The following is a 144,179-nucleotide window of genomic DNA, read 5'->3' as shown; positions in this document are numbered from 1 at the left end:
CTATCCCTTCCTCCATATGAGGACTGGTTGAGGTGGGTATGTAACAGCTGCATTAATACCTTATGAAATAGTTTAATGCAGGGAGGTGGGGGGATGGGAAGGTAAGGGTCTTGGGGGATTTGGGGGGGGGTGGAAGGATAGAGGGGTTGGGGGGTTGTGAATCAGGGAACTAAGATCCCACATGGCTTGTAGGACAGCCAAAAGAGAAAAAAAAATTAGCCCCTCACCAAAAGAATATTGCACTCATGTCAGCTACCTGGTTTTGATAGTATATGATAGCTTTGAAATTTGTTAACATTAAAGGAAGCAGGGTCAAGAGCAAGCAAGGTCAAGGCTATCTCTACCATTTTTGCAAGACTTTTCTTTGTCTCAAATTATTTCAAAATAAAAAGCTAAAACAGCAAGAAAAAAAGTCACCGCCTTCCCCACTGTAAGAGGCCATTTCATAGTTGTTACCTGTGTCTGTAACATTAAGGGTTACTGTATGTGCTTGTGTCATGGTTATTTATACATTATTTTATGTAACCCTGCTTTGCGGTGTGGTCATCTCCATTTTTCCAGGTGAGGGAACTGAGACATAGCAATTATGTAACTTAAGAAGTGTAGGTACCAGGAGTTGGACAAGGACAACAAACAGCCACAGTTCCTGTCTGCTCCGTGAGACAAGAAATCTTAGCCTTAGAAGTATGAGTGCCTAGTGCAGTGGCTGACACACTCAGGAAATGCTTTTGCTGGTTTACTGTACTCATTTATCCACTAGATGACAATGTACTAATGTGAAGTTACTTTACTTGGTTAATGAATGCTTTTTTGGTGACAGAAGGGCAGACCATCTTTTCTCAAGGTGGCCTAAGTCAGTGTGGGGCTCCCAGGCTGGGCTGCTCAGGCTATAGCCACAGGACACAGAAGCTCTGATTTTATTTTCCTAATCAGATCCAAGGCTGTTATTAATTTCACTCCTGTAAGCAATGCCAGTTAGCATTTATTATATACCCACTCTGCAAACGGGAAACGCCATTTGTTCCTGTAGGTGCATTTTTAGACACTGCCTTATAAAGGGTGGATTTATGGAAAACCTATTTTCTAAATGTCAAGGCTTTCAAGCGCAGCAGAGAGTTGTGAGCCCCTGAGAGGCAGCTGTGTACAACATCAGTCCCGTGGTCCCCTGGACGCCCTCGTCCGCTCTCTAGTCTTCGTTGTCCAGCTCCTGGCACCCACATATTTTAAGTCACAAAACTTCTATGTCTCAGTTCCCTCAACTGCAAAGATGGAGATGACAACACAACATAGCAGGGCTGGATAAAATAATGTGTAAATAACTATGACACAAATGAATATAACAGCACTTAATAAACGCTCGTGTCCTTGTTTCTTTCAGCTTCCTGTGGGACACAGAGCCTCCTTAACCCATTAACAACAGGTACTGGGGATTCACACTAAGCGATGCTTGTGTAACCCCAAGGCTACAAACTAGATGTTCAACCTACATGGTACTGTTCCAAAATCTATTTTCTTAAAAAAATAAGATTATATAAAATACCCTAATGAAGTTGAAGCTCTGAAAAAATCCAGTTTTATATATCTAATCAGTAGGAAATGTGCTAATGGCAATAAGCATCAATTAAATATTTCCTGAGCAGTTGTAGTTCTCTTTTACAGGATGTTTTTAAAGAGACAGTTTGCACAATTCAGGTCTCTTAGAAACTTGTTAGTGAATATTTAGGATGATGACTTCTTTTCTTATTGATCAGTTACTCTGTAGCTAGTCATTGAAACTTTATTATTGGTCATAGTAATTAAGAAGATGATAAAGGTATTTCAGACTGATTAATTTTAAAAGGATTACTGCATGTTTTACCCTCCTTAACTTCTTCAAGTTAAGGAGACCAGCCCAAATTAAGGAGACCAACCAGTCCATCCTAAAGGAAATCAGTCCTGGAAGTTCACTGGAAGGACTGATGCTGAAGCTGAAGCTCCAATTCTTTGGCCACCTGATGTGAAGAACTGACTCATTAGAAAAGACCCTGATGCTGGGAAAGATTGAAGGCAGGAGGAGAAGGGGATGACAGAGGATGAGATGGTTGGATGGCATCACCAACTCAATGGACATGAGTTTGAGTAGACTCCGGGAGTTGGTGATGGACAGGGAGGCCTGGTGTGCTGCAGTCCATGGGGTCGCAGGGAGTTGGACACGATTGAGCGACTGAACTAAAGTGAACTTCTTCAATCTTCTTACTTGAAGCTATAATAGCAGTAGTAGTATGGGTAGCAAAGACATACTGAGTGCTTACTACGTGTCAGGTGTTATTGTAGAGCCTTTATACCCATTCACTCATTTAACTCTCCCCAAACCCTATGACGGTGACAACAGCTACTGGTTCCATGGCATTTAGTATGTGTCAGAAAGTATTTAAGCACTTTATATGTATTAATTCATGTAAGAGTCACGGCAGATCTGTGGTAAAGGTACAGTTGTTAACCCCTTTACAGGGAGGAGAAGGAAAGTGAGCTTGAGAGAAGTTAAACTTGCTCAAGACTACAAAGCTCAGCGTCAGGCAAAATCAAGGTACCAGGAAACATCAGATGTTGTTCTATCACTTTCTTTATTCTTGGCTGTCACAGGTCCTACCTGATTTTGTGGTCTACTAACGAAAGAACACTTTGTGTTGTGTTAAAAGCTCTAGCCCTGGATCTTTCCGACCCAGCGATCAAACATAGGTCTCCTGCATTGCAGGCAGATTCTTTACCATCTGAGTCACCAGGGAAGCCCAATAATAAATATATCAAACTACTAAAAGAGCTTTGAAATTACCATCAGAGAAGTACTAAAATAATCATAATATGCTGAAGGCTTATTTCCTTTTTCAATCTGAACATTTTGTTCAATCGTCTCTTATTTGCATCTGGATATTTATGTGTATTTGTGGGTGTGAGAGAGAGAGAGATTATGAGAGATTGAGAAAAAGTGAGACCAGAATGTGCTGTAGTCACATCCATCTTGCACCAATAGAGGAGGCAGCTAAAACACTGAGGGAAGCAGAGGGGAAAGAATCATCAAAAGAAAATTTTGATGACACAGTTGAGCAGCTGAGCTAGATCAATCCTGGAATCACCACACCTCTATTTTATCAGCAATAGTCTCATTGAGCAGGCAACTTTCACTTTGGATTTCTATACCTGGAGCTGAGAATATCTTAACAGATACATTTAACTATAGTCGTACTTACCCACATTTTTTTATTTCAGCTTTTTTTCTTGGCGTCCCCTTCAGAGATACACACATGTAGGGCGCACATGCGCGTGTGCACACACACACACATGCACACACAGAGGAGGTCTCACTATGAATCAGCACAGTGCCAAACTCTCCCCCAATCTCAATGGCTTTAACATCACACACATTCCTTGCTCATGCCTCTTGCCTGCGTCCATTGTGAATTAGCTTTTTGTCATAATCCATCTGAGAACAAAGCTGAAGGAGAACACTAATCAAAAAACAGCACGTCACTGCGGTAGGAGGAAAGGAGATGTCCAGAGGACCCTATACTGGAGACTGAATGCCCTGGTCCGGAAGTGACACACATCACTTCCGCTTACAACTCACCGGCCAGACCTAGTCACACAATCCTGTCCAACCACAGGAGGGCCAGGAAATGCCAGGAGGGCAACAGGCCCAGGTGCCCTGAAGGAGGAGATGTGGAACAGCACTAACTACCAGAGCCCTTTCCTAAATAGCGTTATTCACCTGAGGAGGGAAAGTTGGGGGCAGGAGGTCAGTGTGGGAAATGGGATTTTTTTTTTTCACTGTTCACCACTTTGATAGTATTTGGACTGTCTTAAATGTTTAAAGGCTGAAGTATAACACAGAGAGATAAGCACACAAATCACAAAAGTACAGCTCAATAAATGATCATAACAATGAACTCATTTGTATAGTTATCACCTGGATCAAGTAATAACATCGTCTGTACTCCAAAACTCCACCTTGGGACTCCTTCAATTTCTCCCTCTATCTTTCTTCCCAAAGTTATCCTGATTCTTAATCCCACAGATAAAAAATTAAAAAGAAATATTTACAGACTTATCATGAGAGAAGTATAAGGTAACATGCCCTTGAGGGTTTCTCTAAACCCAGGGGGGAATAAATAGACTGTTAGTTTGAATAGTTTTTCTAAACCCAGGGGGAAGTAAATAGCCTGTTAGTTTGAAACGTGCAGGAGGTAAAGAGTAGAGACGTAGCTGGACCAAGGAGAATTGGGTTCTCTGAGACTTAGAGGATGGAAGGTGAGTGGAGGAGACAGTACCAGCCCTCTGCACTCCTCAAGGTGTCAAGACCTCCGGTGATGCCGTACATGGCTCCTTGGAACTCACCTGGATTTCCTGACTTTGGAGCCTCTTCACATAGGCTGAGGCAAACCAGAATGTAGAGAGGCTTCCCTGTGACAGTTATGCTCCACAGAAGACAAGTTCAATGCCGACACTAGGAAATCAGGTGAAGAGAAGGGGTAGCAACCACTCCGGAGTAAGGGCCAGACCTCGTCCCATTTCTGAGAGCTTCGGGATTCCTGTTCCATACAATGGGCAGGTGGTAGTGACAGAAGGTGTCCCAACAGCAACTGCTTCTGGATGGTTTCCAGGTAGGGAGGTGGGGGCCACAAAGCTGGATATAGTTTTAAAAAACCAAACCTCATCAGCCATCGTCCCCCTCTGCCAGGTGGGCTGAGAATGCACAGCTGCCCGCACGATGCAGTTTCACCTTCCTTCACGTTATAGATGTCCGGCCCTGACCCAAAGCTGCAGGAGGTTGGCCCTGCGAGGTGTTTGGAGCCTCAGCGCCTCCTTGAGTTCCTACTCTGTACCACTGCTGTGGAGTAAGCTGGGGAGAGGGCCCTTAGTAAGAGCGTCACTCAGGGTTTAACCATGGCAAATATTTACATGTGTATATGACTGAAAAGATATATAAGGATTGCTAGGCGTTGGCTCACACAATTAGGAAAATGATAAGACTGCTTAGTCTCCAAATTCAAGGGCTCTCTGGGTGCTCACCCAGGCCTGTAAGATGCCCAGTCCAGTCGGACTGGACTGTCTATTTACTTTCCCTACAATTCAGCTCAGAAGTGACAGACAAGTTTTAGCATTTTAAACTCTTAAGAACAGTTTAGCTTCAAAGAAAAGAACAAAAATAAATCTCTAAATGTAATCCTTTAACAAATAACTTATGAAATGCCCACTATGTCCAAAGGACTGTACTGTCTTTTGAGACGTGGAGGTAGGGAGAGATGAAATTTGCTGTCATCGTGGTTGCTTCCAGCCTCTCAAAACAGACTGGGTGACTCTGCTAACTGTATGACTTTGGCAAATTACTTAATCCCTCCGTGCCTCATAATTCTTACTTGCAACATAGGAAAAGTTATTGTACCTAATACATAGTTAGAACGAGACATGGAACAACAGATTGGTTCCAAATTGGGAAAGAACATCAAGGCTGTATGTTGTCATCCTGCTTATTAAACTTATATTCAGAGTACATCATGCGAAATGCTGGACTAGATGAAGGACAAGCTGGAATCAAGATTGCAGGGAGAAATATCAATAACCTCAGATATGCAGATGACTCCACCCTATGGCAGAAAGTGAAGAGGAACTAAAGAGTCTCTTGATGAGGGTCAAAGAGGAGACTGAAGAAGCTGGCTTAAAACTCAATATTCAAAAAACAAAGATCATGGTATCTGGTCCCATCACTTCATGGCAAATAGATGGGGAAGCAATGGAAACAGTGACGGAATTAATTTTCTCCAAAATCACTATGGATGGTAACTGCAGCCATGAAATTAAAAGATGCTTGCTTCTTGGAAGAAAAGCTATGACAAACCTAGATAGTATGTTCTATCTAGGTTAGAATTATTAAAAAGCAGATGGTACTTTGCCAACAAAGGTCTGTCTAGTCAAAGCTATGGTTTTTCCAGTAGTCATGTATGGATGTGTGAGTTGGACCACAAAGAAGGCTGCGTGCCAAAGAATTATGAATTGTGGTGTTGGAGAAGACTCTTGAGAGTCCCCTGGACTGCAAAGAGATCAAACCAGTCCATCCTAAAGGAAATCAGTCCTGAATATTCATTGGAAGGACTGATGCCGGAGCTGAAGCTCCAAATCTTTGGCCACTTGATGTGAAGAGCAGACTCACTGGAAAAACCCTGATGCTGGGAAGTATTAAAGGCAGGAGGCGAAAGGGACAATAGAGGATGAGATGGTTGGATGGCATCACTGACTCAATGGACATGAGTTTGAGCAAGCTCCAGGAGATGGTGAAGGACAGGAAATTTGGTGTGCTGCAGCCCATGGGGTTGCAAAGAGTTGGACATGACAGAGCAACTGAACAACAACTTCTGTCCTTTGCCGGGTTTCTGTTAGTCAGGACGAGCTTTATTGGGAGTAGATGGTGGATATGTTTAGAGTGAAGGCCAGTTCCAGGGTGTCTAAAGGCAGGCAGGTAGACTTGCTGTTTGCTTAGGCAAGTGGACTAATCTGAGGGCATTTCATGAAAATGTTTGGCCAAGTAGTAGTCCTGATTCCTGGGATTTATTACACATTTCTTAAGAAGAGAAAAGCAAAACTAATGAAGTGTTTGGTCATAAAGGGGGAAGTCTGGGATTTGCTAAAGATAGGGATTCAGAAAATATAGGTCGAATCGTTTTCTGAAGTCTTTCATTCCTAGTCTCTGGAGAAATCAAATGTAAGCATCTGTAACAAATGAATGTAATGAAATGGAAATAAGTTTTGCCAAGGCAATGAGAAACTGAGGATTGTTAAATTGTTAACTCCTGGAAGGAAAGGAGTTGTTTTTCTGAAGCTGTATGACGTTTCAGTGGGTGCTGTACAGAACAGGACTTGGTAGCTCTTTGGTGGTGAGTCCACTGAATTTTGAGCTTTCTTCTACGGTGGCATAACAGCAAAGATAAACAAATTCACATTGATCATGTGGGGGCAGGGGTGAGGGGAATGAGGCACAGCCTCACCACAACCTGTTATTACTAACCTCGTGTTTATAGCAGACAAGCTCCACTTTTGCAGTAAGTATAACCTGCACTTACGCTGTTCTTTTTCCATGATGCTCACCAGAGAAGTTTCTGGTTAAGCATAGGGTCCTCATCATGTTTACTCATCTATGCAAAGAATGGGAGTCTAAATTCCTCTGCTGACCTTAGTTCTCAGTTTTCTGGCCTTTCTGGTCAAATTGTGTACTTTTAATGAGCATTTGGATCATTTTCTCATTGAAAATACCAGAAGTTGATTTGCTAAATCAGTATAGAACCCTGTACTGATGTCTAATAAATATTGGGAAAAGGTCATCAAGAAATAATCTCCTTTCCAGTCTTCCTGCCCAACAGGAGAAACACAGATCCATACTGCCTTCATTTCTTGTTAAACCAGGGCAATGGGGTACAACAACGATTCTTGCAGGTTCAGATTCCCTAGAGTGCATTCATTTTACATGTTTACAGCTGAATAGGCCTCACATGATAATCAGGACCCATCAACCTCCTGACTGGGCTCAGGAGGTACTGAAGGGCAACCCTCTATTAGTAGTTTCTGGTGAGGGCAGTAACTGTCTTGAAAGAACCTCTTTTCTCCTAATTTACAGCAGTCCCCTGGGTTCAGTGATGTTTGCAGGAGTTTGGTAAACAGTCTGTTCTGACACACTGCAGCTGGTGGCTGCCTCCCTCTAGGACCCTCACCGGGTCTAAAGCCTGACAAGGGAATTCACTAACATCTCCCAGGCAGGGACCCATGATAGTCCAGTGGCATCAGGGCCTGGGATGCAGAACACACTGGAAAAGAGCTTCAATCTTGGATCACCTGGAAAGTAAGCCCGTGTGTCTTTCCTACTATTGGTGATGTCTCTCTTTGCATGGTGTCCACTGAACTTCAACTTTCATAAACAGGCCCATCCATTTTGCCTGTAAAAAGTTTCTCATAGTCTCTCTCTCTCCTTTTCTGTCCCACACTCAGGGCTTACATTCTGCTAGGTTGTACCACTAAAGCCAAATCCGTACCAGTAAAGCCACATCAGCCTCACAAACTGACTTCTTGGAGTCCAGTTCCTGCCTCTCTAGTCCACCCTCACACTTAATTTCCCTTAACTCCTTTGCACGGGTGTCAAAACTTTCTATAGTCTAGTCCTCTCTCCACCCAGCACAACTTTAGTTTCCATTAGTAACAATCATGGTAGTGATAATAACCACTCAACTGAGTGCTTTGTTGTGCTGAGCCCTTTATAGAGAGTATTACATTTCAGCCTACACTGAGGTGGGCATTATCATCCTTGCCAAATAGCTATAGTTGAGTACTCCCTTCTGTGATAGGTAGCTGACTTTAAAAGACAGACCTGTACTACTACCTTAAATGGCAAAGGATGTGATCCAGGCAAGGCCCTTGAGATGAGGAGATGGTGTTGGATTATCTAGGTGGGCACTCAACGCAATGACATGCATCCCCGTGAAAGGGAGGCAGAGGGAGATCTGAGAGATGAGACAGAATAGAGAGGCTTCCCAGGTGGCGCTGGTGGTAAAGAACCCGCCTGACAATGCAGGAGACGTAAGAGATGAGGGTTTGATCCTTGGGTTGGGAAGCTCCCCTGGAGGAGGGCATGGCAACCCACTCCAGTATTCTTGCCTGGAGCATCCCATGGACAGAGGAGCCTGGCGGGCTAGAGTCCATGGACTCGCAAAGAGTTGGACGTGACTGAAGTGACTTAGCATGCACGCGTGCACAGAGAAGAGGAGATAATGTGAAGAAAACAGAGGGAGAGTTGAAAGTGTTGGCCTTGACGTTTGAAATGATGTAGCCACAAGCTAAAGGATGCTGGAGGTACCAGTGGCTGAAAAAGGCCAGGAACCATCCTCCCCTAAAGCCTCTGGAGGGAGTCTGGCCCTGCTGACATGTTGATTTCAGCCTCCAGAACTATGAGGCAATGCCTTACTGACCTTCTTAGCCACACAGTTTATGGTAACTTGTTACATCAGCTCCAGGAAATGAAAGACCCCATTTCTCACCTGCATCACATCAGCCTCACAACTGACCTCTTGGGAGTCCAGTTCTTGCCTCTCTAGTCCACCCTGCACACTTACTTTTCTGTAATTCCTCTGCATGGGTTTCAAATCTTTTTGAAAGATTTAAAAGACCAGACTATAGTCTGGTCCTCCCTCCAACCAGCGCCGCAATAGTTTCTGTTAGTAATAATCATAGTAGTGACAATGACCACTCAGCTGAGTGCTTTGTTGTGCTGAGAGCCTTATAGAGAGGCTCACGTTTCATCCTGAACAACCGCCCTGAGGTGGGCATTATTATCCTTACTTTCCAGATGAGGAAATCCAGGCCTGTGCGAGCAGCCTGTTTCGCCCTCAGCCCCAGGCGTTAGTGCTCAGGGTGTGTCCCCCTGCTGGGACACTAGCAGGATGATCTGAGAGCCTTGTTCTCACATCTGCTTGTGTAAAACTCACCCTCCTTCCAGACTTCATGTGTGAACCCCTTTCTCCACGAACTTCTCCTGAATACCCATCTGTCACCTGCCTCTGAATTCCCTGTGAATTGTAGGCCGAATCTGTTTCACAAACTGTAGAAATTGGATTCTGCTTTGTAGTTTTAAAAATTCAAAACTTACTGGGAAAGAATATTCTGTGTAGAGCAAGACTTAAAATCAAAACACAAACCCAAAGTACCCTACTCAGTGATGCCTGACCCTCAGGAAGCACTGATTCTTTTTACTGAGATTTCTCCCTAATTTTAAATAAAATTAATTCACACTTTTTTTGGGTAACGTGTCCTGTTAGAAATTCCCTGGGCTGTGTAGGTACCCTGATGACATTACCTAGAAAATCTGATTACCATGTAGCCTGTATGTAGGTGTTCTATCCGTCTAGAGCAGTACTGTCTGCCTAATGGAAACACACTCTGAGCAGCAAATGCAAGCCACTTGTTTTAAAATGTTTAAAGCAACCGTATTTTAAAAAGTAAAAGAAACAAGTGAAATTAATTTTATTTGACCCAATACTGTACTTTGCTTAACTCAATATATCCAAAATATTCAATACTATCATCTCAACATGTAATCAATATAAAAATTATTGAGACATCATTTTTGGTTGTTTGTACTGTCTTCAAAATATGAAGTGTAATTTATATCCACGCCATATGGAAACTTGGACTAAGCGGATTTCAGGTATTCAACAGTCAATATCAGATGATGTAGGCCTAGAATTACAACTTTTTTAGGAGACTAGATTTCCAAGTTCTGTTCTTCTGTAAAATATCTAATTTGAGCTCAACAAAATGAGATGCCTTTTCTTGATGTCTACAGTATTTTCTACTCAACGTAGAAAACTTGGAAATATAGAAAATTACAGAGAAGAAAATAAAGCTTCCCAGTATTACAACATTCCAGACTTTTTTCCCTAAGCATAACTAAAAATATACAGATTTTAAAAATTAAAAGCATTCTGTTAGTACTATTTCATAATATTCTGATTTGGAAACTTAGTCCTCTCCTGAAGGCTGTCCCATGTATGTTGGTTTCCTCTCTAAGTAGGTTTTAAATTTAGAAAACAAAGATCATGTTTCAGACCATTCCTACATGCTTTAAAGAACATGATTGAGCACACAAAACTCAATAAACAGCTGAATTGACAGAAAAATATCAATAAATATTTATAGAGTGGGATTGGCTTATAAACTGGATTTGAGAGTTGGACAAACCCAGTTGAACACCTCATTTTGGTCTGGAATCACCCTCTGAAACTGGAGATAAGATCCTGTTATTGCTAGCGGCTAAGTATGGGGTGATCTGTTAAAGCTCCCCCAGCCTTGCTTTTCCCAGTGGTATAGATGAGAAACATGTGCAGGCTGACTTTATTAATTCTGCCAACTCTCCCAGGGTCGTGTGAGACCCAGATGAGATCATGTTTGAATGACATCATGCCAACAGCGGCACTCTGTAAAATCAAGAGGCACGTTGCCATTCGTCTTTCTAACCTTGTTACCCTGTGTGAACTGTGCTCTTAAATACGCTTAGAATTTGTTCCTGGCCATTGACTCAATCCATGTTCTTGGTAATGCTAAGATTATAGACTTCAAATGAGTACTGTATTAGTTTTAAATCTTTACTTTTTAACAGTATGTAGCTCCTCCTAGAATTTCAACCATATTTATACCCAATTTTAAAATTTTTAACAACTGGTGCTCACTGCTAGTCCTTAGTCCTCTTATTATTTTTTAAATTAATTTTTATAGAAAAATAGTTGCTTTACAATGTTGTTTCTACTGTACAGCAAAATGAATCGGCCAAATATATACATATATCCCCTCTCCTTTGGACTTCCTTCCCATTCATGCCATCACAGTGCATTAAGTAAAGTTCCCTGTGCTATCCAGCATGTTCTCATCAGTTATCTATTTTATGTATAGTCCTTAGCCCCCTTCAGAGAAGGCAATGGCACCCCACTCCAGTACTCTTGCCTGGAAAATCCCGTGGACGGAGGAGCCTGGTGGGCTGCAGTCCATGGGGTCGCGAAGAGTCAGACATGACTGAGCGGCTTCACTTTCACTTTTCACTTTTATGCATTGGAGAAGGAAATGGCAACCCACTCCAGTGTTCTTGCCTGGAGAATCCCAGGGATGGGGTCACACAGAGTCGGACACGACTGAAGTGACTTAGCAGTAGCAGTAGCCCCCTTAAATCATGACTTTCTTATTCAAATTTTAAAATTCTGTGAATATCTCAAGTAATTGTTTTAGAAAATATAGTGTACTAAATCTTCTAGCTCATTAATGTCTGAAATATCTGAAGCATAAAGGATTTTTTATATTGGGGTTGACAGATAAAATACAGGACACCCAATTAAATTTGAATTTCAGGTAAACAATAAATATATTTTAGTATGAATGTGTCCCAAAATACTTATCCTAAAAACATATTGTTTATCTGAAATTCAAATCTTATTTGAGTACCCTGTGCTTTTACCTGTTAAATCTGGTAATCCTTTTTTTTTTTTTTGACTCTGTATAGAATTCTTGGGTTATAGGCTTTTCCTGTCACAAATTTTATTTTGAATATTCTAAATAAAACATTATATTGAGCAAGACCAAAAAAAAAAAAAAAAAACCTCTATGAATGAGGCACCATTATCTTCTGTTACTGTGGAGTCTGATTGTTGTTTCTATTTGGGCAATCTTTTCTTTTTTTCCTTCTGCATGCCTATAGGGAATTTTCTTTATTTTCATAATATTAAGTATTTTTGAGAACATATAGGAATTTGGGGGCTTTAATTAAGGCTCTCATATGGTTTTTGAGACTCCTGAAATTATATTGCATATCTGGTAGTTAATGTGTCTGATTTATTTTAAACTTTCCTATCCTCACCCTCTGTGTACAAATCTGAACTTTTTGAGAGTGTCAGTTGTATATCTGTAGCACTGAGTCTGTAATCCATAGAACCATGAGGGGGAGCTGAAGAAATGTTGGCTAAAAGACCAAATGAATGATTGGGGGCTAAATGTTAGGACAGGCTGAACAGTTTTCAAAGTCTCACACGGGGTAGATAAGTCAATGTCCAATACCTATTGAACAATATGAAGATAAAGACAAACCCTGACAATAGCTCTCTGACACAAAGAACATCCTCAAGAATGAAGGATATGGGTTTCAAGGAAAGGGGAGAATAAAATAGGCCTTGATTCCCAGGAGGGTGAATATGAGGCCAAAAAAATTTAGTTATGAATTGTAGGCCAATAAGCTCTTACTTATTTAGAAGCAGAGTAAAACTCATGTTTCATTTTGTCACCCTTGCTGAGAGACCCAGGAGCATGAAAAAATAGTTTCTTCCACTTTCTAGAAAATGACAGTAAGTTGTCCCCTGGTGTTGAGAAGTGTAACATTCCAGCATTTGATGGAGCCAAGAGGCCAGTGAGATCCCTGGGGTCTGGTCCAGACAGCCCCAAGAGAGTGGCGTGAAGGGTGGCTGACTTATGAGGCCATCAGCACATCAGGGAGGGAACAAAATTTCCTTCGTTATAAGGGCTGCAACCCTGAATCAGAGACCTAATTCCTAGCCTCAGGCCTTCTTAAAAATGGAATCATAGCTGGACTTTGCCATGGAGCTCAGCTCCAAGGTCCTCATTCTTTGAAGAGAGTAAAGAGCTCAGTATCTTTCACTTTATCACCCATCTCTCCTGTTCTTCCCTGATTGGAGCAATTAATTTATTTATGTCAAGCAGCATGGTGGGTGCTGTGAATAAGACTTCTCTTGACTGCTTGTTCTTCAGCATAAATCCATTTTCTTTAGGGCAATAAAAGTAAATATTCTTTAAATGATCAAATCCTAACTTAACCTCAGTCAGATCTAAGGAGATTCTAACTTCATTCTCTACCGCCTTACATTCCTTTATCTGCCTATGGTTTTTTCAGTCATGTGAGACTCCATGGCATCTGATTTCCCATGAGGTGCTATTCTTTAAGAATTAAGCAACAATCATGATGACAGTCAAGCTCCCAGTTTTCTAGAATTCCACCCTGGAGTTGCTTTCTTAACCTGAGCTTGAACTCAGCACCATGTTGGATGCAGCCCCTTAGATAGTGGTTGCTACCCCCAAGAAGTTTCCAAGGCTCTCTCATAATTAAAAAGGCTGAGTGACTCCAAGGGCCCAGAACAAAGGTTCTCTCATTCCTAGAGTTGTGTCACCACTCTACCTGATAAAATGTAAGGTCAAATCCTTGAACAGCACCATTGGCAGTTTGTGAATCTGAGCAGGGGGATGTCACACTAGAGGTTTTCAGTAGGCATACACATGTATGTAGGCCAATATATGTTAGTGCTTTGTGACTAAGTTGTGTCTGATTTTTGAGACCCCATGGACTGTAGCCCACCAGGCTCCTCTGTCCATGGAATTTCCAGGCAAGAAAACAGCAGTGGGTTGATAGACAGCTATGAGTTGCAATTTATGGAAATGAGCAGTACAACTAGAGAAACTGGATCAGACCCTGTGTAGATCTTTTCTCTTGCCTCTAGATATTTGCCTTGATCAGAACCAAAGTGTTGGCATTTTTACCATTTACTGACACTGTCTTTTTTTTTTTTTTTTTTTATACTGCACTGCACAGCATGTAGGATCTTAGCTCCTGACCAGGGATTGAACCTGAGCCCCTTGAATTAGAAGCATGAAATCTTAACTACTGACCGCCAGGGAAATCCCTGTTTTCTTGAATTAAGAGATTTGATTCCTATGAGACACCAGAGAAGACAAAGAAGCACTTGTGTCTGCCAGCTTGAAGATGTTGTGTAATATTTAGAACTTCTTTCCTATTGCCATAGGGCAAAGAGGCAACTTCTGACTCATAGGACTAAGTCTTGCTTGTATGCAACATCATTTAAAGTGTGGTATTTTACTACGCAATTCTAGGTCATCGAGGACCCATTGTTCTATCTTGAAGGGCATGGCTTAACTGTTAATGACACCGTGAAAATCCACTAAGGGAGATCAAGCAGATGGCTCTGACATTAAGAGATAAAAGTCATCTTTAACGGATTTGACTGTGGTTACTGTAAGCAGGTGCCCCAAAGTAACATAAATAGACAAGATAAAATAGGTATAGATGGGTTTTACAATTCCCTTACCTTATTAAGTGGGATAAGTAATTTGCCACCCGATTAGAAGTAGGAGAAGATGTGTGCATTACTGTGTGGCCCCAGACCACTTTAGCATCGACTGTCCCCTTTCTTCCCATTCCATTCCCCATGATTGATCCTGTTAAATATAAAATACTTGAGGAACAGAAAGCTAATAAATTTGGGGGAAATGTCATATGGTTTTTATTCTAAGGATCATTGTATAGGGCAATGAAGAATCCTTTTGAAGTGGAGAATGTGGATAATTCTAATAAGATTAATTCTTGAAACCAGGACTTTGAACAGAAGAGATTGGATGGGCTCAGAGAAAGGAGTTGGGCCTGTGGTCCAGATAAGGTCATCACATGTTGAAAAGTCACAATATACCATACAGATGGAAGAGAAGGCTGGCTAAAGGGAGATGCCATGCCATATCTGAGGTTAGACTGGGCAAGAGGACTCATATACAGAGCAAGTTCTGGATGTCAGGTCAGGTCTAAAGGGCTGAAATATGATGGGGCACCAGGGGGGAATCAAACTTTCTGGACTAGAAGCTGTCCTCTGACACAACAGGATGATCTGGTGGTGGAAAGCAAGGACCTACAAGGGAATTAAGGACATTGGAGTAGGATCCAGGCAAGCAAGGAATATTTTAGGAATCCAGACAATAAACGATTGGGTAGCAGAGAGAGTCAGACCCAAAATTCTTGAGCTCCAGGAATAGTGCCCAGACAGACACCCAGAACACTATTACATAAAAACTAAGAAGGATCAACAGCAGGGTGATGATAATAGTATCAACGACAACAACCATAATCAACATGAATAACCACAGATAACACCTACTGAGTAGTTGCCATGTACTGGGCTAAGTGCTTGACCCTTCCATGTCTTCTATCTTTATTTAACAGAAGAGAAAGTAGAGAGATAAAGTACACATTCAAGGTGATGCAGGGCTAAGTGTCAGAGCTAGGATCTGAACCCAGATTTGTCTAATCCCAAGCTCATAGGCTTCCCCCTCTTCAGGACAGTTCCTGACAAAAGCTCCCTTCCTGAGATTCTGCGGGGGAGGCCTGGGCCCACAGCAAAGACGGCTAAACTTGACATCCAAAGCAGATCTGTGCGGCTCCCAAAATTTACATAAATAAATATCAAGCTTGGTTATGTAAAAAAGAAGAGCCTAAAAAAACCCTGAAAAGTAATCACTCTACCATGCTCAACACTAGTGAAGATCTTTATGGAAATCTTTTTCTGCTCTGGGACTGTTGTTGCTATTGTTCAGTTGCTAAGTCATGTCCAACTCTTTGTGACCCCATGGACTGCAGCACGCCAGGCTTCCCTGTCCTTCACATCTCCCAGAGTTTGCTCAAACTCATGTTCACTGAGTCGATGATGCCATCCAACCATCTCAGCCTCTGTCGGCCCCTTCTCCTGCCTTCAATCTTTCTCAGCATCAGGGTCTTTTCCAATGAGTTGGCTCTTTGAGGCTGTACATGACACAATTAAAATGCAAAGTGATGTTGCTGGGGACCAGAGAAGGAAATGGGGAACTCTCATATACACTTGCTGTAGATTGAATTGTGTCCTCTCAAAAGATATACTAAGGACTTCCCTGGTGTCTAGTGATTGGGAATCTGCCTGCCAATATAGAGGAAACAAGTTCAATCCCTGGTCCAGGAAGATTCCAGATGCAACTAAACCTGTGTTCTACAACTACTGAGCCCATGTGCTACAACTACTTAGAAGCCCAGGCGCCCTAGAGTCCGTGCTCCAACAAGAGAAGCTGCTGCAAGGAGAAGCCCGAGCAGAGAGTGGCCCCTGCCCAAGGACAGCAAGGAAGACCCAATGCAGTAAAAAAAAAAAAAAAAATACAAGCAAACAAAAATCCTCCTAAAATCAAAAGACATGTTGAGGTCCTGATAGCCAAGAACCTGTGAACGGGATCAGGGTCTTTGTAGATGCAATCATGTTAAGAGGAGGTTGCACTGAATTAAAGTGGTCCTACATCCAAAGACTGGTGTCCTTACCAGGAAAGAGAGATTTGGAGACACAGAGATACACAGGGAGGAAGGCCATGTGATGATGGAGGCTGAGACTGAAATTATGCTGCCATAAACCAAGAACACCAAGAATTGCTGGCACCCACCAGAAACTAGGAGAGGCAAAGCGATGTGCTTCCTTGGAACCTCCAGAGGAAAGATGGTACTGCCCAAACCTTGATTTCCAACTCTGGCTCCCAGAACTGTGAGAGACTAAATTTCTGGTATTTTAAGCCGTCCAACTGTGGTAATTTATTACTAAATCCCTGATGGGCAGAGGTAAATTGATAAAATTTTCTTGAAAGTAATTCAACAAATGTATTAAAACTTTAAAGATTCCTCTTGTCAAGATTCCTATTTTACTAAACTATCCTAAGATACTTTCTATAGATTAAGATCCATAAAAGATTTATTCATACAGTTAATTGTGGCATTCTATATAATATTTTTCCAAAGGAAACCTAATAGTTCATAAGGAATGATTAAATAGACTATTTTATATTCATAGGATAAAATATTATACAACCATCAAAACATGTAAATGCTTTTTAGTAACATGGGAAAATATCTAACTTATAATGTTAAATGAAAAAAGGGGGGAAGAAATATTCAAATCAATATGATGATATCTAAAATATGCACGGTGAAAAACTGGAAGAAAATATATCAAAAGATTAATGGTGACTATCCTTGGGTTTGGGGACTATGGGTAACATTTTTTTCTTTAAGTCTTTTGGTATTTTAAAATAGTCTATAATGAACATATATTACTTTGTCTAATGAGATGAAAGAACTTATAAAAAAGTTAGAGGAATTGTTATTAGAAGGTTAAAAAGGATGTCAATTGAAAAGTCATGTACAAAGACTGGTAATCTGTCACTATTATTTACACTGATGCTGTATAATGGGGTAGATACTTTTTAATGTCAACACTATTAATGATGATTATATTTCCACTGAGATTAATAGTACCATCCAGGGGTTACCATTTGCAAAACATTCTCATCTGACATCTGCTATCTCATTTGATTTTTAAAGTTTGCAAAACATTTTCATTCCACATGTATTATCTCCTTGGGTAGGTTAAAACAAGTCTGTAAAGAGTAGGCATCGCTATGCTTCTTTTGTGGAGGCCACTGAATCTGAGATGTGGGTAGAACTGAGACAGGATAGGACGAACTGAGAACTGCCTAACAGACAGGCTTTCTTGCCTGAGGGGCAGGGCAGGACCAGGCCGGCCCTAGGTGGCCTGAGTGTGACCTGTGACATTTCACTGATGCCAGCTTCCATCTGGTAAGCCCCCAGCTCTCCCCTCCCCAGAATAATCAGCTGCCTGGAAGATCTCTTCTGGCTCTAAAACCCTATGGTCCTAAAACCCCTGAGGTTTGGAGAGATGGAGAATTGCCTGGCAGTCTTTAACTTTTTGTTCTCCCTGATTTCTTCCTAGAGATGAGATAAATGCCCTCTCACTCTCTCTCCATTTCTTCTCCAAGAAGAAACCCCTGGACTATCCTCTTTATCTTTTTGTAAATGATAAACAAGAAGAACTCTATGGTCACAGAGTTCATACTTTTCCAGCTGACCCCTCTTTTGTACAGAGGCTATGGAAACATTGACACATTCATAACCAGCAGTTTGTTTATTGCATTATCTCAGGGACAAGGTGCAGGGCCACGATGAAACAGACTCCACTATTTCAGCCTCTCTCTCTGCTCCCTCGGACCTGACAGCTTGTCATCAGACAGGCGCTCCCCCAGTCTGGCTTTCTCCTCTCTCCTGCCTCCTGTTACCCAAATAATAGAGTCATAAAATTGAAAGACTGGAAGACAGCTCAGTAAGTCAGCTCATCTAGCTCTCAGGCTGGGGTAGGATCATTCCTAAATCAACTCTACCCTTATTGAAACTCTCTTCATTTGATAATTGCTTCCAGGGCCGTAGGAAAAGGCATCAGAATATAAAGCAAAGGTTCCGCTTTCCACACCCCATTTGTGTTTGAGTATAAATTATAAAGGGCTCTTTAATTCTACGTCCCAGTTTCTAGCAGTACAGGGACTCTAATGGATTCATCTGAAATTACATTAGCTCCAGCCTCATCATTCTTGCTCTGTTTCACAAGCTTGCCTGGGGGAGGCTGATAAATTGAGTCCTGCCAATCAGATGACTCGACTGCCTCAGGGAAAAGCTTGGAGGGCTTCTCTCAAACCTTGGTATTCATTCATAAACGTTTATTAAATGCTTACAAAGTGTAAGGTGAAATCTAGGGCCTTTCCTTTTCCTTTCTTTTTCTCCTTCCTTCCTTCTTTTGGAAAAATATTCTCTGAGCCCCTACTAGAGTGTGACGGATGCAGTGGAGACACTGAGATGGATTACAGATGGTCACTGCCAAGGAGGAGCTCATAGTAGATGGGGGCAGGAGACAGGGAGGCCCTTGTTAGCCATGAGATCTTGCGTTAGACACGTCACTTCTCTGAGTTATTTCCTAGGTGTAGGATACAGATAATTATCCCCTTCTCAAAGGGTGGATGTGAAGATTAAATAATATCATGAATGTAAATCATCTGCTACAAAATTTGGATCAGTAAATATTGGTTTCCTTCTGTTTCTGATAATTACAATATAACCTGTGTTAGGATAATCAGAATTGTATACTCTTGGAGCAAAAGAGAGGACTTGGACTCTGAGCTCCCACCTACTCAGGGGCACAGTGAAGGTGGCGGTGGGGTAGGCGAGACATAGGGCACTGATATCATGGGCCATGGGAGTTTTATGAGCTTCCTGGGCCATAGGGTGCTAATGTCATGGGTTATGTGAACTTGATGAGCCTCTTCAGACAGACAATGACTCCATGGAGAAACTGGCTTCACGCTAAGATTTATAAGTGATTTATTTGCTGGGTGTTGCCCTTTAAAAAGAAGGAGCTCACCCTGAGGAGGGAGTCAAAATGTACAATCTGGTTGAGACACTGGCAAGGGACTGGTGAGGAGGAATGCATTTTTTTTTTTCTGATTACAACACACAGCTTGTGGGATCTTAGTTCCCTGACCAAGGATCGAACCAGTACCCCCTGCATTGAAACAGTGGAGTCTTAACCACTGGACCACCAGAAGTCCTAGAAGAATGCTTTAGAGGATGGTGGTCAAACAGTCTTCTGGTCTCACCTTCTGAATTTTTCAGGTGCCTTGGGAATGGGTGAGCTCTCAGGAAGCAAACAAGCAAATTAAAGGAAAAGACTCAAATCATAAGAAATGTCACTAGAAACTCCCTTTTGTGGTCTACCAGGTTTTAGATGAGGGGAAGGCTGATCTCAGCTGGAGAAACACTGAGTTGGAGATGCTTCTAGGATACCACCATAGAGATGCTAATAGAAGTCAGAAATGCTATCCTAGGCACTTCCAGGTGGTGTTAGTGGTAAAAAAAAAACTCACCTGCCAATGCAAAAAATGCCATCTTAGGATTCAGGAGAAAGGCAGAAGCAGGAGACGTAGATTCGGTTATTGGTCTGTATGTGCTTTACGTTACAGGAAGACACGGGATCATCAGCGGAGAGAACTGTGATGGGCATAGGACAAGAGGCTCTAGGCACTCATCAAGAGGAGTATGAGAGGTGGTGGTCTGAATCTATAGGACCCACAGAGTTGAAGAAAAGCAAAGGATAAAGGCAAGTTGAGCTATTTCAGCCTGGACTCTGTGAAGTTGAGCCCTTTGCCCTAAAGGTTTAGAAACAGAACTTTATTAGTTCACGAAAGGGGTAAGCTGATCAAGATCTAGGTAAGGTGATCAATTCATATAAACAAGCCCCAAAGAATCTGCTTTCCAAGTAAGAATGGGGTTCTAGCAATTCACAAAGGAGAATGCAAAGAAGCACAAAAGTAATCAGGTACTGATTATAGTACGGGTCCCCAGCTCCAGGATTTAATGCCTGATGATCTGAGGTGGAGCTGACGTAATAATAATAGAAATTAAGTGCACAATAAATGTAGTGCACTTGAGTCATCCTGAAACCATCTTGCACTAAAGGACATCCATTCCAAACTCTTACTGCTTTGCATGCCATCTTGCTGCAAGGTAGAGATAGTTCTATAATAAAACTAATATTTGCTGTCTTCAAAAGTATTCTGCAAAGGGCATTCTACAGAATAATAGTGTGACTAGAAGCTCCCTAAAATGTGTGATAAATTTTAATAAATATATTAAATAAGTTTGGTAAACTTTAAATCCTTCTCTTGGATGTTCACAAAGTACATTTGGGTTAAAAACTAAAAGGTACTAGAATAAAGTAACCCATTACCCCTAGCCCAGCATCCCTAAGTCCTTCATCGAGGAGCTCTCTCACCTATGATGTCAGTTCTCATTTCTGGCCTAGTCTAGTCTATCTATGTCCTAGTGTAATCAATAGCACCTCTTGAATATATAATAGACATCTCAAAATTAACATGTTCATAGATGCAAAAATCCTTAACAAAATTCTAGCAAACAGAATCCAACAACATATTAAAAAAATCATACACCATGACCAAGTGGGCTTTATCCCAGAAATGCAAGGATTCTTTAATATCCACAAATTAATCAATGTAATACACCACATTAACAAATTGAAAGATAAAAACCATATGATTATCTCAATAGATGCAGAGAAAGCCTTTGACAAAATTCAACACCCATTTATGATCAAAACTCTCCAGAAAGCAGGAATAGAAGGAACATACCTCAGTATAATAAAAGCAATATATGACAAACCCACAGCAAGCATTACCCTCAATGGTGAAAAATTTAAAGCATTTCCCCTAAAATCAGGAACAAGACAAGGGTGCCCACTCTCACCACTACTATTCAACATAGTTTTGGAAGTTTTGGCCACAGCAATTAGAGCAGAAAAAGAAGTAAAAGGAATCCAGATAGGAAAAGAAGAAGTGAAACTCTCAATGTTTGCAGATGACATGATCCTCTACATAGAAAACCTTAAAGACTCTACCAGAAAATTACTAGAGGTAATCAATGAATATAGTAAAGTTGCAGGATATAAAATTAACACACAGAAATCCCTTGCATTCCTATACATGAACAATGAGAAAACAGAAAGAGAAATTAAGGGAACAATACCATTCACCATTGCAACAAAAAGAATAAAATACTTAGGAGTATATCTACCTAAAGAAACAAAAGACCTATACATAGAAAACTATAAAACACTGATGAAAGAAATCAAAGAGGACACAAACAGATGGAGAAATATACCGCGTTCATGGACTGGAAGAATCAATATTGTCAAAATGGCTATACTACCCAAAGCAATCTATAGATTCAATGCAATCCCTATTAAGCTACCAATGGTATTTTTCACAGAACTAGAACAAATAATTTCACAATTTGTATGGAAATACAAAAAACCTCGAATAGCCAAAGTAATCTTGAGAAAGAAGAATGGAACTGGAGGAATCAACCTGCCTGACTTCAGACTATACTACAAAGCCACAGTCATCAAGACAGTATGGTACTGGCACAAAGACAGAAATATAGATCAATGGAACAGAATAGAAAGCCCAGAGATAAATCCACGAACCTATGGACACCTTATCTTCGACAAAGGAGGCAAGGATATACAATGGAAAAAAGACAACCTCTTTAACAAGTGGTGCTGGGAAAACTGGTCAACCACTTGTAAAAGAATGAAACTAGAACACTTTCTAACACCATACACAAAAATAAACTCAAAATGGATTAAAGATCTAAATGTAAGACCAGAAACTATAAAACTCCTAGAGGAGAACATAAGCAAAACACTCTCTGACATAAATCACAGCAGGATCCTCTATGACCCACCTCCCAGAATATTGGAAATGAAAGCAAAAATAAACAAATGGGACCTAATGAAACTTAAAAGCTTTTGCACAACAAAGGAAACTATAAGCAAGGTGAAAAGACAGCCCTCAGAATGGGAGAAAATAATAGCAAACAAAGCAACAAAGGATTAATCTCAAAAATATACAAGCAACTCCTGCAGCTCAATTCCAGAAAAATAAATGACCCAATCAAAAAATGGGCCAAAGAACTAAACAGACATTTCTCCAAAGAAGACATACAGATGGCTAACAAACACATGAAAAGATGCTCAACATCACTCATTATCAAAGAAATGAAAATCAAAACCACAATGAGGTACCATTACATGCCAGTCAGGATGGCTGCTATCCAAAAGTCTACAAGTAATAAATGCTGGAGAGGGTGTGGAGAAAAGGGAACCCTCTTACACTGTTGGTGGGAATGCAAACTAGTACAGCCACTATGGAGAACAGTGTGGAGATTTCTTTAAAAAACTGGAAATAGAACTGCCATATGACCCAGCAATCCCACTTCTGGACATACACACTGAGGAAACCAGATCTGAAAGAGACACGTGCACCCCAATGTTCATCACAGCACTGTTTATAATTGCCAGGACATGGAAGCAACCTAGATGCCCATCAGCAGACGAATGGATAAGGAAGCTGTGGTACATATACACCATGGAATATTACTCAGCCATTAAAAAGAATTCATTTGAATCAGTTCTGATGAGATGGATGAAACTGGAGCCTATTATACAGAGTGAAGTAAGCCAGAAAGATAAAGAACATTACAGCATACTAACACATATATATGGAATTTAGAAAGATGGTAATGATAACCCTATATGCAAAACAAAAAGAGACACAGATGTAGAGAACAGACTTTTGGACTCTGTGGGAGAAGGCGACGGTGGGATGTTTCAAGAGAACAGCATTGAAACATGTATATTATCAGGGGTGAAACAGATCACCAGCCCAGGTGGGATGCATGAGACAAGTGCGTGGGCCTGTTGCACTGGGAAGACCCAGAGGGATCGGGTAGAGAGGGAGGTGGGAGGGGGGATCGGGATGGGGAATACATGTAAATCCATGGCTGATTCATGTTAATGTATGACAAAACCCACTACAATATTGTAAAGTAATTAGCCTCCAACTAATAAAAATAAATGAAAAAAAAGAAAAAAAAAAACTTAACATGTTCAGAAGCCAACCCTTGACACCTGTCTCTTCAAGCCTATTTTGCATCTTCCCATCTTAGTAAATGGTAACTTCACTTTCCAGTTTCTTTGTCCCCAAATCTCAGAGGCACCTCTCTTTTTCTAATACATCATGTGCAAAAAAATTAGCAAATCCTATTAGGCTTGTATTTAAAAGCAGGAAGCCTATATAATATCTTCCTGAACAAAGTAAAAATGAGCAGTCAAAATTCGATTCTATTCAATGCTTTCTTTACTCTTGTGGAAGAGAGCAATAGCATGTACCAAACAAGTGAAATAAATGCGGGCAAAAAAGGAGTACCGGTTTAAGTAAAAGGTCACATACTTACTAAAGGGTTTGCAAAACAATCCAAGGAACTCAGCCACATCACATGAAAGATGCTAGTTCTGTCTGCCCTCCCCCAGTGATAATCTGAAAGCCCATTAACTTCATTTGAACTGAGATGTAAACATAATCACCCAAACTCCAGTCTTACTAATATCGCAGGTAACCATAGCTTCCCTGCTGCTCCTCAAAGTTCTAAATCACCTTTAATCCACTTTTACATTCAATTTTATATTTTGTTCATGATGTGCTCTGATCTTCCAGTTGTACTACACCCCTAGGAAAAAGGGAAATGTTTTTTTTATGAGAAAGCTAATTTTCAATGATTAGAGTTAAGACGAAAAATCTTGTATATACTTTTCTTCCTGAACACACACCTATACCCTTGAGAGGACCTTGGCTCATTGTGTACTCATGAAAAGAACACAATATCCTGAGTGAGTCAAACCTGGAGATGCCAAATGGTGATACACAGACTTTTTAAGGAACTTAGCCAATATTTCCCTTTTGTCAATAAAGTGTTGAAGATCATCAGCATTGAGAGTGCTTCAGGAAGAGTGATAGTCACCAAGCGTCTTTGTTATCTTTGTTTACTGGATTTGGGGTGGTTGTGCGTAGGGACTGAAAGTCTCCCAGTGGAAATAATGCCAAGTGTATTGGTGTTCTTGGCTACCAGTACCATCAGTGTTGACATGCACAAGTATAAAGGCAAAGTGCAGTGAAGTGAAGTCGCTCAGTCATGTCCGACTCTTTGCGACCCCACGAACTGTAGTCTACCAGGATTCTCCGTCCATGGGATTTTCCAGGCAAGAGTACTGGAGTGGGTTGCCATTTCCTTCTCCAGGGGATCCTCCCGACCCAGGGATTGAACCCGGGTTTCCCGCATTGCAGGTAGACGCTTTACCGTCTGAGCCACCAGTCAAGTCCACATAAAGGCAAATGCTTTTTAAAAAGTGGTTCTTCTTCTTTTCCCACAGTACTCATGGCACATTTTTGGTGATTACAAGCAGAAAGACTTCAGTGTCCTGAGAAACTCTTCCTTCTACTCTTGACTGCCACTGTTTTAATAAAGGTTGCTGTTAGAAAAATGTCACAAGAAGGGACGTTTCTAACTTCTCTGTATCAAAGCAATAAAGGCAATGGTTTAAAATAAAATAAAAAACACATGTGTATGCACAACACATGCATACATATATATATATTTCAGGCTTTACTTTTTAGAGCAATTTTAGGTTTACAACAAAACTGAGAGGAAGGAAATCTGTATTTATTAATAATAGCAGTGCCTTGTATTAGGTTCCTATGGCTACTGTAACAAGGCACCACAAATTTGGTGACTTAAAATAACAGAACTTTATTCTCTTTCTTCTACTTTGAAGGCTAGAAGTTCTAAATGCAGCAGGGCTCCGCTCCCTCTGGGAACTCTAGAGGAGAATCCATTCTCTGTCTCTTCCGATTTCTGGTGACTGTCAGCATCCCTTGATTTGTGGCCACAACACTCCACCCTCTGCCTCTGTGGTCACATCGCCTCCTCCTCTTCAGTCCGTGTTCTCCCCCTAAGTCTCACCTTCATAAGAACACTTATCTGGATAATAGGGGAAGATCTCATCTCAAGATCCTTAACTTCATTGCATCTTCACACCCCCCCGCCCCCAACCCCTGCCCCCTTGCCCCAAGGTCCCATCCACAGGTTTTTGGGATAAAGGCAAACACCAATCTTCATGGAGGGCCATTGTTCAAATATTTATTGTTTTATGTGTGTGCCTTAAGTCAGACTTGCTAGTGGCTCCAAAGATTTTAAAATTAGCATGCTGTCCTGAGACTTCACAAAGTGTAACTTCTTTGGGGACAGCTGCTGAAGACAAGATTAGATTAAAATTCTGAAGAGGAGGATGGTTTATAGAGGGAGTTAAAAACTCATAATCAATAGTTAGATCAGAGAAAGGAAATTAACATTGGCTAAATATCTTCCACCATTTGCTTTGAAATGTGGTCTCTTTCAATACTCATTACAAATCTATTTTGAACCATGCTTTTGTAAGTAGGGAAACAGAGGTTCAAGAAATGATACATTCCCAAGTCCCATAAAAAAACTAAGGGCTTAGATGAGATTTGAGGCCAAACTCTGACTCTCCTCTCACCAGGAGTGCTGCTTCTCCAGCAGGAGAGGGGATCTCTGGGTGCATTTGGGGGCCTTGGAGTCAGCACACACTCACGTCCTCCCTCTGCTGGGGTCCCCAGTGGGGAGAAGAGGGCATAGAACTCAGGAATTTGGCAAAAGCTGAGTCCTTGGTCTCAGCTAATAATTCCTGGATTCTATATTAGGACAGGAGAGGAAAGAAATATGTCTGAAAGAGGTTGTCTCTGCCCCCACCTTTATGCATTATCACTATCATCATCTCTTCACAACCGGAGAACTGAATAGGCAGGTCAGACCTGAAAAATTGAAATATGGCTTTCCAGGGCAGGACACTGAACAAGGGTGTTTGAAGGTATCAGCATAACAATTTTGTAATCAGTTTTTCCTTCAATTTAAAACAAGACAAAACCCCAAAGCCCAAAAGACTAAGTTTTTTTGTGAAAGCTAATTATGACACTATGGATTTAAAAATGAGTAAATATACATTTGGGGGAGGGGAAAGCAAATACAAAACAGGAGATGATAAAACAATTGTGATTTTCAAAATTAACATTTAGATATGAATCTTAAATACTTCTTGGGTGAATAAAGAAACTTTTTCATTTGAATGACAAAGAAATGGAGAGAACACGTCCTCTGTGGTCCTGGGTGTTAGAAAAACGCCGCGGGAGGAAAAAGCCGCCTCTAAGGACCACTGGTGAAGGCCTTTATTGAGTGGTCGCTCTCGGGCAGGACTCCCGGGGGCGGGTGAGCGAGGAGACAAAGGGAGTCTGCGAGGTATGAGGGGCGGGGAGGCGTTTAAGCCAGGTCTTTTCATATAAGGAAGAAAGCGCGGGCTACAGCGGCGGTCAGTGTCTAAGGGCTCTGTGTTGGTACATGATTGGACCAGGCTGCAGGGGGTCGGTCCCCGGAAGTTTAGCCAGCCTCCGGAATTTGCCTTGCGGCACTTTTCCAGGGCATGTCTCAATATGCCCGACCTTTCACTGGGTACCAACTTCATTTCCTCTCTTACTTCTTCATCTTAAAGATAACTGAAGAGCATCTAAAGGCAATGTCCTTAATTTGCCCGAGAGGGACCTGCATTCACTGAGAAAGTCCTGATGGTCTAATCCCTGGTAAAAGCTGCATTTCCCCCTAGATGGAGGTTAAATGTTTAGAACTATTGAGCAGTTTTATCTCCTTTGCAACAATCATTAAACAGAGTAGTTCACTTTTAATTAGACTTATGTATGTGAATCACTAATTGTTTAATGATAAAGAATTTAATAATCAGTTTCCGTTCAGTTGCTCAGTCCTGTATGACTCTTTGTGACCCCATGGACTGCAGCACGCCAGACTTCCCTGTCCATCACCAACTCACAAAGCTTGCTCAAACTCACGTCTATCGAGTTGGTGATGCCATCCAACCATCTCATCTTCTGTCGTCCCCTTCTCCTCCTACCTTCAATCTTTCCCAGCATCAGGGTCTTTTCCAGTGAGTCAGTTCTTCGCATCAGGTGGCCAAAGTATTGGAGTTTCAGCTTCAGCATCAGTCCTTCCAGTGAATATTCATGACTGATTTCCTTTAGGATTGACTGGTTTGATCTCCTTGCAGTCCAAGGGACTCTCAAGAGTCTTCTCCAACACCACAGTTCAAAAGCATCAATTCTCTGGCATTCAGCTTTCTTTATGGTTCAGCTCTCACATCCATACATGACTACTGGAAAAACCATAGCTCTGACTAGATGGACCTTTGTTGGCAAAGTAATGTCTCTGCTTTTTAATATGCTGTCTAGATTGGTCATAGCTTTTCTTCCAAGGAGCAAGTGTCTTTTAATTTCATGGCTGCAGTCACCATCTGCAGTGATTTTGGAGCGCAAGAAAATAGTCTCTCACTGTTTCCATTTTTTCCCCATCTATTTGCCATGAAGTGATGGGACCAGATGCCATGATCTTTTGTCTTTTGAATGTTAATAATCAAGCCCTTCATTTGTCCTGGAAAGCCTTAGACAATTCCTGGGATCTTCAATGAAGACAAATACTTAAAGATTGATAATTTACTAATCTCAGAAGATTTTCCATATAATCTTGCAGACAAAGGCACAAACAGCTAATTCAATTACTGATTGTCTCTTTATAGGCAAGATATACTGTTCCTGCCTTGAAGGGCCTGGGGACCCACACCAGAACAGAGACTCTTGGTGTGGCTTCACTGCCTGCTCCCTCACCCTCCCAGGTCCAGGTCTTAGAAGTGTTTTACTTTTCATTTGGACACTTGCAGAAGCTGTCAACTGATTTGGCACTCTGAGCAGGTTCCACTAAAGCTTGGAACCTTCCAGGCATGTTTAAATTCTATTAGTGGATTCTTCAGAAGAAAGGCCTTTGAGAGCTAGAGATGAAGCTATAATGGTGGAATGACAGATGTGGAGTTCATACTTCCTGGCAGGAAAGCCTGCTTGGGGAGTCTCGGGTCTCACCAATGAAGGCAGGAGCCTCCTGTCTAACTGGAAGCTGATTGACATGTAAACAGTAGGCATGTGACCATGCCTGAATTGACAGGTTCACACCTGCTCCATGTGAGAAGGACTCTGATCATTATAGTCATCTCCACAGAATCATCAGTGTCTGCAAATCCCAAAGGGAAAAAAGTATTTGATACAATCGACCCTCCATTCCTTGTGCAGCGGTGCCCAACATTTTTGGCACCAGGGACTGCTTTCATGGAAGACAATTTTTCCACAGACCAGGTGGGCCATGATTTTGAGATGGTTCACATTATATTTATTGTGCACTTTATTTCTAATCTATTGCTGCCCCTGATCTGACAGGATGGGGACCTGGAGATGGGGACCCCTGTTTTAAGGCACTCTGGAACCATCACTCACATGGCTGGGGCAAGCTCAGTCTCCTAGAATTTACAACTGTTAGGATGATGGCATCTTCCTAAGGTGGAAAAACATCTCAAGACTTTATTACACTTTTTACAAAATACTGAGTTAAAATTGTGTAAAAGAAATTGAGTGGGCAAGTACTGTCATTGAGAGGCTATTTACATTTAAGAGAGTAGATTCATTTAGTAATAATAATAGGCAACATTTACAGAAGGGCTTCCCAGGTAGTGCAGTGGTAAAGAAATGCAGGAGACACAAGAGACAAAGGTTCAATCCCTGGGTTGGGACGGTTTCTTGGGGTAGAAAATGACAAACCACTCTAGTATTCTTGCCTGGAAAATTCCATGGACAGAAGAACCTGGTGAGCTACACAGTCCACGGGGTTGCAAAGAGTTGGATGCAACTGAGCTCGCATGCACAGTATTTACAGAGGTATTGTTTGGTGTTAATCCTTTCCTCCAACAAACCTACATGGGAGGCATTATTATCCTCACTTTATAGACAAGGAACACAAGACACAGAAAGGTTAGTAACTTGTGGAAGAACACATAGCTGGTAAGTAGTAGGACTGGGTCCAGAGTCTACACTCTTACCCATATACAATGCTAAGAATTCACATATGTCATCTACGTTATTCTTACTCTCAGTTGCATAATTGATTTTGCTGCATGGACAAAGACCTTAAATTAGAGCAGTGTCGACAGCAAGGGGGTACTAGAGCACAGCAGTCAAAGCACGGCCTTCCAGTTAGATGGAAATGGACTAATACTCATGTCCAACAGCTCTGGGAGCTTGGACAAATTACTTTATGTCTTGGGATCTCAGTTTGCTTATATACAAAATGGGAACAACAAGGGCACATAACTCACAAGATTGTAATGGTTAAATGTGATAACTATGACAATACATTCAATAAATGATGATTTTTGTGTCAGCTATAAAATACATGGGAAGTGATTGGTTTCTCCCTTGACACAAGATAAATATTTACAGCTTCCCTGGTGGCTCAGCAGTAGAGAAACTGCCTGCAATGCAGGAGACCCAGTTTCGATCCCAAGGCCAGGAAGATTCTCCTGGAGAAGGGAGTGGCTACCTACTCCAGTATTCTTGCCTGGAGAATCCCATGGACAGAGGAGCCTGGCGGGCTACAGTCCATGGGGTCACAAAGAGTCAGACACGACTGAACTAACACTTCACTTCAGGCTTTTAGTATTATTATTATTTTACTAAATATCAAACCCATTTTGACAAATTCAAGAGATCATTAACTTATTTTAGCTTAATGAAATCCTGACCTGCCAAATATGATTCTTAATAAGTGGGTCAGGAACAGAGCTCAGAAATCTTTGTTATGTGCAATTTCACCTATAATTTACTTTCCATTTTAATCTAATGCATAGTTGAACACACTTTTTAGAATACAGTCTCTACACTGCTTCTGTTATTCTGAGAAAGACTTCGTCTTTGTCATGGGGTATTACTAAATCTAGCTAAATCTTCAACTTTCTGAGGACCTGATAAACAGGCTCATTTTTCTTCACAGGTTTGTAAGGAATGGGGAATTAAGTCTCAATCCCAATTTTTATCTATTGTTTAGGACAAAAAAATCTACAGTTAAAGTAACTTGAAATTGTAGTTATAGTGCCCTTTTGGGCAAAATGATGGGGTTATTCAGCAGCCCTCAGGGTTATTTGTGAGCTGCAAAGGGGTGGCTGTAAAACAGTTCCTCTATTTTCTAATTCATTTCACAGTCCATGCTTGGCCAGAAGCACTTCCTACCTTTCGCACTGTCAGAATCTTAGGCTGAGCAAATTGGGTACAGTTTTTCGATTACGCATGTCATTCCTTCCCACTTTACAAAGTGATTTCACATCACCAGCACGATTTATCAAGGGGCGAGCCATCCTAAGACACAAGCCTGAATTACAGAGCAGCCCCAAGGTCTAAGCAAAAGTACTGCAGAACCACAGATATAATGAAACGGGGTGAACCTGCTATTACCTATGCCCTAGATACAAAAGAGACTCATCTGACAGGTTGGGAAAGCTGGTGCCAGCCCCCATTTTATGATGGGGCTGCTGTTTCCACAATTCCACATCAGGGAACTCTATGTCTTAGTAATTGCCACAGCAGCTAGAATTGGACCTCTTAAAAAAAAGTAGCCAAGTTTGGGTCACTATCATCAAGCAGTCAAGCATAGTCTCTTTTTTTTTTTTTTCCATTTATTTTTATTAGTTGGAGGCTAATTACTTTACAATATTGTAGTGGTTTTTGCCATATACTGACATGAATCAGCCATGTATTTATATGTGTTCCCCATCCCGATCCCCCCTCCCACCTCCCTCCCCACCCGATCCCTCTGGGTTCTCCCAGTGCACAAGCCCCGAGCACTTGTCTCATATATCCAACCTGGGCTGGTGATCTGTTTCAACCTTGATAGTATACTTGTTTCAATGCTGTTCTCTCAGAACATCCCACCCTCACCTTCTCCCACAGAGTCCCAAAGTCTGTTCTCTACATCTGTGTCTCTTTTTCTGTTTTGCATATTGGGTTATCATTACCACCTTTTTAAATTCCATATATGTGCGTTAGTATACTGTATTGGTCTTTATCTTTCTGGCTTACTTCACTCTGTATAATGGGCTCCAGTTTCATCCATCTCATTAGAACTGATTCAAATGTATTCTTTTTAATGGCTGAGTAATATTCCATTGTGTATATGTACCATAGCTTCCTTATCCATTCGTCTGCTGATGGGCATCTAGGTTGCTTCCATGTCCTGGCAATTATAAACAGTGCTGTGATGAACATTGGGGTACATGTGTCTCTTTCAGATCTGGTTTCCTCAGTGTGTATGCCCAGGAGTGGTATTGCTGGGTCATATGGCAGTTCTATTTCCAGTTTTTTAAGGAATCTCCACACTGTTCTCCATAGTGGCTGTACTAGTTTGCATTCCCACCAACAGTATAAGAGGGTTCCCTTTTCTCCACACCCTCTCCAGCATTTATTACTTGTAGACTACTGGATAGCAGCCATCCTGACTGGCGTGTAATGGTACCTTGTTGTGGTTTTGATTTGCATTTCTCTGATAATGAGTGATGTTGAGCATCTTTTCATGTGTTTGTTAGCCATCTGTATGTCTTCTTTGGAGAAATGTCTGTTTAGTTCTTTGGCCCATTTTTTGATTGTGTCATTTATTTTTCTGGGATTGAGCTGCAGGAGTTGCTTGTATATTTTTGAGATTAATCCTTTGTCTGTTGCTTCGTTTGCTATTATTTTCTCCCAATCTGAGGGCTGTCTTTTCACCTTGCTTATAGTTTCCTTTATTGTGCAAAAGCTTTTAAGTTTCATTAGGTCCCATTTGTTTATTTTTGCTTTCATTTCCAATTTTCTGGGAGGTGGGTCATAGAGGATCCTGCTGTGATTTATGTCGGAGAGTGTTTTGCCTATGTTCTCCTCTAGAAGTTTTATAGTTTCTGGTCTTACATTTAGATCTCAATTGGGGTCACCCTGATGCCGACTAGTTGGGTAATGTTTGCTGTGTTCTTTCAAGCTAGTGTTTCTAAACCCTGTCTTCTTGTCTCTTCCCCACTGGTCTTCCCACTTCCTTCCAGTAAAACCAGCTCTTGCCCCCTTGAATCAAATTTCAGTAATGGGCTTTCCAGGTGGCACTAGTGGTAAAGAATCTGCCTGTCAATGCAGGAGATACAGGTTCCATCCCTAGGTCAGGAAGATTCCCCTGGAGAAAGGAATGGCAACCCACTACAGTATTCTTGCCTGGAGAATTCCATGGACAGAGGGGCCTGGTGGGCCATAGTCCATGGGGTCACAGAGTCAGACACAAATGAGTGACTAAGTACAAGGTTAATATCTTGGTAATAACTTCCCAAAGCTCTTATTCTTGTTCTCCCAGCTCTTTCCATTGCCAGAGACCAAATTCTTGAGAAAAGAGAGAGAGTACGATGGAGGAGCCAGTGGATCAGGAGATTGAAAGTTAGAGGGCCAGATTCTAGATCTGCTATGTAGCAAGTCTACACCCATCCATGCACTCTGGGCCTTGGTTTCTTTATCCGTCAAATGGCTAGATTGGAGAATCCGGATTTTTATAACTCACAGGCTCAGAGATCATTAATAGTACTCATTTTGGAGAAAAGACGAACAGAACATTGAAAATTTTTTTCCAACTGGATGTTCTGCAATTCTAACAGTGAGCATTAGGATCTTAAACTCACGGAGGAATGTCCAGAGGGTGTTATCACACCATTCCTAAGTACATGTCTCATGACGGGCACAGAGATGGGGAGAGAAATGGGCGTGAACTCAGGGCCTTTGTTAGTGCCTGTGTGTTACCTGCAGGACCCTCATGAAGGCTCTCTGAAGATGCTGTCATCACCAACGTGTAGATGAGGAAACAGACATTTAGAGAGGACTTGTCCAGGCTACACTGCTCGCAGGTGGCAGTCTTATCGACTTTCCCACGCTCTGTCTGCCGCAAGACTGGCCCTCAGCATGACATCTGAGGGAAAGATAATTCTGAGCAAATTCTCAGGATTCCATTAGTGGAATGTCCCAGCTGCTCTGTTTGCTATTCCCTCAACAAGTTTTAGATTTCAAAGAGCCAGGATTTCTCTAGAGGCTGGAGTCTAGCATGAGGTGTGCAGTTGTACCCAAGACTGCTTAGGATCACATCTTACCTGGGCTGCTTTACTCATCGGTGGGGGTGGATGACCAGTCAAAGGGAACTCCACCTCCTTCCAGTTGTTAAGAGGGGATGGGAAGGACCTCTCTTGTGCCCATCCCTTCCCTGTCAGGGAGGCCAAGTTGTCCCAATTTGCCCAGGACATTCTTGGTTTTAAAACTGAAACTTTTTTTGCCCAGGTCCAGTGAACACAACATTCCCAGGCAAACAGGGATGGCTGGTCACACTACAGTCTCCCATGCTCTGAATTTCTGTATCTGGTATCTGGGAAGATAAACCTTCTGTCTCATATACAATATAAATAAAATCATATCTCCGCCTGTTGAGATGTTACCTCATCAAATTTGGAGGTTGTGTTTGAGATAGTTGGCTACAAAGCAGAGATGTCTGTGGAGTCCTGCAGGAAGACTCTCAAAAGAGCCCAGACCTAGATATAGTCAGAAACTTCATGATAATTAGTAAATAATAAAGGAATGACACAGATACAGCCTCAAGAACAAAAGCAGTGGACAACGGTCTCAGACAATCTCGAAACTGATGCTTCAAACTGTAGTAGATTTGCAATCAAACTACTTCCCACCTGGGTAACTCTGCTGGGTAAGAATCCCATGAGAAGCTGTAGGGAGCTGTTTATTTAACCAGGAACTACAGTTAAAGATTCTCCTCAGCCAACATGGGAGAGGCAGATAGTTTTTTTTTTTTTTTTTAATTAAAAAAAATTTTTTTGGCCATGCCTCATGCCATATGGAATCTTAGTCCCTGACCAGGGATCAAATCCAGGGATGGTAGCCCTGCATTAGAAATGTGGAGTCTTAACCACTGGATCTCTGGGGAAGTTCCATATAGTTAAATTGTAAAATGCAACAGTTAAACTAAACTTTTAACTTAAAAAGCTAAAAATTGTAAAAAGGTAAAAAACTTAAATGTACACAGAATGATTTGCCACACCTTTGTTCTTTTATTTTTTTATTTTTCATTTATTTTTATTAGTTGGAGGCTAATTACTTTACAATATTGTAGTGGGTTTTGTCATACATTGACATGAATCAGCCATGCATTTACATGTATTCCCCATCCCGATCCCGCCTCCCACCTCCCTCTCTACCCGATCCCTCTGGGTCTTTCCAGTGCACCAGGCCCGAGCACTTGTCTCATGCATCCCACCTGGGCTGGTGATCTGTTTCACCCCTGATAATATACATGTTTCGATGCTGTTCTCTTGAAACATCCCACCCTCACCTTCTCCCACAGAGTCCAAAAGTCTGTTCTCTACATCTGTGTCTCTTTTTCTGTCTTGCATATAGGGTTATCGTTACCATCTTTCTAAATTCCATATATATGTGTTAGTATACTGTAATGGTCTTTATCTTTCTGGCTTACTTCACTCTGTATAATGGGCTCCAGTTTCATCCACCTCATTAGAACTGATTCAAATGAATTCTTTTTAATGGCTGAGTAATATTCCATGGTGTATATGTACCATAGCTTCCTTATCCATTCGTCTGCTGATGGGCATCTAGGTTGCTTCCATGTCCTGGCTATTATAAACAGTGCTGCGATGAACATTGGGGTGCACGTGTCTGTTTCAGATATGGTTTCCTCAGTGTGTATGCCCAGAAGTGGGATTGCTGGGTCATATGGCAATTCTATTTCCAGTTTTTTAAGAAATCTCCACACTGTTTACACCTTTGTTCTAACGAAAAGGAGCAGCAGAGATTCCCAGAATCCACATGACAGAAATGGAGGAAAAGAGGATTGTCATTTGTTGAAAACCATGTCAGGTATATATCAGATATCATTTGACTCCTTTAGTAACTCTTCTTTTACATTGCCATCCCACTGCCCAGCCCCAACCCCACTCTTTATACAGATGAAAAAGCCGAGGCTCAAGCCCTGGGAGAAATCAAAGGCTCACCCCAGTTCACACGGCCATCTGACTCCATGCTTCATTCTCTATGCTGATCGGAGGCTAGGACACAGGGAACATGCCCTGGTGCAAGGAAATGACTGCTAATCTTTGTGAGCAGGGAAACTCACAGAAAGGCAGTTCTTTAGCACAGCTTCATCCTCCGGGAGACAACTTGGGCCCGGACGTGATGGTTGTTGTTTAGTTGCTCAGTTGTGTCCGACTGTTTTGTGACCCTATGGATGGTAGCCCGCCAGGCTCCCCTGTCCACGGGATTTCCCAGGCAAGAATGTTGGAGTGGGTTGCCATTTCCTTCTCCAGGGTTTCTTCCTGACCCAAGGATTAAACCCACATCTCCTGCATTGTGGGCAGATTCTTTACCACTGAGCCACCAGGGAAGCCCAACCAAAGACCAAATGTGTCCGGACAGCACCTGGTACCAGGAAGCAGAGTGCCTAGAGACATCCAAGTGAAGCTCCCTCAGGACACCCCTAGCTGGGGGACCCAATTGTGACTGAACATCAGAAAAAGGGGAGGGATGCAGTTAACGGCGTCCTGTTCTCACCCTCTGATGACTCGGATGCAGTGGGTCTGAGGCAGGACAGAAAGGGGAACTCAGTGGATTTAACCACTACCTGATTTGGGAACCACTGATTTACAAGGTGAGAAACACTCAGCTATAGACTCACCTTAAGACTCTGTCAGTGGGGAGTCTTTTGTGATGGTGAGAATGGGTCTCTTAAAGAGTTTTTTGTGGTGGTGAGAAGGGATCAGTTGCCTCCTGGGTGGCCAAAACACAGTCCAGCAGTCCTTTATCAGCCCTGTGCCTCAGTTTCCCCAAATGCACCATGAAGTAGTATCTGAAATTACGTTTCTGCACTCTTGTGAAGATAAGTTAAATGCATAACAGGGTACAGGGACTCTTGGGAGGAGAGGAACTCCACCTATTATTATTAAAAACACCATGTACTGCAGCAGTTTAACAAAGGGCCACTTTTTGTTCTTGATCAGCTTGGAAAGGAGATACAGTTCTTGAATCATGAAGCCCATAAAGAATCTTTTTTCATGTGAAAACTATTTTAAGCCATTGCAGGGTTTTCCCAAACTCAGTGAGGAAACAGCCAACAAGAGCCCCCGCCCACCCCACAGACAGTGATGGAACGGGGTTCCCTCGTATATACGTATATAACTGACTCACTTCGCTGCACAGCGCAGATTAACACAACATTGTAAATTAACTATACCTCAGTTAAAAAGAGAGAAGAGAAAAAAAAACAAGACTTCCCTGGCCTTCTTCACAAGGCAAATCTCCTAATCTTCTGTCCTGCATTGTACACCCCTCTCCTTAGCATTGGTCACATGTGAGCCTTTGTCTTAGTTTCCAGGTGGTGGGATATTTTATGTTGAAGAGGACTTATACCTCCTGTCATCAGGGTCACTTGGCCAAAAACCACAGGTACTTCCTGTAAGGAGCTCACTTCGAGAGGCCTCGCTGATCTTGGATTGGAAATGGGGATCGATCCCTATTCCTTTCTACTGTTTCCTTAGCTGACACTCTTGAAAAACAACTGGTGACTCAGAAAAGGTCTTTTGAGTTCTTGAGCTGAAAAGTCCAGTGGCAGTATTTGGAAATAAGATACCAAACGTCTGAAGATATTTTTTTCTGGGTCAAAACTATCTCCTTTTCCCTATTGCACAAATGAGAGAGTCATTTAGGTTAGCAGGATACTCTCCGGAAGAGAAAAATTCTCCTTAAGTGAATTCAGACTCATTGGTACTTTCATGAGAATTACTGTCATCAAGGAAACAACTTCTAGCTGCCACTCTGGAAGCTGGAAGATTTGAAGTCTGATGGAAGGTTTTTTTCTAATTTTATGTTTCTGAAAACTGATGTGAACGTATGATTGGGTAATGTCTTTTTCTCCTCAAAATAAGCTGCTTTTGAATTGATGATGCAATTTTGATTTGATAGAATCTTAGCACCCTGTCAAACTAGGATTGTGGCTCAGCTGGTAAATAATCTGCCTGCAACGTGGGAGACATGGGTTTGGTTCCCGGGTTGGGAAGATCCCCTGGAGAAGGGAAAGGCAGCCCACTCCAGTATTCTGGCCTGGAGAATCCCATGGACTGTATAGTCCATGGGGTCATAAAGAGTCGGACACGACTGAGCGACTTTGACTTAGCACTCTGTCAAACTAGGATGAAGGGCTGCCGGCCCGTGGGTGTTGGGTCAGGCCTGCAGAGGCTTGAGGCTGTCAGGAGGGCACTGACCTCCTGGAGCTGGCACCTGGGGCAGTGCAGGGCGACGCCTTCTGTTATCATGCAAATAACCCACACCAGCCTCGTTGGTGGCTCAGTGATAAAGAATCCACCCGTCAGTCAATGCAGGAGACACCGGTTCAGTCCCTGGTCTGGGAAGATCCTGCATGCCGAGGAGCAGCTAAACCTGCGCGCCACAACCACTGAGCCTGTGCTCTAGAGCCCGGGAACCCCAACTACTGAGCCTACTTGCTCCAACTAGTGAAGCCCGAGCGCCCGAGAGTCCGTGCTCTGCAACAAGAGAAGTCACCTCGATGAGAAGCCCATGCCCCCCATCTAGAGAGTAGCCCCCATTCGCCGCAACCAGAGAAAACCCAAGCACAGCAAGGAAGTGCAACTAAAAATAAAAATAAATAAGTAATAAAAATTCACACCTCCCCCAGGTTTGCCACAAGTCATCTCATCTGCCAGTACCTCTCCTAATCCTATACGACTTTACATTTACCACTAGTCCTTCTCTGCATTTCCTTTCTCCTGTTCCCAAAACTGTACATTTAAAATTTTCTGGTACCGGGTGCGGCAAAAGGCTTTATGAGTGATCCAATAATTTCCCTCTTATCTTCAGACACCAAATATCTGGGAATTTCCACAACTCACCTGCCAAACCGCATTTCCCAAGCTTCCACTCACACTTATGACAAAAATACTAAGGCAGATTTTAGTTTATGGAAAATACAGGCACACGAGGGCAAAGTCTGCCACCACGGAAAGTTCGTGCTCACCTGCTTGTGGATTTACAGTACATAGCACTCAGACGGGACTCCAAAGATGCTGGTTTTCAAAGAAGCTGGTGAGGTGTAGTAGCAAAGCTGTGCCCCAGCCCCGCCAAAGCTCACCTGTCAGTCACCCGCACGGAGAGAAGAGCAGTGTGCATCACACACCAGCAATACCAGCGTGTTCTGACGGATTTGCGGGAAAAGCTGTTTGCAAGCTGTGTGTGTTAGTGCATCTCCAGTTGCTCTGCCCTCAAAGGCCTTCTCTGCCTTGCTCTGCACCGGGGAGGGCTGCGGTCCGAACAATCACATCACCTGGGCTGCCTCCTGCTCCACTCCCTGCTGTGATCAGGCAGGGAGAACTACCCAGGAGCCCGCCGTGGCAGAGAAGTTGGGGTGTTTCTTCTCTGTCCATCCCTGTGCTGGCCCCGTATTGATGACCGCGTGACCGCCCTCTCTGGGGCCGCAGCCCGCCTTCACTGCCCTCTGCTCAGGCCCAGGGGTGGGTAGCTACAGCTGTGGCTGGTCTCTGGAGGTTGGTCTCTTTGGTTCTGCCCACACCCTCTTTCAAGTCTCTGGAGTTGAACCACCTGAATGGAATTCTCGTTTCACGATCTCATCCGATGCCGCGGACCCTGCTGCATTTGGGAGGATCTGATTCAGTGCAGTTGATCTCCTAACATTCCCCCCGACTTTGCTCCTCACCACGTACTGCCCCATCAAGACCACTCTGGTCACCAGTCCCACCAGGCCAAGGGGCAGACTCTGGAGGCTTTCCTCCGAGGCCCGCCTGCTCCCCCTCACCCACGCCCCTCCCCTCGACCTCCAACCCCTCCTCTCCTCCTGGCCTGCAGCCCAGCTCAAACCCCAGCCCCCAACCCCCAGTCTCCTTTCCTATAGGGTTTTCCTCTCCTGCAGGATTTTTTTGTAAAATGACCAGAAGGACTTTATCATCTCATCTTTTCTTTTTCTCCAGTTTTTGTTTTTCGGGGTGGAGTAGTGTGTAAGCACCATCCCACCCCCTCACGGAGGGGACGGATTTCCGTCTCCCACAGCCCTCACTGCCCCTGCTCTCATTCGCCTCTCTGCTGGAGCTCTCTGCGCGCCCTGCTCCATCTCCATTAGCTCTCCTTTCCCACGACCTTGGCAGTGGGTCAAGCCTCTGCTGCCTTGTGAGAGGGTGGATTCTGTGACCTGTCTCTGACCGTCCCCTTCAGTCTGGGCTGTGTCCTTTGGAAGCACAGCCCCTCGACCCCCCACTGGACACAGAAGCCATGGTCCCACTGTCTTTGGATTAGGCTCCAGCCCCCTCGGCCGCAGCCCTGGCTCCCACTTCCTTGTCTCTTCTCTTTCTCACAGGCCTCCTCTACTTAAGACAATTCAGGGCACCTGATGGTCAACACATCTCCCCACTTCCTGCCTTTGCATATGCTCCTTCCTCCATATGGAATGTTCTTTCTTTCAGCTCAGCAAGATGGGAGCCTACCTGATTTTGCTTCAAGTTAAAAGCCACTTCCTCTGTGAGGTTTCCCCCACTCTCACCAGCTACAGGCAAGCTCCTGCCCCTCTTGCTCCCCACCTATGACACTCACAGTAGCCTCTGCGAACACATTAGCTCGTGTTCAGTCTGTGAGCTGAGTCTGCCAGTCCCCTGTGCTTTCTCCTCTGAGTACTCAGTCACGTCTGACTCTTTGCCACCCTCCAGGCTCCTCTGTCCGTGGGATTCTCCAGGCAAGAATACTGGAGTGGGCTGCCATTCCCTTCTCCAGGGGGTCTTCCTGACCCAGGGATCAAACTTGCTTCCCTGCGTCTCCTGCATTGGCAGGCGGGTTCTCTACCAGTGTGCCAGCTGGGGAGTTGTGCTCTCTTCTCTGCTACCTGGGGAATAGGAAACTAGGGGGTGCAGGAGAAAGCGACTTCACTTAGAATGAGGAAATGGGACTCTGAAGTCAACCTGCTTATGAACCTTGGAAATCACTCTTTCTGGACTTAGGTTACCTCATCTAGAAATGAAAGTTATTGCACCTGCTGTCCTTGACTTTCTCTACCAGGACTGAGACTCTATGGACTGATTGTCAGACCTCTAAACACACAGCGCATGAGATGCTCTTGATTTCCACTCCTTGCTTCTGCCTCTTCTGTAAAGTGGTGACAATTGGACAACTGGGCATTTTCTTAGTGGCCAGTGGGCTGCCTAGTGATGGGGAGGGTATTATGATGGTGACTAACAGCATGGGCTTGGTGGACAACACCAGGCTAGAGTTTGAAGCCAGCTCTATGCTTTATAGCTTTGCAGATTCGGGCAATGATTTAACCTTTCTACACTTAATCTTTTTCATTTGCAAAATGGAGATCATAATAACATCTACGCCAGGGGTTGCTGACAGGTTAAGTCAGGTAATTTAATTCATTTCTCAGTCTGCTCCATAACAAACACTCATTAAATGGAAGTCTGAGCAGTGGAGACCTGACTCCTCTCTAGCCACCGTGGAAACTATTTAACCAGGAGACGCTAGACCTTCGATGCACTTTAAACTTATTGTGGAGCTTTGAAAACATACCCTTACCTGGGCCCAAGTCCAATTGGACTGAATCAGAATCTCTAGAGGTGGGACTTTGGCATCAGTATTATTTAAGAAGCTGTCCAGGTTATTCTAACTTATAGCCAAGGCTGTGAACCATTTTTCTAAAGAGTGTTTAATTGACCCCAGGAGAGGAAAATCCACATGTTGAATAACTAATTCTTAAGGCATGCTTCAGAGAAGCTTAAGTTCTATGGACAAAGACAAGTCTGCTTTCCCAGTTCAGGGGCAGTAACTAAACTCATGTCTAGCTCCATGGCTGTTCCTGTTAGGCTGGATACAAAGCTGCCTGCCTGAGCAGGGAATGGTCCTGGTGAAATGACAAGTGACTCATCCTTCCCAACATGTGAAATTATTCTGGAGGCGTTCAAATCCCTCAACACTCTCACTGATGATATGGATTTAAAATGCAGAATCTCTAGTCAACTCCTTTTTTCAGTTCCCTGTTCCAAACTGTAACTTAATAGGATGTCACCATGGAAACAGGTATTTCTACTTAAGGACCAATCCTCCCCCTGAAAATTTGTCTCATCTATCTTTTGATTATCATCAATGAGTGGTGGTGAACAACCAAAATTTGAATCCATGGAAAATGTGTAAAAAATCTGGATTTAGATTCTAAGGGGTGGTTCAGCCCTTTCTCTGAATCTGTAAGGCTTCATTTGTGACAATAAGACACCTATCCTCTTCTAGAAAGAAGAGGAAAAAAAATCTCCACATGTCCAGAAGATTCTTCAATGTTGGGTAGACATGGCTCCAAATATGAGAAGGTAAAACGATTGTTATCATCTGCCTGGCTCTCATTTTGGGGGCTCCAAAGGATAGAACCAGAAACCATTCCAGACCTATTTCAGTCTATGTAGAGGGTGTCAGGAACACTGAGTCAGGGGTCTACACCCCAGGTTTCCAGCCCACTGAAGAGCAGTGGTCCCCACAGCCTGGCTGGACCCTTCTTGATCCTAACAGCTTCTGAAACATCCAATCATCAAGCACTTCGAGCTTTATGGGCTTTGGAAAGAAGCAAGGAGGGAACTGGATGGGAAGGGGACTGTGAAAGAAGCAGATGGGCAGGGGCAGTTTGCTTCTGCCAAAGACCCTCGCAGCCCTACAGGAGGAGCTGCTCTCAGAAAGTGTGAGGCTTTGTCGTGTGTCATCATGGCTCATCTGCTCTGTGCCTCCCACATTCCCCCTCCCTGCATATTTCCAGGTTAGGTGGCCCACAGAGACATTACACATAAGCCTGGAGGCATCCACTCTGCCTTTGTGCTTAGCAGCTCGAGCACATTATCACTCATCTGCCCGCACGTGTTGGTGTAGGACAGAGGCTGACCTGCAGCTCCCCCACCTTCCCTCAGCTTCTCGAAAAAAAACAAAAAAAACCCTGGGTCAGGTGGTGGTTTAGTTCTGTGACAAAGGGTCTAGCTTCTGTCCTGCAGGACACTCCATCATCAGCTGGAGGCATTGAGAGGATGACGTGGGTTTCCATCCTTCCTGTTGGTTCAGGCTTGCCCTCAGTGTCCCCAAACTTTGCAAGCAACCATTTACAAATTGCTTCTGTGTGTGGCTCACAGCAGAGTTTATAGCAACATCACTTCCAGCAGGCTTCCCTGGTGGCTCAGTGATAAAGAATCTGCCTGCAATGCAGGAGCCGCAGGAGGCACAGGTTTGATCCCTGGGTCAGCAAGATCACTTGGAGGAGGAAATGGCAACCCACTCCAGTATTCTGGCCTGGGAAATCCCATGGACAGAGAAGCCTGGTGGGCTACAGTCCATAGGATTGCAAAGAGTTGGACACGACTGAAGTGACTTAGCATGCACACATGCTTCATTTCCAGCATGCAGAGTATCTGCTGGCATCTCCTGCAGCCTGGGCAGTCTTCTGGGTCACTGTCCTGCCTGCTGAGTCCCCAGGGATTTGTGCATGATTGTTCCATGGCTGGACTCTCTCCTGAGCCAAGTGAAAGAGACTGATGTTGGTATCAGTCAGAACAACTCTACTAACAATAGCAAGACACCTGGCTTTTCTTCTTATTTGAAATTGTCTGTGTCACTTCTTCTCTTTCTTGGTGCTATGAAGTAAAATTTCTTCCAGAACATTCCATTTGCTTGCTATGGACTCCCTTTGCCTAACCTATAAGCTAGTCATTAAAAATACTACTTCCATTTGATGATGAGTCAAGCTCCCAGAAGCCCAATCACATTTCAGTAAGTGTGGCAGTGAACCAGTACATGTTTATGGGGCTCCAATTATAAATGAGGCTGAGCTGTAAGAACTGCAAGAGGGTCAAAGATGGTGAGGACAAGCTCTCAGATCTGAAAAATCTCACCATCTGGATAAGTTCAAGGACGAAGGCAATGAACTAGGAATGCACACCTTTGAGTCAAGGTCAAGGCATATTTTAAGTTCTGATTCAGCCCCCCAGCCAGAGGAACAGAAGCCCCAAATTGCAGCCAGGCATAAGCATTTTAACAGCTTAGTTGGGTCTACAGGAGACTGGCCAGTTGGGCAAATCCATAGCTTTTACTTTCCCAGTGTTTACATCTTCCAAGTGTTTTTGATCAATTCCAAAACAATTTGGAGATGTCACAGGAATGAAAGTCACAAGTTGTTTGCTGTTGCACTGTTTTTAAACAAGTCACGTTGGATTCTCTTTCGATCTGGGCTCTGGGTGGCCTCTCAGTTTTCCCTGGGCCTGCTAGAAATCTGCGGTTGTACACTTATTTGAAAGGAGTTGAAAAGAGGTACAGATGCAAGGCACCCCACTCCAGTATTCTTGCCTGGAGAATCCCAAGGACAGAGGAGCATGACGGGGCTATAGTCCATAGGGTTGCAAAGAGTTGGACACGATTTAGTGACTAAACCAACAACAACAACAGATGAAGTGAGGGGGCCTGTCGAGTAGCTGCTGATAGAGTTCTGCGTCTGGTTGAGCTTTGATTATTTAGGGTAAAAACAGGGGCTGACTTACTGAGCACGGCCTCTCGCCTCTGAGGTTTACTACTATAGTAACCAGAGTAGTAAGGTGAAGGAGCTGTCACCTCTCCCAGTCTTCTCAGACATTTTTTCTTCTCAGAAAGAATCTCCCTTGATGGTGGCTATGAGGGGACAAGCTGGGTGGGGATGGCGTCAGGGATTCCTGGGAGGGCGCAGTGGTGTAGACTCCACGTGGCTGTGCCCGCCGAAATCAACATCAGCCAGGTGTGCCCCATCTTCTGTAGCCAAGTCTGTGAAGGTCCTGCAGGTGACGGTGATCACTAGGGTTACTAGGGATCTTGGAGACAAAGACGCTGGGATCTGCCTGTTCTCTCCTTTTTGTCTATGGGAATGGGGCCTAGCCAAGAGCATCCGCTGTCCCAGGTCAGGCATGCTGGTTCTCCAAGCAGCAGTGGAGTCAGCATGCTGAGACAGATGTGCCCACAGAACTGGCTCAGCACCCGGGGCCCGGGAGTGGTGCCTGTGTGTGAGATGCTGGTCTGTGCAGATCTCTGGTGGAACAGGACTCCGGGAGACAAGCTGCAGCTGTGGCCCAGTGTACCTTTGCTCATTACGGGCCTGGGGCTGGGTGAAAGAAGGGACAGCTAGGGAAAACATCTGGGCCCTCTAGACTTAGAGGCCAAGAAGGGAAGCAGCCTCCAGAGAAGGAGAAGGTGTGGCCAGCCAGGTAGGGGGGGGTGGGAGGCGGGAGGAGCTCATTGAGAAAACTCTCAAGAAAGAAGAAGTGATCAACTGTCCAACGCTGCTAAGAAGCACACCACTGCTCTTGGATCTGCAACATGGAGGTCTCCATATAATAAAATTTGGCTTGCTTTTGTCCTGGGTTCCTTATGCAACTGAGAGGGGTGTCTCGGTTATTCACGGTTGTTGTTCAGTCACTCAGTCATGTCCGACTCTTTGCGACCCCATGGTCTGCAGCAAGCGAGGCTTCCCTGTCCTTCACCATCTCTCAGAGTTTCTTCAAACTCGTGTCCGTTGAGTCAGTGATGCCATCTGATTATTCACAGTGCACCTAGATAATTTATGCTGAAGAAGTGACTCCTAGAAAGCTTATGCTAATGAGATGACTCAGGATGGGGGTCACCCAGGACAGAAAGATGAAACCTGTGATTAGAGAGTTGGGGCTTTGAGCCCTGTGATATCAGTCTTATTTTCCAACCTTGGGGGAGTGGAGAGAGGCTGGAGGTTGCATTTAACCATGAGGCCAGTGATCCAATCAGTCATGCCTATTACTGGAACTGGCTGGAACTCTGGTTGGTGGACACATCAATGTACTGGGAAGGTGACATGCTCTAATTCCACAGGGAGGGGGTAGACAAGCTCTGTGTTCAGAACTCTCCCAGACCTCACTCTACTCATGCCTTCATTTGGCTTGTTCTGATTTGTATCCTTTACATAAAACTATAATCATAAGTATAGTACTTTCCAGAGTTCTGTGAGTTCTTCTAGTGAATTATCAAATGTGCAGGTTGTAGGAACCCTCAAATGTATAGCTGATCGGTCAGCAGTGCAGGTGGCCTGGGAAGCTCTGGACCTGCAGCAGTCTTTTGAAGGACTGAGCCCTTAACCTGTGGATCTGCACCAACTCCAAATGGCTAGAGTCAGAACTGCCCAGCAGAATGGCAGGCACCCACCAGCAGCATGGATGAGTGGGAGTTCAATGGTGTGCTGGGGGTGGAAGCTTGAGAATGGAGGGTTTAGAAGAAAATATCAAGAAATAAGTGAAGACAGAAGTATAGACAACATTGGGGCATTTTGTTGGGAAGGGGAACAGAAAAATGGAATGATAGAATTGTTTCCTGGTGGCTCAATGGTAAAGAATCTGCCTGCAATGCAGGAGATGTGGGTTCAATCCCTGGGTCAGGAAGATCCCCTGGAGAAAGAAACGGCAACCCTCTCCAGTAATCTTGCCTGGAAAATCCCATGGACAGAGGAGCCTGGTGGGCTACAGTCCACAGGGTTGCAAAAGAGTCAGTCGGACACCACTTAGAGACTAAACAACAAACAAACGCCTCTTAAATATTGATTATTGGCTTATAAGGGGATAAGATCCTAGACAAGCATCCATAAGGGTTGTTTTGAAAGAACTGATGTGTAGTGTGTGCTGATAGGAGGAAGCAGAGAAGTGGTACACGGAGAGGCACAAAAGTTGAGGTATTTGAATGGCACAGCTCATCAGAGAACGGAAAACAGAGCCACAGCATGGGAGGAGTGGGAAGACAGTGATCAAAGGTAGTGGTGAGGGGATGGGAGGAGTAAGGCAGGATGGTGAAGAGCTGAACCCCCACCGTGGCTCTGAGGGATTCCAAGCAAACAGAAAAGCCACAGCAAAAGAGTTAATTTCCCAGTGGATCATCTGGGCTTCTCAGCTCTGGGGTGACCAAGAGCTGGCGATTGGTGCTGAGTGAGTTTATGTCTTTCCTTCAGTGGTCCCAGCACAGTGCTTGGTGTAGATGTTCAACAAATGCTTGCTGAATGAATGAAACTTTATGCTATGACCTCTTTTTCCAACTTGAACTCCCAGTTTCCCCCCACCATGCCCTCAGATTGTGGGAACTGAACTATCAGGATGAGTCCCATTGGGTGGAGAAAGTGCTAGTAAGCCAAACTGGATGGTCACCTGGTCAGGACTTTTGAAGAGCAATTCCTGAATGTAGATGACTCCTCAAGTCCTTGCCAACATAATAATCTTTGGTTCTATGATCTCCAGAGAGGCCAAAAGAAATAATAATGAGTTCAACAATTAGAATGTCAATAGTTAACATACCCTGCCTCCTTACTACGCGCCAGGCACTGGAGTAAAACCATCAGTATGCATGCTTTCATGATACCGGGAGGTATGCGCTGTGTTTATGTTCATTTTACAAATTAGAAAACTGAGGTAGAGAAAGAAGATGTGACTGCCCAGGGTTGTCCTGCTGTTGGTGGTAAAGTCTTGACAAGAAGTGTGCCTTGACTATGAGGCCAGTGCTTCCCACATTTGGCTGCACCTTGGGATCACCTGGGGAGCTTTGAAAACACTCCAGACTCCCGGGTGACACCCCAGACTGAGGAAATTACAGTGTCTGGGATGAGAGCCAGACATCAGTGGTGTTTAAGATCCTCAACTCTTTCTGGTATGCGGCAAGATTTGGGAATGACTTACTAGGCTTTAATGACTCTCAGAAGTATTAGTAGGTTGAAGCGGCCAAGTGCTGGGCCAGGGTTTGTAGGGGAGAATGCTCACCCCTTCCTGCTTCCTCCAGCACAGAGCAGAGCATCCCACATGGGAGGCATACTGAGAGGAAGGCGTTCCTGAGGCTGGCATGGCAGGTTTCCCTTTTAGTTTTAAGCTCTTATCCCTACCGCACAGACTCAGAGGAGGGCAAGCTGAAATATTACAGAAGACAGGACGAAATGGATATCAGATGTATTATTATTGCTAGTTTGGTCATCATTCTATAATTTAGATCAGCCAGAACAGTTGTGCTCATTTTAATAAGCTAATGAATAACTGTAGAAGAGCCTCCCCCAGTGATTCATGGTGATGAATTACATTAAATGTTAATTGCCAAGATCAGAAAGTTAAAAAAAGAAAGACACCCACACTTTCCCTGTAATCTCCCCTGCAGGGAAATTCCTCAGCCTTGAGCTGGATATTCCTGCTGCACATTTAGCCTATCGATGCAGTCTTGTCATCTACAGAGAGTCTGGCAGGAGAGACCATAAACGACTCTCCCTTTCCGACAGAGCACATGGGGAGGAATTTGAAGGATAGGGCCTGTCTGGATGTTGTGGTGCAGCAAGGCCAGGCTGTCTATTACAGCCAACGAAATGAGCCAGGAGACAGTCGGCACCATCTGTGATATTTCAGGGCACTGAGTACCAGCCAGTTTTGGAGTGAGGGTAAGAGGTTATGAGCTAGATGATCGAGAGCATAAAAATAATGGATTGTTTGCAGAAAGCATGTGATAGCTACACTCAGGGGCAAGGCAGGGACTGCAGTGTGATCTTGTCTGTCACGGAGCAGACTGGCTAGCCTCTTCCTAGCCTCACGTGTACTTGCCTTCTACTCTAAAGAGAGAGTTGTTATATTTCATATTTCCAGAACCTTCTCTGGCAGGGTTAAGGATGGAAATGAGAGTGAGGAGCAGGCTTGGGGTATCAGTTCAGGTGCTCAGTCGTGTACGACTCTTTGTGACCCAATGGACTGCAGCACGTCAGGTATCCCTGTCCATCACCAACTCCCAGAGTCTACCCAAACTCATCTGCATTGAGTCGGTGATGTCATCCAACCATCTCATCCTCTGTCGTCCCCTTCTCCTCCTGCCTTCAATCTTTCCCAGCATCAGGGTCTTTTCCAGTGAGTCAGCTCTTCACATCAGGTGGTCAAAGAATTGGAGCTTCAGCTTTAGCATCAGTTCTTCCAATGAACTTTCAGGACTGATTTCCTTTAGGATTGACTGGTTGGATCTCCTTGCAGTCCAAGGGGACTCCCAAGAGTCTTCTCCAACATCACAGTTCAAAAGCATCAATTCTTCAGCACTCAGCTTTCTTTATAGTCCAACTCTCACATCCATACATGACTACTGGAAAAGCCATAGGTTTGACTAGATGGACCTTTGTTGGCAAAGTAATGCCTCTGCTTTTTAATGTGCTGTCTAGATTGGTCATAACTTTTTTTCCAAGGAGCAAGCGTCTCTTAATTTCATGGCTGCAGTCACCATCTGCTGTGATTTTGGAGCCCAAGAAAATAAAGCATGGGGTATATGAGGTATCTGTGTGACAGGGCAGAAATACCTTTTAGGGTAGGACTCACAGAGTCGGACATGACTTAGTGACTAAACAGCAATAACAACAATCTTTTAGGGTAAAGGATGGGGCTACTACCTATTAGCATCTGTGTTCGTTTCCTAGTGCTGTGTATGAAATTACCACACATTTAGCAATTTAAAGCAACACCCACTCATTAACTCACAGTTTTGTTGGTCAGAAGTTTGGGCATGGAAGGCCTGGGTTCTCTGTTCAGGGTTTTACAAGACTGAAATCATGCTGTTGGCTAGGCTGTGATCTCATTAGGAGGCTTGTCTAAGGAAGACTCTGGTTTAAGAGCTCATTCAGGTTGTTGCAGAATTCAGTTCCTTGTAGTTGTAGGACTGAAATTCCATTTCCTTGCTAGCCCTCAGCCAGTGGCCAAATGCATTCCTTGTCTTGTGCTCATGCTCACTTAGTTGTGTCTGACTCTTTGAGACCGCATGGAGTGTAGTCTGCCAGGCTCCTCTGTCCATGGGATTGTCCCAGCAAGAATACTGGAGTGGGTTTCATTTCCTTCTCCAGGGGGTCTTCCTGACCCAGGGATCAAATCCACGTCTCCTTAATTGGCAGGCAAATTCTTTACCACTGAGCCACCTGAGAAGTCTTTGCCCTGTAGTCTCCTCCATTTCCAAAGCTAGGCATGGAGAACATCCTTCACAATGGAAACCTCTTTTGCCAAGAATAGTTCCAGGACACTGAAGGGATCGTGTGATAAGGTCAGGCCCACTGAAGGTAATCTCCTTTTCCTAGGGTCAACTGACTTGGGATCTAATTACATCTACAAAATTCCTTCACAGGGGCCTTTCCTGGTGGTCCAGTGGCTAAGACATCAAGCTCCCAATGCACGGTGAGGGGGACAGGTTTGATCCCTGGTCAGGGAATTAGATCCCACATGTTGCAACTAAGACCCAGCAGAGCCAAATTAATAAATAAATATTTTTAAAAAATCCCTTCACAGCAGCACTTACATCAGTGGTTGATAAAATAACTGAGAGAAGGGGTATGTACACTAGGCCACACTAAGCAGTCTTAGTGAAATGTCAGTTGCTCAGTCAAGCCTGATTCTTTGCAATCCCATGGACTGCAGCCCACCAGACTCCTATGTCAATGGAATTTTCTAGGCAAGAATACTGGAGGGAATTGCCATTTCCTTCTCCAGGAGATCTTCCCAACCCAGGGAAAGAACCCGGGTCTCCTGCACTGCAGGCAGATTCTTTACCGACTGAGCTATGAGGGAAGCCCTAAGCAGTCTCAGAGTGCTGCTGACAGAATCCTAGGTCAAGTTCTGAAAGCATACTAGTGAGCGTGAGCAGTGTATGGACACAGTAGCTAGGCCGTTCCTGAGCACATCTGCACCCCTAAGGCTTCCTTCTCCGTGACCCCGTGGACCCTACAATGCTTGGTCTCTGAAGATGGTCCTCAGTTCAGCTCAGTTAAGTCACTCAGTCATGTTCAACTCTTTGCAACCCCATGGACTGCAGCACGCCAGTCTTCCCTGTCCATCACCAACTCCCGGAGCCTACTCAAACTCATGTCCATCAAGACAGTGATGCCATCCAACCACCTCATTGTCTGTCAGAATTGGCAAAAATCTTCATACAGTGTATATATTTTTTGTGCACAGCTATGGAAAAGTTAACATGAACGCATTAAGGAAAGCTGAGGCTGAACTTTCCAGGCCATTTTCTGTGGGACAATTAGCGAGGGAGAAGAGCTGCTGCTGTTGGAGGAAGAGAAATACAGGAATGTTTCAGTGAAAATGGTCTCGTGACTTGTTTCGCTCAGAAACTGTGTCGCTAAGTCGTGTTGGGCTCTTTGCAACCTGATGAACAGCAGCCCGCCAGACTCCTCTGTCCATGGGATTTTCTAGGCAAGAATACTGGAGCAGGCTGCCATTTCCTCTTCCAGGGGATCTTCCCCATCCAGGGGTTGAAGCTGCATCCTCAAGACTTCCCTGGGAGCTCAGGCGGTAAGGCTTTCTACCTACAGTGCGGGAGATCCGGGTTCGATCCCTGGCTAAGGAAGATCTCCTGGAGAAGGGAGTGGTGTTCTTGCCCATCCCCCCCCCCCCGCCAAAAAACAGAGGCTTAACAAACCTGCATCCTCTGCATTGGCAACTGGGTTCTTTACCGCTAGCACCACCACGTGGAGCACTGGATAAAACACATTGCTGGGTCCCTTCCCTACGGGTCCGATTGTTTAGACAGTCTGGGTGGGGTCTGAGAATGTGCATTTATAATGAGGTCCTGGGGATGCTAACGCTGCTAGGAATTTTGAAACCACCACTCTGCAGCAGGTTCTCATTCTCCTCAGTGGATGCTGCTTGTAAAGGGTTAATAACACAACACATGGTTGATAATTTTGCAACGGACATTGATGAATTTGAGGTTGGAGGCAACTCTCTAGAGTGAAGAATGCCTACCCAGAGGAAAAGGCTTGAAGTTTTTTTCTGCCAATATGGTGAGTAGTGAGGATTTTAAGAAGGTTGTGATCAAGAAGGAAGCCATTTGCCTGCCTGTGACCTCCTGTGTCCCTCTGCTGGTGACAGAGAAAAAGATAAAGTGCTCAGCATTGCCCACAGTGACTCAGAAGTGATTAATACCCACAGTTCCTCGAATGGAAAGGTGGGCATGCAAGATGCAATTAATATGATAAAGAACCCCAAGAAGCCGTGCTGAGCAGCAAGCAGGGGACGCTAAGGTGACGGGGAGGAGAGTTACTGTCTGTCTCTTGCTCTGCGGAGACTGCTTCTGAGAGACAGAGATGGGGTCCATGAGTCTGCCAGGCTCATCGGGAGAGAGGAGAAAGGTATTTGGAAAGGTTATTTTCAAGACATGGCTGCTTCTTTGTCTCCCTCCCTGGAAAGATAGAAGCTCCAGCAGTCACTGATAACAATGATGATGAAAATTTCAATGGGTGTTGGGTGGAAAAAGTGATGGTGATTTGGTTGAAATTCAGACTGTGTCTGCCTTGGCTCATAATTGATAGAGGGAAGTAAATGACCCGAAAGAGGTACTCAGCGTGTTCATAATTCTTGTGTGAAATTCCAAGGCAGCACAGGTTACATACACAGGGCCAGCTCTGCCGGGCAGGAGAGAATCATTTCCAGCACTGCTTTGCCTCCCTCTTCTGCACTCCTTCTGTTTTTCTGGACTCCCCGACCTCTCTTGAGGGACAGGTAGAGGCTCCTATGTGCCAGAAAAATTCTCATTCCTTCAGCGAACTGCTGAACAATAAATTAACTAGGTTCATATCAAATGACAAAATGGTGATTTAATCCATCTATTTAGGTCATGGGCTTAACTCTAATAAATAACCCCATAATGGTGGAAGGGAAGCAGAGAGGGGCAGAAGGTAGGGCCAGCCATGTATATCTGACTGCCCACACAATCCTTCCACATGAACGTGTAATAGGAACCCTGTTTGTATGGCTCAATCTGAGCTAATTTTGCCCAGTCCCTCACCCCGACATGCTCTGCTCCTACTCTTCTCCATTGCAATCTATTGGCAAATACTTTTAAGGATTCAGATACATCCTTAATTCAATCACCTCTCACCTCTGTGCTCCCACCGTAGCCCAGGCCACCAGCATCCCTGGTTCCAAATACCACGGCTTCCCCGCTGGACTCCCTGCATCTGCTGTCTCTCCCCTCCTGCAGCTGTGAACAGGGTGACTGGGGTGATTGTTGAGAAAAAGAAAACTCAGATCACGGAGCTTCCTCTGACCTCAACCCCTCAATGTGTGTGTGTCAGTCATTCAGTCGTGTCCAACTCTTCGAGACCCCATGGACTGTAGCCCACCAGGCTCTCTGTCCATGGGATTCTCCAGGCAAGAAGACTGGAGTGGGTTGCCATTTCCTTCTCCAGGGGATCTTCCTGACCCAGGGATCAAACCCAGGTCTCCTGCATGGCAGGCAGTTTCTTTACCATCTGAGCCACCAGGGAAGTCCCAAACCTCCAGTACCTTCCCTTAAAAACTAGCCTGAAATCCAGCGTTCTTATACCTCCGAGGCCCTGCCTGGGCTGGCCCCCGGCCTGGTTCTTCTCTCTCACTCACTCACCGTGCTCTGGTGATACCGCCTCTCCCTGCTCCTCGAACACCCCTGTTTCCACCCCGAGACTTTGTCCTTGTTTTTGGCCCTAAATGGGACTCTTCCTCCCCAAATCTCTGTACAGCCTACTCCCACATTTCCCTCCTGCCTCTGACAGACGTCACCTCTCCAGAGACCACCCCGCTCACCACCAGCCCTGAACTCTCTGCCCCTTCCCTCCTCTGTTTTTCTTCCTGGAATTATGTTCAGGGACCTGCCGGTGTATTTCCCATCTGTCTCCTTACAAGGTAAGCTCTTGGAGGACAGCAGCTATGTTTTGTTCGTGGCTGTGGCCCATAGCGAGCGTAATGTCCGGCACGTAGTAGGTCCCCCATAGTATTTGTCGAGGAGTGTGTGCTGGTAGCAGTCACTGGTGGTGTGTCCTGGTAGCAGGGCTTGTGGGTGTGTTTGCCTCGGTTCATCGGTGTGAGCCACACTCTGCAAGGCAGGCACTGTTGTCACCCTTTTGCACGTGAAGAAATGGAAGATCAGAGAGGCCATGTGATTTTTCCAGGATGATGTCACTGGCGAATGGGTAATTGGGACCTGCCTTTCAGCCCCTCTGGGGTCCCCTGGCAGTTTAACAAGTCAGATTTCCAGGGCAAAGGAGCCCTCCAAGCAAATCTCTAATGGTGGTGTTGATAGGAATAGCAACTAGTACTTACCACGTGCCTGCCCTGTGTCAAATGCTGTTTATTTATTTTTTTTACTTCATGTGGACCTTATTCCATATAAATAAAGCTTTCATTGTATTAGCAATTATATTTCAGTCTTATGAAAGTTATTATCAGAATATATGTTCTTAACAATTGTTTCAAGCATTTTTTCTTATAAGATATCCAAAAAAAGGATAGAATATTAATAATACATATTTAGGTGGAAAGATTCTTTTCTTTTTAATTTTTTATTTTTTATTGGGGTATAGCCAGTTAACAAACAATGTTGTGATAGTTTCAGGTGAATAAGCGCCAGTTGTTTTCCTGTCTAATCTTCCTAGTAACCCTTTGAAGAAGTATTTATTATTATCACTATTTTGTGAAAGAAGGAAAGGTCATCCAAGGTCATCTGGCCGGTAAAGTGGTGGAGGCAGGATTTGAAACCAGGCAGTTGGAGCCCAGAGCCCTCACACGTAGCCTCTGTTCTGTCTACTGCAGTCATTGGTCTCCCCTGCCGCTGGTCTGAGCACACACAGTCTTCCCATCCCTCATTCCCCGTCCCTCCCCCGTGAGGGCTCTGACTTTGTCTCATCCTTTCCTGTAATTGAAGTGTCTAGGAGAGTCCTAGGTACTGAGTGGAAAGCGATAGAGGTTGAATAAATGCAGGAAGCAGTGAACATTTCAATAGGGAATTTTTCTATCATCGAGTTGTTTAAAATTTCCTGTTGGAGCCAGTAAGTCTTTAACACATGTTGCTACCACGAATGTGCTGTGTTTAGTCGTTCAGTCGCATCTGACTCCTTTCAACCCCGTGGACTGTAGCCCTCCAGGCAAGAATACTGGAGTGGGTTGCCAAGATCTCCTCCAAGGGATCTTCCCAACCCAGGGATCGAACTCAGGTCTCCTGCATTGCAGGCAGATTCTTTCCTCTCTGAGGCACCAGGGAAGCCTGCTAGCGTGAATGTCTGCTCTTAAAAAGAGTTGGCCTGTGCGTTTTTGACTATAGAAGTATCGAACAGATGCTTGTGTTTATAAGAAGGAAAAGATTTCCCATCATCTAGAACTCTGTCACTTTGCTCTTTCTAATACTTTTTAGAATCTAGACAGGACAGAGCATTAATGAGGGCTCGGGGAGCAGCTGCAGCTGGATAAATTGAGGAAAGTGCACACACTTGCAGAGGTAAAACATGTGCAAACACGTGTGTGTTGTCGTTTAGCTGCTCAGTCGTGTCCAACTCTTTGCGAGACCATGGACTGCAGCACACCAGGTTTCCCTCTCCTTCACCATCTCCTGGAGCTTGCTCATATTCTTGTCCATTGAGTCGGTGATGCCATCCAACCATCTTGTCCTCTGTCATCCCCTTCTCTTTGTGTGTATACATGTATACACACATCCCAATAAACAGTGTCGGTGCACAAGTGTGTGTTTTGGGTGTGTGTGTCTGTGTGTACTATCATGCAGGGTCTAGTCAAGAAACAAAGTCCACATGAGTTACTCTACCAGAGAGAGATTCCTCCAGGGAATTGATTAAACAGCTGTTGAAGGACAGGAAACACAGAAAAGGAACAGCAATGTGACAGAATTAGCACAGAGGCTGTCACTGCAGGAAGCGGTGGAATCTCCAGGGCTGCAAGATCAAAGGGGAGAGGCTGGGGTCGCCAAAACCGAGAAGCTTTATAGGGGTCCACATGGATGACCGACCTCTGAGGAGGGCACTGTCTGACAGCTGCTGGTACCCCAGGGGCTGGAGGAGGGGCCCCTGGAGCTGGGAGCTGGAAGGGGTGTGGGCTCTACCAGCCAGATTCTGGGAGAGTGAAAAGAAGCTGGCAATTGGAATCACCTGTGACCAGAACCGACCTGTGAGTGCTGTGATGGGGGGCGGGGTGCACAGGGGAACCGCAGCAGGCCTCTCTGCCTTCTCCGACTTCTAGGCTTTATCCAGGGCCCTAACTGCTGACACCGAACAGGGAGGCAACTGGCAAAGGATGAAGAGTGTCATCCCAGCATGGCTGAGCCAACTGTAGAAGGGAGTTAAGAGCTGAGAGAGGACACTCAATAACAAAGTTCCTTCACCATGGCATGCCTTTTGCAGGAGACTTAACTTTCATTGGAACTTAGATTGCGTGCTTAGTGGTAAAGAACCCACCTGCCAATGCAGGAGTTGTGGGTTTGATCCCTGGGTGGGGAAAATCCCCTGGAGAAAGAAATGGTAACTCATTCCAGTATTCTTGGTGGGAAATCCCATGGACAGAGGAGCCTGGTGGGGGACGGTCCAAAGGGTCGAAAAAGAGTCAGACATGACTGAGCAAAAAAGCAACAATAGATTGTGCACCAAGATGCTTATATCAACCTCCTGTGATGGTTCTACATCAAGGAATACCTTCCCCTGCTCCAGTCCTCATGAAGAAGCATCTGTCTAATCTCTGCTCTCAATAATAGAACTCAGTTAAATAATGCAGCTGTGTTGACCCACCGTCTTCCAGGTATATAACTTTTACTAACATTATCTAATATAATCATTAAACTATCTCAGCACACATAGCTACATTTCCTTTACTTGTGAGAATTCTTAAGATCTTCTCTCTTAGCAGCTTTCAAATATATACTACTGTGTGATTAACTAGCCTTATTGTGCTTAGTATTTCACAATACATTCAAATATCAAATCATATGTTATACATGTGAAACTTATATAGTGTTATATGTCAATTATATCTCAGTAAAAATGTTGATAAAAGGAAATAAGCTGTACTACCATTCAGAATCCTACTAGAGCAATTTTTAACTAATAATGCTTTTTTTTGTTCTTGAAGACTTATTATTCTGGTAGTTATTGGTTGACCCCAATTCAACTATAAGACCTACCTGAAGAAAGGACATGTAGCTCAGAGCTGTTCAAAGAGTGATTCCCAAGAATCATCTGGAAGCCTTGTTCAGGTGGTAGAATCTAAGGCTCCACACCAGACAAACTGAAAAAGAAAAAAAAAACCCACCACTCTCAAACGGGTAATATTTTTAATCCCCAATTTATGGATGAGAAACTGAGGCTTATAGAAATGAACCAACTGGTCTAATTTTATAAATTTATATGTGTCTAAGTTCTAGGACCCCTGCTCATATCTTTTCCACTTTATTGCATGTAATCCCTTAGTGAAAAAAATCTCTAAATGGGGATTCAGCTGACCTTGGCATAGAACGTATGTGTGTGTATGTGTATTTGCTCAGTTGTGTCTGACTCTGCAACTCCATGGACTGTAGCCCACCAGGCTCCTCTGTCCATGGGATTTCCCAAGCAAAAATACTGGAGTGGGTTGCCAGGGGACCTTCCTGACCCAGAGGTCAAACCCATGTCTCTTGCATCTCCTGCATTGGCAGGTGAATTCTTTATCACTGCGCCACCTGGGAGGCCTTCGGCATAGAGCAGATTTGTGGTTAGAACAGGTGCTTTAGAACCAGAGGGAGCTGGATTTATTTTTGAACTGTAGTTCTAGCTACGTGGTAAGAGTGGCCATGGACAAATGGCCTCTCACTAAGCCTTAGTTTCCTCACCTTGAGCCTGGTGTACTTGCTAGTATTTGCTAGTACTAGCTAGCATGTGCCATAGTGGTTAGTTAGGATTAAAGGAGATAATATGTACATTGTAGCTCAGTCAATAAAGAATATCCCTGCAATATGAGAGATATTGCAAACAAGAGACCCAGGTTCGATTCCTGGGTTGGGACGATCCCCTGGAGAAGGAAATGGCAACCCACTGCAGTTTCTTGCCTGGAGAATACCATGGACAGAGGAGTCTGGCAGGCTACAGTCAATAGGGTATCAAGAGTTGGACATGACTTAGCAACTAAACCACCAATACATGTACATCACTTAGTATCATTTGTTACACACAATTCCCTGATAGGTCAGTTGGTAAAGAATCTGCCTGCAATGCAGGAGACCTGGGTTCAATCCCTGGATTGGGAAGATCCCCTGGAGAAGGGAAAGGCTACCCACTTCAATATTCTGGCCTGGAGAATTCCATGGACTGTATAGTCCATGGGGTCGCAAAGAGTCAGACATGACTGAGTGACTTTCACTTCAACAATAACACATAGCTTCTTAAAAAGTTATTTTTTTCTGAAGTAAAATTGGGAAATCCTTTGTAACCCTTTGTAGAACTTGAGGATGGTGGTGGTGGGTGGTCCACTGCTAAGGCGATTGTTAGCCAAGCTATAGAGCATTGGGTTGGCTGCCTCACAGGCCCCTAGGACCTTGGAGGAGCTGAATAGAGGCTGAAGCCACCTCCAGAGGTAAGGAGGGCAGCGATGGGGGCAGCGATGGGAGCAGCAGCAGCTGTAGGATGGGTCAGATTTGGAGGATGCAGAGAGGTAAGACCTGGTCAAGACACAGCAAATGGTTCCACCATCTTTTGCTTGACATCTGGGGAGACATTTCACTGGACTCCACTCCCCTCACCCTGCCTCAGTTCAGTTCAGTCACTCAGTCGTGTCCGACTCTTTGCAACCCCACGGACTGCAGCACACCAGGCTTCCCTGTCCATCACCAACTCCCGGAGCTTGCTCAAACTCATGTCCATCGAGTCGGTGATGCCATCCAACCATCTCATCCTCTGTCATCCCCTTCTCCTCTTGCCTTCAACCTTTTCCAGCATCAGGGTCTTTTCCAATGAGTCAGTTCTTCGCATCAGGTGGCCAAAGTATTGGAGTTTCAGCTTCAGTGTCACTCCTTCCAATGAATATTCAGGACTGATCTCCTTTAGGATGGACTGGTTGGATCTCCTTGCAGTCCAAGGGACTCTCAAGAGTCTACTCCAACACCACAGTTCAAAAGCATCAATTCTTTGGCACTCACCCTACCTGGGGTAGGCTGAATGTTGGTAATGGCATTCCAGAACTCAAGAGTTCATTATCTTACATATAAAAGGGACTTGCAGTTGTGGTTAAAATAAGGATCTTGAGATGAAAAGATTATCTTGAATTATCTGGGGTTGGGGGCAATGTAATCACACTTATAAAAGGAAGCAGAGATCAGAGGAGGAGAAGGCAGAGTGGAGATGAAACCAGAGACTGGAGGCAAGAATATATACAGCCTCTAGAAGTTGGAAGAGGCTAAGGAAGGGGTTCTTCCCCTGGACCCTCAACAGGAAACAGCCCTGCCAACACTTCGATTTTAGCTGTGTAAGTCTCATTTCAGACTTGTGATCTCTGGAACAATAAGATAATAAATCTGTCTTGTTTTAAGCCACTAAATTTGTGATAATTTGTCACAGCAACCACAGGAAACTAATACTCTCCAACTGACTTAGTCATCGCTTCATCTTACCTGCTTACTTTGTTCATACCTATATTACTGCTCAGATAGTATCAGATTGTATTATGTCTTTTTTTTTTTTTTTTTCCTATTGTGTGTTCTTACTTGTCTATCTCTCCTGCTAGATGAACCACCAAACCCCTCGAGAGGAGGAACCTCAAGAGGACTGAGAACAGAAGAGGCTATGCACATGTGGGTGACCAGATTAACATGTGGACGGATAGATGTGTATTTGTTACTCTTCTGAACCATCTTAAGTCTGTGACTATTGGCTTAAAAGCATTAAAGATGGTGTTGAGAATAAATTAAGGAAAGAAACTATACACTGAATGTACATCCACAGAAATGACACATCTGTGATCTCTTTGATATTTGCCTGGCTATGGTCAAATTAATGTTTAATAATCTTCCATGGAAGGATCAAGACTAGAAAGAGTAGGAGGAGAGGAAAAACATGCAGAGCTATTTCGAAGAGGAGTGTTAAACCAAATATAATTGAAGAAGTGATCAGAATATGCAGCACCTGTTATTTTAAGGAAAATAAATTCATGAGATTCAGATTTCAGCATGACAGAGAAGAAAGGGGATGTTTTTCACATTCTCCACAAGATGCTCAGAAAGACGAATCTGTCAAGAAATGGGGGAAAAGGTCACACGAGAGCCAACGGGAAGTCATGGATGGAATTCATTCTGTCACATGGCATCATCTCAATTAAAATACTACCGGGGGACTGTCAATTAGACTCTTTCTAGAATCTTTTTTTATAGAACATTGACAGGGCTTGTTTATTCAACAGGAGAACCTCTGAAATCTTCCCATTAGGTTTGCATCTGAGATAATTAATGTGTGAAATGGTCTATTGCCTCTATTTTGACAGAAGCTGTCTCAGATATGTGAAAACTTGGTGGTAAACAAAGCAGTGAGTCCCCTGGGATGCCCAGAATTTGTGCAATTCTACTAGATGGTACCACATCTGGGGTTCAGTTCATGCCCTACTGGGATCATAAGGATCTGGAGACCACACACACTCCCTTGGGTGAGGTCTCAGTAACAGGAAATGGGCTGCTGGGAGGGGCATAGTTAAGCGGAGTTGGCACAGACAAATCATGACCAGGATGAGTGGTGGGTACAGGGTGGGCTCACAAACCAGCTCTGGGTGGGGAGGTGCCACATGGATTTATTTGTAATGGTTGCCAACTTCCAGGGTATAAATATTCTTGCCATTCAGTTCAGTTCAGTCGCTCAGTCGTGTCCAACTCTTTGCGACCCCATGAATCGCAGCACACCAGGCTTCCCTGTCCATCACCATCTCCCGGAGTTTACTCAAACTCAAGTTCATTGAGTCAGTGACGCCATCCAGCCATCTCATCCTCTGTCGTCCCCTTCTCCTCCTGCCCCCAATCCCTCCCAGCATCAGGGTCTTTTCCAATGAGTCAACTCTTCGCATGAGGTGGCCAAGTATTGGAGTTTCCGCTTCAGCATCAGTCCTTCCAATGAACACCCAGGACTGATCCCCTTCTTGACATAGCTGGTTTCAATTAACTAGCAAAATTCTTGAAGAGTTAAATAACGAACTCTTGTTAGCCAGTACCAACCAGCTCCAGCATACCACTGGATGGGTATGGCTTGCAAAGGCAGACGTCAGAAAGAATACTTGATAGACAGAAGCTCAAACTGAGAAATTATAGGAATAGACTGCAGGCAGGTCTAAAGTCTGAGCTCGATCCAGGGGAGGAGGGAGACTCGGTGTGTCTGGGAACTGTGTGTGTGTATATGTGTCTGCTCAATTGTTCAGTTGTGTCCAACTCTTTGCGACCCCATGGACTATAGCCCACTGGGCTCCTCTGTCCACAGAATTTTCCAGGCAAGAATACTGGAGTGGGTTCCCATTTCCTACTTCAGGGAATCTTCCTGACCCTGAGACTGAACTCACATCTCTTGCATCTCCTGCATTGGCAGGGGGATTCTCTACCACTGCACCACCTGAGAAGCCCCAATTGACCCACAACTTACCAGTCTTGCAATGGCCTGTAGGAAAGTGCTGTGGTTGTTGCCAGTTTTTGTATCTGGTAGGTGAGTGGAAATATGGCTAGTGTCTACAGACCTGGGAAAAACCAGGAGAGGACTGGATAAAATAATGGTGACATTTTATTTATTTATTTATTTTTATTCTTTTGCCTCACCTTGCAGCTTGTAGAGTCTCAGTTCCATGATCAGGGATTGAATCCCAGCCATGGCAGTGGAAGAATGGAGTCCTAACTACTAGGCCACTAGGAAACTCCTTTATACTATATGGGCTTCCCTGGTGGCACAGACAGTAAAAGATTCTGCCTGCATTGCAGGAGATCCAAGTTCAATTCCTGGGTCAGCGAGATCCCCTGGAGAAGGGAATGGCAACCTACTCCAGTATTCTTGCCTGGAGAATTCCATGGACAGAGGATCCTGGTGGGCTACAATCTACGGGGTCGCAGAGAGTCAGATATGCCTGAGCGACTAACACTTTCACATATTATATTAAATTTTTGATGGTCTACTGTGTATCAAATGTCACATTTGTGTCTGTTTCTTTAAATCCTCCTGACAACCTTGCAAAACTGGTTTGTTATTTGCCTTTCTTAGATGAGGCAGGTGAGGCAATAGAGGTTGAGTATTTGCCTGACCTTGTACTGTTGGTAAGTAGCAAATGCTTGCATTGGAATCTGGGTGTTTCTGACTCCAGAGTCTCTTCTTACAACTGAGCTGGGGATGGTGGTGGGGGAGATCTGGGGGTGGGGGTAGTGGTGGGGTGGGAAGAGGTTGGACAGATCAACCTGGGGCAGGACTTCCTTTCTTGAGAAGCAGTGTCTCCAGCCCCTGTCAAAGCCAGGCTAGATTCCAGGGGCTGTCACGATCCCAGAGTCCAAATTCACTGGGTTCGGCCTGGGGCCAGCATCTGGAGGCCACCAATGACACTTGAAGTTGGATATTAGCTAAGTAAGTTTCTGGGCACTGAGCCCTTTTGCAGCACAACAATGAACCTCACAGATTGGGGCTTAGGAGGCTAGATGTGACCATTTTAAAAGGGAGGGCGCCAGACAGAAGGAGGCAGAAGGTCAGAAGTGCAGCTGGAAAGAGTGGGTCTCAGGGCAGAGTTCTGGGCTGTGAAGGAACTGGACTGCAGGAGGGCATTTCAGGAATGTGAGATGGCCATAGAGGGGTGTGTCCCCTAAGTAGAGATACAATGGCCCTGTGATCATCCAATCCTCTCTCCCAATTTACAGAGGCTGTTTTAAAGGAATTACTATTGAACAAAAAGAATGATCGAGCAGTGCAGATGAACACCAGCTCCAGGGTCCCTTGGGGACTGAGCTGGTAATGTAATACCACGATTACAGCCTTGGACACCCTTGGCGGCTGATCAAATCACCCCCACAAAATAGTTCTTGTGCCTTGCATGGCTCTGTGCAGAGTAGAGACAGAATGATACTGCTCTGGTTGACAGCAGATGTCCTGACCTGTGCCCTGGTGATGGGGGCCTGGGAGTTTTGCAAAGATTCTGGGAATCCCTCTGTGTATGTGTGTGTTCTAGCCAGTGGCTCTGCAATACACAGCTGTGGACATTTTACTCATATTTGAAACAAAAGAATTTTGTCCTTAAAAAGAGGAGAACCAGAATGGGAAGCCAAAAATTGAGACAAACAAATAGATCAAAAAGCAAGCCATTTTCATTAATTGATGAACACTGGTGATGAACACACCACTAAAACACTGGTGTATGTATGTGTGTGTGTGTGTGTATATGTATATATATGCGTGTATCTATATGTGTATACATGTGTACATGTGGTGCGTTCATGTGTGCTTGTGTGTCCTTGTGTGTAACGGGAGAGAGGGAGGGAGGGCGGATGAGAAAAAGGGGGAGATGAAGTAGGTCTTGGCCACGCAGGACTACACGGAAGGCTGAGCAGGAGGAGGACACTGGTAACATGGTGGGGAAAGAGCCAGATGGGGAGACAGTGACTATGGGCTGAGACAAGAGACGAGACAGAGTAAGAATTCAGTGCAAGGTCCAAGGACCTGTTGGTTGGCCCCCAAGGTTCTCATGTTTCTCAATAGGCTTCTGATTCCAAGAGGGCCCAGCTCATTAGGGACCATCAGAAATCCATGTGAGGTCTTGACATCCAGGAAAGAGAAGGGAGTGAAGGTGCTTTGTGTCTGAACAACTTACTCATAGACTGTCAGGCTAAAGGGACCTTGGCAAGCTGCTGATCCCTAGTTGAGGAACTAAAATCCTGTGTGCCAAGTGACCAAAAGTTCCAAAGGAAGTGTGTACATCCCTAAGCCGTCAGCAATATTATATACCATCATTGAAAAAGGGATTTTGCCAATTTAGAGGCAAAAAAAAAAAAACAGTATCTGGTTCTTTTTACTGCCAATTAGTTAGTTATTAGTAAATCTGAATGCTTCTTCAAATGTTTACTGCCTATTTGTTTTTCTTCATTTGGCAATTACATGTTCTTTTCTTTTGCTTAATTTTTTAAAAATCTTAAAGTCGACATCTTTTTCTCATTAACTTTCATGTTTAAGGATGTTAATTAGCCATCTGTTCATCAGGTGGGATACTTTCAGTTGCAACCAACAGAAACTCGAAGGGATTTATAGCAGCTCTGATACTGGTTAATTCAGGTGCTCCATGGCATTATCAGGGACCCTGGTTCTCTCTGTCCTTCTGCCTTGCTAACTTTGACATATGGCTTTGCTCTCAGCCTCACGTCTTCCCGGTCTGGAGACAGTGCCTTGTCTGTCCAAAAATCACTTCCTCATCACAACAACATCCAGAGACAGATAGAAGCTCTTCTCTTTCATGATGTCTCTTTTCAAGTTTGAGGAAAACTGTTCTGAGAAGCCTTCAAACAGACCTGTCTTCACAGCCCATTGGCTGGAACTGTATCTCATGTCCATGGTAACACGGTCACTGGCAAAGGAGAGCATGGTGATGGGCTTAGCCCAGTCACCATTGGACTCTGAATCTCCTGAGGGAGGAGTAGATGGATATCTAAACAAAACAGGGGTCTTTCGGCAAAGAAGAATAGAAGACCTTTGGATTTGCTTTAAATAGTATCTGCCACACCACAACTTTCAAATGAAGATTCTAACTTTGAAACAAAACTAGGAGCACATCTGAGATCTTTCTCAGAGCAGAGGCCATGATGCGAGGAAACTCTTTTTGATGCTAGCATGCAATCCTTGGAGGTGCCTGTATCTCATTGAGGGTCGGAAGACTGATTCCTTAACTCCACTACGGTGGTCCCTCTGCATAGCTCAGACTTCCCCAGCTTAAAAGGATGAAATGTTAAGATCAAGAAGTCTGAAAATATTAATATTTCCTTTTCTCCTAACAACTGCTTGGAGTCCCCAAGTACTTCATTTCCCTAAGGGGAGCATGAAGTATATACTGAATATCAGTACAGACATCCATAATGTTCCCCTACTTGCTTGGCTGGTATATAGGTCTCTGATGGACATACACTTATGGGCTTAAGAAAACACAGATTTATCATTTTACAGTTCTGGAGGTCAGAAGTCCGCCTGAGATTGGTCTCACTGGGTTAAGATCAAGGTGTCCACATGACTGCATCTTGTCTGGAGGCTCCAGGAAGAATTGCTTGCTTGCCTTCTCCAACTTCTAGAGTCTGCCTGCACTCCTCAGCTCATGGCCCCTTCATCACCCTACAAACCAGCATTGGCAGGTCAAGTCCTCCTCACATGGTATCAGTCTCTTTTCTGTCTTCCTTCTTTTCTGTCTTCCTCTTCCACTCTAAGACCTCTGCAATTACATTGGGCCCACCCAGAAAATCCAAGGCAATCTTCCCATCTCAAGGTCCCCTGATTAGCAGTCTTAATTCCATCTGGAACCCTAATTCCCCTTTGCCAGGTAACCGAGTGCATTCCTTAGATTATGGGGAGTAGGGTGTGGAAATCTTTGGGGGGAATCATTGCTCTGCCTCCCTTTCCTTCCTCCTCTATAGTCTTTATTGCTGTCATGGTTTTGTAGTTCTCAGAGCATGGTAGTTAAGATACTTCTGGCCTCAAAATAGTCCGGCTTTGGTTTTCTGAAGGACATTTCATTTATCTCCCTCTGGGCCCATAAGGGCTGTGCCTCTGGCTTTTTGCTGAAGACACAAAATTTGAAATCACATAGAAGAGCAGAAATATCTCCTCTTCCAGGCTTTGTGAGCCTCCCTGTTCCTAGGAATCGATATTTCTATCTAGTTGCATTTATAGAATCTCCATCCCACCGCACTCCTATTTAGGGCTGTGCTGTGTATAGTCATTCCTCTCTCTCGTATGGCCTCCTTGTGGGAATAAATCCGTCTCGGAGCAGAGGGTGTGCTTACTCCCTTCTGGCTTCCTCCTACATGAAGTCTGTGGAAAACACATACTACCAAGGAGAAACCCAGCTCTAGGCTCTGATGGGTCAAGCAAACTGTTCTTTATTTGAGAGATTGCCTTAGGTTATTTCAACAGGTAAGATGTAATATCCTTTCACTCTTTCTTCCCTCTTCTTCCTAATCTCATTTGTTACACATGTTTTCTCATCATTTCGTAATCCAAATTAATCGGGGAAAACAGCACTCACAGATGGTGCCTTGGGGCAGCAGAGAGCTCATAAAAAAAGGAAAACAAAGGAATATGTACATTGTCTGCCTGGCACTTAACACTTTGCCCCTAGCCTCTGCAGATTATTGGTGATCTGGGAAAAACTAAAGATACGAGTTATTTCCCTATTTTTGACTAGTTCTGTGTTAGCGTTTGGATCCCAGTAACAGAAAAATGTCCAAGTTAGAAAGCTTACTGAACTCTGACCTCAGAACTCAGACTAAAAATTGTGTATCCTTAAGAGATCTGTGGGCTTCCCAGGGGGCTCAGCGGTAAAGAATGCACCTGCCAGTGCAGGAGACGTGGGTTTGATCCCCGGGTTGGGAAGATCCCCTGGAGGAGGAAATGGCAACCACTCCAGTGCTCTTGCCTGGAGAATTCCATGAACAGAGGAGGCTGGCAGGCTACAGTCCATGGGGTTGCAAGGCATCAGACATGACTTACAGATTAAAAAGCAGCAGCAGCAGCAAGAGATCTGTATTTCCCCAACTGTAGATCTTTGAAGCCAGAAGCCTTAGAGGAAGCCCCATAATCCTCAGGCCATATCTGAAACTTGACTTGGTATCAAATTGATAAGAACAAACATCTTTGAATGGTGCTGATTTAGTTTTCTTTACAAACTGGGGTAGAAACCTTGCATCATTATCTATTTGGGTCTACCACCTAGGAATGGGGATGGGTATGGACCACCTTTGGTGTGCTGGCTTCCGAAGATGCTATGCTTGGCTGCTCAGGGCCCGTGTGCTTTTTGAAAAACTGAATTCAACAAAGGTTTTTTTTTTTTTTTTAATCTCTTCATTTTAAATGAAACACCTGGTTTCCATGAACCCTCAGGTCTTGAAGGCTCCTTTCCAGCTAAACACTAAAGAAGGCACCTGAGGTTTTTTCATAACAGACAAGAAGAAGGAACAAGGGACTGAAAAGAAACAGCTAGAACAGGGCAGGCTGAGCCTCTTTCTTTTCGCTTTCTCCCCTTGTCACGCTCAGGCGTGACGGGACAGCTCTGGGCTGTCAGTCACAGCTGTTACCAGGCATTATTTTCTTATCATTTATTCTCCTCTCTTCCCATCACGTCATTTCTTAGAGCCCTATAATTACCCAGCCGTGTGCATCTGGGCTGTCAACAGGCTCTTGTGAATGAAGTGTAGCTAAATAAATGTCTGTAACGAGGAAGGGCCATCATCCAAGGTGGGTCTCTACCAGTATCTTCTACTGTTCTGGCCGGCCTCACTCTCCCCGGACTGCTCGATTGTTCACTGCAATGCTAACCAGACATGCTTCCAATGAGGGTGAGACTCTCGCCTCCTTTTCAGATTAGGCCCACACTCCCCGGAAGCCCTGTGTTTGTGTAAGATAGGGAAACCAGCATTGAGAATATGGAGGGTGCTCTCCTCCCCGTCAGATGCTTATGCGAGGGAACTTTGCCTGTTTGCCAGGTCCATTCCTTCTTGTTTTCACGCGTTTAGAATGTAAGCAGCCCTCTGGAGCTGACTTATGACTTCGTGGGTATTTTGAGGGCTTGGTCCACATTGCAGTCCTAAGGAAATTACCCCCTGTTCCCTGCAGTGGGCAGAATCATGGCTCCCCCTTTCAGAGTCCATGTCCTACTCCCCGGGACCTGTGACTCCATTACCTTACATGGCAAAGGGGATTTTGCAAATATAATTCAGGTTGAGGACCTTGAAGTGGGGAGATTATCTTGGACCACCCAAGGAAGGTCTAAGGAAATGGTCAGGGTTCTCACAGGGGGAGAGGGAGGTAGGAGAGTCAGAGAAAGAAGTGAGGATGGAAGGAGAGGTTGGGTGATGCAGTTGCTGGTTGGGGTCACAAGCAAGGGATACAGACGGCCCTTAGGAATCGGAGGCCAGAAAGCAAAGCCTCCCCTACATGCCCGAAGAGACCGCAGACCTTCCAACATCTTGATTTTAGCCCAGTGAAAGCCGATTCAGGGTCATGAGTTTGTGTGTTTTGCTTTAGGTCACTAAGTTGAGGGTAATTTAAACAACAGCAAGAGCAAACAAAAGCATTCCCCCAACCAGAGGGTGCTTTCATTAGGGTCTTTTAGTGGTAAAGCTTCTGTGCATCTCAGACAAGAGGATGTTTATCCCAGGGAGACCTGTGCTCAGAAGCCCACCCACCAGGATGTGCAGGGCCCAAGGGGCAGGTTCGGGAACCCAGCAGGACACCTGGTGGCTCTGGGCCTGACTCAGCCCCTTGGAGAGTCTGTTTGTCCCCACCCCCACCCCCCTGCCCGGTTCTCTGCTTTCTATGTTTTATTCCTGACCCTTTTCAGTTCTTGCTTCCTCAAAACTTAGCCCTGAGAATGATGCATCATGGCAGCTACCCTACCCCAGAACATTTCCTCAGCCTCAGATTCTGTCATCTGCCCTGTTCTTTCAGCTCATGTTCCCCAGGAAGAGCCTGACTAACGCGGCCTAGTTACCATCGTTGTTTAGTCACTAAGTCGTGTCTGACTCTTTGTGACCCCATGGACTGCAGCACATCAGGCTTCCCTGTCCTTCCCTGTCTCCTGGAGTTTGCTCAAACTCATGTCCATTGAGTTACCACACTGGACCACGTCTGGGCTGCTGGTCGGCCTACAAATGCCCTGTCTCTGGGTTACGTACCACCCCCAGTCCCGTCCTCTGTAGCCAGAGTTCAGAGCGTGGGGTGAGAGACATGGCTGCCTGAGGGCGATATCCACTGGGGCATGACATCCTAGAAGGGACAGCAGGCAGCGGTGGGATGAGTCGTTGGAGGGAGGGCTGATGGCTATTGCAGCCAATTTAGGGCACAAATAATGACCTGGGAAGTTGATTTTCTTTCTGAATCGAGTGTAGAGTGACACTGTCATATGGAATCACTTCCTGATAAACTCTAAGGAACCTTGGAAACCATTGAGGTTGGCCACCTTCCCCTACTCCTTTTTGAAACACTTCAAGCAAGAATGAATATCAGTTTTCTATCCCCAGGGAGCTGGGGTTTTACAAGGCAGATACATAGTAAGATAAGGCTAGTGGTAGAGTTTGGTCAATGGCATAAAACGAGGAAGGATTAGGGCCCAAGGGATAAAACAAAACCAGCCTCTATTACCTGTTAAGAACTTGTCACATGCCAGGCAGTTTTAGGCACTTGGGTTACACCTGTGAACAAAGCTTCTCCCTCATGGAGCTGACTTTCTAAGGAGAAGAAGCCATGACGGTAACCACAGTTTCCTGGGAGAAGATAGCTGTGTGCTCAGCATCCAGTCCTGGGCACTAGGAGGAAATCCAGATGAGAACATGGAGGGTCAGAGTTGCCAAGCAGCAGCTGGTGGGCAGGGCTCCAGGTCAGGCAAGGACGTCAGGGGTGTCAAGGAGAACTGGTGCTAGGGGATGCAGGTGGGGTTGCCAGGGTGTGGTGGAGCACCATCCAGAGGGCATCACATCACAGGCAGTAAGGAGGGGACAGAGCTGGCTGGAGGGCTATGGTGAAAGAGACCTGGTGGTGATGATTAAGATTCAGAAAACAAGGGACTTCCCTCACGGTCCAGGGACTAAGACTCCCATTGCAGGACGCCTGGGTTCCATCCCTCCTGATCAGGGAACTAGATCCCACCTGCCACAACGAAGACTGAACATCCTGAGTACTGCAACTAAGACGCAGCACAGCCAAATAAATAAAAAATATTTTTTAAAAACATTCAGAAACAAACTCTTTGTTTTCTGAGAAGTGGTTGTAGCTCTGGAAAGTTCATAAAGCTTGGGTATGTGGGAACAATGCAGAAGCTAGTCTATGATTTGGGGGTTTGGCTTGTGAAGAATCAGACCTAACAAGAAGTGTCCAACTTAAGGGTCAGAGTGGAACTGGCAGCAAGATCCGCTCAGCAGCCAAACTCCTGAGAGGGAATGGGTAGAGGTCAGTGGGCTGCTGACCGAAGGCTCTTTTAATCCCTTCTCCAGAGCTTGGAGCAGGCAGGACTGGGAAATAAGCCCGCCAGGCCTATAGACTCACCTGTGCCAATGGACAACATAGGGCCACAGTACAGGCAGGTGCTTACAGTCAGGTCTGATCCCTGGGTGTTGCTTTCATTGTGTGACCTGCGATCGTTGGGTTCCTAGTTCCCAGTGCCAGGGATACGAAGAGCAAGTCCACATCTCCTTCCTTATATTTAAAGACCCCCCACCCCTACCCCACCCCATCACGGTGCCCTGGGCAGTGAGCCTCCCCACTGTCCATCACCCCAGCTGTGAATCTCATGCTCCCACCAGGTATGTAAAGCAGATGAAAGCAAGACTCCTCCTCCTGAAGCTGGGCTCACGCCTGTTGTTCTACCCACTCCCTCTCCGCTCCCTATTCTTGGCAGCTCCTCGGGCATCTCTGTAAAAATACCAATGTAGCTTGAAAACCACTTGCTGAAACATCTCTTTTTTTAGGCTAAATACCTCTAATTCCCTCCATGACTTCATATATTTACAAGCTTCCAGAACCTTCATTAACCCGGCTACCTTTCCCCAGGTGAACTGTGTTTGTCAGTGTGTGTTCAGAGACTCTGAGTGGTCTAACCAGGACAGACATCCCCAACTATCACTTTCTCTGATCTGAAATCCTGAAGGCACCAGAGGCACCTCCTCTGATGTGTATATCTACCCTGCCATCTACATTTTTGGAGCTCATTAGCCCATTCCATAAATACTTACTGAATCTTAACTATGAAGCTCAATGCTGTCTTTTATGTTAAGGGTAAAAGGGACAAATGAAACATAGGCTTCATCCTGAAGGCCAGTGGGGAGTGTGGGTGAGAGAGAAAGGAAGGTGTGACGGTGGTTTACTTGGCTGCAGCTTGGTACATGCTGTTGTGGACAAGAGGGTGGAGGGTACAAGCAGGTAATTCTCCCTGGGTAGGGGACAGGGGAGGTTGGAGAGGACTTCCTCTGATGAATTTGCTGAGCTGGTCTCTCATCGAGCCCTGCATTCTAGTCACTAGCTGTGTGCATGCAGGTCCTCAGTCGTGTCCAACTCTTTGTGGCCTCGTGGACTGTAGCCCACCAGGCTCCTCTGTCCTTGGGATTTCCCAGGCAAGGATACTGAAGTCGGTTGCCATTTCCTACCCCAGGGGATGTTCCTGACCCAGGGATCAAACCCATATCTCTTGTGTCTCCTGCACTGGCAGGTGGATTCTTTACCAACTGCGCCACCTGGGCGGGCATGCGTGTGTTTGTGTGCGTGCGTGTGCGTGCGCAAATACGCGCACACGTGTTAGTTGCTCAGTCCAGTCCTACTCTTTGCAACCCCATGGACTGTAACCCCCAGGCTCCTTTGTCTGTGGGATTTCCCAAGCAAGAACACTAGAGTGGGTTGTCATTCCCTTCTCTAGGGGATCTTCCCCACCCAGGGATCGAACCCAGGTTTCCTGTATCACAGGCAGATTCTTTACCATCTGAGCCACCAGGATAATTCCATACCTCTACTAATTTTCTCTCCTTTAACACACTGGAGTTGGACCGAGTATTTCCAAGGCCACTTTATGTTTCATCATGGTTTACCACAGTTCCTGATTTGGTTACCACCACCCTCCATCCAGCTGGAGCTTAGAATGCATTTCTTCCTGTAAAAGGAAACTCAAGCAGGAGCTCTGTATCAACTGGGAGGGGTGGGATGGGTGGGGAGATAGGAGGGAGGTTCAAAAGTTGGGGGGAGATATATATATCTATGGCTGATTCATGTTGAGGTTTGACAGAAAACAACAAAATTCTGTAAAGCAATTATCCTTCAATAAAAAATATATTAATTTTTAAAAAAGAAAAAAAAACATATATATATATTTTTTTTAGTAGTGACTAGGATGTACAACAGCTTCTTGAAGTTCTGACAATAACATTCTTTGAGAGACATGCTTATGGTCTTTGGCTTCAAACCTTCCTTTTTCCAGAATTCAGAAAATCCCCCAAATCTCCATTCATAGCTTCAGACCACCCTGGCTTGGCAGTTTCTGTTTTGACGTGGGATGCTGAAACCATCCACTGATTCCGGCAACACCCCTGCTCTTGCATCCTGGATTAGCTGCTGCTGCTGCTAAGTCGCTTCAGTCGTGTCCGAATCGGTGCGACCCCATGGACAGCAGCCCACCGGGCTTCTCTGTCCACAGGATTCTCCAGGCAAGAATACTGGAGTGGGTTGCCATTGATTGGCACAGGCGTTCACTTCCATTCTGGCCTAAATCTCCATCCCACCCCCATTCCTGTTTTTTCATCATTTCAAAATCCCAACCAGTGAGGTGTGTTTTTACATTCTTAGTGCTGTGTGGGAAGAAGAACCAAACTGTTGACACATCCTAGATCTTGTGGTCTAGGAAGTGGATTTGGAACATGGTCTCTTTGGAAATCCAGAACCTTCTAATAACTTCTCCATCAACTTTTGCTTACTGCCCTTATTTTCCAGTTACAACATATTTCCATTCTGGCCAGTCAGCCACTGCTCACTTTGTTGTTCAGTCACTCGGTCACGTCTGACTCTTTGCAACCCCATGGCCTGTAGCACGCCAGGCTTCCCTGCCCTTCACCAACTCCCGGAGCTTGTTCAAACTCATGTCCATTGAGTCGGTGATGCCATCAAACCATCTCATACTCTGTCACCCACTTCTCCTCCTGCCTTCAGTCTTTCCCAGCATCAGGGTCTTAGGTCAAACTTAATTTAAAAAGATTTCTAAAATTGAAAATACATGTTGACTTTTTTTTTTTAAAGAAAGATCTTTGTTTCCTTCTTCTGTTCACCTAAATGATATTTCATTTCCTCCTCTTCTTGGTAAAAGTGATCTCTTTTTCCTTAATGCTATATACCTAAATTTCCCATTAGTTAAAAGTTGTTTGTCTTTAAAATTTTGAACATAAACTCTAAGAGGTCTTCATTATTCTTGTTAATATCTCATGACCCTGATTCCCTCCTGCCCGTCCTCTTTGACATGATCTGTATCCTTCTGGGATGCTGGAATTTCTAGATCTTACTCAGGGGATTTTTGAGACTCTGCTTATTAAGCATCCCCTTTTGATCTCAACTTCTGACTTCCCTGGTGGCTCAGACAGTAAAGCATCTGCCTATGATGTGGGAGACCCATGTTCAATCCCTGGGTCAGGAAGATCTCCTGCAGAAGGAAATGGCAACCCACTCCAGAATTCTTGCCTAGAAAATCCCATGGACTGAGAAGCCTGGTAGGCTACAATCCATGGGGTCGCAAAGAATCAGACACGACTGAGTGACCTCACTTTCCGATCTCAAGTAGGGGTAGGAGTGTCTAGGAAATTTTTTCTCTTACGTTTATGAGTTTTGAGAGCAGAGTTTGTTATTTCAGCTTTCCCTTTAATTGTGTTAGTTTTTGATTTGGGAACTTTGCTTCTCCGAGCCCCAGTTTTCATCTTAAAGCCTCTTCTGAGAGACTCCGCACATGCCCCTTTACGTGTGGAGAGCTTAAGGTTTCTAAAAAGAAGCAGAGGAAAGAGTCCACTCTCACTATGTTCCTTTTGATTATGTCTTTGTCTCTTAAGCTTTTTATTCTTACCCATCTTAAAGATTATTATGACCTTTATAACAACTTCAAGTTATAGACTTTTATAACAACTTCAAGTGGAATCAAATATGCCGTCACTACTGTTCTCAATATTTCTTTATCGGAACAGTAGCTGGCTATATGATACGCTATACTGATCACTGTTCTATAACTAAACAACAACAACAAAAACCCCAAACTCAATAGAAATGGCTGGATAGCTTCACTGACTCAATGGACATGCGTTTCAGCAAATTCCAGAAGACAGTGAAGGACAGGGAAGCCTGGAGTGCTGCAGTCCATGGGGTCACAAAGAGTCGGACATGACTTAGCAACTGAACAACAATAGAGATGGTCTGACTGCACTTGTCTGAAAGAGAAAGTGAAAGTCACTCAGTCGTATCTGACTCTTTGTGACCCCATGGACTATATAGTCCATGGAATTCTCCAGACCAGAATACTGGAGTGGGTAGCCTTTCCCTTCTCCAGGGGATATTCCCAACCCAGGGATTGAACTCAGGTCTCCCACACTGCAGGCGGATTCTTTACCATCTGAGCCACAGATGTAACAGGTATTTCTTTCCTAAGGCAGTAGAAATTCTGTGGTGAGGTAGAGTCTGTTAGTCTGTTCCATAGAGACCAGCAATACCCTGCTCCCGGCGTTTTAAGTCTCTCTTTCTATTTGCTCCTTTCTTTCTTGTTTGGTTATCCTTCAACACTAAATATGCTGCTGGATTTTTAATGGCTTCCTTTTCTATTTTCAGATAACTTTTGTGTACTCTTCTTTACCCTGAGAAGACTGCACATTTGAAAACCGACTTTGAATTTGAGAGAGGGCTCTGCTTGGGTATAGATTTCCCCCTTTGTTTCTCTTCCTAGAGAGAAGTGAGCTGACTCCGTCACCTCACTGCCTAGCCTGTGAACTGTCCTTGGTCCTCTCAAGGCTCACTGTCAACATTTCACAGGAGGAAAATATTAATATTTTGGCTTGGGCAGAGAATAGGAAGCTATTAACTTCCTCCTAGTTCCCTGTAGCTCAAAGTAAAGAATCTGTCTGCAATGCAGGAGACCAGAGTTTGATCCCTGGGTCAGGAAGATCCTCTGGAGAAGGGGACAGCAATCCACTCCAGTAATCTAGCCTGGAGAATCCCATGGACAGAGAAGCCTGGTGGGCTACAGTCCGTGGGGTCTCAAAGAGTCAGACACCACTGAACAACTAACACACACACACTAGTTCTACAGGGCTGAGGATCGTCTGAGATAGCAGAGTAGCAAATACAGGCAGCTTTATGGAAGAGGGTATGGTTTGGTGCTATAATAGTGTATCTATTATTACAGTTTTTTGCATAGTTAGACAACATAACTCTCTTTGTACATATTTTCTTCTCATTTTCTCTGTGTTTTAGGAATCTGAGACCCAGTTTTATCCGGGAAAGTTGTGAGCTGTGTTAGAGAGAATACAAAAATCAAAGTAGGAGACCCAACTACTAATCCTGGCTCATGAAGTGTAATCTACCACACAAATGTTAGTTATTATTGTTACTACTAATGACAATAGGTAGCAGTTTACTGAGCGTCTACCATAGGTTAAGCTTTTTTTCACATGCATTAGCTCATTTAATCATCACAGCAGCCCTTTAAGGGAGTTATTATTATTACCCTCATATAACAGGAGAGGAAACCAAGGTTTAGAAAGGTTAAGTGACACCCAGAATTTGCCTGCTGTCAGTGGCTAAGACTCTGTGTTCTCTATGCAGGGTGCAGCCAAATAAATAAATAAATTTTTATAAAAGAAATATTAAGTGATCCCCAACATCACACCACTAAACGGTATCTGAACCCAGATCTCTGTGATTACAGAGCATCTACTCTGTACCATCGTAACTCAACATTTTTTCTAGTATTAGTGATAATTATAGTAAGAATAAGGGTTTCAAGAGGGAGGGGACATGGGTACACCTATGACTGATTCATGTTGATATAGGGCAGAAACCAACAGAATATCATAAAGCAATTATCCTTCATTAAAAATAAATAAATTTTGAAAGAATAATATATATATATATATATATATGTAAATTCTGCATGATCATCTACTTTGTCCCTCTCTAAACTTGTAGAACTGCTCATTTAACTTTGGAGCTAAAATGAATATAAATCGTCACTTAGAAACTGAAGCACCAAGAAAGGAAGTGCCTTTCCTAAGCTGACAGTCAATTGCAGAGCTGGGGGCCTGAACTGCGAAGGACCTTGACTGTATGTAAGCCCCATTTCCTGGCCTCTTGTCATTTATTGCGTAAATTACTCTTTTGGGCATCATGGATTTCAAACCTTGGAAGGAGACCATAGACTCACATGGTTTTGAAGAAGGAAATCATGCCTGGCCTTATTTTTTTTTTGACCCAGGTTCACCAGCTAGGGTGACTTCCACTTCACTTTTGCAAGTTACAGCTTCCTAAAGAGAATAAATTCATTGCACGCTGTCTCCCTATCAGATCTCTTGGATCACTGCTGGTTTCCGCTACAGTCTTCGTGGATGGGACCAAACTGACACTGGATATATTTATCAAGGTCTTTGATTCTTTGTATCTGATCTTTGTATCAAATGGGATATTGTCTGCTTCACAGAACAGCAAAGAGTCAGAAAACTCAGACCCAGTGGACTTAAATAGGATTTATTATCAAAAAAATCAAGTGGTCTGGATGGAGGGGTATCATGATGATGGTCAGTTAAGGGGCACCAGGACAGGACCCATGTTCTTTCCACTTGCCAATTTCAGTAAGTCACCTAGGTCCCTTCATGGTTTCAAATAACTATAGTAGTTCCATGCATCCTATCGTCACTTTGGCCTATGTCCAGAGGCAGAAATGGGGACAATGGTAAAGAAACTGTCCCCAGGAATCAACCCCTGCTTACCGGCCAGAATAGGGTCATATGTCATTTCCTAAGACTATCCCCAATAAGGGAATAAAATTATCATGATTGGTTTAAACTAATTAAGCTTTATCTCTGTAGAGATGAGATGGGGCCAGCCTTTCCAGGGGTCTTATAGAGGAATGTGAATCCTTGATGAACGCTGGTGTTTTGGTGGCAGGAAAGAATGGGAAAATGTTACTGACCTGGCCTCTTGACATGTTATCTATCATACTGAAACAATTTTAAACTACAAAGGCACATATCCTTGCATCAATAATTTGTGATTTTTCTTTACCCAGTTTTATAAAAAAGCCTCTGCCAGAAAATAAGCAAAGTTACACTATTAAGTTAAGAAAAAGGTCAGTGCTTGCAAAAGTCTATTAAAATACTCTTACTCCTAATTGACAACACCATAAAGGACATTCAACCTTTTGGAAATCCATTTGGCAATATGTATGGAGATGTAAAAATATTCTTGTGACCTAGTAATTCTGATTCTGGGTAGCTCTTCTATAACACATCAATCCAAACTAAGGGGGAAACTATCAACACAAATATATTAATTGCAACATTATTGAGAGTTAAAAAAATTGGCAATAACTGACTGGGAGGTGCCATGGTATAGTGGAAAAGCATTGACCTGGAATTGGGCAAAATTGAGTGTAGACCTCACTTTATCATGACTTGTTGGCAGATCACTGAACTTCATTGAACTTCATCAAACTTGTAATGGTGATCATATATTTGATATATGGGATTGTTTGGGGTTTAAAGAAAATGCATATATAGTCCTATTTCATAGTAGCCACAGAGTAACTGGTGTATACATATACACACACCCCATCTAAAACCAAGGAAATCAAGGTTATCTCCTTTATAGACTTAGGCAGCTATTTAAATTTATATTTTATTTTTTTAAAATTTATATTTTCTAAGCCTTTGAGCCAGCAGAGAAATTTGCTTATATAATAAGAGAAAATATAAAATCAGTATACAGAATGGCTACCAATTTAAAAAAATTCTATGTAACTAGAAAAAAAAAAAAACCCATGCCAACATACTGATAGGGTTGTGTTAGGCTTAATAGGATGATGGATAATTTTTGCTCATTTCTCCATATTCTGATACTACATTTATAGTGGAATAATGTTTTTTAACATAAACCTATAAAGTTTAGCTGGATAACTCTCTAATATTTCCTTCTTCCTTATTCTTTTTCTATGAACATATCTGTGTCCTATGAACATAGTCTTCTACCTTTCTTTTGATGGTCTGTCTAGATTTATCCAAGATTGAGCTTTGTTATTACCTTTTCTGCATTAGTTGATGTGCTTTTGTGTTTTTCTAAGAAAGTTTTCTTCTGCCATTCCCCCCTTGCTAGCTTTCTTTATACACAGTGGCCTCATGTTGTCACTGTACTTTTCCCTCCCTGACATTCCTCTGTCAATATGTTCTGTGGGCTTCTAATTGGTTCTTCATCCCGGTTTTGTCTTTTAAATTGGCTCCCATTGATTCTACTTCTCACTGCCTCCTTCATGTCTTTTTTCCTACAATTGCCCATCAATCCTGCCCATTGCGAAGGCTGAGAAGGACTTTCTGTTCATTAATTACTTGGCTTCCCTTCACCTGTTCTCCTCCTGTCTAAAAAATTACTCATCTCCACACACACTTTGCAAGAACATGGAGACATGCTCAAATCAATGGGAAAACTGAAGAACAAGGTTAGAAAGCAAAGAACAAGGTCAGACTGCAGTTAGGAAGCAACAGAAGCTGAACAGCTTGAAATTCAGGCCATAGAAACAGGTTAGTTAGGATGATGCCACTGGGGCAGCAGCGAAAGCCATCACCGAACACTGTCCCTGAGAGCAGAACGCATGCTGGCGCTGTGCTCGCTGTGCTGAGGATCAGATCTGGGGCTAGCGCATCAGATGAGCTGTTTCAGGTCAGGTGTCCACACCCTCACTGCCAAGGTGGGAAGGAAGGTGGGAGATGTGGCTGCCAAGGCTATACAAAGGAGGGTCCCCTCCAATGAAAGAAATTTCAGTTTCTGCAGTGTCCTCTGCCCTGCTTAGAATCCCAAGGTCTGTACAACCTGTGCTCTGACTTGATATTGTTATTCTACAGAAAAGATAGCTTCTTTCAAGCAGAATGTACTTAGGCAGCACTTTCTGCCTATTCATGAGCTGTTCTCTAGCTCTGCTATTGTATTACCAGGTAAGATGATATCTTTCACCTTCTTTTATAATGACCTTGCTCCATGGAGGGTTTTGATTGTCTCCACAAGAGCAGCTTTTCTTGTAATGGCTCCCCTCACGCCTGGTTCTTAACAAGTACATCTGTCCCCTGGCCCATTCCTTCCCTCACCCCAACATGCATACCACACAGCATGCATGTCGACTATTTTAATGGTAAACTGCATGTTAATTGCTTTCCCATTAAACTATAACCTCCTTAAGGGTGAATATTGCCTTTTAATATTTTTATCCTCACAGATGTAATACATTCAGTAAATGGTAGCTGAGTGAATGAATGAAAGTTGTTTCCTGTTGTATCTTTTGTTCAGCATTTTAAGGTAACATATGTCCTGTATTTTCTGGACCGATTAGTAGTGAAATTTTCTTCTTTTCAGTAAAGAAGACTCATTAACTGTCTAACTGAATATGATTCATTTTGTACCTCTGTAAAACTTTATAATAGCTTCTGAAACCATAGATGTTTCTTTGTCAAGCTATGTCTCAATTTTGGTTCAGAAAAAGGTAATCCTGTACTTATTATCAGAGCTATCACACACTTCCTGAAATGCTATAAAAAAGAAGAAAGGCACTTCAGTGAAATTTCTTCTCACAAAGACTAGAAACAAACCCTCAAATGAAACTTTCTGGAATCTCACATTTCTGTCTCTTTGCAACTTTTCTATTTGCAACCACAAACATAAGGGGGTGAAGCTTCTAGTTTATGCCAAGGCCAGGTTCACTGTTGGGGTCTAGCTCCTTTGCTGACTGTCAGGCAGGTCCCTGGTGGATGTCCCCTTTATGGGGCTGCCACTCAACTTGTCAAAAGCTTAGTTGAGAAAAATCATGCCTATGTGCTTTGCCCTGAAGGATGTATACTATGGCCATCCGGCAGCCAAGTAGTTCCCTACCCTATCAGATTGCCTTCCTAGAACAAAGCTTTATATTGACTCTTTTTCCTGTTCTGAAATGAAATTCTTGAGAAACATAAGCCCTTTACACATAAAATTTTAAAAATGTCAAAATACTGTATTCACTAGAATACAGGAAAAGAGAACCAATAGTGTACACACACACACACACACACACGTTTATTGTAAAGAACTGGCTTATGTGATTATGGAGGCTGCTAAGCCCCAAGATCTGTAGCTGGCAAGCAGGAGACCTAGAAGAACTGATGATGCAAGTTACAGTCTGAGTCTGAAGGCTTGAGAACTAGAAGTATCTATGGCGTATTTTTGGTCTGAAGGCTGTTGGTTCAAGATTCAGGAAGAGCCAATGTTTCAGTTCAAGTCTGAAGGCAGGAAAAACTGACATCCTGGCTTAAGGCAGGAGTTCTCTCCTAATCTTTTGGTCTATTTAAGTCTTAACTGGAGATCAAACCAGTCAATCCTAAAGGAAATCCTAAAGGAAATCAGTCCTGAATGTTCATTGGAAGGACTGATGCTAAAGCTGAAGCTCCAACACTTTGGCCACCTGATGCGAAGAGCTGACTCATTAAAAAAGACCCTGGTGTTGGGAAAGATTGAAGGCAGGAGGAGAAGGGGACAACAGGGCATCCTCTGTCGTTGGATGGTTGGATGGTATCACTGATTCAATGGACATGAGTTTGAGCAAGCTCTGGGAGACAGTGAAGGACAGGGAAGCCTGGCATGCTACAGCCCATGGGGTAGCAGAGAGTCAGACAAGACTTATTGACTGAACAACAACAAAGCCGTCAACTGATTAGATGAGGCCCACCTACATGGGGGGTGGGGCGGGGGCGGGCAATCAACTCCACCCAGTCTGCCTGTTCAAATGTTAATCTCATCCAGAAACACCCTCACAGAAATACTCAATAATATTTGACCAAATATTTGGGCACCTGTGGTCCAGGCGAGTTGACACATAAAATTAACCGTCATGGCAAGGATCTCTCCTGTGGGTCCTGAGGACAGCATCTGGGGCCCTAGGTGAGAACATCTGGCAGTGGTTTATTGGAGTTTCTCCCTCCATCCTTCTTTACCTAACATTTCTCATTCCCTTGCTCCTGTCTGACTGGCTTTTGTTTTGCCCAGATGGCTTAGAACATTGGGTCCCCTAATATCCAAAACAAACATTGGTCAGTTTTGTGACAATCATGATATTTTCTGGGAACATATGCCCTTTTGCTCTCCAGTCTGCTGGTAATTTTATTGCAAAATCAAGCCAGCAGTTTCCTCTTATTTTTTATCCTAGAGATTTCTGTCCAAACATATCATTTATTGCCTTGTTTCCAAGATACATTTCACACTCTTCAATCTCAGAAATCTGAAATCTTGGAACATTTCTTGCAGAGAGCCCCAGGCGTTCTTGCTGATGTTGCCACTGGTTTGTTCCTCCTGATACAGAGCGCTGCAAGTAAAATAGAGCTTCCTGCCTTAAAGGAACATAGGACCTAATTGGGTATATTGAAGACCAAATCATGACCTTCTGATATCTAAGGGCTATATAAAATGAGATAAAATAGCTAAATTATTATTATCTTTAAAGTAAAGGAGAAACTTCCCTGTCAGTGCAGTGGTTACGAATCTTAGCTTCCACTGAAGGGGGCATAGATTAGATCCCTGGTTGGGGAACTAAGATCATGTGTAACATGCAGTACGGCCAAAAAAAAAAGAAGTAAATGAGTGTTTGCAGACAAGGTGAGAGGTGCTTCGGCAGCTAATGAATTCCCTGAAATAGCACTGAAACCTGAAGGAGAAGAGATTGAATAAAACTAACACCTGCTAATTGGCTCCCATCCTGGAGGCATTGTGATGGCATCAAGAGAATGTTATCAAATTGATGATTTCATTCCTTGCTCTTCCTTGGTTAGGAGACACGAAGAGGAGAGTGGGCTTCGCATTTTGTAGGAGGGACAGCTGTAGAACACAGCAGAAGCTCGAAACTGCCTCTCCTCCTGGTCTCTACACTTCAGGATGTCTCGTCCTCTCTTATCTGAGGACCTCAGGAGAGCTATCACCTCCCCGAAGTCGCCTATGCCTGTCCAGCCACTGCCCCCTCGGAGGCCTCCAGGTGCGCTGCGGCCCTCCTGGATGACGCACAGGCACATATGCCAATGGGGGGACTTTTGTGACCTCCATAGCTAAGTACTGACTACAAAGAGCAAACCAGCTCTGCAAGTTCCACAGTCCAACAGAGGACAATGTCAGAAACCCAGGTCGGCATAGAATTTAGCCAACTCTCACAAACCTCTGGTTTCCTTTTTGAACTTAGGTTTCATAATTTTCTTGTAATTTTCCCCAAGTTCTTCAAAGTATTTATTTTCAAAGAACATTCAATTTATTTATTTTCTAAAATAACGGGAGAAACTTGCCATGCAAGCAATAAAAAATGATTTCTGAAAATGAATAATTCTAGTACTGTTTCTAGGACAACCAGAAGGATAAAATAAAATGATAAAGCAGCAGCTGGGGAAATGGAATTTCTATAATTCTAGAAAGAAAAAGTAATTTTTAAAATTACAAGTTAAGAAATTGATATTTGGGACGTGAGACCTCAATAATTCAGGTAATATTCAAATAAGTGCCTCGGGCACTTAAATTTGTTTCCAGTTCAACATTGATAAGGTGTCCTGAAAGCATAAAATGGAATGCTACAGAAACAGAATGTCATATCCTCTTTTCCAAGCTTAATTCAGTGAGATAATGGGTTGTGTCAGAATTTATGTATAATCTACTCTTTCTCTGGAAGTATGTTAGAGAATTGGGCTTCCCCAGTGTCTCAGCGGTAGAGAATCCGCCTGCAATATAGGAGACACGGGTTTGATCCCTGGGTCTGGAAGATCCCTGGAGGAGGGCACAGCAACCCATTCCAGTATTATTGCCTGGAGAATCCCAGGGACAGAGGAGCCTGGTGGGTTACAGTCCACAGGATCACAAAGAGTTGGACATGAGTGAAGCAAATGAGTATGCATGCATGTTAATTACCATGGGAATAACACTTAAAATGTCTTTGCTGGGGCATTTTATGAGAGAAGTATTATTCATTTTTACTTCTTAGAGAAGTTATCTTGCAAGCAGGATTCTTAAAACACATAAACACAATAATTAAATGGGATATATAGTAGAAGGTTACAGAGCTAGGTTTTGAAAACTACTAAGTTATCAATAGAGTTTTAACAGGCAAAAAAATGTAGTGTCCAGTCACCACACTGTACACTTTAAACTTACACAATGTTGCATGTAATTATATCTCAATAAAACTGGAAAAAAGTACTTATTACTTATTAAAATGAGAATGTCATATCATATTCAGAGTTGTACTTCATGCTCAAACTATTTTCTATTAAGTATCCAGTTTATCGGACAAGCTCAACAGAGTACAAGTAAGAAACTGCCATGTTATTTTTCCACTGCTGCCTCTTTCAGTGGATTTCCTCAACTGACTCTTCCCTGCTCCTGAATACAATCTTGGGTGGGTCCTAGAACTTTTGCAACCATTTTTCATAACCATATGAGTGCACTGGTCACATTCAGGAAAGAAGTCCAGTTTCTGCAAAGTCGGGTAGAATTAAGCTCCTCTTCCATCCAGGACCTGCTCAGGGTTAGAAGACAATGGGGATGGGGCAGGGGCGTGACCAGCTGCTCCATTTCCACACCCTCCTCCTCATTCCCCGTCTCCCCTGCAGCATCTGGCTCCTGGGCTGCAGGCTGTGGAAGGAAGAGATAAGTGGCAGGAGGGCTCATACTTGCCTTGTACGATGGTAGTGTGATGCTGGGTCCCTGGGTGGCTTAGAATCCGAATGCTGGGTTCCCTCCTGTGGGTACCTGAGCTGTTCCTTTGGGGGTTCTTCTATCTCTAGGAATCTCTTACCTTTGCCTCCTCTGCTGGCAGCTGATGAGCTGCCCTTGTCCCCAGTTTCTGCAGGCCTGTTGTCTCTAGTGGTCACCTGGCGCCTCCAGGCACCCTCCTGGGAGGGAGGTCCTCTCCAGGTGATCCAGTCTGGCTTCCTCTGCAGGGGTCATCTCTGCCCCATAAGATCTCAGCTGTCCTGAGCTCTCCAGTTTGGAAATGCAAGCCATTTACACACCAGCCACTCATTTCCCAGTCAGGCATCAAGTACTAGACACCCCCACAACACTTTTATCCAATTCCAGGGACTGAAACAAGCTCTCAGAGTGGTTCACTTGAAGGCCTCTCATACCAGCAATGTACTCTGAAATGGCTCAGGAAAAAGTTTTTGTATTATATTGGTAATTTTTCTGTACATTTGAAATTGTTCCAAAACTTAAAAAGAATCACATATATACATGTATAAATACATGTTCTAAAAACATAATGAGGTTATATACCATATACGAAACCTATAACCTGACTTTTCACTTAATAGTTTGTTATTAACATAACGATATTAATATGTGAAATATGTATAATCATTCTCAAACCATATGCAGTTCATTGTAGGTAGATATCATAATTTAACCAACCAAGATTCTCTTCTTGTATTTTAAGATCCATTTATATTCTTTTAGTATAATAAATTTTTCTACAATGAAAAAATAGATTTGGACAAAAATATCACTGTTGCACATAATGAAATGCCCATAATGAAATTCAAGGGTCTGGTTTCTCTGCAAATTTGCTAAACTGTAAGGAGGCTCTGAGCTTAATGTCAGTTACGGATTATTACTCCATCCATGAACACCAGAAAGGATTGATTTTTCCCTGCTTCAGAGCTCTTTCTGACTAGCCTCACTAACCTTGGAAGTGACATCTAGACTTTGTGAATTTTCTCCCACTTAAAAATCTGAAACGAAATTCCTTCCAACAGTGTCAGAGTGCATTAGATCCAGAATACAGCAATTGAGTTCATTATCAGAATGCTGCATGTGCCACTGGGTTATAATGAGGAGACAGAAGCGATGATAGAGGTGGGACATGGCTGGGTATTCAGCTTCTTTATGACTGTGTTAAGGGGAAGCAAGCGGATTGGCCAGGCCTTTCAAAATTTATCGTTTAATGTTTTAGTAGAATTCTGTCAAACACTTAGTATATTCAGTGACTCAGATGCTCAGCCCCAGAGGTTTTGACAGTGATAATAATAACGCCCAATATTTATATGGTGACTTACGGGTTTTGAGGGCTTCCCTGATAGCTCCATTGGTAAAGAATCTGCCTGCAATGCAGGAGACCCTGGTTCAATTCCTGGGTCAAGAAGATCCCCTGGAGAAGGGATTGGCTACCCACTCCAGTATTCTTGGGCTTCTCTTGTGGCTCAGCTGGTAAAGAATCAGCCTGCAATGTGGGAGACCTGGGTTCGATCCCTGGGTTGGGAAGATCCCCTGGAGAAGAGAAAGGCTACCCACTCCAGTACTCTGGCCTGCAGAATTCCATGGACTGTATAGTCCATGGGATCACAAACAGTCGCACCCAACTGAGCAACTTTCACTTCATTAGCTTTGGGTTTCAGAGCCTTTAATTCCATGAACTGTATAATTCCATGGGGTCACAAAGAGTTGGACATGACTGAGTGACTTTCACTCAAAGCCTTTTACTTTTATTACCTAATCTGATCCTTACAAACTCCCTGAGAGGTGACTAGGGAAGGTATTAACATCGTCATGTCATTGATCAAGGGAGTGAGAATGGGAGTTGAACTTGTGCTCAAAGTCACAGTGATCGGAAGACCTAGAGCCAGGACAATGGATTTCTCACCATCTGCCCGACGATCCTGGGCACTGAGTGCTCCCGTCCCACAAACTGCATCCTCTCAACTTTCCATCTGGTACTTCTGTCCACCCAATTGTTCAACAGACTGTTTTCTTTAAAAAAAAAAAAAAAAATCACCTTTCACATCCTGTTTACCATCATGTCCTGCCCTTTCTGGCTTCCCTGGTGGCTCACATGGTGAAGGATCTGCCTGCAATGCGGAAGACCTAGGGTTGAGCCCTGGGTCAGGAAGATCCCCTGGAGGAGGGCATGGCAACCCACTCCAGTCTTCTTGCCTGGAGAATTCCATGGACACACGAGCCTGGCGGGCTACAGTCCATGGGGTCACAAAGAGTCAGACACGACTGAGCAGCTAAGCACAGCACAGCCTGCCCATTCGACTTCCAAAACATATCCCAGATCTGTTCTGTTCTCTCCATCTCCACCATGTGCATCCCTGTCTGTGTCAGCACCATATCTCACCTGGACGAGGGTGACGGCTGTCTACCCTGCCTTTGCTTCCACTTCTACATCCCATGGTCTGTTCTCCACACAGCAGCCGGAGGGCTTTCCTAAACACACACATCACATTCTATTCCTTCTCTGCTCAAACACTTTTAACTTCTCTTTGAATAAACTCTAAAGTCTTCACCCTGGCTGCTCACACACACAGCCCCACACGACCTGATGTCCCCCCACCCCCATCTCTCATCTTTTCTTCCATCGCTCTCTATCTTTCCCAGCTCCCATCTGCTTCACGGGACCCAGCCCCGCTTCCTCTGGTAGTCGAACACACTAGGCTCACTCCTGTTTCACAACCTGAAGCGTTCAGACCCCGCCACCCTTTGTCATGTCGCCCTTTGTACGTTATCATGGCACCTACTTCATTGACTTATTTTCTATCCTGAGTCACTGAATATGAATAGTCCCACCTATGTAACAGCCATTATATTAATTACTACGAGCCTGCTTTTGTGCTAAGTGTTTTAGCAATATTAACTCATTTAACCCTCATGATGACCTTTATTCACTTTTCTTAGATGAGAAAATGGAGGCACAGAAGCTTCCTCAAGGTCATCCAGCTCGCAAGCGGCAAAATCAAGACTTGAATTTAAGCAATTTGGTTTGAGAGTCCTTGCTCTTGGGTGAGGGTCTTGTCCATTGGGTGTAACCCTGAATGCCCATCACATAGATTGGTGCCTGGCTCAGGTAGGCACTCAGTAAATATTTGTCAAATGACTGAGTGATTTCAAGGTTTCCATGGAGACCCTGACACTGGATGTCCCTGACCTTGTCCTGTGTAAGCCCTCTTTATCTGTCTGATCCTCAGACCCTTGGTATTATTCAGGAACTGGAGTAGTTAACACTTTCTGAGCTATTTCAACATCAGCTTCAGCCATAGTCATGTTTGAAACAAAAGCTATCATCTGCCTGAAATCTAACAATGACAACTAACATTAACTTGATGATGTATCATTTCTATAGTGCTTTTCATGCACGTGGTCTCATTAGCAGTGGTCAAAAAAAACAAAAACAAAACCCCACCATTCCAAACCCCTTCAGGAGACAAGATGAGACTGAAGCAGTCATTCACATTAGTTCATAGGGTTACTGTAATAGCTTTTCACCTGCAGTTAAAATCAGACCAGAGAAACCACGTGCTATGAATTTGCCTGTGTCAGTAAGGACCCCAGGGAACATTTATCTGAATTAGTAAGACTAATTTTGAGTTGGCAGAGTTAGACCTCACTGAGATTGTCTAGTTATGAGTGGGAAAAAAAAAAAAAAAAAGAGATGAGAGGAGTTAAATATGGCAGGGCTGGGTAGAGCCATATTTATTTATTTTTTCAGTTTTCATTGATTATTTATTTATTAAAGGAAAATTGATTTACAATGTTGTGTTGGTTTCTGCCATACAACAAAGCAAGTCAGCCATAATCATAAGTATATCACCTCCCTCTTGAGTCTCCCTCCCTTCCACCCATCCTACCCCTCTAGGTCATCACAGATCATGCTAAGCTGGAAGGCCATATTTATTAAATATTGGGATTTAAAAATCACTTCCCATCTTTGTACCTTCCCTCCTGGGTTTCACAGAGCATTCCCAATCATTACACTGCAGTTGCCCAGCCTTGATTATTTCCGTTTTCTTTTAAGCCCTCTCCTAGTTAGCCTATGCTCTGACCATTTCCAGGTGCATCCCTGCCTTTAAATTTTACGTTTCCTGTGTCCCATTACCTTGTGGCTTCACTACATGAGTCACTAGTTCTGATGATGGTCGTCTCTGGGCTTTACCAGAGAGTCACTTTCTCCTTGATCACTTCTGTTAGTTTTTGCATGATTTTTCAGTCTCCTTCACTGGGTTACAGGCAACAGCAAGCTAGTCTGGTGCAGTATTAAGAGTATGGGCTTTGATGGCAAGCTGCCTTGGTTCACATCCTTGCCCTGCCCCTTAGTAGAAGCACAAGCTTTTGCAAAGTACTTCATCTTTCTGGGCAACCATTTCTTCTTCCGTAAAATGGGACTAACACAGCTCCTGTGTGAGAGGGCTGTCAGGTAGATAGCATTACTGTTATACTTAGAAAGTACTTAGAACACTGTGTGGTAGGTGCTACATTAGTATAACTATTGTTGAAACAGTGACAAGTTTTCTACTCACCACAGCTCTCACATACAAAATAAGCACTCAGTAAATGTGTGTTGGATCCAGTCTTATCAGTTTGCTCATTACAAGTCTCAACAGATTAAAGTAGTATTTGTCCTAAACTGTACTGCACTACAAACACCTTACAGACATTTAAAGCAAATTTGTAGAATAATAATAATTTTTACAATAATAAAAATAAAACATGATATTATGAAATTGATAGTCTTTTTTTTTTTTTTCAGTGAGAGAGAGAAATTGTTTTCAATCTTTTACTAAGATGACTCTCCAAGCTGAGGGGAGCTGTAAGTCAAGGCCCACATCCAAATGTGATCTATTACCTTGAAGCTCATTAGGAATGGTGGCAAGATTTGATATTCAGGATGTTCAGATCAAAGATGAACCCAGAAATGACGGAAAGCTGACTCTACAGCTGGAGTCCAGCCTTGCTTAGTTTAGTCCAGATGACATCTGTTCAACTGCAGGTTACCTACAAATATGTGAGTGTGGAATTCAATGTTTATTACTTTAGCCACTGAGATCTTGGAATCATTTGATATGAAGAAATATTATAGTGAAACTGCTCTGGGATAGAAATCAGTACCAGAAGTAGAGTATTACCTAAAATATATGTGGCAGTGACTTTGAGTTTCATTAGCACATGGCAAGGAAACAAGCAGGAAATAGCAAACCCCCTCCAGGATTCTTGCCTGGAAAATTCCATGGACAGCAAAGCCTGCTGGGCTACAGTCCATGGGGTCACAAAGAGTGGAACACGACTGGGTGACTAAGCACACACAAGGAAACAATAACAGAAGTTGGAAAAATGATGACCCGTGTTATGCAGTGGCAAAATATTTGGCAAAACTCTCACCTATAAAAATCTGAAAGACAAAAAATGTCCCAAAAGAGCTTGTGAAGAGGGGCAAAGAGGTTCTGAGATGGAATATTGATGGTGTGAGCTGTTTATAATTATACAACTTATATGTCATAAAATAATACAAGAAGAGATGAGATCTGAAAAGAACTGACTGATTTGCAAGCAGAACAGAAAGGAAATATACAGAGCTCAAGAATTTTGGAAATTTCAGGGCTGAAGAGCAAAACCATTTCATCTCTAATCAGTAAAAGAGAACATTGAGAAGTTCTTTGAGTATGAAAAACCTACTAAAATTCAGCCTCCAGGGAAAGACCAAATCAAGCTTTTAAAAATCATTGAAAAGATTAAAGAGGTGCCCAGTAGATTTTTTTTTCTCCTGTAGTAGAACACAATGGACCCACAGAAGCCTGATATATCAAAGTAACTATTAATAAGTAAATTGGATAACTCCAAAAAATTGTTAATATGACTTTTGTCACAAAGATTGTCTAAAATCAAATACAAAAAGCCAACAAAGCTTTGAGTGAATATCTTGTCCAAAGCACCATAGATTGGTTTAAAATAGGCTGATTTTTCAAGATGTAAAAAGATCTTTGGGCCTCCAACTTTGTACGGGCAGGAAGCAGGCTTGAGAAAGCTACCCAACTGCTAAGAAGGTGGGGTCACCAACTCATCCTGGTTTGACTGAGACTTCTCTGGTTTTGCTATTGAAATTCCTGCAGTCCAGAAAAACCTTCAGTCCTGGTCAAACTGGGATGGTTGGTCACCTTTCAAGGAGGGCATATTCTATAATGCTGTCTTTTATGTAGCTGAGAAACATAGTAAAAATGAAGGAACTCCAGACAGTAGAGTCAAGAGTCCTGGAGAACAGTGGGCTTGGCACCTGTTCCCAGGGAGCAGAACCAAGGCTTAATTAGGGACTATATCCTACCCCTGAGGGTCAGGAGGCCTGACAGGATGTCAGAACTGCAGAGTTTCAGATGCCCTTGGCCATGGCCATCCTTCCTTAACCCGCCTGGGTTAAGAGCTGTGGCTTTAGTTGTTTTACATTTTGTGCCAGAAATGTTCAGGCCCCATTTGGGATTTTCCCAGGGACCTCTTATGAGCCAAATGATTCACTATGAAATGAGGTTTATTTCAGTGACATATGGTTATCAAGGGTCCACATTTTCCTTGTGTAGCAATAGGGAAAATTGTCTGGTGCATTTCAAGGCAGCAACCCGGAGCTGAAGGCCTGATTCCTCTTTGTTCGCCTCAGATCTATGATTCACAAAAGGGAATGTTAGATCAGGCTGTTTTGGAGCACTTCGGTGTGAATCATCACTCTTTGAATTGTTTGCACCAGCCAGCTCTGAGGTGTCTGAGTTGCTCATGCCAGTCCGTATGGATCACCTACGCACAGCCCACTGGTCTAATCTCCACGGGTAGGTGAGAAGTAGCTGACTGTGCTTCCCTAAGATGCTGAGACCATCCTGCCCACAGGAAGGAATGTTGAGTTATACTCCTTCAAACAGCCGACCTTTTGGGTACCAGGGACTGGTTCTGCGGAAGACAATTTTTCCACAGATCGGGGCGGGGGTGACAGGGTGTGTGGCAAGGAGCAGAGCGACGGTTTGGGGATGATTCAAGCCCATTACATTTATTGTGCACTTTATTTCTATTTTTATTTCATCAGCTCCACCTCAGATCATCAGGCATTAGATCCAGAGATTGGGGATCCCTGCCATAAAAGGTGACTCTGGGGCTTTCCTGTTAACTTAGTGGTAAAGAATCTGCTTGCCAATGTAGGAGACATGGGTTTGATCCCTGATCCAGGAAGATCCCACATGCCGTGGAGCAACTAAGCTGGTATGCCACAACTATTGAGCCTGTGCTCTAGAACCTGGGAATTGTGACTACAGAGCCCACACTCCGTGACTACTGAAACCTGCACGACCTACAGCCCATGCCCCACAACAAAAGAAGCCACCGTAATGAGGAGACCATGCAGTGCCCCCACTCGCCGCAATTAGAGAAAAGCCCGAGCAGCAGCCAAGACCCAGCACAGCCAAAAAGAAATAAAAGATGACTCTGTCCATGGTATGTACTTAGACTCCTTCTATCTACTCTTTGAAGTCTTAAAGAAAGGTATATTGACGTGGAGATTTCATATATCCAACAAGACTGAAGGTGTAGAATGTTTTAGGCTAGAGGGGTCTTTTAGCTGTTTGTATCACTCATACAGGAAAACCACCAGAGATGTGGGAGAGACAATGTTATGGTTACCTCATCTCATTTCATTTTCTTCTTCCTGAGCACATAGGAGTTTATCTGCCCAGCCTCTTTTATAGTCACAGGACCCCCCGTGCCTCCTTCCACCTCTTCCATATCCTCTCTCCCTGCTCCAGAACTACCTTCCATGACTGGTACCCTCTATGTTTTAATGGCAGCACCACAGGATGGAAGGGATTTGGGTTTATTATGTTGACTGCTTGCAGGACAGCCTCCCAGGAGTGCTTTCTGGCCTGCTTTGGACTGTGATGCAGGAGAGATTTGGGGATTGTTACACCTACTGCATTGATTGCCCTGACTATGATAAAAGGCCAAAGAAATGAAAACGGAGACTTTACCATACCATTTTTCTCTCACCTCAGGTTCAACAGCTAAGTTTAATATGACATCACTTCACTGGCGTCAGGAAGTGTCACATGTGTCATTGACTGGCCTCAGAGCTTTTTGGTTGAAGTTGGGTAGTAGAGAGAGGAGCTTCCCTGGTAGCTCGGATGGTAAAGAATCCGCCTGCAATGAATGAGACCCTGGTTTGATTTCTGGGTCGGGAAGATCCACTAGAGAAGGGAGAGGCTACCCACTCCAGTATTCTTGCCTGGGAAATCTCATGGACAGAGGATCCTGGTGGGCCATGGTCCACGGGGTGGCAAAGAGTCAGACATGACTGAGCAACTAAGTACAGCACAGCACAGTGGAGGGAGGGAGGAGATACTAGGATGCACTGTGAATCATTGAGTGTCCTTGTTCAAAGGATGTACCACAACTGGGCAGCAGAGGTCAGAATATAAAAATATTTACATCTAAGAACCGAAAAATATGACACCAACAACATAGTTTCTTTCCTTCTTCCAGGCTTCAGGACAGCCATTCACAGCCAGCCCCCTGGGGATCTTCCTCCCCATTCCTGTTACTGTTCTTTGTTAATTCTCAAAGAACCCATTCACAAAGTATGATGCATTTATTTCTCTCTTGTCGGAAATAAATCCTAAACATGGAAAAGCCCATACCACATACCAGCCTTGGTGGCATGCTGGGAGTTTAAATGAGCTCGGAAGTCTCGCTGAGGCAAAGATGTTAAATGTGTCTTAAAGCCCTAATAAGGTCCTTAACAAGCAACAGAAATGGACCCGCTCCCCCAGGCATTGACCTGGAAGTGTGTCTTTGTTGCTTAAATTATGATTACAGCTTTCTGAGCTCCGGTTTGTTAATGAGCTCTAAATGGAAGTGTTTATCTCAGGGGGAAGTACTGTTTCTTCATCTTGTCCCTGGTGACACTCTAAACATACTAATTGATATGAAACTGATTTTTAGGAGACAGGAAAGCCCCCAGGCCTTTGTCACATTGACAGTTGTGGTGAGAACCATTACAGGACCTGCCACAGCGGGCCTGAAAACAGGCTACCCTCATTTCCCAGCATCCCTGGGGTGCGTGGTTCCCCAAGGCTCTGGTCATTTACGTGCTCAAGCAAAGAGCTGTCTTCTTTTACGTGTCCTTATTACCTGCACGGGGACCTTCAGGAGTTCTGGGAAACACCCCTCTCCTTTATACTTGATGAAAAGTTTCATATCACTGTTTTACACTGCTTCCAATTTTATCCATTAGAGAGACATTTAGATGAAGAAGACCAGGTAATCTCCTCCTCAGAAATGGGAAAAGCTGCAACACAGGTGGAAGACAAAGGGTCCATCTGTAATGCATACAGAGAATATTCAGATCAAGGAGAGAGAAAAATGGACTGACTGGAAAAAAGGACATGAAAATATGAAATACCAATGGTCAATGACTATCTTTTATTAAACAGAGTAACTTTACCAGTAAGTAAAGAAAATAAATGAGATATAATATAAACGCCATGAAGAGAAATAGCCCCTTGCCTTCAACCAAATTGGAAAGTATTTTATTCTTTATAGTAACACCTAGTGATATTGAGGGTGTGGGGAAGTAGGCATTTTTAAAATACTGCCGGCCCTGGAGCAGAGTAAATTGGAGGACTATTTGGAAATGTTTACCTGAGGTCTTAAATTTCACTTTTAAGAATTTATTCTAAGGAAATAAATATGAATGTATGTCAAGATTTATTTTATTTATTGCAGAATTACTTAAAATAATCATATTGGAAAACAACCAAAAATCTAACAATAGGGACTTGGTAAAATAAATTATGTAGCATTCATGTGATAGAATGCAATGTAGCTGTTAAAACTGATAGTCTAGAGCACTTAATGATAAATGAAAAAATATTTCTGACATATTCAGTGAAAATAATGAGTTGCAAAACATATTATCCTAATTTAGAAAATTTAAAAGAAAAAATATATTCACATAGAAAACAGAATGAAAGGATACACACCAAGGTGTTAGTAGCTGTTTTAGTGTGATGGGATTTTTTTCTGTTTGTATTATGATTTTATGTATTTTTCCGTGTTTCCAATAGGAGACTTGTATTTCTCTTTTAAAAATTTTTAGTAAATTAAATTTTTGGCTGCACTGCATGGTTTGCAGGATCTTATTTCCCTTACTAGGCATGGAACCCATGCCCCCTGCAGTGGAAGCACAGCGTTCTAACCACTGGACCCCCAGGAAGTTCCCCGTGGACATGTATTTCTTTAATAATCAGAGAAAAAGCCCCTTCTTCTTTTTTTAAAAACACATGAAAACTTCCATGCAGATATTCAGGTGGAAAGTTACTTTCATGGCCACTTGTAGTAGCCTGCCTGGCTAGCATTTTGTTGAACCCTCAGTGGAAATTGCTTGAAACTCTAGAAATTAAAGAGGGAAGAAAATAAGCTGTCTTGCAACTTGGAACATTCGGGAAGAAGCAGAGTCGAAGCTCCTGGACACCTTAGCTATAAGGTGACAAGAGGGAGAAAGACCCACAGGTAGGAGAGAGATACAGGCAAGCTCTTGGGAAACGGCAAAGACAACATCATCTGCAGTGAGGACCAATGCTTTACCCTCTAAGTGCACCGTTCAAAACCTCAGTGTCTTCCCAGTGCCCACTGGGGAGACAGGTAACGTTTAACTCTCCTTACAAAGGTATCCATAAAGAAGAGGTTTTACCTTGGGCTACTACTGAAGAGGAAATGTGCCTTTTTCTTTCCCTTAATTTTTGGAAAAGATTTACTAGGAATTGGGAATAACGCGGAGGAGGGACAGTAAACCATCTTGGTTGGGTACAAAAATGGAACCAATAGAAGAGGTGATTCCTTGCCCCTGATAGAGCAGATTGACGTGCCAGCAAGCGGAGTGGATGAGTGGACCTGACGGGATCCTTTTCAGCCCTGGGGTGATTCTCTTTCTTGGGTTTCAACTTCTCAGGGCTCCAAATCCCTTCTATATGAAGGCCATGTACAAAGTCAGTACTGGGGTTTGACTGATCCTGGGTTTCTGGTACTGCCTATGGTGTACATCAGAGAACTCTTTCAATATATCAAGTAGTAAGCAAAGAGATATGAGTGAACTGGAGGGGTCAACAGGGATGGAGGCAAGGCTGGAGACCCTGGCCTGTGAGGGCCAACGGAAGGAAACCGGGCTTTTTTGCCCAGAGGAAAAAACTTTTAGTGGGCACAGGTAATTCTCTTCTAATTTAAGATGCTGAGAGGATGAGGGAATAGATTTGTTCTGTTTGGCTTCAAAGAGTAGAAGTGAGGACCCAAGGCTACTTGGGGGTTGGTTGTGTTTCCAAATAAGACAATTCTAATAGGCACAACAGCTAACCTGAGGATTTGTGAGGATGAGTAAAAACTAGGTGTTTATCTTTTGATTCCTTGTTGCAAGTGGACTTCCTGGGAGGCAGACTCAGAGATTAGCTGCAGGAGGTTACTAGGGAGTGTTCTTGGGATCAATAATTGTGGAAGGGAAGGAAATAGGATTGTGCAAAGAGGGGAGAGCAGGCATGCAGTCTCACCAGAAGTCTCAACTGATCCTACAGAGAGACTCAGACATAGGATGGTCTAGGAGAGCCATTCTGTGTTTGTGAAAGGGCTCAGCCTGTATAAGACCTCTGCTTCAGCCAGGGCACCCAGGTTGCCCCAGGAAGGTGACACGGCTTCGGGAGAGAATTCCCTTCAGTAAAGTCTTTCATGTTTGAACAGGGATCTGGATGGCTCTCTACAGCAGTCATTATGACTTGGGAGAGGGTAGGAGTTTTAAACAAGACAAAAAAGGCTATGAATAGAAATGAAAAGATTGATTTGACTATATTAAAAATCAGAATATCTATTTGTCAAAATATTTCATAAAGGAAATACTTAAAATCTGTGAGAAGATTTTAACACATACAATTGAGAAAGTATTAATGTCAAGACTATGTAAGGAATGTCTACATATCATTAAATAAACAATCCTGTAAGAAGATAGACAAAAGCGGTAAACAGGCATTTTATGTAAGAATAAAAATGTGTTGCCAATAAAGACATGTAGCTATTTAATTTTACTAATGATTAGAGGAATGCAAGTCAAATCTACAATGAGATATAATTTTATACACATTTGATTGGTAAAAATTAAGAATTCTGATGATACAACTATTGGAGGGCATGTGGGCCAACAAAATTTCTTATACATTGTTGGCAGGAGTGTAAATTGTTATGACAGCTTTGGAAAACAGCTTGGTATTGCCTCAGAAAATTGAAAAATAACATATAATCCAGTAATTCTGCTGGATTCTGCACATGTATAATAATAGACAGAGAAGCACTATTTGTGAGAGCAAAATCCTAGAAATAACTTAAATGTCCACTGACAGGAGAATAAAAAGTAAGGTATATGTACACAGTGGACTATTATATAAAAGCAAAACCAAATGAACTATAAGCAGCTGTATGGATAAGCCTGAGAAATTCAATATTCACTGAAAAAAGTAAGTCTAGAATATTAACTACAGTTTGGTATCCTTTTTAAAGAGTTAAAAGGTAAAACTAAGCGATATAGGTTGGGAACACATATGTATGTGATGGACTATAGATATGTAAAAACAAAAAATGATCAACAATATAGAGGTTATTCTTGGGTGAAGGAAGGCTAGGGGATGGGAAGAAAGAGGAACATACAGGTAACATGTATTACCAATTAATGTCAGTACTATAGTTTTTGTGTTGATTGTAGGTTTATGAGTGTTCATTATATTATTAATAAGTTGAATAAATAAATAATTGAATAAATAAATTTTAAAATTTCAGAGGAAGCCATGTTTGAACAAGAGATGAGAGTGTATCAAGAACCAGGGATTATGATGAATTCAAATTGTGCATCTGAGGTTCCAAAAAAGGAAGTGGAACAGAAGAAACAGGAGGGAAAGAGAGCTGCCGTTGTTAGAGTGGCTCGTGGAGAGGCCAGAGGTGCTGTTTGTTGGGGGTGTGGTGCTCATAATTTCCTATAAAAAATATACAGAAACATAATTGACTGCTTGCTGAACTGTACTGTCATTCCCTTCCCCATGTGGAGACCCCAGGGCCCCAAAGACAACTTACAGTCCAGTCCATCCATTCTTCAGATTAGTCTGTTGTCCTACAGTAAATGACCTGCCTGAGTGACATTTTAGCCATCTTTCTGATGGAGATATTTGATTGATTTGATTATTCCTGGTTAGTTCACAACAATGATGGAAAGATCCTTTAGAGATTTTTACGGGAAACTACCCTGCTGCCAAGTGTTTAATTCTAGGTAACAGATCTGCCTGTGTTGTGATTGGAAGTCTTGGATGGTGGGAATGTCTTAAAAGTGGAAGAAATGAGGAGTTTTCCAATACCAGAGCCATTTGAATAGAATTAAGAGGGCGTTTGGGGAAAGTGACTGAGAAGATTTGAGCTAGATGACCTTTAAGATACTTTCTACCTCACGCTATGCATCCAAGTTCAACCCTCTTCCAGAGGGCAATGCGGGCAGAGCACCCTTTATTTAACTGAACTGCATTTTAAACTCTACCCATCCCCCTACCCTCTAGGAGCAATTTTGTCATAAGTTAATAGCCTGTCCTGTTAACTTAGAAATATATAACACTAACTAGATATCTAGCATATGAGAATTTGGGCCTTGAAAATAAGAACCAAATAATCACAAGGCCAAAAACATTTTTATTAAGCTTTCCCCCTTCCCTGTAACCAAATCCCATATCCATAGAGATAAAGATGAAATGAAAATATGGTTGGTATCCTTCAAGTTTCCATATATTTCTTAAGATAACAAGTACCTTTAACCGATCTTAATAGCTAGAGAACTATTCACTCAGATAATTTTTTGCACATAAGCTTTATCTAGCATCTTGTTTGCATTCCAGGCTTCTCTGGATGAACTTGTGATTTGCTTGTCTGATCAGGGCACATTACTCATTAAAAATAAATGTGCAAAGAGCTTTGGAGATTGAAGTTTCATGTTTTATTTGTTGAAAAGAAAGAGGTCATGTCAACTAATCAACTTCAACATACATAAATGCAATTCCCAAGCCTCTGCGTGCAGGGTTTAAAAGAGAGATTACAAAACCAACTTATTAACAAGTACTGAGGGAGATTCCTTGACTGGTAAAGTTGGGTTCTGATGAATACAGGCTGACCACCCAAGTAGCCCCACTGTTTGGGCTTACTGGCCCATTTAGGATGGGTCCAATAGAATGATCGATTTTGGAATATTTTACTCTAAGAGTCAGAATAGTTTAGTTGCATTTATTTAAGCATTCTCTATGTACAGTGACTATGGGAAGTGACTCTAGGGAAAACTGTGAATTTCTACTATCTTTTTCAGTATCTTTTTCTTCTTCAACATACTAAGTATGGGAAGGAAGCATGGGGTTTTGAATTAAAAACAAAAAAGAAAATGTGTTTCAGACTAGCTCTGTTTCATGACATTGATATGGTGTTAGTTGCTCAGTTGTGTCTGCCTCTTTGCAGCCCCATGGACTGTAACCCACCAGGCTCCTCTATCCATGGAATTCTCCAGGCAAGAATACTGGAGTGGGTTGCCATTTCCTACTCCAGGGGATCTTCCTGACCCAGGGGTAGAACCTATGTCTCCTACGTTGCAGGCATATTCTTTATCGTCTGAGCCACCAGGAAAGCCCTATGACATTGATAAGGTATTGATATTTTACAGCTTTGAGGTTTATTCATTTTAAAAATGAGAAGCATAATTCATCTTATAGGGTTGTGTGAGAGTTAAATGAAACCAGTTATGTATGCGTTTTGAATGTACCTTGATGTGAAGAGCGGACTCATTTGGTAAGACTCTGATGCTGGGGAAGATTGAAGGCAGGAGGAGAAGGGGACGACAGAGGATGAGATGATTGGATGGCATCACCATGTCAGTGGACATGGGTTTGGGCAGACTCCAGCAGTTGTTGATGGACAGGGAGGCCTGGCGTACTGTGGTTCATGGGGTCGCAAAGAGTTGGACATGACTGAGCAGCTGAACTGAACTGAACTGCTCTGGAAATTATTTAAAGTAGTTTATAATAAGGCTCTATTTAACACACACATACACATAGCCATACATGTCACACACAGATGCACATACTTCAGTTCAGTTCAGTCGCTCAGTCGTGTCAGACTCTTTGCGACCCATGAATCGCAGCACGCCAAGCCTCCCTGTCCATCACAAACTTCCGGAGTTTACTCAAATTCATGCCCATCGAGTCGGTGATGCCATCCAGCCATCTCATCCTCTGTCGTCCCCTTCTCCTCCTGCCCCCAATCCCTCCAAGCATCAGGGATACTATTCACAACTATAGCATAAATTAAAAACACAGATAAAGAGTGAAAGGAAAACAAAGGTGGAAACACATTGAAGACAAATGAAAAATAAAATGAATGGAATTTTTTAAAAAAGGAAATCTTGTCTATGAAATGCTTCACAGTGTCCATAATATAAAAAAGGAAGCAGTTGTTCAAGAGAACTGCCAAATATCATTTGTTCCAAGACCAGTCAGGAAGTTTTTCCATGTAAAAAAGACAGTGGATATGATAATGCCAAAATCTTTGAAAATGATCTTACAGTAAATCCAATGATGAGCTTCATAGGACCGTTTGTTATATTGATTTTTGATGGCATTGCACTTAAGTAAATACTATCAGAAGGCTTCCCTGATGGCTCAGCAGGTAAAGAATTCACCTGCAATGCAGAGACACAGGAAACTCAGGTTCGATCCCTGGGTCGGGAAGATACCCCGAAAAAGGAAAGGGCAACCCACTCCAGTATTCTTGCCTGAAAAATCTCATGGACAGAAGAGCCTGGTGGGCTACAGTCGAAAGAGTCTAAAAGAATCGGGCATGACTGAGTGACTAAATACACAACACAAATACAATCAGAAAAACAAAACATGTAGAGATTGCACAAAATGTGTCTTTAAGTATCTTCCACTTTGAAGATCTGGCTTGCCTGCCTGGGAGAATGGATGGACTGTGTGTGTTTCGAGCAGTTCTTCCTGAACAAGACAATGCATGTCAGTGAGCATACAAACAACAAAGTGCTGTAGAAGAATGTATAGTTGGGTACCTCTAACACTCACCAGAAATCTAGCTTGTGTCCATACTTGTGGACCCGTCATGATTACAAAGCAACTCCATAGACTTCTCTCTGATAAAGTTGGCTCATAGAAACTTAAAGGGTCACTCCTGTTAGAAATATCTGCATTTTAATAAGCAATTCTGACATCTTAAACCCCTAAAGTTCCAAAGGAATGGGTCTTAATGGGAGTGCTTTTGTTCACAATGAAAGGAGGGGTATGAGGAGGTATTTTTTTCTGGCATTGTGTTATCTATATAAGTGATCATGACTCCATTATATAAACTACTTCCCTAAGCAGAGATTCAAAGCCTAAATCTAATGAACATTTTTTCTTCCAATTTTTTTTAAAAGCTATCCATTTTACAAGGCAAAAACTTTCATTGACTGCATCTTCCAAGACAATTGTTGCTTCCATTAGGAAGCTTGTTCCTAACATGTCCTTAATGATTCCAGGGTGATTTTGCTCGGAATCATCTTACTCTGTTCCCAAGAGCAACATGCCATTCACAGCAAGATCTGATGGGAACAATTTATTTTCAAAATGATTTTTCTTTCTGTAAAAAGCTCTTATCATCCATTTTATTTAAAAGTTTCTTCTAATTAAATCTCATTACTCAAAAATTCAGTTTCAATCTTTAGGCCATTAGGTAGGAAAATGCTCTGAAAATCAAATAGCTTTCAGGGTCACAAAAGAAAATGAATTCCTCAAATTGGGAGTTGCTTTGGAAAGAGCTTGCTACCTGGAAAGCTGACCAATACTTTCTGTGTATCAATTCACAAATGTATAATAATCAGTCAGAAGTGGAGGCTGCGTATGGAAAGGGGCACAATATGCAAGATGACCTCTTTTAGCCTCTACACTCACAAGGTCTTCAGGTAATGGAAGACACAGTTACTCACCTGGCACTCAACAAACCCTTCTCGTTAAAAAAAAACCCCACAATTATTTAGTTAGTTTAGACAAATAGAGTCTATATATTTAGCTGGAGTTCCTCAACATGAACAGTGGCAAAAAAGTTTTACCATAAATTGGCTCTATATATCATTCTGGGCTTCCCAGGTGACCTACAGGTAAAGAATCCACCTGCCAAAGCTGGAGGCTCAAGAGACTCAGGTTGGATCCCTGGGCTGGGAGGATCCCCTGGAGGAAGAAATGGCAGGCCACTCCAGTATTCTTGCCTGGAAAATTCCATGGATATGGGAGAGAATCAGACATAACTGAGCATGCACGCGCGCGCGCACGCACACACACACACACACACACACACACACACACCCTTCTAGAAAAAAAAAGAGTTCCTTCCTTCCTTTCTTTCTTTGAAATGAAAGTGTAGTTGATTAAAGAAGAGTTTCTTGCGGGCTGAAACAGCATCTCTTTTAAGGAGGCGTGTTGTTTTTTATTTTTTTTAACTTTAGTGTAGTCTTTTATTATTTTTCTTTCTGTATATTCAGAATCTAGCACAGGATATGAAAAAAGTCAAAGCACAGTACAAATTAATAATAATCAGGTGTCTCTATGCATGAGTCAGAAAGCCTTCCTCTCTTTCTATGGAAATTCTGCCCAGCTTCAATGTCCACCACGTCTATGATGCCGGATGTGGCCAGTGCTGTCCACTTAAGTCTCTTCTCTCCTTCTTCCATGGACTTCAGTTTAAGCTTCATCATTCTATTTTTTTTTCAATTCATTTCCTTAGGAGATTGTAAAGTGAGTGGGAGGCAGGGGCCACGCTTTCCCCCTCTTTCTTTAAATTTCTGCACCTGCTTAACAGACCCAAGACCAACTAGAAGCAAGTTAGCTACTTCTGGTGAAAACAGCACTAATTTCTCCAGCATGAAAATGAAAGTGAAAGTGAAGTCGCTCAGTCCTGTCTGACTCTTTGTGACCCCATGGACTGTAGCCTACCAGGCTCCTCGATCCATGGGGTTTTCCAGGCAGGTATACTGGAGTTGGTTGCCATTTCCTTCTCCAGGGAGTGTTGTTTTTTAACCAATTTGGTTTTGTCCATTTTATCTGAAGAAGTCATTATTCACAAAGAGAAGATGAGCATCACGTTTTGAAAAGTTGCAAAACAATTAAGCAGAAACATTCACTTAGAGATTAATCAAACTCTTTCTGACCAGTTCCCTGGAGGCTTGGTGAGTGCAGAATGAATCCAAGAAGGGAGTGAGGTTGAGGCTGGTGATCAAACTGATGGTCAATTGGGAAAACCGTGTATCAGTTGGGTTCTAATCAGGAGACAGAAATCACACAGTAATGTAAGCAGGGGAGATTGAATGTAAAGAATTATTAAGCTGTGATATCATAACCATAAAGATGTAGATAACTGTAAAGGATATCATAGGGCTTAGAGAGAGTATCCAGGGAAGCACACACTTGGGCGGGTACCCTCCCTAAGCCTGGGGCTCAGAAGGTATAGTTGAAACCCAGAGAAGCATTTTGCTGGGTTGCCAGTTCTAGAGCTCATCCTGAGGCATCAGGCAAGTAGGAAACATCCTTCTGGGGTGCAGGTAATTTGGGCAGGTATACAGCAAAGTGGGCAGATGCAGAGAGAGTTGGGGTACCACTGTGTGTAAGGCCTGCATTGCTGGGTGTCCGCACTGGGAAGGCCGTGCGAAGGTGGTCACCAGGCCCAGGAAGGGCTAAGTCCTTAAGGGTCTGCAGACATGCAGCTGTGGCAGACATCACCAGTCGTCCCCTCACACATGTCCCACTAACAGACTGGGCAATTGGAACACGACGAGTAAAGTGCATACAACTCGATACCAGAAAAACAAACAAAAGTGGGCAGGAGATCTAAACAGACATTTCTTCAAAGAAGATACACAGATGGCTAATAAACACAAGAAAAGATGTTCAACATTGCTCATTATTAGAGCAATGCAAATCAAAACTAGAATGAGGTGTCACTTCACACTGATCAGAATGGCCATCATCAAAAAAAATCTACAAACAATAAATGCTGGAGAGGGTGTGGAGAAAAAGGAATTCTCTTGCACTGTTGGTGGGAATGTAAATTGATACAGCCATTATGGAAGACAATATGGAGATTCCTTATAACTAGGAATAAAACTACCATATTACCCAACAGACCCACTACTGGGCATATACCTTGAGAAAACCATCATTGGAAAGGACACATGTATCCCAGTGTTCATTGCAGCACTATTTACAGTAGCTAGGACATGGAAGCAACCTAGATGTCCATCAACAAATGAATGGATAAAGAAGCTGTGGTACATATATACAATGGAATAGTACTCAGCCATTAAAAGAAGCTCATTTGAGTAAGTTCTAATGAGGTGGATGAACCTAGAGCCTACTATACAGAGGGAAGTAAATCAGAAAGAGAAAAACAAATATCATATATAACACATATATATTTAATCTAGAAAGATGGTACTGATGAACCACTGCAGGACAGCAGTGGAGATGCAGACATAGAGAACAGATTTGTAGACATGGGCAGGGGAAGGAGAGGAGGGGATGAATGGAAGGAGTGGCATGGAAACATATACACTACCATATGTAAAATGGATAGCCAGTGGGAATTTGCTATACGACTCAGGGAACTCAAACCCGGGCTCTGGGACAACTTAGAGGGCTGGGATGCAGTGGAAGGTAGGAGGGAGGTTCAAGAGGGGGGGGACGTGTGTGTACCTACGGCTGATTCATGTTGATGGATGGCAGAAACCAACACAACACCTACGGCTGATTCATGTTGATGGATGGCAGAAACCAACACAATATTGTAAAGCAATTATCCTTCCATTAAAAATGAATAAAAAACAAACTCACAGAAAAACAGATCATAATTAGGGTGTGGGGGAAATTGGATGAAGGCAGTGAAAAGTACAAAATTCCAGTTATAAGACAAATAAATGTGTATGTGTGTGTGTGCTTAGTCATCCGTGTCTGACTCTCTGTGACCCCCATTGACTGTGGCCTGCTGGGCTCCTCTGATCATGGGATTTTCTTGGGTAGGAATGCTCAAGAAGGTTGCCATTTCCTACTCCAGGGGACATAATATATAATATGATAAATACAGTTAACACTGATGTATGTTATATGTGAAAGTTTTTAAGAGAATAAACCTAAGAGTTCTCGTCATAAGAGAATGTTGGGGATTTTTTCATTTTGTATCTCTATGAGATGGATGTTCACTAAACTTACTCTGCTAATTATTTCATGATGTCCATAAGTCAAGGCATTATGCTGTACACCTTTTAAAGTGCTCTGCAGCAATTATATCTCAATAAAACTGGACAAGAAAAAAGAAATGTTTAAAAAAAAAAACCCAAGAAACAAAGTGTTACTCAGTAGTGTCTGACTCTTTGCGACCCCAGGGATTGTAGCCCTCCAGGCTCCTCCATCCATGGGATTTTCCAGGCAAGAAAAAACCCACTGGAGTGGGTTGCCATGCCCTTTTTCCAGGAGATCTTCCTGACCCAGGGATGAAACCCCGTCTCGTGTTACAGGCAGACTCTACCATCTGAGCCACCAGGGAAGTCCCTGAAAAGACAAAGGGCAGTAGCCAAATCCAGGAAGAGAACCCGCCTTTCTTCAGCGGTGTCCCTGTAGCGCCCTCTACTGACAAAACATATCACATTCACTGTAAAGAAGAAAAGCTTGGGGTCCAGTCCATTATGACAGTTCAGTTCAGTCGCTCAGTCGAGTCGTGCTCTTTGCGACCCCATGGACTGCAGCACACCAGGCTTCCCTGTCCATCGTCAACTCCCAGAGCTTGCTCAAACTCACGTCCATCGAGTCGGTGATGCCATCCAACCATCTCATCCTCTGTCGTCCCCTTCTCCTCCCGCCTTCAATCTTTCCCAGCATCAGGGTCTTTTCCAATGAGTCAGTTCTTCGCATCAGGTGGCCAAATTATGGCAGAGTAGGTACTGGCGTGCTGCGATTCACGGGGTCGCAAAGAGTCGGACACGACTGAGCGACTGAACTGAACTGAACTAAGGTACTGAAGAGTCCATTTGTAGTGAAGGGAATACACTGATAACCAATTCATTTATGGTGATACAGAGCTCCTTATAAAAGTAGTGAGAAAGTAGGAAGGGGGAGTGAACCAGCAGTCCCACCCACCAAATGCTGAGGTTTGTAGAACCTGGTCTGTATGGATATGATAGGATAGACAACAGTGATGCTCTGCTTTAGCAAAATGGTGCCACCAATCCATACATTTAATTCTTTGCTTACCAAATAATTAATTTTATTCCTGATAGCATAAGTGAGTAGGTTCCACACTGTGTCTGGCCATTGCAAAAAAACAACAACAACAACAAAGGAATCAATCAGTCACATCAGCTAAGCAGGGAAGAAATCAGATTGGTAGCTAGGGGTCGGGTAGAAGGAACAGTGAGTTGATCTTTCAGTTTTCAGACAGTTGATGGAGAATCGACTGGCTAACCTTTGGCAACTGGTAAATAGGCCCCAGCACTTTGGGAGGGCTGTAGGGGAGGTGGAAGGGGACACAGAGATGACTCTGACAACTGTACTGGAACAGTCTAAGAATCAAAAATAGCAGCTTTTAACACCCCTCCTTGTCTCCCCATTACCATGGCAACATGGGACCGCTCTACATGTAGCCCATTTGTAGACTTTCCTTGACATTTGCCTTAACCCATTTTCAACCTAGATGGCAATGTTCCAGGAGGAGGGAGTGGGCAAGGGTGGGGCTTATACCCGGACCTCATATTTCCTGAGAATTTCAGGACCCCCTCCCCACTTTGGTGTGTGGATTCAGGCTCCAGCTCTCCAGAGGCTCTCTCTGCTCCCCAGGAGCACTCAGAGCTTCACATTTACTGTGCCAATAAGATGTGTTCTAAGTAGAAATGCATTTTTTAATTTTAAATTAAAATTTTAATTAATTAATTATTAATTTAAATTTAATTTTTAACTTTTTAAAATTAAAAGAAATAGAAAAGGCCACCATGGGAGCCAATCCTGAGAACATGTGGGAAAATGCATTTGCTTAGGCAGCTGTGTGACTGCCCTTGGTTAGGAGCAGAGAAACAGCCAAATACGTTTTTCATTGATCACAACAGGCTACAAATAATTTGTTGAAAAAATAGCACATCTCATAGGTCTTTTCAGTTTTACAGATAGAAAAATTCATCCAAAATTTTTAAAAGTGTGTTTGGTCTCAATGACTTGGTTTGGGTCTATAAAGTAATGGCACAGAGATGTGATCATTATTTGCTTAGTATAATCAACTTTAGGTAAATAATTTCAAATTTCTAAATTATATGTGTGTACATATCCATAGCTATATATCTTGCATATCTGACTACCCAAATAATTTCTGACTCTTCATAAAGCCTTACAACCTGAAGCAGGTATGATCTGAATGAATAAAAATGTTATTAAAATTTGGTTTTACCAGAGCTTATTTACAAGGAATGGTTGAGAATTTTAAAAGAACTTCATTATCCAACCATTAACAGTTACCAACAGGATGTAGATAGTGTGTGTGTATGTGCATGAGAGAGAGAGAGAGCTTTAAAAATGACTTTTGCAGTGACATTCTGTTGAATGACAGAGTGACCTGACTGATAACAGGACTCAATGGGGACATGGGAGTTTTTCCTAAGTGAAATATGGTTAGAAGATAATCATGTTTGGAAAACTTTTCTGTTTTCAAATTTTATTAAACCCGGTGGGATCTCTCAGAATTACTTGTCTGGAATCATCAGTGAATAAGAATAAATGGTAATTTATTCTGCAAATTTCTCTCCTGAATCAAGGGGGCGACATGTAGGTAAGTGTGGTATGGACCCTCTGAGCGTGCGGGGGGCCAATGGAGACCCAGCTGCAGAAGTCAGAAGACTTGAGAGCAAGGTTGGTGGGGCAAGTTTGAATTGTCACAGTTCTACATAGCAGGCCACCTTCGTGACTTAAAATACCTGTGGGAGAGAGTGAAAAGCAGGAATTGTCATTTCCATTTAATGGATAAGGAAAAACTCAGAAAGGTCAAAGGATTTATATGCCCAGGGCCACACAACTGATGTGTAACAGAACTGGGATTGAAAATCCAGTCTTCTAACTACAAATGTTGTATTCTTTCTACTTCATTACATTGACTCATATCCACCGAGTTCCGTCTCAAGTTCTAATTTTTAAAAAAATTCATGAGATAAATGCAAGGGAATTAACAGTGGATGGGTGGTGTACTTCATTTTCTAAGGATAAATGTCTTTCTTTGTTGCTAAATAATAGTAATAGACTCTAAATATTACCATGAAAATGTTTAATAAAAATGCCTGAAGAATTCTTTATAAATTGGAGTTAAATGAAATAGATTAAATCTTAATAAGGAGGGCATTTGATCAGGCCTCATAGCTAAATAAGGTTTGGAAGTATTTCTAAAGACTTGTTAAGTAAATAAGACAGACTTTGTCTTGCTCTAGTAAGTCTAAGAGCTATGTCAAAATGTAACCAAATTGTTCCTGGAAAATAAAATTTCCATGTCATGTACATGTGATTTACTTTGTTTGGGCTCTCATGGGATGGAGCAAGAATGGTGAAATAGAAAAACATTTTAAAATTCTTTTTAGCTTCTTTCTTGCAAAGAAACAAAAGCTGGCAGCTTTGAGAGTGGTGCTAGGGAACAAAATCCTGGGTACAAAGGAAATTGCTGATTCGGATTGTAATTGGAAATGATCCATCACTTTACTAGCTAGTGATTTTTCAGCAACCTGACTGAAAGTGTATGGTCATACTGGGTGAGCAGACAACTCAAAGCCCTGGTCCTAATAACACTTCCGGCCAATAACCACACAGAACAAAGTACTTTACTGTTTCCTATACATCAGACTGTTCCAATCACTTTACACAGAGGAATCCATTTAAGACTCCGGACCAACCCCGGAGGGGAGTTAATAGTATTTTCCCCATTCTATACAGGTTGAGTCTTAGAACTGGCCTATGATTTCATTTTCTGATATAAACTGACCTGTGACTTTATAGTTGATTCAATTTTTTAAATTTCATAGTCTTAACAACTAGTCTCCAAGGATGTAGCAAAAAGATGTGTTTTCTACTTTAAAAGCTAATTTTAAAATATAAACTAATTTGATGAATTTCCTACCAGGGAGTAGAAGAATTGATTATTGAATCTTAGGAAGGTGGTAAATTCTTTTCTAGAGGTCATTTCTTTAAAAAAGCCAAGATTTGCGGAGAGGGTAGGAAAAATCATGGGACTGAACCACCATCTCGTCTATGTCCCTTTAAAGACGTGTTGTTCTTTGATTCATAATGTTTTTCTCAGGATTAAAATCTAGAGTGAAAGGTGCTTCCATTTTGGTGTAGTAAGTCTACTCTGAACTCTTTTCTTGATAACCTCATATAGGATAAGGTTTTTGAGAATCGAGGCTGGTTGTGAGAAGAGTTTAGTAAAAGAGATCTGGATGAAGTCTTGAGTGAGGGCAACCTGGGAATCTAATAATCACAGTCTGAAATAGCAAGTTCAGAGCAGACAGGCAGAGAGGTTGGGATGCTCCCAATCTCACTGGCTTCAAGCCAGTGAACTGCCATGAAGTCAGGCAAACCAAGTCAACTGGTTCAAACTGGCAAAGAAGTAGAATGGAGAAATTCTTTGAAGTAACGTAAGGGAAGGTATGAAATACTATTAGCATTCCTGTAACTTCACTTGAGGACAAGGAAGGATTAGTTATGGGGACTCAGGCGGCCAAACATATATAATCACAAACATATAGAAACAAAGGTGTCTTAAAGTGAGTTCCTTGTAATAACCATGCTCAACTTACATGAACTCTTACTGCTTTTTATTTTTGGAATCATCATATTCATCGACTAAAATAGAATTGCATAATTTTTTTTTTAAGTTGAAATGACTTAAACTTTTCTTGACATGGCTTCTGAGAATTTCAACATACCTTCCTATATATCTTGAGACAGACACCCTATAGGTTGCCTTAAAGCAATAGTTTTCTATCCGTGTTTTGCTCGTGGTAAACCCCAAACTTTGTGAAGAATATCACTATTAGAAACAGTTCAATACTCTGTGTGAAGTGAGTTGAAGGATTAAACATAATACCTGCTTTCACCACCTCTAACACCCTCTGAGGCCCCTGGGGTACCTCCTAAGGGAAATAAGTTTTAAAATTATTTCCTTGAAGAAAAAAAAAAACTACTTGTGAATAGCCTCTGGAAAAAAGTCTGAAAAGTCATCTGTTACCTTGCCCTTAAAAATTATAGAAAATTGTCTTACATTTCGTATGCCCAAAGGTATAATACATGCATAATTATGGATGAACTGACTTTGCATAAATTTTAAACTCTTAAAGCAATTAATGATTAATGACTAGATTAGGGAAGATGCTTAGTCTCTTCTGGAATCTCAAACCCTTCAGCCCCTCCTGCGAACAGCTGATCAAAAGGACATTCCAGAAGTGTCTGGTTGAGGGTGGAGGACAGTTAGAAGGAAGGGTTTCTGGTGCCAGTGAATTTACTGTAAGTTCACATATGTAACATTAGCTGAGTGTAATTAAAAAAAGGAGGGATTCAAAAACATTGACACAATAATACATAATATCAAGATGAAGAATATCTTAGAAATGGCTATCCTTGAACTTACCTTGAATATCAAGGAAACTCTTAAGCTAGATTTGAAGTTGGTGTACAATCTCAGAATGTGTAATTAGTACTTTTTACATAATCTGTATGCTTATAGAGAGGATGTGTCAACACACAAGGTTAGTAACCAATCCACCAAACAATTAATCAAAATGTTCCAGAATGCATTAATCCACAGATTGATCATAAATACAAATGTTAATATACTTCCTTGTATCATAGTCAAATTGTAGGTGTTTAGAGAACATTTAGGAAAACTCTCTTTCATTTGATCATTTAACTTGAAAATAGTGATTTGCTTTTGAATTTAAACTAATATCTTGTCTCAGCCACATCACTAGTATTGGCAGTAGTTTCAAGTTCATTGATGTGGCTATATCAGAAGTGATTTTTGTCCCATTTTGAATTTCTGCCTTCTTTCCCATATTATAACCAATACAATGATATGGTTATAAAGCATTATTAATGTTAGCCAATGGTCTAATCACATACAATTATTACACATGCAACATTTGAAAATCTGGATGGCATCACTCACTCAAGAGACATGAGTTTGAGCAAGCTCCAGGAGATGGTGAAAGACAGGGAAGCCTGGCATTCTGTAGTCCATGGGGTCACAAAGAGTCAGAAATGATGGAGCAACTGAACAGCAACAATCACACCGCCACGATCATCGCAATTTCTTTCTTTTTTTATTGTATTTCGAAAGACTGACCAGAGATTGCTTTTTCTCTCTGCATAACTTATAAACTCTCTGAGCTTCAGCTTCTTCATAGCTATAAAGTGAAGGTTAATAATACCTATCTTCTATAGTTATTACGGTAATTAGGTGAAATAAGTTATATAAAAATGCCATAAACCTGAAGAACTATAAAAATGACTTGTGGAAATATAAAAGCAGAAGCATAGGAGATAAACTGGATTATAGCCTCACAAAAAAAGTCCTTTCAACTTTTGCTGTCACCCTTTTATGGCTCAGGTGTAGATGCCCTAATGAAAAGGTGTGTGAGATTGCTATGATTTCCGTTTTTTTTAACGCAGCTCTTAAGTCTTCTGCAAGCTCAGGTGAGCAGCTTGGGGAAATACTAGAAATACCTAAAAGCTAAAAAGCAGTACTAGACAAAGCATCTGAAGTTCTACAAGCTTTGTACAGTAACTGCATTCAGTTCAGACACAAAACAAGTCTTCATCTAATTCCTTTTAACTCTTCCCTAAGAAAACACAATAAGTCACCTCATGAGATTTTTTTAAAGTTGTCTATCAGCCTCTTCCCCTCCTTCTGTCTTGCAAAAACATTGTGTTAGTCCATGAAGTATAAAGGTATTTAGTTTTGATAGCCTAATTTTTTTTTCTTTTGTTCATGCTTTGCCTCACAGAAGGCCACTAAATTTTTTCTATTTTCTTCTAAGGGTTTTTTTTATTTTAGCTCTTAAATTAGGTCTATAATCCATTTTGAGTTACTGATTGTCAACTGTGAGGAAGCAGTCCATATTCACTCTTTTGCAAATGGATATCCAGTTATCTAAGCAGCATTTGTTGAAAAACTATTCTGTCCCCTTTGAATTGCCTTGGCACTCTTGATGAAAATCAACTGACAATATGAGAATTTACTTCTGGACTTTCAGTTCTATTCTATTGATCTATCTGTCTATCCTTTTAATGGTATCACACAGTTTTGATTACTATAGCACTACAAGAAGTTTGAAAGGAGGAAGTGAGTTCTCCAACTTTGTGCTTCTTTTCCAAAATTGTTTTGGCTGTTCTGGGTCCATTAAATTTCTATATGAATTTTAAGGTCAGCTCATCAATTTCTGCAAAGAAGACAGTGGGGATTTTGACAGGAACTATGTTAATATGTAGATCCATTTGGGGGAATACTGTCATTTTTAACAATATTAATTCTTCTAATCCATGAACATGGGGGTATCTTTCTATTTAATTTAGACTTTTTGAATTTCTTTCAACAATGTTTTGTAGTTTTCAAAGTAGAAGCTTTGTACTTCTTTTGTTAAATTTATTCCCAAGTATATTATTCCTTTTGATTTTATTTTAAATAGAACGGTTGTCTTAACACAATTATCATATTATTCTTTGTTAGTATATAGAAATACAATTGATTTTTGTATTTTACATTCTGAAACTGGCCTTGTTTTAATGCTTGACAGCCGTTGAAATCAGGAAGTTATGTGAAACCAAGACTCGTGCCATAGTCTCTGCCTGACCTAACTCTTCTTGTCTTAGCTGGGATCTGAGATGTCAGTGAGCACCCGTGCTAACTGAAACTGCAGGGAGCTCCGGGGGCTGAACACCCCGGCTCAGGCCATTTCCATCTGACCTCTTCTCTGGGGGCCCAGATGACTTTCTACTTGTCTGTCCCGTGCTACACTGAACAGGCCATCTGCTCTAGTCTGTCCTGTCTCCTCTGCTCCCTGACACTCGCATCTTGCTTGTTCCTCTGTGTGCGCTTTGCACGTGCTCTGTCACAGCCTGCATCTTTATCTCGCCACCAGGATGTAAACGCCAGGCGTCTACAAGCATGGACCTTGCCATTTCCACTCACAGCTATGTCACTGTGTATGTCTCAGCCATGTCACTCATACCATACGCCCAGAACTCCACATGTACTGGTTAAGTGATATTTAATAATTAATATTCAAATTCTACCCAAACCTCAAAGCCCTTCTCCAGAGAAGGAACAGCATAACCTTTCATTCAACTCAATTACATGGGTTTCTACAACATAGCCAATATTGTACTTCTATATTTGCATTTACAGGTATATTCAGTTGTTCTCTCTTCCAAATTATAGGTTTCCTTTGCATTAAGAATGAGCTTTCTGCAGTTGTTGATGAGTAAAAAATATTGGGTCTCAGTAACACATCAAGTCACTCTTTTGTGACCCCATGCGTTGTAGTCCTCCAGGCTCTTCTGTCCATGGGATTTCCCAGGCAAGTATACTGGAGTGGGTTGCCATTCCTGGCTCCAGGGGATCTTCCCCACCCAGGGATCGAACCCATGTCTCCTGCGTTGGCAGGCAGATTCATTACCACTGAGCCACTGGGAAAGCCTATTGGGGGCTTAGTACACTTGTGTAACAAATTCTCATGTAGTACTTATTGCATGCTGGGCACCATTCTCAGGGCTTTATAAATCTTAACTCACTAAATTCTCTTAAGCATCCTGTGTATTAGGTATAGTCATTATTCCTGTCACACGCTTATAAAGTAATGCTCAAAATTCTCCAAGCCAGGCTTCAACAGTATGTGAACTTCCAGATGTTCAAGCTGGATTTAGAAAAGGCAGAGGAACCAGAGATCAAATTGCCAATATCTGTTGGATCATTGAAAAAGCAAGAGAGTTCCAGAAAAACATCTACTTCTGCTTTATTGACTACGCCAAAGCCTTTGACTGTGTGGATCACAACAAACTGTGGAAAATTCTTAAAGAGATGGGAATACCAGACCACCTTACTGCCTCCTGAGAAATCTGTATGCAGGTCAGAAAGCAACAGTTAGAACTGGACAGGGAACAACAGACTGGTTCCAAATAGGAAAAGGAGTATATCAAGGCTGTATATTGTCACCCTGCTTATTTAACTTATATGTAGAGTACATCATGAGAAATGCTGGGCTGGATGAAGCACAAGCTGGAATCAAGATTGCTGGGAGAAATATCAATAACCTCAGATATGCAAATAACACCACACTAATGGCAGAAATCAAAGAAGAATTAAAGAGCCTCTTGATGAAAGTGAAAGAGGAGAGTGAAAAAGTTGTCTTAAAACTCAACATTCAGAAAACTAAGATCATGGCATCTGGTCCCATCATTTCATGGCAAATAGATGGGGAAACAATGGAAACAGTGACAGACTTTATTTTCTTCGGTTCCAAAATCACTGCAGATGGTGACTGCAGCCATGAAATTGAAAGACGCTTACTCCTTGGAAGAAAAGCTATGACCAACCGAGACAGCATATTAAAACGCAGAAACATTACTTTGCCAACAAAGGTCCGTCTAGTCAAAGCTATGGTTTTTCCAGTAGTCATGTATGGATGTGAGAGTTGCACTATAAAGAAAGCTGAGCACCGAAGAATTGATGCTTTTGAACTGTGGTTTTGGAGAAGACTTTTGAGAGTCCCTTGGACTGCAAGGAGACCCAACCAGTCCATCCTAAAGGAGATCAGCCCTGAATATTCATTGGTAGGACTGATACTGAAGCTGAAACTCCAATACTTTGGCCACCTGATGCGAAGAACTGACTCACTGGAAAAGACCCTAATGCTGGGAAAGATTGAAGGAAGAAGGAGAAGGGGACAACAGAGGATGAGATGGTTGGATGGCATCACTGACTCAGTGGACATGAGTTTGAGTAAACTCCAGGAGTTGGTGATGGACAGGGAGGCCCGGCATGCTGCAGTCCAATGGGGTCGCAAAGAGTTGAACACGACTGACTGACTGAACTGAACAAGTAAGGATTCTGAGGCACAGAGAGGTTAAGTAACTTGCCCAAAGTCACACAGCTAGCAGAGTCAGGAAGTCTGGTGGAGAGCCTGAGCTTTAACACTTCACCCTACTGTTCCTCTTTTGGTACAGCACTTGAGTCCAGGTTTTATGTTCCCGTGTCTACTTTCTGCTGATGGGGACCACGTTCATTACCCTGGATTGCCACTCCTCTACACACATATACTGGTTTTGTGAGTCAAAAACACAGGGCTGTCTGTTTCCATTCTCAACCCACATTCAGCATTTCCAAGACTTGCTTTCTTCTTCTCCTTTCTGTTAATTCTGAACACACCCATCTCCCCATGAGACAGGAAGCAACTGTGAGGACAGCAAATCTTTCCTTTTCCTCTTTCACATTCCAGAACATGGTACAGTGCTCTGGACATAACAGGCATTTCGTAAGTATTTGTTAAAGAAATAAATAGAAAAGATTAGATAAGTTTTCCCATTCTTTTCTTTAAGGTTAAACTGCCCATAAGAGTTAAAAACACTAAAACCCATCTGTCACTTCTGAGCTGGATTATGGGAAAAGTGAATAGACAGTCCGGTCCAGATATAGGAACACAGGCCTGGGTGAGCTCCCAAAAAGACCTTGAACCTGGAGACTAAGTAATATTAATGTTTCTGGTGGTAGAGTGGCCAGTGGATAACAGACTGTATTTAGGGCGGGGGAGGAAATACATGTTATATTTAGGGAGGGGGAGGAAATAACTGTTAAAACTGTTAAACTGTTAAAACAGTTAACACTATTTTATAGCCTTTTAGGATAGTTCTTTTCTAAGAAGGTCTGTGGGTATTTAAAGATGGCCACATGTTCTTTGCTCCTGTATCATTCAGCACTGGAGTCCCATTTCCTTCCTCTTGAATCTGGGTTGGACTTAGTGATTGGCAGTGATTTGAGCAATTGAATGCAGTGGAAGTTATGCCACGTGATTTCCATGTCTCGGTCAGCAGGAGCCCATTGGCTTCCTCCTTGGCCTCTGGGAATACTCAGTCTTGGAACCCAGCCACCACGCTGTCAGGAAGCCTAAGCAGCTCCGTGGAGAGGCCACCATCTAAGGTCTCTGGCTGAGAGCCGCCGCTGAGGTCCCAGGCTAGAGCCAGCACCGACCTGCCAGTCAGGTGAAGAAGTCACCCTGGAGTGGACCCTTCAGCCCGCCGATCCGCCCCAGCTGATGCCTGTGGAGCAGAAATGCTCTGTCTCAGCAGGGCCTTCCCAGATTCCTGACTGGAAAACACTGTGAGCAAGTTGAAATTGTTATTTTATGTCATAAGCAGCAGAGAGTAGCAATAATGTCATAATCAGCACAGTGACAAACAGCCACAAGTACAGCCCATCAAAGAGCTTTTCATTTATACTTAATTTTTCCCCAAACATACCCACTAGTCCTACATATTTGGCCTGCTCTCAACCCTTGAGTCATGCGGTGCTTTGGAAAGAAACTGTTCACATAATAGGTCATGGTTCAAAACTGTAACAAATGAGAAAAACAAAGCAAAATTAAGCAAAACCCTATGGCTCTATTATTCTAGGATCAAATTGTGAGGAAATTAAAATGTGACACCCTGCACAGGAGAAATTCAACACATAATCCCGTGATTGCTTTAAACCCAGATTTATGGTATTAAGAAAAGTCTAGGCCTTTAACTAGATCAAATAGTTACTAGATCAGTTATTTCAGAGGAATGTTATAGATCTGATACAGAATCACCCCATAATATAATAGGCAGAACAAGAATATCTTCCCACTTCTGACCCTTGAGGGGCTTCTCCCGTGGCTCAGACGGTAAAGAATCTGCCTGCAATGCAGGAGACCTGGGTTCAATCCCTGGGTCAGGAAGATCCCTTGGAGAAAGCAATGGCAACCCACTCCAGTATTCTTGCCTGGAGAATTCCATAGACTGAGGAGACCTGGTGGGCTACAGTCCAGGGGGTCTCAAAAAAGTTGGACACAACTGAGTGACTAACACTTTCACTGACCCTTGAAGCCTATTGCTAAGACCTGATTCATTTTTCTTTATAAAGTGCAAAACATAGTGGGAAGGTTAATATATTAACAGTTAATAGAACTCTCAATCATTCACAAGTTAAATCAAGGAGCAAAATTCCAGTTTACTATCTAAGTATAGGGGGAAATGGGGTGACTGCTGGAGGAATCAGTAGACAACAGAGGACCCCAGGCATCTGAGAGTCAGAGGAGGAAGTCTGGGAGACAAAAAGATGTAAAAAAGGGAAGTGGGGCATGTCTGCAAATTTCTCCTCCTTTACTGGCATCTTTTGGGCAGACCAAGCTTCTGGGACTTAATATGAGAAACTTTGATACGTACAGGTTAAGAGAGGGTTAAATAAAACTGCTGAGAGTCCTCAGTTATTCTCTCCAATTACTGCCTCATCATATTCTGCTTCCTCCCACTGTCACCTCTTTTCTGCCCCTTTCAAGTGCTCTTTAAAATTGAATTTACCTGACCTCTTGGTGACTGTCATTCTCAGCTGAACAGGGTATTCCTATCTCTGCTTTCCCCAGGTGGCCTCAGATGCTCCTGGCCTTATAGCTTGTCAGCTCATGATCAGAATATTTGCAGAACAGTTAAAAAAAAAAAACCCTAAAAGAGATAGTTAGACAGATTTTTCTCCTCAGGGCTTGCATGAGCTGTCTTCATACTTCTAGGAAAGCCCACATCACCAACCAAGTCTTTGAGGACACGGAAGAAAGAGTGCCTAGTTATTTTTATGTAGCAGTTCAGATGAGATATACATAGAGATATTTACATGATCCAAATAACTTTCTCCACTGATTGTTTCATTTCCCCTTGTGTCTTATGTTCCCTGGTGGCTCAGATGGTAAAGAATCTGCCTTCAATGCAGGAGACCTGAGTTTGATCCCTAGGTAGGGAAGATCTCCTGGAGAAGGGCATGGCTACCTACTCCAGTATTCTTGCCTGGAGAATTCCATAGACTGAGGAGCTCTGGTGGGTATAGTCCATGGGGTCACAAAGAGTCAGATATGACTGAGTGACTAACACACACACACACACACACAAACACACACACACACATACACACACACAGTATGTCTAATTAGTCACAGGGCAAAGACTATTCTGAAGAAAAAAGGGATATTTCCTCTCTTCCATGTGTCTACCCCATACACTTCATGGGGGGGGGGGGTTCTCTCTACAAATAAGGACCTATGACATTGATGTCCATCTCTTGGAAGGAAAGGAGAGATGAAACCTAGAGCTTGAGGTTGTGTTTCTATCAAAGCCCTTGCTTTCTTTTTATTTTTGTCCAACCTTGCCTAACATGGGAGACTACCAATCTGAGTTTTCCCCTCTGGGGCACACAATTAGACTGATTTCCATCCTATAGCATCTGTGTGAGGCCATGTGACTGATTCCTGCCAGTGGGATCCCTCTCACAGAGGAGAAGTGTGTCCCTTAGAGTAACTGAACATTAGAATCAGGCTTTTCCCCTCAAATATCCTACAGACTGTAAGGTGACTCTTCTGAACTCTGAAGAGTGAGCTGTTTTACTGCTACTTGTACGAGCAAACTGGAAACCATCAACCCTCTAGCAATGGAACCTTGGGTGTGGCATCTTTGTGGTTTTACCCAACCATGTCCCCCAACCCGAATGGGAAAATCCACCTATAAGGGAAGGGACACATGGTCAGTTGATGGTTTTTAACATCCTGTCACAACTACATATTTAGCTGGACTGTTGATAAAAATGAATGTGTCCTAAAAGTCCCTTGTCAGTTTTAGACCAATGTAACTTCCTTTAAAACATCACCTGCCCCTTAAAAGAAGAGGCTATTCTTTTAAGCTGAGAAGTGAATGTCTATAACCACTTTCAAATTTATGAGATTATAAGGTCAGGTCTTCCCATGCCCTAAAAATTGGAGTCCAACTTAAAATGGTTTTCCAGACTTACATCACGACTGCTCTGACTGGCAAGTTCACAACTTCCACTTTTTATATCGATTAAAATGTTCTTTTTCTCAATTTCACCCTTCCCTTACCCTTGTCTTTCTCTCCATCTCAACAAAATCACCAGTTTATCAAATCACCAATTTATCAAGTGACTGCTGTGGAAACTTCATTAGAGTTGCTGTATTTTACTTTAAATATCACCCACCCAGGGTGCCCCGCTGAGTGTGAGCAGATGTGTGTTTATCCTGGCCGACCGCCAGCCAGCCACTGAGCCATTGCTCCTGAGGGCATGTGTTCACCTCTGTGAGTTTATCACAGGAAAGGTATCTCTTTCCAGAGAGCTCTCTTAAAGACAGAAAAAAATCTGTTTTGCTTTGTGCTTTAAACTGTCTGCCCCGTGTGCTAGAGACACCTCTGTACAATAGTCTAGAGGCAGAGAATGGGGTTCTGTGGTGGTCTGTGTGGCTCAGAAAGCCATGTTTTTGTTTTCTTTTTCTTTCCTGATAGAAGGGATCCAGGCAACTCTGTATCACTGAGAAGTGGATTCAGGCTACAGCTGACAGCCTCCCAGCCCCACTTCTGTCTTGTACCACCCCTTCTCCCCATCCACCCAGGGGTCTTCCAAGTCCCTCTTGCTATAAATTGAACTGTGTCCCTTGGAAGAAGATGTGCTGATGTCCTAATCTCCAGTATCTCAGAATCTGACCTTCTTTGGGGACAGGGTGTTTATGGAGGTAATCAACTTAAAATGAGGTCACTGGGGTGGGCTGTAATCCAAGATGACTGGTGTCCTTATAAAAAGGGGAAAGTTGGACACAGAGACAGAGATGTTCAGGGGAAAGAAGGCCATGTAACTGGGGCAATGCAGCTACAGGTGAAGAAAAACCAAGAATCGCCCTAAACACTGGAAGCCAGAGGAGGCTGGGACGGAGTCTCCTCCAGAGACAGAGAAAGGACAACCTTGTTTTTGGACTTTAAGCCTCCAGAACTGAGACAACACACTTCTATTTGGTTAAGCCAACCAGTTTTTGGTACCTTGTTAGAGCAGCCTTAGGAAACTAAAACTCCTCCCTTCCCAGCACTTGAAACAACTGCCTTAGAGGCCAGGGTCCTCCATCATCATATACCACTCTGGCAACATCCCAACTGGAAATGCTTCCTGCCTGTGCCCTCCAACTACCAAAACTCGTCCATCTTATGTCCCACTTCTCCATGGCCTTGGCCTCTGAAATGATTTAAGTAAAAATGAAGTGATTACCTAGGAACCAATGTGCAGCAAAGCAGGAAGGTGCTTTAATGGTACGGGTTGTATGTAACATTTCCCAGAGGTTTCTTAGGAAGAAAACCTTACACTGACATGTGTCAAACTGAAGCGTGAGTTCTCTCTGAGCATTTTATATCCTGTGCTTGGATTTATAAGACAATCCAAAAAAAGTATCAATTTTCCATGTTTAAGATCAAAACTTCTGTTTTGCTGTGGTTATTATAATTGAATGCAATTACTACAGAAGACATTACTTTTTTAAATTTATTTTTCCAACTTTACTGAGGTCTAATTGATAAATAATTGCATATATTTGAGATATACTTTGTGATGTTTTGAAAATTGATACACTGTGAAATGATTGCCATGACCAAGCTAATTAATGTATGTTATAAAATTAATATATGCTATATAGTTAATATATGTTATATAGTTACATTTATCTTTGGTGAGAGGACATTATGTTCTCAATGAATTTTTCAAGCTGAAGTTTGCAAGGCACTTTTTGTTTTCCTTTAAGAAGAGCCTATTTATTTGTCAATCTTAACAAATAAAAGGAGTGGTCAGAGAGGAAGCTGGCTGAGAGCAGTAATGGCACTCTTCGACCTTACCATTTGCCTGTTCTGATATGAGCGGGATCTCATGTGATGCGGAGTCAAATTTGCTGGCTCATCGTTAGCCATTACATGTACATATACACTTGCTTGAGGTTTTTAGAACACAAAAAAGATTGTTCACCAGTCTTTCTGCCCATTTAAACTGCCTTTATACATTGCACTCTCTTTCCCTCTCGTGGAGCAAATATGCCTTGAGCTACTTTTAAAATCAATTATTCAGGGTCTTGGAGGCTGGAAGACGGAACAGAGGTTCCCTGGAGTATTCTGAAGTAAACATCACATTATAAATGAAGAGCTCTTTATAAATAGGCCAAAGGGATGGGGAATAGAAATATAAGTGGACGGGCTAGATTCCAACCCCCGCCTAACCTCCAGGAAAACTTTTTTCACCAGCATGAACCTGAGCACACCTGCTGGGAAAGTGCTTGGGAATCCTTGAGGGTGATGCCCCTGCCTTTGAGTCAAGTGAAAAGGGTCTCTGATGCATGCTGCATGTGTGTGTTGGGAAAGAATCCTCTTCTCCATGCCTGGTTTCTCCCTCTGAGCATCATCGGCCAGAAACGAAGACATGCCACCTCTACTGAGGTTGCACAGAGGGGAGGGAGGGCCAGAGTAGGAGGGAAAGGTGGGCTGGGTGGCCTCTGTCTAACAGGAGGCCCCCTCCAGGCTGCCTTCCCAAGGCCTGATTTCTAGCCCTCCCATGGCCCGTCCAGGGCAGAGGGCCTAAGCAGCTGCCTGGAGGAAGGTTTAGACAAGCAGAGAGCAGGAGATGGTCTGATGGGATGAAAGCTTGACCCAAGATTGTTTGGGGAATGGAAAGATATATAACGTTATGGTTAGATTCCTCATCACTCTGTTTTCAAAGCAGGTCAGGCACCTCCTATGGATCAGGCCTCCAAAATGGCCTTCTAGGGGCCATGGGCCATTTTTGTTCTCTCCTTATAAAACAGTTAAGTGTAGAAGCCACCTTGAAAACATCTTCTCACTGACCCTCTGGGAGTAGCAAGGATTGATCAGGTCTTGGCTGAGGAATGACAGGTTATGTAATCTTTTACCCCGTACTAGAAAATCCATCTTAAACACTATTGCACAAAATCCCATAATGTTTAATTAAAACATAATATGTACACATATGCCTATACAGTTTTACATAGCATGATCTTTTCATCATGTGTGTTATGTTTTAATTAAACATTAATCAGTGGGCACAAAGTTTCAGTTAAGGAAGGTAAGTTCTAAAGATCTGCTGTACAGAATGACTGTCATCAAAAAGAACACAACAAATGCTGATGAGGATGTAGAGAAAAGGGAACCCTTGGACACTGTTGGTGGGAATATAAATTGGTGCAGCCACTATGGAAAACAGTATGGAGGTTTCTCAAAAAACCAAAAACAGAACTACCACATGACCAAGCAATTTCACTACTGGGTATATATTCAAAAAAGCCAAAAGCACTACATTATTTGAAAAAATATATGTATCCCCATGTTCACAGCAGCATCATAGATAACTGCCAAGATACGAAAGCAAACTAAGTGTCCATTAACAGATGAACAGATTAAGAAGATGTAAGATTTATATATATGTGTGTGTGGATATATATATATAACACAAAGGAATACTACTTAGCAATTAAAAAGAAGGAAAGTACCTGTAGTCAATAATAATGTTTCGTACACTTAAATATTTATTGAGAGAGTAGATATCATGTTAACTGTCCTTACCATACAAAAACAAAATTAAAAACACATTTAATAAAAAGTAAATTTTCTCCTCTACCAGATCTTCAGGCTTTCTCTTCAGAGGCAACCAATTTATCCTGCCAAATATTTTTCTATGCATCAACAAAATCATAGATGCATCAGTGTATACCTATATGTTATTTTATGTGCATGGAAGAATATCATACCCAATATTTGAGATCTTGCTTTATTCATTTACATATGTAAGAGATCTTTTCATGCCTATACAGAACCACCTAACTCATTTTTAGAATGAGCTATCCGCTTTATACTATGGGTACTTCAGTGAACATCTCATACATACATCTCTTATCAGGTGTGCAAATTTATCTGCCAGATTTATTTGTAGCAATAGAACTGTTAGGTCAAAGGTATACGAATTATTTATTATCACAGATATTGACAAATTGCCCTCTAAGGAGGCCATGTTGACTTACATTCTCTGCCTCTCTGCACTCATACCAGTGTTGCACATTGTCAAACTTTCTGATCTTTGTAAAACATGTAAGTAAACAAACGTGTCTCAAGTGGTTTTCCTGCTTCCAGTCTGGTTCCCTTCAGTCCACTGAACACCCTGCAACTTGCGTGATGTTTCTCAAACGTGGATCTAATCCTGTAACTCAGCTCAGGACAAAACCCTTCCATGACTCCTCATTGTCTTTGGGATAAAGTTCTGTTTCTTGGACTGGCTCACAAAGACCTTAGCATCTGGGCTGGTGCTTGGGGCCACCATCACCCAGCCACGCTAGACTACTCTGCCTTCTCAGACAGGTCCTGCCCTCCCTCACCTCATCCAGGCCTCTCCTTCGTGCTCCTCCTATCTGACGACTCTCTCCTTGGCCTGTCTCCCCTCCTCTGGCTCATTCTTACTCATTATTCTGGTTACACCTTTCATATGGCGCCCACTAGGTTATGATGGGGTGCACCCTGGCTGCCTCCACATCCTTTAAACATCACCTTTTAAATTACATAAAATTTGGTACAAGCAAAATAACAAATACATATGTGTACATAAATGTAAGTTATGAAACATAGTCATAAAAATGAATACATACGCACCTACCAACCATCTTAAGAACCAGATAGCTGCCAACACTGTAACACGTGCTGCTTTCCTTACCACACTGGGTGGTAATGGTCTCTATACTTATCTCTATTTTGCACCATAGTCTCAGTTCTAGGCCCCATGGGTCTGGGTCTGACTTGGGCAAAGTGATATCCCAGGGCCAAGCACAGAGCCTGACAAGTTTTATTGCAGGCCTTAATAATATTTAAAAATTGAATTCAATAATATCCAGAGAATGAGATAGTTGGATGGTATCACCCACTCAATGGACATGAGTTTGAGCAAATTCCGGGAGATGGTGAAGGACAGGGAAGCCTGGCGTGCTGCAGTCCACGGGGTCGCAAAGAGTCAGACATGACTTAGCAACTGAACAACAACAACAATATCCAGAAAGAGGACTACTTTAAAAAAATAAAATGTAAACAGGCTCCCAGAGAGCAGGTTAGTTATTAAGAACCTACTGTCAGTTCATTCTATACACTCTGGGTCATTTTTCTAAAGTTGGGTATTAGTTTGCACAGCTTAAGCTTCCTTCTCTGGCTTCTTCAGTGAGGCTAGACTGCTAGGACATATTTTTTCTTTCTTTTTGCTTTGCTGTTGTTCATTTACATTTTCAAATTGTTTATCATCAAGGTTGAAGAGTTCTTGACTTACCAGCAGTTCACCTTAATGTTATCATTGCAAAGCAAATTACTTTATTGCCCTTATTCTTTAAACTTGCTCTGATCTATGATTAAAAGAATTTTTGTTAATGTTTTTGAATTACAATCTTTACTACCCTTTACAGGTATTGGAGGTTTACTAAAAGAAGTAGAAAAAAAGAGAAAAATCACTGCACTTAGTAATTGTTGGTCCTATGTGGCCATTCACTGATTTGTTCATTTGACAGATATCTGAGTGTCTATAGATGTCATGAACAGACGTATGTGAATAAAGCAGAAAAAAAATTACTGCTCTTGTGGAACGTACATTCTAATAAGAGGACACTGGCAAAGATAGGCAGTAATAAAAGGGAAAGTAAAGCAGGAAAAGAGGATGAGAAGGGACAAGTCTGGATGTTTCTTTAAAAGAGGAGCTCTGCTGGGGTCTCCCATCAGAGACATCCATGAAGGGAGGAGAGACTCCATGGTGGTGTTGGGGGTGGAGGCTGAGCAGAGAGGGTTCCCTGGGCAGGTCACACTTGGCTGTGTGGGCACATTCATGCCTACTTTCTAGAATATTCCAAACTATAATGCTGCTGTTTACATTTTATAATAGATTCTCTTACATTTGATAGAGAACAGAGCTTGTAATAAGCTCTAGTATTAGAGCCCTTAAAACAAGTTTCTCTTTACTCCAAGAGAAAGTACCGCGTGAAGAGGCAGCTACATTTAGCAGGAGTGGAACCAGGGAGTCAGTGGCGGTTCTTTTCTGGCAAACCTCTCACTGACAAAATGAATTCGGAAGAACTGAAGGTCCCGAAGGCCTGTGTTGTACAGGTTATAATGAGCCAAGCTTTGCAAAGCCCAACAGCAGCTGAGAACTGGACTGGTCCTGTCGATTGTCCCCAGGTCCCTCCTGCTCCTTTTATTGTTGTTATCATTTCCTAGCTCTATGGCTTGAAATTTATTTTCACTGCTCTGAATCCCATAGGAATGGATTAGGTTCTAAGGAATTACCAGTGAAAAATTCATCTGTGATGGAGACCAACAAAAATAATAAAACACAAAGAGCAAAAAAAAAAAAAAAAAAAGCTCCTAGCCCCTTCACTAAAAATGTAGCTTCACCCTTGCCTGCTTCCTGTTGACTTTGAATAAGAAGATTGCTCAGCACCTGCTTCCCCCTTAGTGAGGTTCCACAGAGACGAGGGGGAGGGCAGTCTAATGAGATGGCACCTATGAAAGCCCAGTACATGTACTTGCATAGAAGTTTACTGCTGCTTTGATTATTGTGATGAGCTTGGAAGAAGTCAGGGGTACTCAGGTTTTATTAGGTAGAAAGACGTAATTCTCTTGTGTATTAGGAGTCAAGCCATTCAAACCATATATGTATTTCTATCCCTCCGAGCAAGCAGGGACATGTTAGACCAAACACTATGTGGGGTGGTTTAAGCAGAAATAACAACTCAAAGGAGCTGTCTCTGTGGTAGTGGGGGTGGGAGCATAGCTCCTTAAAGACAAGGGTTGTCCAGGGCTTGGCATCAAGTGGCCTGAAGGAGGCACCTTAGAAAGAAAGGGAGGATTTCCACACAGGATGGGTGGAGGGGAAGGGAGGGGCACTGCTTGGTGGGAAACAAAACAAACAGATCCAGTACAAATTTGCACAGTAAAAGGAAGAGCAGAGGATCTACTGTGCCAGTTAGAAGACAAATAAAGTGTGCACCCTGGCAAAGTGGCACATGGAATGAATTGGATGAGAAACAGTCCATCAGGAAGGACTGTTAGTGAAAAGAACCGTGACTTACAGTGTAGCTAGACTCCAGCTTCAGGGTTTCTGGGATTCTCCAGGTTTGGTTAAGGTGGATGAAAACTACCTCTCAGCTATGTTCACAGTCATGTCTGCAAAAATAGAATTGGGGCGATGGGAAAAACCTGAAGGGAGATAAACCACCGCTCGTATTCTGTCCACTTATTATGTGCTGCTTCAGTTCAGCTCCACCCTGTGGAACGCCACCACCTTGTAGAAAGATGCAGGTGTTTATCACTCTATCAGTCATTCAAGTGCTCTTGAAAAGGAACCATCTGCTAACAAGATGCATTTTAAGCAATGGGAGGAGACAACCGACTATTAAATAGTGGAATAAAGTGAATTTTAAGCTCATTTTCAAGGTTTCAGGAGAGTAAGCAAAACAGAATTCCTCTAAAGACTTTAGCAGTACCTCTCTCTCCTGCTTTGCAATATTTATTAAAATCTAGTGAAACATGCTATATTTAAAACGGATAACCAACAAGGACCTACTGTATAGCCTCAGTGTTAAGTGGCACTTGGATGGGAGGTGAGTTTGGGGGAGAATGGAGACATGTGTATTTATGCTGAGTCCCTTTGCTCTACACCTGAAACTATCACAACATTGTTAATCGGCTATACTCCAATATGAAATTAAAAAGTTAAAAAAAACTGGTAAGACAATTTTGTATGGCTATAGGTTTTCCAATCAAATTCCCCCTGGGTTATTATTCAGATAGACTCAGGTAGAGAATCCTACTGATGATAATGACCATGATAATAAAAGTAATTTCCATCATCTGCATAGGCCATTATGGTTCATATGCCACTTTCACTTACATGGTCATATTTAATCTCCATGAGAACACTCAGCTAGTAGATGGGTAGAGGTCAGAAGAACAGAACTATTAGGTACGTGCTAGACGGTATCTTTCATCCTCCTCTGCTTTCCTCTGCCCTGTGGGAAAGAGCACTGAGCCCTGGCATTGATCCTCATTCTCTCTCCATACAGAGCGCCACTAACTTATCGTTCCCACATGTCAGAACCTCCTTACGACCCACGGAGACTGGAAAACAAAGACGTGACTCACCCAGGTAGAGGGAGAGCTGAGCAGCCAAGGGCCTGGCCTCCAGCCTCAGTAAGCCGGAGTGAAAAAGGACCTGTGGACTACAAAGGTCGGCTTCCCAGAAGCTGGGCCCTTGTTCCCCGTGCAGAGTTAGGTGTCAGCTCTGTGTCCTGGGCTTCCTTCAGCAACCCCCTTCTTGCCTGTTGCCAGAACATAAAACCCTTTGAACCTAAGCTTGTCAAAGTATTCATCAGGATGTTCTGAAAGATGTTATGAGGCAAATCTGAGATGTGGAGGGGGTGATGGAAGCAATCTGTGATCAAATGAGCTTGGGAAATTCTCCTGAACGTTTACATGCATGTTAGTTATATTAAAGTTTCTGGGAAATCCCACAGTAAAGAACTACTTAATTTTTATTTATTTCTGTGGTTCTGAACCTCTTTTCTTTCTTCTAACCCCTATTAATGTCTAGTGGAGTATTTCTTTACCCATTACTGAGTTGTATAATTATGCAACACTCCAATACATATCAGAGCACAGAATGTTCTGGAAATGCAGAGCTCCCTGTATACAACTCGGTATGCAGCTTACAATTGCTGAAAATTTTGAGGCATTTTGTACATCTGTAGAGGTCAAGGTGTACTATGCATATAAAAGAATGAAACTATGATCAATTAAACAACCTGCTCATTTGATAATGTTATAGATCAATGGTTGTCACATTTTGTTGCAATTAGACTCACCAGAGGAACTTTAGAAGTTTTGATGACCAGGCTGCTGTTGTTTAGTAGTTCAGTCATGTCTGACTCTTTGTGACCCCATTGACTGTAGCCCGCCAGGCTCATCTGTCCATGGGATTTCCCAGGCAAAATTACTGGAGAGGGTTGCCCTTCCCTTCTCCAGGGGATCTTCCCAACACAGGGATCAAACTGCGCCTCCTGCATTGGCAGGCGGATTCTTTACTGCTGAACCACCAGAGAAGCTGATGAGGCTCTACTCAGACCCATTAAGTCAGAAGCTGTAGGGGTGTAACTGAGGCATTAGTATCTACAAAGTGTTCTGGGTGATTTCAGTGTACAGACTAAGTTGGGAACAAGAGGAAGAAATGATTATCCTAAAACAAAGACCAGATATGGGGCTGACAAGAGCTTCTGGACACACATGGGCCACTTGAAAACTGTCCATGAGTTTATGAAAAGTCTCCCCTCCTGGAAAGAATAAGACAAGTGCTACAGTCTTGGCTTATCATGTTACAGTTTGAATCAGTAAACATGTGTTCCTAATATGCCTGATTGATTTAATTATACACAAATAAGAGTGGTTTATTTTATATTGCAGAAAGCTGCAGATGTGAAGTTTTAATTATCACTTCATATGGCAATTTAGTTCAAGATGGACAAATACAGGTTGTAAGGAAAGACACTGAAGAGTAGGCTTGGAAAGAGATTTGGGGGTTGCGCAACACAATTGGCTTCTGAACCCACTATTGAATTCAGAATACTGAATGCTCTGTGGGAAATACCTCCCTTCAAAAACTACTTGCCTAAATACACAGATCATGAATGCACTCTAATAGTGGTTGAGAGCTAAAACTCAGGTTATTTTGATCATTCCAGAGAGTCGTGAGGAAAGAGGAGACACTTAAGATGGGTTGGGGGTCAAGAAACTTTTAGAGCATAGAACTCTCAAGAAACAGTAGACGTTAGTGAGGTCATATAGTACGTTCTGAGTGGTCAGGAGTAAAATAAAAATAATAGTAGATAGACTTTCCTACAGGTCAGTTTGTACTGAACATGCGTAAGGTGTTTCTCCATTTAATCCTCGCTTACTAGGGAAGTCCTGTCCTTTTCCTGATGAGGAACCTGTGGAGACTGAAAGAGTTGATGCTTACCAGGTGCTCGGCACCGTAGCTGGCCCATGACAAACACCTAATAGTGGTAGCTCCTAATTTTTGGATGGTCGAATCATAGAATGTTAGAGTTGGAAGAGGCTTTAGAGACCATTAGTGGGACTCATTTTGTTTCTTAAAAAGAAACTACACATAGAACTGTAACAGGAGGGGAGTTCAATATTTGGGGCCTTCCTTTGATTCCAGGGATTCAGGTGAAGCCAGAGGAAATGGACATTTCGCTTGATCTAAGAATAGCTTTGGAAGGAAAGATATGACCAACCTAGATAGCATATTAAAAAGCAGAGACATTACTTTGCCAACAAAGGTCCATCTAGTCAAGGCCATGGTTTTTCCAGTGGTCATGTATGGATGTGAGAGTTGGACTGTGAAGAAAGCTGAGCGCCGAAAAATTGATGCTTTTGAACTGTAGTGTTGGAGAAGACTCTTGAGAGTCCCTTGGACTACAAGGAGATCCAACCAGTCCATCCTAAAGGAGATCAGTCCTGGGTGTTCATTGGAAGGACTGATGCTGAAGCTGAAACTCCAATACTTTGGCCACCTCATGCGAAGAGTTGACTCATTGGAAAAGACCCTGATGCTGGGAGGGATTGGGGGCAGGAGGAGAAGGGGACGACATAGGATGAGATGGCTGGATGGCGTCACCGACTCGATGGACATGAGTTTGAGTAAACTCCGGGAGTTGGCGATGGACAGGGAGGCCTGACGTGCTGCGATTCATGGGGTGGCAGAGTCGGACACGACTGAGCAACTGAACTGAACTGAAGAAAAGATTTCTATAACTGATAACAAAATTGAAGTGCTGCTTTTAAATATGGTGTCACATAAGCTATACTGTCTCATCTTTATCATGTAGTTTAAGAACTGTTCCTGCAATTTAGGCACAATGGGGGAAGAGGCACAGAGGAAGTGCGGGAACTATAGTCACTTAGATCAAGCTTCCAGGTGTTTCAGCTTTTCTGTGATTCAAGGTAATGGCTCTGATTAACTCACTCTCCCTCTAAACAACAATAATACGTTTAAAAAATCTGAATACACTATTTTCAAAAATATAAAAATAAGCCATCTTTAAGCAAACTCTCTGCAGAAAGATAATACCTGAGAAATGGAGTTTAGCAAACATTTTTCCATAAGGGGCTAGAGAGTATTATTTTTAGACTTTGTGAGCCATGTACTTTCTGTTCCAACTACTCAACTCTGCCATTATAATGTGAAAGCAGCAATAGGCAATATGTAAATTAATTATTGTAGCTATATTTCAATAAAACTTTAAAGATATTTATTTCCTTATTTATTTATTTGGCTATGCAGGATGTTTAGTTGCAGCATGTAGGATCTAGTTTCCTGACCAGGGATTGAACCTGGGACCCTGCATTGGAGTCTTCACCACTGGACCACCAGGGAAGTCTCCCAATAGAACTTTATTTACAAAATCAGTTGGTGGGCTGGGTTTGGCTGATGGTTTGTTGATCCCTGCCTTGGAATAAGCCTTGCAAATTCCATTGCTTACGGTAAATCTGGTTGTGGGGGTCCCCGACCCCACAATTAGTAGGCACATTTTCCACTCAGCCCTGGTTGAGGGTGGTCACACAGATGTGCATGCAGCATGGCCAGATCCTTCTGCATTTTCAAAACAGCTGGAAATGTGTATTTTTATGTGAGAGTTTCCAATTTTTTAAAATGTGGCGATTCATTCAGACAACCACCACCTTGGAAACCCAGTGGAACCACTTGGCAGACTACATCTGGCAATGTCACACAGCTTGTGCTCAGAGCAATTTTTAAAATTAACCAATGTGCTCAAGATAACAGATGTGGATATTTCTACCATTATCCTTTTTGTCTTTTTTAATTGAATAAGTTTGACATGTAACATCGTATAAGTGTAAGGTATACAGGTTGTTACATTAATACACTTACAGGTTGTAATATGATTGCCAGCATCTTGATATCTGTCATGTTACGTAATTTTAGTACTATACTATTGTCTCTATTCATTACCCTATGAGTTAGATCTCTATGGCTTATTTACTACTTGTTCTCATTATCCTTCTTAATATAAGCAGACTCCTAACAGAGCACTGATCAGTGGCAGTTCTTGTTCTAAGTTCTCTATGTATATTAGTTTATGAATTCTCATAATCACCTATTCACCCTAGGCTAAGAGAGGGTAAGTAGCTTGCCCAAGGTCACACAGCTAACACGTGGCACAGCTGGAATTTGAATGTAGGCAGCATGAAGGTGGCATGGCGTCTCTGCAGGGAAACTACTGTGCTATCCCTGCCTCCCTTCTGGGGCTACTGCCCTCTTTTCACCTGGAACTAAGCTTCAGCAACAGTGATGGAAGGAGAGAGAAAGACTCTTATTCTCTCTCTTCTATCTGGACTCAGGGTTCAAGGTCTTCCCTTCCCAGTCAACTTATTCTTTCTGTTCTGGGGACCTGTGGCTCTGGGGAAATGTCATGTCTGAGAGGCCTTCCTCAGTGGCCTCAGAGGCACGCACCCAGCAAGTGTCAACTCAGAGGTATGGGTCCCATTTGTATTTTATTAATATTATAATTATTTTTCTGTAAAGTAAATATTTTTCTGCTCTGGTATTTGCATTAATTCACCATACAATATTTGGTTTAGTTATTCACCTGGCTTTTCTAATTTCTCTTAGCAAGCTCCAAGCAAATGACTTCAGACATGTGTGGAAAGATTTTTTTTCTTAAAGTCATAGTACTAAATTTAGGGAAAGGAAAGAGATGAAAATTGCTTTGACAAGACAGTAAGAATTCATATCTAACTTTGATGAGTGGAATGCACACTGCTTTTGAGAGAGAGGTGTAAATTTATCTGTTCTCTAGGAAACTTAAAAGAAATTGCAGAGTAGATACTTGTATCATTTTTCTGAAATGCAACTACAAGTTTTACCATTGATTTTTGAAAATACTTGGTAATTTCAACTGCAACAGAAATGCAGGAGGCAAAATAGAATATAGTCCCCCTTTTTAAAAAATGCAAATACCTGTGGGAGGCCAGTGGAGCTATCAGCCATACATAATTCAGTGTGTGATACTTTATGCAGCAAGGCTTTCCTTCTAAAGCCCAGGGAAGCTAGATTCTACTGGGAAAGGAGAATAGACAGTTTTGGAATTCTGGGGTCATATGAGGCTTATGGCAAGCAGGGGATGTGGCTTTACAATAAAAACAGGGTTTTCCTGGAACTGTCCCGGTTTTAAAACTGAAAGTCCCGTGTCGCAGCAATCCTCTCAGTCCTCGGCAAACTGGGACACATTGGTGACCCTAAAACATGATTTCCTGCCTAGCCGTCTGATCCCACGCTCTCCTCTCCCCACAGCTAAGCCTTCCTCACTTCTACTTGCAGGTGTGGCCCCCAGGCTCTAAATAATCTCCTTCATTGTTAACTAGGTTTCTTTGGTCACAAGGATCACCTGGATGCTTATAAAAACACAGATTCCCAAGCTGTGCTCGCTTGAGGTAGCCCTTGGAAATCTGTGAGTTCACCAAGAACGCAGGGGAGAAGTCTGGCAGACAAGCCCTGAGTAGCCCAAATTCAGGGGCGATTCAAGGACTTCTGGTCCAATAACCAGGAGACTCAGCAGTGATGCCTGAGCTCTGTGGTCTGACTTAGACTGTAGCCCACTGCAAGCATCTAGGTTTCCAGAAGACTTCGCGCTCACAAAGATCAGGGACTGTCTCTGAGTCCTTTGTTCAGAGGCTGACCTTTCCCGTCAGCGGACAGAGGTCTCTGTGGCTTCCTGCCTTTCCGAATGTCTTAAAGAGCTTGTTCTGGTTATTCCGCTTTTCTGTGTCTGTACGCTGACATCACCTGTCTGCCCAGAAGGTGACCTCTTGCCGGTCACCGACTTCTGTAGCATGACGCCCACCTCTACCTGCAGGAGCAACCCCTCTCCTGCGAGCCCTTACTGTCCTGGCTTCATCCAGTTTCTCCCACAGACTGCATTTAACGCTTTTCTGTCCAGATGTTTTAAGAGATTCACCCGCATAAGAAGAATGCAAAAGGCAGGTGATACTTCTGAAGGGGGGGGTGGGTGAACTGACTGCTGAAGTTGAATTCCAGCTGTGTGACCTTGGGCCTCAGTTCTTCATCTGTAAAATGGGGCCGATAACAGTGTTGTATAACTTCACTACATCGCTGGCAGGGTTCAATGACAAGATATCTGTAAAGCCATTAGCACCATTTGTGACACATGCAGAACTCTCTGTAAATGTTGTCACCCTCAATGTTATTATCCCTAGTGCTATCACCACAATGATTGTTGCAATGATTATTTTTACCAGGAAGTAGGAGAAAGGCACAGAAGGTAAGGTAGGAGGAGGTCCTTTATCTTTCTAAAGAATTGCCAAGGGTTTCCTCTGCACCTTGGAATTTTAAAGACACACTCCCCTTTTCTGCATCTCCATCCAACTCATCAACACAAAAGATTACAGTCATGTTTTTAACATAAACATCAGGATCTATGACCTTCCATTCAGTGGCAAGGAGTTGATATCCAAACCCTTCTAGAAAATTCTGGCTATATTATTATTATTATACATTTGACCTCTTCTTAGAGGACCAACAATTGGAGCTAAGATTATTAGGTTCAGTAAAGATATATTGGATATATGAAAGTTTTGGTGGCCTGCTCTATGAACGCGGCCCCCTTTTGTACTATAATCTCCCAGCACCCAAATCACATTTGAGATTTAAGGATATAATAGCTGCTACCCAATCACCAAATAGATCATGTTTTGCCCCAAGTCAGTGCCTTGGAGTGCTCTTCAAAGGGAAATAAATTTACATGAATCAATTTCTTCTTTCGTTTCAAAGAAAGCCAATCAGATTATTTCAGCCCAGGGAATCTATTATTAGAGGAATAATTTTGCCTTCTTGCCCTTGCTCATTGATGAGCAAGATTCATCTTATTTTTAATACTCACCTGAAAGGCAAGACCCTCAGCAGATGAGAGAAAGCCAACTGCCTCAGCAGAACACTTCAGAATCACACTCTCATGAGCTGACAATGGGGCTGGTTTTCCAAGGTCTCTCTGGATGGAAGTGCTGGAGAAGAGGAGGGGCCAATTGCACCGTTAATTCAAGAACCGCTGAGTGCTCCAAAGTGTGGTTTTAGCCACGCACATGCTCGACCCTTGGACTTTTGCATTGCTGAGATCTGCATCAACAGCTCATGCTTTCCAGGGGTGGGAGAGGCATTCTGATAACAAGCTTTACAGGCCTCCCATCACAGCCAGCGTAGCACAGGTACTGTGAATTCAGAAGGTCTGGACCAAACATGCCTCCTGCCACACCAGTAAACAAAGGAGGCTGTGGCCATCAAGTCACCAGTCACTGCAGCTCCCGACTGCGCACCCTGAGGGCATTCAGGATGGAAAAAAACCAGGAAACTGGCCCTAAATAGTGAAGGTGACTAACAAAGGAATTATCCATGTGCCCAGACTGTTACATCTTCCTATTTATCATCTTGAGATATCTGATTTCTTTAACAGTAATCTTCTGATGTTCTGACTACCTCGTTTTTGCTGCAAAACTTCTCCCTTACCTCTTTGGAATAGTCCCTTGGAGCTATCTGAGAGGCTACCTCCTGGGCGCAAGTTCTCAGAAGGGCCACTGAATAAAATGTAATTCTCAATTTTTAGGCTGTGTGTATTTTTCAGTCAAAGGAGAGATGAGTCCCACTCATTGTGGGATTGATGTTCTTTGAACCTGTAAGGTACGTAAAGGAGGTGCCCTGGGAGCCCCCTTGAATCCCAGATCTCAAAGACTTCTCACCAAAATGCAGATGACATCATTTCAGTCAGAGATGTCTTTTCCAAGGGAGAAGTTAGTACCTCTCAGAGTCAGTCCATGCTCCACTGGTAATAAGGCATGTGGGTGACAACCTTGTGTCTGTGTGCCCTTGATCTGGTTCCACGGTGCAGGAATGAAGAGGTGCCCCTTCTCAGCAGTGGGCTGAGGCTCTGGGGGGCCCAGTTTGCCCCAAGACTCCTTGAAAAGCTCACTCTCATGGGTGTCTTCTGTGCTGTCTCTTCAGACCGCTTCCACTCTGGACTCCTCTTCCTGGGCTGTCCTGTTGGACACCATCTTGCTTAGCACTTTGGTATGTAAGCTATGTTAGGGCAGCACCCATGGCTAGAACCATGGACCCCTTGAGAGCTGAGGCTGTGTGCTGTCCCTCTTTATGTCTCTCACAGCTCCTGTAACCCCAGTGGCTGACGAAGGTGAAGATAATGATGCTGAGGATGGTGAAACCGTGGGCAATCATTAGTTAAATCCATTTCACCGATAACTTGCATTCACTAGTGAAGACTGCTTTAATTGTTGCCACCGAAGGGTTGCATGTCCTCCGAGCAGCACATAGCTTTAACAGTGAGGTGTTCATCCAAGGTGGTTTCCAGGAACTTGAGAGTCAGTTGTGTCTAGTTAGAGCCGAGCTGGTTAAGACTGGAGAGGACCATGCCCCTTTAGCTGGGCATGTGCGAGTGCCCACTCAGAGATCTTGTGAACATGGCGAGCCCTGTAGCTTGTTACACCTGTGCAGAACAAGTTACTGAACCTTTTTCAATCCCCTCCCCTATGCTCCTCTTGTCCCCAGGCCTCTGTTGGGACCTCATGCTTTTTCATTCTTTATCCCACGAAGGCCCCTCGCCCCATGCCTTCGGAGAGGTGGATCTGAGGTTTGTTCTCTCCTCTCTTTGCTGGACTGCTTTGCATATACATTTTCTCTTTGACTCATACCTCAGTGTCTCAGGGTTTTGGCTTGCTGCACATCAGGACGTAAGTGATCCTGGTTCAGTAACAACAGTGTTGATGAGGACGTGCTAGCAGCAAGGGTAACCAACATCCACGGACTGCCGAAGCCAGGGCAGAGCCCTTGTCATGGGTCTTCTAACTTCATCTTCCTGGGAACCCTTTGAGGTACAGATGAAGAGACTGAGGCTGGAAAAGGATAAATGGGGTTACGGTTACTGTCCTGGGTTGCATAATGTCCTCCAAAATTCATGCCCATCTGGAATCTGTGAATATGACCTTATTTGGAAATAAGGTCTTTGTAGAATCCATTAATTCAGTTGAGATGAGGTTGTAGGGGAGGAAAACATGGCTTTCCGTCGACCCTCCTAAGTTCTCAGCTGGGGCTCCTGGAATCAAAGAGAATCAATCAACAGAAGCTTATTATCATGCATACCTTCTGTATACATGGGAGATACCCACAGAGAAGAGATTAACTCTCAGAGGGGGCTTAGAATTTAGGGCTAAATAAATAGGGTCAGGAAGATCCTCTGGAGGAGGGCATGGCAACTCACACCAGTGTTCTTGCCTGGAGGATCCCACGGACAGAGGAACCTGACCCATGGGTTCGCACAGAGTTGGACATGACTGAAGCAACTTAGCATGCAGGCAGCACCACCTGTGACCGAGGATGAGAGAGGAGTTGTGAAGGAGGCTGGTTATGGGAAGGTGACCAAGAAAAATTTGAATGTGAGCCTTAAATGCAGTGGTTGTTGTCCTTACAAAAGGAGGGAAATTTGCACACGCCCAGGAGATACACTCAGGGAAGACATGCCATGTGAAGATGGAAACAGACTGAAACTCTGCTGCCAAAGCTGAGCAATGCCAGGGACTACTGGCAGCCACAGGAAGTGCCAACTGGAAAAAAATGCACAACCTAAAAGCTGAGAATTATGTTTTATTTGGTGGACAAAACTGAGGACAGAAGTGCAGAACACAGCCTCTCAGACAGCTCTAAGAGACTGCTCTGAAGAGGTAAGGGAGGTGCCAGCATAGTTTTTGCAACAAAGACCAGGTAGTAAAACTTCAAAATATTACTATTAAAGAAAACTAGATATCTCAAGTTAATGAATTTAAACACTTTAATATGTATGGGAAGATGCAGGATTTTGGGCTCTTCAAAATCATTCCTTGCAAGTGCACCGTAACTATCTAGGGTCGGTATCCTGCTTTTCTCCATCCTGCGTCCCCTCAGGGCTCACCTTCCAGGGTGATAGTAGTAACTGATGGCTACAACAGGCTTTGTTTTTTGATACAGCAGCAACAGTTTTCATTTCACAGGAGAGAGCTGGCCAGATCTTCGCTCAGAGCCCTCCACAGGAATCGACCCAGCTGATGCCTCTGGTTCCCGGGACTCCAAGACAATAAATGTCTGTTGTTTCAAGCCACCCAGTTTGTGGCAGCTTGTTACAGCAGCCCTTGCAGACTACCTAGGTCACATAGGACCTAGTTAGCCAACTAGGTTAACTAACTGACCTGAGAGCAGTGACCTGAACCAGCCCACAACTCAGCTCCCCCATCAGAAAGATCTGGATGATGTCAGCTGATATGAGAAGCCAATAGAGTGACACTTTTGTCATCTGTGGTGCTCAGCATACCTTGTTGTGTTAAAGCATTTCACAAAGCACAGCAATCCAAGTGTTTGATGTGCACAGAGCACCTCTGGAAGCATTAACCAGGGGGCCCTGAGCCCCAGGCACCTTCCCCTGGTAGCTTTGTGACCCTCGATAGAATGTGAGTGACCCCCAGAAATGATCCCGCCCAACCCCAATCTTTCAGTTTCTATGAACTAGCAAGCAATGTCATTGAATCGGGGATGATGGGTTGTGCCCGTGGTGGCCTGAAATGCAGAAAGCAGCACGTTCAGAAGCAGGAAGCAGGTGTGAAATCTATTTCTAGCAAGTTCAAGTGGAACCGCACTCATGCAGGCCACCCCACCCCCTTTCCTACTGTCTTTCAGCAAGAAAATCACGACAGTTCTCCGTTTCTCTAATGCACTGTAATGTGCAGCATTTGCAGGGGATGAAATTGCCACGCAGGGATCTTGGACACTGGGCTCTGAAGAGCCCACGCAGACCCATTGGGAGGGCTGTCAGCATCTCCTACCCAGCCCGGCTCCTGCCAGCATCCTAATGGACCTGAACCACTCGCCTTCTTTTAACTCACAGAATTGTATGTTTTTCTGCTCTCACCCCTCCCCTTAGCTAGATTTTTTACCCCCCAGTATACCCATGTTGACTCAGAAGGAAATTTTAATAGGGAAGAAATCAAATCTTTACCTCACTAGGAGGCAGACAGGCCTTGGTGAGGTCGGAAAGTGTTCCCAATTAAAGGACAGGGCAAAAAAAAGAAAGAAAACCGTGACAGGCAGGCCACAGGGAAATGTTTTTCATTTATTCAGAAAGTCACCTAACAGAAAGAACCAATCTGTCAGAAACAAGCGGGCATTGGCGTGGATTTAGAACAAAGACTATAGTTACAAACAGGAACACACATATTTTGGGGGATCTGAGCTAGACGGCAGGTCTGTTTATTAATGCACCTGGAAGCAGAGATGCCCAGCCTGGTTAGACTGGATTGAGAGCTGCTTTTCTTGAATCCATTGTGCCTGGGAACACCTGTCTGCCTGCGATAAGAGAAGGGGCCCAGCAAGGTGGCAGAATCGGCGTCTTGCCTGGTTAGACCAGATATCGGGGTTGGCTTTTTCTAGCAGAGCTGTGTGGCTTTCCATCCCTGGTGTATTGATTGATAACGTTATTTGTTTAGAGCTAAAATATGCCGTTCTATCTACGTCTCCTAGTCCTAAAACCTCTCTGAATCTTCCCGGTGAGTGGGAGCTAAATGCTGTTGACATCTCCATGACACTGGTTAGCAAACCGTCCCAAGGTTAAGCATTAGCTTATAGTGATTAACGTTTGGACCCAGACAGACAGTCTGGAATTAGTAGGCGATGCTGGCTTACTAATCCACTGGGCTCTTATCAGAGGAAGAGCAAGTTTTTGTTCCAGAAGTATTTGCCGAGGTTCTGAGGGCTATGCTGGTGCAGGGGTGGGGGAAGAGGGTAGAAATGTGAATAAACACCCGTCGAGCCTTCAGAAGCCCATCTTCTGCTGGAGAAGACAGACACCGATAATGGAGAGATGACGGGTCAGGCAGGGGACCCCCAGAGGGTCTCTGGATCCAGCCTCGTGCTGGTGGAACTGGACAGGCTTCTAAGGGAGGTGGATCTCAAAGGATGAAGGGGGAGTCTGTGGGCAGAGCATGCACATGGTGTGTGTGGTGTGTGTGTGCAGCAAGGGCGGTACACGTGTATGAGGTGTATGTGTGTGTGTTTATTGTGTGCAGCATACGGTTTTATGTGTGTGTCTCTGAGGCATGTGGGTCTTCCCTGATGGCTCAGGCAGTAAAGAACCCGCCAGCAGTGTAACAGACCCAGGTTTGATCCCTGGGTCAGGAAGATTCCCCTGGAGAAAGGGATGACAATCTACTCCAGTATTCTTGCCTGGAGAATTCCACAGACAGAGGAGCCTGGTGGACTCCAGTCCATAGGTTGCAAAGAGTCGAACACAACTGAGTGACTAACACTTTCACTTTTTCACTGAGGTGTGGATGTGTGTACAACATGTGGGGTGTGTGTGCTTGAGTGTGGTGTGAGGTGTGTGTGGTGTGAAGCATGTCAGTGTATGAGGTAGGTATGTACAGTTACCCCTTGGTATCATCAGGGGATTAATTCTAGGACACTCCCACCATGGGTACCCAAATCCGAGGATGTTCAGATCTCTTATATAAGATGTCATAGCATTTGCATATAACCTACATACATCCTCCCATATACTTTAAATCACCTCCAGATTACTTATAATACCTAACACAATGTAAATGTTATTTAAATAGTTGTAAATACCATGTAAATAGTTGCTAGTGTGCAACAAATTTAAGTTTTCCATTTTGGAACTTTCTAGAATTCTTTTTTTTTCCCCAAATATTTTTGATCTGTGGCTGGTTGAATCCATGCATGTGGAACACAGAGATACGGAGAACTACTGTATGTGATGCAATATATGAGGTGTGTGTGTGTGTTTATGTGTATGTCTTTGAGATGTGTAGAGGGGAGCAGCCTGTATTACCCTAAAATATGCCATTGTGGCGTAAGGATCATTTTGAGCTAAAGGCAACTGAGAGCAGAAGTCATAAGAAAACCTCTCTGCCAGAAAGCAGAGCATAAAATTCCTTTCATGAAGGTGGCTCCCCACCCCACTCCCACCCCAGGAAGGCGAGAGTGAATCTTATCATGAAGCAGCACTGAGATGAATCTCCTAAACAGAACCTTGCTGACTAACCCTCATCTTCCATTAGTTTTCCTTACCTTCCCACAATTTACTGCCCCTAAAGTCTAAACACCTCTCTCTTTGTCTTGTCCCTTCTACACAAATTTATTGCTCTATGTTAAAGTGATATATAAAGCCCTTGAGTCTCACTGCTTCACTATTTTTCTGTGAAGGCCTCTGTATACATATGTAATAAACCATTTTTCTTGCTAACTTGTCTTTTGTCAGTTTAATTCATAGATGTCAGCCCCAGAACCTATGAGTATATAGAAAAAATTTTTTCCTTTCCTACATTTATGTGGGGTGGCTGTATGAGGGGGGGTGTGAGTGTGTGTGTGTGTGTGTCTGCATGTGTGCGTTTATAGTAAGTGAGGTATATATGTATATGCTTATATGTGTGTTTTAAGGTCTGTATGTGGGGTGTGTGTATTAAGTATACTTGGATGTGTGTTTGTGGTTTGTGTATAGTTATGAAGTATGTGTGGTATCAGATGTGTGTGTGTGATGAGGGATGTGTGTGTAGTGTATGAGGTCTGTGTATCTCTGAGGCCTAAAGGTGTAAATGAGTTGGGCGTTTATGTGTGGTGTGAGGTGTATGTGTGTGGGGGAGTATGTATGTGTACTATGTGAGCAGTGTGTGTTTACATGTGCATGTGGGGGGTGTGTGTGTGTGTGCATGTATGTGTGGGTGTGTGCACAGCAGTGGGGGATGTCTACCAGCAGACTTGCCTGTGGAGTTAGGGAGTGAGGAGAAGCAAGGGTGGAGGTTGCCAGCAGGGCTGGACCACAGGGAAGCAAACTGCGCTGTGCTGTGATGCCAGCTTTCATGTGAGACACACATTCATGAGGTAGAGAAGGTTACTTTTCATCTCTGACAGCAAGAGCCCTGAGCGCCTGCAGGGAAGAAGTCCATAGTGTGAGCTCTGAAGATGAATAAAGAGCTGAGTGAGAGGGGGTAAGACAGTGAGAGGTGTCTGGCCTTTGGAAGAGCACGCTGGCTGCCCTTCAGCAGACAGGGACCCTCAGAAGGACAGAGAGCCTCAGGGCCCCCAGGAGGAGGCAGGAGGCAGGTGACCGAAGCTCTGAGTTCAAATCCTGCTCCCTCCATCCACTGACTGTGAGGTTCAGGGCAGTCGTCTCACATTTCTGAGCCTCATTTCCCTCCGCTGTGAAGGTGACGGCAGGCCTTGCAGGGAGGCGGGGAGAATGACACGAGTAATAATGCACGTGTCTGTTGCTTGTGGGCCCTCAGTACAGTCGGCTTTCTCCAAGCACTTCAGTCAGAGCCATGGTGTGTTGACCTCTCTGAGAGAATCAGATAGAAGTAGAATGAGACAGAGGAAACCTGGCCCTAGGAAACGAAGACAGGAGGTGAATTAATTGTTACCTAAACGAGGGCCTAAGTATCTTGGTTTGAATGCTTTCCCTTTGCATGTAGAAGATCATTTTCAAGAGAGAAATACTCTCAGCCTTAGAGGCACCATAGTGGTCTGCAGTGAGCAGTGGTGAAGGTGGGCACAAGGGCTGCGTCCAGAGGGCCGTGTTCCCTTGGGGGTGTAATGACTACACTAGCTCCCGCTAGATCCGTTTGAAGCCTGGCTCAGTCGTGTATTACCTTAGGCAAGCTCCTGAAACTCACGTCTCCTTTTTCTCATTTATAAAAGAGAAACACTTGCACACATCTCAAGTTAACGCATGCAAGGCACCTAGAACAGAGCCTGGCATGTTGTAAGAACTGTGTAAGTGGGAGCTCTTACCATCAGTTTCCATCCTGATGGTCTTCTGTTTTAGCTCTTCCTCAGCTTCCTGGTTGTTCATGCCATGCTTCCTTCCTTCTCCCTTGCGAATAAAACACACACTACAGTGCCTTATTTATGCTGACTGGTAACAACGTTTAAATACTATACCTTTGGGGTAAGTTTTCATATTAACTGGGAATAATGTCTTGAGCTCAAGGGTGTAGCTGCCAACTGTGTATATGGGAAGAACTTTGGAAAAATGGTTGGACTTTCCTAGTTTCCAGGAATTTCCTCTTTGAAAGCATATATATTGATTATACATCCTATGGTGAATACAGTCCTAGGAATTGATCATTTATGGTTAAAAAATATTTCAGAAATATCTTCACTTCAGTTCAGTTCAGTCACTCAGTCGTGTCTGACTCTTTGAGACCCCATGAATCGCAGCACACCAGGCCTCCCTGTCCATCACCAACTCTTGGAGTCCACTCAAACCCATGTCCATCAAGTTGGTGATGCCATCCAGCCATCTCATCCTCTGTCATCCCCTTCTCCTCCTGCCCTCAACCCCTCCCAGCATCAGGGTCTTTTCCAATGAGTCAACTCTTCGCGTGAGGTGGCCAAAGTATTGGAGTTTCCGCTTCAGCATCAGTCCTTCCAATGAACACCCAGGACTGATCTCCTTTAGGATGGACTGGTTGGATCTCCTTGCAGTCCAAGGGACTCTCAAGAGTCTTCTCCAGCACCACAATTCAAAAGCATCAATTCTCGGCACTCAGCTTTCTTCACAGTCCAACTCTCACATCCATACATGACCACTGGAAAGACCATAGCCTTGACCAGATGGACCTTTGTTGGCAAAGTAATGTCTCTGCTTTTTAACATGCTATCTAGGTTGGTCATAACTTTCCTTCCTAGGAGTACGCGTCTTTTAATTTCACGGCTGCAATCACCATCTGCAGTGATTTTGGAGCCCAGAAAAATAAAGTCTGACACTGTTTCCACTGTCTCCCCATCTATTTCCCATGAGGTGATGGGACCAGATGCCATGATCTTAGTTTTCTGAATGTTGAGCTTTAAGCCAACTTTTCCACTCTCCTCTTTCACTTTCATCAAGAGGCTTTTTAGCTCTTTACTTTCTGCCATAAGTGTGGTGTCATCTGCCTATCTGAGGTTATTGATATTTCTCCCAGCAATCTTGATTCCAGCTTGTGCTTCTTCCAGCCCAGTGTTTCTCATGATGTACTCTGCATACTAAGAAGGACTAAACCTGAAGTTTCTTATGTCAGATGCACATACATCAAAACTGATAACTTCTGTACATGAAAGACACAATCCCCAGAGCGAAAAGGCAACCTTTAAAATGGGAGTAAATGTAAATTATATTTCTGATAAGAGGCTAATATTCAGAATATATAAAGAACTGTATCTCAACAGCAACAACAAAACACCTGACTTAAAAAATGGCAAAGGACTTGACTAACATATCTTCAAAGAAGACATACAAATGGCTAACAAATACCGTAAAAGATGCTCAGTATCTTTGATCATAAAGGAGATTCAAGTCAAAGCCAAAATGAGATACTGCCTCATATCCATTAGGATGGCCGCAAATCACAACAAGAAATATCAAGTGTTGGTGAGGATGTGGAGAAATTGGCATCCTTGTGCTCTGTTAAGTGGGGCTGTAAAATGATGTAGCCCCTGTGGAAAACAGTATGGCATTTTCTCAAAATTTTAAGAGTAGCATTGCCATATAATTCAGCAATTCTACTTTTGGGTATATACCCCAAAGAATTGAAAACATAGTGTCAATCAGATATTTGTACACCCATATTTATAGCAGCATTTTATAGAAAAAGCTATTTTACAGATTGCTAGTGACCACCAAAGTGGAATTTTAAAAATAATTATAATTGAGAGGGAAATGTGCTTATTTTGAATTTGAATTATAAAATACACTATTTAGGGCAAAGGTAGGGAATCATTTTTTGGAGAGCTACAGATTCATAGGAGAAAATTAAAATAGATAAAAGACCATGCAGAAATAAAAACAACCTAATTCTCTTAGGTAGAGGTTTTGTTTTTTTGCTTTTTTAAAAGGAGAGTTAGTAAATGTTGTATCTTATTTTGAAGTGAAGGAACAAGATCTCACACAAAGTGTGATAACATGATTATACATTTTTCCAGCTTCCCATTGTGACTAAAGGTGGATAAAGAAAGAGATATTAGGAAGGAAAGCAGGGAAACACTGTTGAAGGCAGATGCATGGAAGCAGCGGGTTCTGAGGGGCTGGCTGAGCTGTTTTTCATGTCTCCTACCAACATTCAGAGTTTTACGAGAATCCTAGCCAGTACCCTAGCCCCAGATGACAAAGGCCACAAAGACTCCCGAGTTTCAGTTGGGATGCCTTCTCTTTCTTGGTCTCCTTTCAGGTCCTTTGTGCACACAGAGCAATTACCTTATAAAACCTTGAAACAGGCCATTTCTCTCCCTTGCCCCACCTCCTGTTTTAGGAGCTATCAGCCAGGGCAGCGGTCTCCAAAGTTTTTGGCACCAGGGACTGGTCTCATGGAAGACAACTTTTCCACAGACTGAGGAGGGTGATGGTTTCGGGGTGACTCAAGCAGATTACATTTATTGTGCACTTTATTTCTATTATTATTACATCAGCTCCACCTCAGATCATCTGAAGGTTGGGGACCTCTGAGCCAGGGTAATGGTTAGGCTGTTGGTTATGTGAAGGGCTATAACCTATTGTTTCCTGGCTTCAGAAAGAGAATCAGCGACTTCATCCGTGAAAAGGGATCTGGTTTCACAGCAAGGACTGTGATTACTTCGATAGGCCCTGCCGAGGAGCAATTCAGTGACTTCCCAAACGGGCTTTTCTGGGGAGGATGGCACCTGTCAGTCCCATGGCCACCCAGAGCAGGCTGGGTTGCTGTTCCTGTGACATTATAATTGTCTTGTTACAAATATAATATGTATGTCTTGCTCAAGACCAACGTGTCCCAGCTCCCACTGAGAAGAGTTGAATGTTAAATCGATGGGGCCTTTCAGTTCCAAGAGGTGGCCCACCCCACTCCCGTCCTAACTGGTCTTTCCTGTTACATGCAAGACTCAACAACCTTTGGAATCACAAAGGGGCATATGTGCATGCCCAGTCACTCAGTCATGTCCAACTCTTTGTGACCCCTGGTGGACTGTAGCCCACCAGGCTCCTCAGCCTATGGGATTTTCCAGGCAAAATTGCTGGAGTGAGTTGCCATGCCCTCCTCCAGGGGATCTTCCTGACCCAGGGATTGAACCCAGGTTTCCGGCATTGCAGGTGGATTTTTACAGCTGAGCCACTGGAGAAGCCTCATAAAGGGGCAATAATAATGGTAAGACCTTGTGTGATGTTTGCACACTCTTTGTAATTGTCATATAAATTATACCAGCAGCTGATAATCTTATTTGAGAACAACAGCAACAGAAGTTTGACTCAGCCAGTATTTTTCCCATTTCGTAGAAAAAAACTGTAAAAGGAGGCTTAAAGAGAGCCACAAAATGCCAGTCATGTCCCCAAGTCTACCCAGTGAGTTAGAGTGTAGGGGCTAGAACTCTGTTCTCTGAACTCTACTCCAGAGCTAATCAGAAGCACAAACCCAAGAGAATGTTGCAGCATTTCCTTTACCAATATTGAAAGAATTACGATGTGCATTAGAAAACAGCCCCATATTATGAAAGGACCACTCGTCCACTAAACCTTAAT

This window comes from Dama dama, chromosome 7 (assembly GCF_033118175.1).
Source record: "Dama dama isolate Ldn47 chromosome 7, ASM3311817v1, whole genome shotgun sequence".
NCBI classification, from domain to species: Eukaryota; Metazoa; Chordata; class Mammalia; order Artiodactyla; family Cervidae; genus Dama; species Dama dama.
The sequence above is the reverse complement of the archived record's forward strand: the minus strand, read 5'-3'. Positions refer to the sequence as shown.